The sequence below is a fragment of the Rousettus aegyptiacus genome, unplaced genomic scaffold (assembly GCF_014176215.1).
Source record: "Rousettus aegyptiacus isolate mRouAeg1 unplaced genomic scaffold, mRouAeg1.p scaffold_m13_p_7, whole genome shotgun sequence".
NCBI lineage: Eukaryota > Metazoa > Chordata > Mammalia > Chiroptera > Pteropodidae > Rousettus > Rousettus aegyptiacus.
In genome coordinates this window covers 66,047,117-66,169,012 of record NW_023416310.1, presented here as the reverse complement: position 1 = coordinate 66,169,012, position 121,896 = coordinate 66,047,117, and the positions used below count along the sequence as shown (strand labels likewise).

At 46.2% G+C, this 121,896-nt stretch overlaps 3 protein-coding genes across 8 annotated transcripts; 2 read left to right on the top strand and 1 right to left on the bottom strand.

The window, feature by feature from the left end:
- Positions 1-221: 221 nt before the first annotated feature.
- FBLN7 (fibulin 7) lies at positions 222-29,899 on the top strand. 2 transcript variants are annotated; one of them, XM_016126107.2, is made up of 8 exons: positions 224-456; positions 14,384-14,543; positions 16,481-16,651; positions 20,200-20,325; positions 22,087-22,221; positions 22,645-22,782; positions 24,098-24,236; positions 25,556-29,899. In XM_016126107.2, the coding sequence occupies exons 1-8, from the start codon at positions 370-372 to the stop codon at positions 25,926-25,928; spliced, it is 1,329 nt and encodes a 442-aa protein (XP_015981593.2). In that variant the 5' UTR covers positions 224-369; the 3' UTR covers positions 25,929-29,899. The 2 variants fall into 2 exon arrangements, with proteins under 2 accessions (XP_015981595.2, XP_015981593.2); XM_016126109.2 differs by lacking the exon at positions 22,087-22,221 and having other exon boundaries at positions 222-456.
- On the bottom strand, positions 22,776-58,585 carry ZC3H8 (zinc finger CCCH-type containing 8). 5 transcript variants are annotated; one of them, XM_036224900.1, is made up of 9 exons: positions 57,193-58,578; positions 53,806-53,902; positions 46,715-46,949; positions 45,704-45,837; positions 44,703-44,825; positions 44,198-44,309; positions 43,150-43,259; positions 41,711-41,760; positions 22,776-24,126 (listed from the first exon to the last, which is right to left on the bottom strand). In XM_036224900.1, exons 1-8 carry the CDS (start codon positions 57,417-57,419, stop codon positions 41,731-41,733), a joined length of 1,068 nt encoding a protein of 355 aa, XP_036080793.1. In that variant the 5' UTR covers positions 57,420-58,578; the 3' UTR covers positions 22,776-24,126; positions 41,711-41,730. The 5 variants fall into 5 exon arrangements, with proteins under 5 accessions (XP_036080793.1, XP_036080794.1, XP_015981596.2 ...); XM_036224901.1 differs by lacking the exon at positions 22,776-24,126 and adding an exon at positions 30,708-35,171; XM_016126110.2 differs by lacking the exon at positions 22,776-24,126 and adding an exon at positions 37,603-39,050 and having other exon boundaries at positions 57,193-58,575.
- Positions 58,586-59,149: 564 nt separating this feature from the next.
- Positions 59,150-101,545, top strand: ZC3H6 (zinc finger CCCH-type containing 6). Its single transcript, XM_016126101.2, has 12 exons — positions 59,150-59,510; positions 73,218-73,398; positions 79,651-79,773; positions 84,056-84,308; positions 86,606-86,739; positions 90,388-90,504; positions 90,978-91,089; positions 94,643-94,752; positions 95,149-95,402; positions 95,940-96,424; positions 97,286-97,519; positions 99,384-101,545. The coding sequence occupies exons 1-12, from the start codon at positions 59,479-59,481 to the stop codon at positions 100,856-100,858; spliced, it is 3,510 nt and encodes a 1,169-aa protein (XP_015981587.2). The 5' UTR covers positions 59,150-59,478; the 3' UTR covers positions 100,859-101,545.
- The last annotated feature ends 20,351 nt before the right edge of the window (positions 101,546-121,896 follow it).

Below are 121,896 nucleotides of genomic sequence, written 5' to 3'. Positions count from 1 at the left end.
GAGCAGAACGGCCTGCCAAATTTTCCGGGATCCCTGGGGACACCCGCCGTCCTTGTCCTGGAGTTGCGCCGCCTCTGGGCCGGGGCTGGGCTCGCTCCAAGTGCATTCCTGGCCGGGCGGCCCCTCCTACTCCCGGCTGGGCAGGCGCCTCCCACCCCCTACCGGACCCTGGACACTGGTGGCCGCTGGCGCCCAGACCGCGCGCACGGACGAAACAGCGTCCCCCTCTCCCCCCCCCCCCCTCCTCTCTGGGCTGCACTCTCGCCTCCCTGCCCCTGCGGGCTGGACACAGCGGGCATCGGCTGGACTCTGTCGGCTTGAGGCGGACAGCGTTGCTCCCTCCCAGGCGGAGAGGTCCGGACCAGAGAGATGCAGCCCCGCTCCCCCTGCGCGCTCTTGCTGCTGCTGCTGCTGGTGACTGGCCCCGCGCAGCTCAGTGCCCAGCTCAGTGCCCAGGTCAGTGTCCCCTGCCTCCCGCACACATGGAAGACCTAGGCTACGCTCCCCTGGAGGCCTGGGTGAGGGGCTTGAAGCAATCCGGGGCCGGGCTCGGTTTTCGCAGAGGCTCCAGACAGACCCTCACTGGACTCCGCTCCAGGGTCTGTGGGGCGTAGGACCAGTTACCAGCTGAGGTAGCGTCTGGCCCTCCGCTTCCCACCTCAAGTGCTAATTCATCGCCCACCGCCGACTTCCCACGTGCGCTGCGCTTCCCCGCGACTTTCCCACCCGCGCACGGCTTGGGCTTGCCGTTCGCTCCCCCTCCTTCCGTTCCTATGCGTTGAGTCTCACTGGGTTTATTATAATAGCCAGTAAAAACTGAGAGTTAAAATTAAAACAAGATGAAGATAAAAATGCATCTCTGGAAGGTGAACCTAGCATTGCCAAATTCAGAGCCAGTGCCACCAGGTACGCTGTGGCAGCCAGATTCCCCACCCCCCAACAGTGTGTAGCGGGTGCACAGAGGAGCCCCAACAATGCTGCTGCCCAGATTAGCAGTCACTGGGAACGGATTGCTTGCACTTGCTTGCTGCCGCCTGGTGACTGCGGGGTCTCTGCTAAACATCTCCCAGAGCAGCTCCGTGAAGGGGAACTTTTGTTACCCCATGTTGCAGGTGAGGGAACTGAGGCCGGGGAAGACTGTGATTTAGGGTCACGCCAGAGAAAGCAGTAAATTAGTCTCTCTCCTTGGGCTCCTGGGCCTCCCCTCCCCCACGGTCACCTGTGGACTCGACTCCTGACCCAGGCAGATGCCCCCATGGCCACCTGGAAGCCCCAGAGTGCAGGGTCCAGGCAGGGAGAACTCAGTCAGACCTGACCGGCGGTGTCATTGCAGAAGTGATGAGCAGGTACTGTAGGAAGCTGTTGACCCTAGTCTGGGCCTACAGGGAGCCCACCCAGCAGAGCAAGGGGGCTGCCTCCCACTTTGCAGATTGCAAAGCAAAACATGTCTAGCCCATAGCCCAAGGCCAGATGCACAGGAAGATGTGTCCCCAAGCTGTCCACAGGCTGTCCCCAAGCTGGACCAGTGGAGGAGGTAGGTGGGCAGGATGTTCACGCAGATGCAGGGAGCCCACCACCTGTCATCATCTGGTTTTCTTGTCCCCCCAGGTTATTTGGAAATCAAGTGAGACCTGGCAGTTGTCAGATGCATTGGGCTGTCCCTGAAGGCGATCTGTCCCCATCCCAGCTTGGCCACAGCCGGGCTTTTCCAAAGTCTTTATTCTCCAAATCTTGGCTTCTTTAGTGTAGAAGCCCCTGCCTCACTGTAAGGTTTTGTGAGGGGGAAAGGCAGCAAAGAGATTGTCTGCAGGAGTTGGTTTTAAAATTCTAGTGAAAAAAACGGTCCTTCACTCAAAGTGCTGGGTGGTTGGGGGTTCCTCCCAGTGCCTGCTTTGGAAAGCCTGAGGAATCAGCCATTAAGAAGTCCTCCCGAGCCCACCGGGCTCCGTCTCACCTCTGGGTTCTTGTTCAAGTCAGCAGCCCTTCTCGGAGGCCTTTCCCTCCCCACTCAAAATAGGTCCCTACTTACCCACGTTTCCCTTTTCTGCCTCTGAAGGATGGATGACATTTGTAATTATTCTTTGTGGTGTACTTCAAGTTATTGTCAGTCCTGCGCACTCCAGGGCCCCAGGAACAGTGACCAGCACCCCCTAGGAGCTCAGTGGAAGGGAGGGAGCTGTTGTGCTAGTGCTGGTCTGAGCAGGACCAGCTGGGCCGTCTCTTGGCAGATCTTGGCTGCCCCCAGGTCACCTGGAATCTTCTAGAAAGCCTCAAGCCACCTCACCCTGAGATTCTGACTCAGTAAGTGTGGTTGGGCCTCAGGCACCAGTATTTTTAACAATATCCCTGGTGATTTTAATCAAGCAGGTGCTTGAGGTCCAGGGGAGTCCCAGTTTTTAGAGTAAAAAGCTGTAGACCTGGGGAGGGGTGGAGGGCAGGGGCATTCGAGAGGACAAAGGATTATCTCATGAGGATCTGAGGTGCCTCGGGTGCCTGGAGCTCACCTGCTCTGAACATAGCATGCATCAGGGCCAGACCTGCTGGCTGATAGACACTCAACAAGTGTTTGCACAGTGGGACTGTCACCTGCCGCAGGGAAGCCAGGCAGGGCACACACAGCCCAAGGACCCTGAGGGGCAGGCATGGGAGCTTGGTCTGGGTCCCTGTTTCTCATGTGTATTCTCGCAAAGGGGACATGGTGTGTACATGCATGCATGCATGTCGACTGTGAGTGCCTGAACATCTGTGCTGTATGTGTACACACGTGTGTTACAGGTAGTAGGCAGCTGCCTCCTGCAAGGGTCTACAGCGGTGATCCTGGGGCCTGGACAGTGTCATTTGCTCTCTTGCAGTCCTCCATGGCTTTCTACTGGTGGCCCTCTTGTTAGCACATCTGTTCAGATGCCCAGCTGATGGAGAGCAGGTAGCCTTGAGACAGGAGAGGACGCTAAACAGCATGAGGGCCCTCAAAACTGCTATGCACTCTGAAAGGGAGACTGTTGAATAAATGCCCCCCACCCCCAACCCAGGCAATGGCTCTGGGCTGACAGGGTGGTTCAGGGTCCCAGCATCCTTCTTGCCCATGGGGTGGGGATCTATTGTGTTCTGGAAGGCTCCCCTACCCAGCACATTCTTAGAATTGGGATATCTAATGGACCTGGTTTCCTGTAGCATTGTGGAATTCTTATTAGTTATAGGACACCTTTTTGTAGATTCTCTCAGATTTTTTTATATAAACAATCATGTCAGCTGTGTATAGGAGAGGTGTTATTCCTTCCTTTCCAATGCATATGCCACTTATTTATTTGTTCAGCCTGCTTGTGCTGACTAAAACTTTCAAGCACTCTGTCAGCTGGAAAGCAGACAGAGTTTTCTTTTTCTAGAACATGGGAGAAAGCATTTTTTTTTTTTTTAACATGAAGTGTGATGCTAGCTATAGATTTCGCAGTCTACATTTGTCAGGTTAAGCTTCCCTTCTGGCCATAGTTGGATTATGCACAGATGTTGACTTTCATCTCACGCTTTTCACACCACTGATATGATACTGCAGTTTTTCTCTACCCTCTTAACAAAGCTAATGACCTTGATCGAGTGTCCAGTTTAGAAGCCAGCCTTGTGTTTCCAGATAACTCCTGATAGTGGTGTTATACATCTTCTCTATTTCTGCATTCCATCTGCTTGTTTTGTGAGAATTGTTGTGTCTGAATTTGTGGTAGAGACCAGTGTTTGGGGGGTCAGCAAACGATGACCCATGGACCCACCCCCAACCCCGTGGGTCATACTGGCCATACCCATCCGCTTGCAGGTCAAAGCTGGGTGTCACGGCAGAGACCGCATAGGCTGCACAGATGAAAGTACAGCCGAGCCTTAAACAAAGTGGGGTTGGGGCACCCACCCCCGTGAAGTCAAAAACCCACACATAACTTTGACTCCAGGAAGCCCTCAGCCTGACTCCCTCGCCCCGTTACCTTGACTGTGGCTCCCTGCCCTCCAGACTGCAGTCCCCATTTTCTAGATCACAAGCCTTCCTTTCTCCTGGCTTAGCCCTCGTTTTTTTGAGTGTATCCCCAGGAAAGCGATGCTCTAATCCACCACCATTGGGCCTTCCCACATCACCTTCTTGCTGCAGATATTGCCATTTTCTACCCCAACCATTAAAGCAGTGGTGGCACTGTTGTTCCCACACCACTGATGGGGAGCCTGATGTGCCCAAGAAGGTGGCAGCTGCATATTCATGCTGGGAGCCAGGCCGGGAGGAGGTCAGAGGAGAAAAGCTGCCCTGTCTGCTGCCCACTCCCCTTTCTGACCGCGATGTGGGGTGGGGGGAGGGGGGAGAAGGGGGCATTCAAGACCATTCCTAGACTCAGAAAAAAATGAGACGAAGAAAGAGGACAAATGAAAACCCAAGCATGTTTGTCCCCAGCATGGCGTAGTCAGCCTATCTGAGACGCGTGAGCTGCTGGGATGCCTGATGTCTAGGTTAACAGGGACACTTCAGCACACAGCTCAGCGGGAAGGGTGTGAGGCTTGGCAGCGCCATCTGTCGTGGGCATGGCCCCAGGAGTGTCTGCCCCCGCTCCCCATGTGAGGATCTCCCAACATTCCGCTGTTGCACAAGTGCATGCAGGTGAGCCAAAGCGACCGGCATATAGATTCTCCAGATCTAAACCATGAGCATTTCATGAAACAGATGCAGTGTGTGGTGCCTGCAGTGGCCTGGGTGCCAGGAACAAACGCACAGGGAGGAAGCCTGCCTTCATTTTTGAAGGCGGTGTTTTAGGTCTAGAGCTAGCAGCCTGGGCTGGGTGAGCCGGCTGCTCCACACTCAGCTGCTCTGGCCTATGCTTCTGGCCCGCACAGTGCCAGGCTGTGGAGGCGGGGGTCTCCTGAGCACTCCTGCTCCTGGCCCCCCACACCCTCCAAAAGGCTGGCCTGGCCTCTTGAGACTCTGTTTGACAGGGACCTGAGGTTTAGATTTTTCCCTGTGAGGAGAGGCCAGCAGGCCAGGAGGGAGGGTTCTGGAGAGGCAGTTTGCACTCAGCTCCCAGGAGCAGGGAGGGGCTGTGGGCACCAACAACAGACGAGCTGGAGGGAAAGCTTTTACTGGGGTTTTGCAGGAAAGAATGGGGCTGAGGAGGTTTGGGTGGGTTTGCAGTGTGGGACCCCCTGGCTGTCTGGTGCCTTACCAGGCTGTTGGGATGGGGGCTGCTGGGCGTGGGGGCAGTGGTCTTGTGAGTGTTTAAAGCAGGGTGGGCTCTGGGTAAGCTGGTTTGCATATCTAAGTGTGCTGGGGGCTCAGGGCAGGCGCTGAGTGGTGTGCTGGCTCTAGCAGTTGGCCGGCCTAAGAGAAGGGGACAGACCGTCTGTCTCAACTCAGCCAGGCCCCAGGTGCCAAGACCTCAGGTACAGAAACCAGACAATGTGGTCAACACAGACACAGCCGTGGGACGGGTACATGGCCTCCACTGCATCCCGTTGGCCAAAGTGAGTTGCAAGGCCAGCCCAGATCTGAGCTGTGGGAAAACAGACTTCTCTCTTTATGGGAAAAGCGGCCGTTTCTTTGCAAATGACGTGGGTGTGGGGCAGGAGGCCTGTGGCTGCTTCTGCAAACCTTCACAGTACAAGGCAAAAGTGTGGAGTCCAAGGGTAGATGGAGACCTTGCCGGCGTGGGGTTGTGGGGGGACTTTCTCCAGTGTCTCCCCCTTTCCCAGAAATGGGACTCAAGTCTCATCACCAGCAGTCCTGATGACAGAGCAGAGTGGAGACCCTGTGCTCCCGTGGGGCTGTTGCGGCCCCTGGGCCCTAGGTGGTGAGGGTTGAAGGCGTGGACTGGGGAAGGAGACATGGCTGGTGGTGCGGTGGTTTCTCAGGTGGTTTCTCAAGTGGTCGGAGGGTCCTGTTGGCATGAGGCTTACTCCGGGCCGACCCGGCCATCCTGGTCTGTGGAGCTGCTCCCCAGGCACTTGGCGCTGTCCCTCCCGCCACACACCCACCACGGCAGCATCCCAGCCAGCTGCCCCTGGAGGCGCGTCCATCTCCTGGCTGTACTGGTCACTTGCTTTGGGGCACATTGAGGCTGCCAGTCTTCTGCTGACCTTCCTGAGGTCTGTGCAGCCCTAGAGCCCTGGGGGGGACTCCATGGAGAGTAGAACTTTCTAGATCCTTTCAAACCCTCCACCAGTGTCTTCCAGGCTTCCTGGAAACTGCCTGGGACCTAAAATCAGACTGTTACCCATATTTTCATTAGAGAAAAGATAAGCACCTATAATTTGACATGACCCAAACCCACCCATTTCAGTAAGTAGACTCCTCACCTCAAGGGGTGATCATTTATGTCCCCTGTGTACAGACGAGCATGTACCCTGCTGGCAGTGTGGCTGCCCACATGCACCCAGGGCCTGAGGCACGCATCCTGGTGGGTGTCTGAGCATGACTGACAAGGGAGTTGTTCACATCTAGGACTGGAGGGTGGGGAGTGGTTGATGGAACTCGAGGCTGCCTCTTGTCCCCACTATTGCTATCTGGTTGGCCTCTAACTCAAATACTTCATGCTGGTCCCTAAACAGAAGAGGAGACTGGGCCACAGTCCAGAAGGCACCCTTCTATCTTGGAAGGAGGGGCTGGGGTCTGAGTCCTGGGCGCTGCAAGGAAGGGTGTCTGTGGTGTCAGAGGCAGAGAAGAAGCAAAGAACAGCTGCAGGCAGTCATTTACACCATAGTATGAAAATACACCAAGTATTTCAGCACCTGCAACTGAGGTCTCTTCTCTGATTGCATAGAGATTCTACCCTCATTTTGCCCATGTCCTGAGACCACCCGGCTGCCCAGCAGCTGCTGCTCTGGCCTGGGAAAGCAGCACAGCAAGCGGGGACGCCCAGCACCCAGCCCTGACCAGGCTTCCATTCTTCGCAACCTGTGGCAAGTTCCTGACTCTTGTGACTCAGTTTCCTTTCTGAGCAGTGGGGTAGCAGATATGCCGCCTCACGGGGTCAACTAAAGGAGGAGAAGAAAGCCAGTCAGGGACAGGCACACGGTGAGAGCTCAGGATGTGTCATTGTTCTCTGCTCCGTGGTGGGGAGTGTGCCTTTATCCTCGCACCAAGGGACCCCTGGCCAGGGACACCAGTGGTCTCTGATCATGGGAGGAAAAGTGAGGTCATGGAGATCAGGTGGGACGCAAATGCCACAGTCCAGGACATGACAATTTTAGTTGCATGGTTGCCTGTCCACCCAGAAACCTGAGGCTTTTCCCCAGAGAGTGCAGGGAAACCTGTTTTATCTGGCCTCCCCAACTCTCCAGGAGGCTCGTTACTCTATGGGTCAGGACTCCAGGCCCAGAACCCATGCTGCAGCCAAGTGCCCAGCAGCCATTCCCCACCTCACTGCCAGCTGGCCCCCACCTCCTTGGAGCTGACTGCAGCAGATCCAGCCTTTTGGCAAAATGTAGATGTGGGTTTTCACAGTCACATAAATCTCGGATCACATGTAAACACACATATGTGTGCCACACACCCAAACAACTGGCAGCAGTGCAACTGGTCCTGGGAGAGTCTGTGTGTTGGGGGGATGATGGAGGACCAAGATGGGCCGCGAGTAAGCTGGGGCCCTTCTCTGAGCCTCTCTCGCCCTGGTTCTCACAGGCAGAAAATGCTCTCTAAAGGAAAGGATCAGGGGAGGCATTTGATGAGGCCGCCACTGGCACGGCAAGTCCACAGGGAATGCAGCAATCACGCGGAAGTTAGCTGGGCAGCACGCGATGACAAGGTCAGCAGGGTTGGGCGGTGACACGAACGACACTGCCCTGGCTCGCACTGCAGCATCCTCTTCCTCCTTGTCCACTCGTCCGTGGGCATCTACTGTATAAGCAGACCCGTCCTCGGCAGTGATGGTTCCAAGCTATCTGTAGCTTGTTTTCCCCTCTCAAGTGCGCCAAGGGGCCGGGGAGAGGTGACCATAGGTGGACGTCAGGGCCCGTAAGGGGGTGCTGAGAAACAGGAGTCAGGAGATGGACAGAGGGGTGTTCGTGGGGATCCCCGTTGACCCCTTTCTAAAGGAGGCCAGGTGGTCAGTCACGTCAGAGTCTGGAGCAGGTGCATAGGTTCAAGCCCTGCATGTGTCATCACGGCCAAGTGGTTCACCTGCTCGTGGGCACAATGACAGCGCCACATCCCACAGCCGTCATGCGCATTTCACGAGTGACTGGTGTGACCTGTGGTCACAATGCCAGCTCTCGGTGCCCAGGCGCCAGTGTCATTGCTCCCACAGCTGTTTAGACATAGACGAGGGCTGGGGTGTAAATGGCATCATGGGTGGCAGCACGGTACAGCGCCTTGCCCCAGCACCCTGGGCCAGGCCCCAGAGGAAGGCTCTGGGGGCCTAGGTGGTCAGTCTTCCGTGTTCACTTGGCTGGGCCATGTCACCCAGGTAACTGGCCAAGCACCAGCCTAGCTGTTGCCATGTGGGTTTGTGGACAAGGTCAGCATTCGAGTGAAGCAGGTGGCTCCCATGCGCACGTGGGCCTTGCCTGGGAGACTGAGCCCCAAGGAGCCAGGAAGTCTCCTGACACCTGGGCTGCGAGCTGCAGCCCACAGGCCCTCAGGTAACCCCTCCACCTCCCCTCCAGTCTCCCCTGGACAGGACTGAGCACCATGCACTCCCTGTGGGTCCTGTTTCTTTGGAGGACACTGGTGATATGGGGCCTCCCCCAGGGCACCCGCTCCCCATCCTCGTCCATGGGGGTTCCAGGCCTCAGCCACTGGGATGAGGGAAGGCGAGGGGCTTGTAACCCGCCTCTGACTCAACCGGAAATGAAAATAACTTCTGGAGAGGACCACTGCCAGCCTGATGTGACTCAGACGGCGGCTGCAGGCCTTGGCCACAGGCTCCCTTGGCAAGTGCGTTCGGTCGGTTCACAGACCCACCAGCATCGGTTGTCTGTGTCCTGCTAGCAAAGTGCTGACACGACACACAGCTGTGGCCCAGAGGGGACCATATGAGGGGGAGAGTGACCCGGGCTGCCCAAGAGGTCACAGGCTCCACTGTCACTGGTGGTTGTCAGAAAGTCACTGTTCTAAGACTGTCACTGGGAAGACCATGGAGCAGGCTGCACGGGGATGTACCCACACTCTCGACCTGAAGCACAGGCTCTGGGTCTTAACCTCACTTGCAAACTGAGCAGTGACAGCCCAGGGGCCTAGGTGGGTGGGAGGCGTCCGGCCTACCAAGTGCTGGCACAGGAATTGAGGTAAGTTGGGGACACACGTCATTTTCTCTTGTTCACCTCAAGGTAGCAGCTAGGGTCTTGGGTATGAGGCAGCCCTGGAGGCCTAGCAGTCCATCCCACAGCACCCTGGCTAAGGGACAGGGCCAGGGCCATGCTGTGCACTTCAAGACGTCTTCACAGGACCCAACAGTCAGTGCTGTGAGACCCTAGGTGGGTGACATGGACATGGTTTTCCCTGGGGTGGTATGGGGTAGCCAGGATGTCCTCCTGTGTCCTCCTTGCTCCCGGCGCCCACCCTCCCAGTTCTCAGCACTGGCCTGCATTCCAGAAGCATCTATACTACCCCCACCCCAGCCTGAGTGACTTCTCTCACTGACTATGGCCTTCTATGTAAACACAGCTGTTGGTGTCCAGTTAGACCAAGTGCCCGTCCCGTTGAAGAGTCTGATGACAGAAGTGGTGAATTTTGACCTGTTTCTCCTCAAAGATGAAAGTGTTTCACTGAATGTCCTTTCCTGGTTCCACTTCAAATAAGAGTTATGAAGTAGAAGAAACAGAAACTTTTTTTCATAATTGTTAGTGGCATAAGCCAGGTGTGGGGCAGGCTCTAGAGGGATGGAAATATATTGTCCAAGGGTATCTCTCCGAAGCAATACTGAAAATGGGGCCCTGAAGGGCCCTGGAAGCAGCCTGTGCAGGTAGGGGCTCTGGGGCTTGCTTCCTTGCCCATGTAGCTCTGACCTTTGCTAGAGGGGGACCAGCTCTGGAAGGGTGGGGGGCGCCTATGGTTGATTTATACAGTTGGGCTTCTCTGAGACAGGAAGGCACTTCCGAAAGCCAACCATTTGCTGAGGCAGAGCCAGGACGAAATGATGGCACCTGGGGGTTCAGCCTGCTTCCTGTCCCCCATCCCTCTTAGTCTCTCAGCCAAGTTTACATTTGCAAAGAGGGAAGCAGCTTGTTCCCAGGACAGGGAGTGGGACAAGACATAATGGCTTGTGTGGGAAGGTGGGCGAGCAGACAGGTGGTGGGCAAGGAGCCCATCCCAGACAGCAAAGAGCACGGGACCGAAGCGACGTTGCGCCCCAGGCCACACGCTCACTGCCGGCTGATGAGAAACCCGGCCACAGTCCAGTGTTGACAAGAGAGCTGACAGGACACGCACCCTGCAGCCCAGTGTGTGCAAGATGACGCTCACGTGTGTGTGCACGTGTGTCCTGCCCAGAAGTGGAAACCAAACCATAGTCACCGGTGCCATCTCAGGTCACAGGAACTTGCTCTTTGCTGCTTCGTAGGCTTATGCTTTCTTGGTTTGACGGTGCACACCTGTAAGCGTTTCCACCTTGTCTCGGCTGTGCAGGTGAACTCAGGCCTGCATCCAAGCCTGACAACAGGCGACAGATTCTGAGTCTGGCTCCCGGGGCCCCACTCATGCTTTGGACCAAGGACCGGCTGCAGCAGGCTTGTCACACCTCATGCCGAGAGACACCAAGTCTGTTCCCCTGGCGCCCGGTCCTCACACCACACACGGGCTTGCCGAGAAAAAGGATCTTCCTTTTTGATTTTTTTCCTTTGAGAATGCTCTTTCTTTTCCTCCTAGTTTCATTGAACTATAATTGACATACAATGTTATATTGCTTTCAAGGGCACAATATAGTGACTCGATATTTGTATATGTTGTGAAATGGTCGGCACCACGAGTCTAGTTAACATCCATCACTGTTCACAATCAGAGATTGGTTTTTTTTCCTTACAGTGAGAACTTTTAAGCTCTGCTCTCTTAGCAACTTTCAAACATACAACCCAGTACTACAACCTGCAGTCACCATGCTGCCCGTTACACCCCAGGACTTAACCGATCTTATGACTGGAACTTGTGATCACTTTCACCCAGATCCCCACCCACAGCCCCGGCCTCTGGCAACCACCAGTCCATTCCCAGTTTCTAGGTTCAGGATTTTAGATTCCATACATAAGTGAGATCATACACTATGTATCTCTGTCTGACTTATTTTACTCGGTATGATGTCCTCAAGCTCCATCCATGTTGTCACAAATGGAAGGATTTCCTTCTTTTTTATGGCTGAATTAGATAGATGATAGGTAGGGGTGTGTGTGTGTGTGTGTGTGTGTGTGTGTGTGTGTGTGTGTATCACATCTTCTTTATCCATTCATCTATCAATGAGCTCTTAGATAGCTTCCATTGCTTCCATGTCTTGGCTATTATGAATGATGCTATGGTGAACATGGGAGTGCAGCTATCTCTTTAATATATTGATTTCATTACCTTTGGAAAAATACCCAGAGGTGGGATTGCTGGATTACATCATCGTTTTATTTATAACTTTTTGAGGCACCTCCATACTGTTTTCCAAAGTGGCTGCACCCATTTGCAATCCCGCCAACAGCACACGGGGGCTCCTTTTCTGCACGTCCTCACCAGCACTTATCTCTTGTCATTTTGATGACAGACATTCTCACAGGTGTGAGGTGCTGTCTCACTGTGGTTTCAATTTACCTTTCTCTGATGATTAGTGGTGCTGAGTGTCTTTTCATGTACTTGTTGGCCATTTGTGTGTCTCATTGGAGAAATGCCTATTCGGGCCCTCCGCCTTTTTTTAATCTTTCTTTCATCCTTTCTTTCTTGCTTGCTATATTGAGTTGTATGAATTCTTTATATATCTTGGATGTTAATCCCTTATCTGATACATTATTTGCATGTATTTTCTCCCACTCAGGTGGTGGCTTCCTTTGCTGTGCAGAAGCTCTCTAGTTTGACATGGTCTCACTTGTTCAGTTTTGCTTTTCTTGCCTTTGCCTTGGTGTCAACTCCAAAAAAATATTGCCAAGACCGACGTCAATATTTTCTTCTAGGAGTTTTATGGTTTCATGTCTAATGTTCAAGTCTTTAATCCAGAGCCCATCCTTTCCCTGTTGCATATCTTAGCTAGCCATTTGTACACGGCTTTATTTTGGGGCTCATAGGGTCTTCCTTGCCCCATGCTGTGTCCTGTCAGTATCACCCCCATCAGTCAGAGGCAGGAATGGGCCAGGCCTCCCAACCTCCCCTCAGCAAGCCGGTCCACAGCCCGTCACCATTCTTCCCCTCCTGGCACGCAGCCCTAGTGTGCTGGCCTGAGGAGTTTTTCCCTTGTGACTGGATGAGCCCATCTCACCACTAATGAGCACTTAGGAGAAGCATCTGATGCCTGTCTTCCCAGGTGCAGGTACTAAGAAGGGTTCTGGGAGGTGTCACCAGAAGCGAGGACATTGTGCCCTGCCAGGAGCATTCAGGTTAGATGCACTTGGCTGGCCAGTGTCCCAGCAGAATGTGAGCCCCTTCCTGCCACACCACGCACCCCTTATTTCTCTATTTACTGCAGTCTCGTGTTACCCACCCCCCCCCCCGACACACACACACACACCCTCACCCCGTGCCCCAGCAGAGGCCTTGGCACTGATCTCCTGTCCCCAGCTTCAAAATTCGGCCCCTCCATGTTCCCCCTGGGGCACCCTGGCTTATCAGTCCTGTCCCAGATATCATGACTGGCCGACTTATAGCACAGAAAGGCATTGCTCCTTGCTCGATGCAAGGAGGTCTGTTTCCTGCACCCCCTCCTCACCTATCTGCCACCCCCAACTCCCAACCTGAAATTAGCATGGAAGTCGGAAGTCCACTCCTGGCAGGTATTTTGCTTGGGTCATTGAGGGACCGATTCCTAGTGCAGATGAATCAAGGCCACTGACCACACAGGGGCCTGCGAAGAACAAATGGAAAGGGCACAGGACAGGCCAGGGTGCACTGATGCTCACAGTGGGGGGAGGAGGAGATGGCGAGTTCTCAGCCTGGCTCCACCCTCCTGAGCGCCACGACTTAGGGAAAACCGCTGCACTTTCAGCCTCGATATGGTCATCTGTGGGAGAGACACAACCCCAGGTCTTCCTGGGGGGTGCTGCCCTAAGGGTCCTCTCAGAAGTGGCAAATGGCTCGTGAACTGTGAGCCTCACAAGCATAAATCACACCTAAGCCATGAGGCTGTCTATAAAAGCAGGTCTTGTTTTTTCAGGGGCAGGGTATGAGTGTGGGGAATGAGCTCTGGCGGGATGGCGGCATGGTGCTGGGCAGGTAGACACTGCAGGAGGCCACTGCTGGGCGCCAGGCCTGAGTGCGAGGATCACATGGGAAGGAAGAATGGACACAAACAGAATTTTTCTCCCCAGCAGCTATGCTTGCGGCCAGGTCCTGGTTGGGGTGGGGCCAAGCGCCCCCACAAGTTAGCCAGTTCCAAGGGCAACTGGGGACTCAGCTGTGTCAAAAGCGCCTGTTGAATCAGGCCAATGAGTCATCTGCTTGGCAAAATCTTCGAGGTACAGTGGCCTGGCGGCCTCCCCGGGGCAGCGGCAGTGGCTATTCCCACAGCGGTGGCTAGGCTGGAAGCCCCATGACTCCCAGCTGTCCTGCTGCCCTTAGAAAAAATTATAAAAATAATGTTCATTGTAGAAAAAAAAAATTAAGCATAAAAAATAAATGACCCAGTAGCCTGTCCCTAATGGTAACTGTCATCATCTTCTTGACAATCTCCTTCATCCTGAGCAGGTACATGGTCAGGTTGAGATGGCCATGCCGAGATGACACACAGCCCCAGTGACCCCCAAGGCCAAGGCTCTGCAGCCGCCCCCATGGTCACCCCTCCCCAGCCCTTCTTACATCCTGACTCTTAAAAGCAGTGCAAACTGGAAACCTTACTTTTTGTCACTAAGTGCAATGCTGGGTTGCCTTGAGTTGGCCTTTATCATGAGGAGCGCTCTCTCCTTCTTGTTTTTTGAGCCTTTAAAACATCATCAGAATGGGCGTTGACTTTTGTCTAATGCTTCTCTAACCCTGTGGGTTGTTTTGTATTTGCCCTCGCTACCTAGCCGTTCAGAGTCATCCATTTGGCCCTGTGCTCTGAGGACAGGGTCTTGCTTTTGTGTAGGCTGAACAGGGGCTGTGGAAGGTACAGTTAGGGCCTTCAATCGAAGTCACAGAGGTTACCGTCCCACAGGAACTCTGGGAGGGTAAGGACTTTCAAAGGCTACATGTGGGTGGCCCCGCTGGGCCCAAGGATCTAGGTGGCTTCTGGACACCCAGAATGAGCATGTGTGGCGTCTCTCTCCCCAGAACTGTGTCAGCAGGCAGCAGGTCCTCGCGGCCACCCGCCAGTTGCAGCAGCTGCTGAAGGCCCAAGAGACGCGCTTCATTGAGGGCCTGCGTGACCTGAGGGGCCGGCTGGCTGCACTGCAGAGCTCCGCCAGCAGAGTGGGCCCGGACGCTCCCCCAGGTGGGTCCCCCCAGCAGCTGGGCACAGACAGGGCTCACACACCCTCCGCCCAGGCTCTCCCGTCCCACCCTCGTCTGAGGCACCGCCTCCTCCCCGACCTTCCAGTCCAGGCGTCATGTTCATGACTGTATGTCACCGTCGCACAGTTGTCTAAGGTCACCACTTTCACAGCAGCTCCCTGTTCCCTATCCCTACCCAGGGGGACTCCAAGTGGCACCGGTTTGGGTTTTTTGTTTTTGTTTTTGTTTTTACTTTAACAGACTAATGTTTAGAGCAGTATCAAGATCACAGCAAAGGTGGGTGGGAAGCACTGTCCCCGTACACATTTAACGTCCCGGCTAGCAGCATCCTGCAGTGTGGCACGCCAGGAACCATGAACCAACACTGGCTCCATGAGAGTCCCTGTCAGACCAGCAGGGCAGGCGGGGGGGCCGCGGGCACATCATCTGGCTGGTGGGCGGGGTCGACAGACACCAGGCTGTCCTCCTGCTGGTGCCCCTCACGGCTTTCACTCTGCCAAGGCTCAGGGTGGGCAGCAGGGTTCCCTCCCTCCAGCTTCTCCTCAAAGAGAGGGAGATGGCAGGGGCAGTCACCATGCTCTAGGGCAGCAGCCCATGGAGCGTTGGACATCAGTTGCCCACTTAAGACCCACCATCAAGGCCCTTCCTCGCCATGTGAGATGAAGTTCCTGGGGAAGGCGCTGGACTCCTACGTTTTCAGAGACAGTGGTGTCGGAGCCCAAGCCTCAGCACCACATCCCCATCTGGTTTCCTGTCCCCCCATCTCCCACTACCCCTGTGCAGAGCCCAACCTGCCAGCCAGACCCCCTCATACCTCCCTGGGCACACGGGGCCCCAGGGCTCATCAAAGCTGGACTCCAAGCCAGGCAGGGCAGCCATCCTCCTTGCTACAGAAAGGAGTTCAACTGTAGTGGGTCCCAGAGCCAGTGACTTTTATCTGCCAGGGGCCCAACCACACACATCCCTCCTGTGCTCCTGGGAGCTGGCGGCCTGTAGCCCGGGGAGGGTTCTCAGAAGAATGAGCAGGAGATAATTTGTAGACAGCCGCCCAGTGCAAGGTCTCCGCGCCCCCTGCTGTGCCACCCAGCACTGCTCCCTACTGTTTTCTGCATGACACTTGAAACCTCTTATCTCACTCTGCTGTCTGATCGTGGGTCGCAGTTGTTGATTGTGTCCCATGCTAGAAGGGGTTTCCTGGGAGCTGGGTTTTGTCTGTTTTACCCCTGAGAGCCTAATATAGTGCCTGGCACATCGTAAGAACATAATCAATGAATTTTCATTCATTCCTGTGTTCGAGGATTATTTATTGGGTGCTTGCTGTGGGGCAGGTGCTGGCCTGGGCCAGGCGTGCAGCAAGGACCCAGGCAAGGCCTAGGCCACCCTCAAGCTGTGTCCCAGGGAGAAGACTGACAGCAGATGTGGAAATGAACATGTGGACAAGATGCCTCCAGGGGTCACCAATCTTGAAAGGAAGCAAAGGGACTCACGGCACAGTAGGTGCCCTGGGAGGTTTTAGTGACACCTAATGGTTGGAGGGCACTCTGAGAAGGGCTGGTGTTCAGCGGGGACCCACGTGAGTGAGGAGGAACCAGCGATGGGGTATCTTGGGAGAGAGCCATCCAGGCCGAGGGAAGAGCAGATGTGGGGTCCTGGGGGCGCTGAGCCCTGGTTAGACTAAGAAGGTGGAGTGGCCGATGATCAGTGCAGCTTGGAGTCTCGCCCCGACTGTCCCCCTAGGGGGCTGTGCCCAGTTCTCAGGCTGCCTGAGCCACATTCCCTCATGGTTCACGAATGCACTCTGAGGATTCCATGAGGCATAGCATTTAAAGCTGTGCAGTCTGGCACTCAGCCTGGAGGAGGCACTCGGAAGGCCAGACATCAATTAACTGGGGGGTGTCTTTCCTTTTCTCCTTACAGTGCTCTGCCCTGCGCTGAACACCCCTCTGGGTGGCAGAAAGTTCGGAAACAAGTACTCAGCGGGTCACGAAGTTCACTTCACCTGTGACCCCGGGTTCCGGCTGGTCGGGCCCAGCAGTGTGCTGTGCCTCCCCAATGGCACCTGGACGGGAGAGGGGCCACACTGCAGAGGTGGGTCCTTCCTTCCCTCCCAGCCAGGCCATCGCTGCCCAGGGGTCTGCCGGGGACAAAAGGTCACTCCTTGGCAGACTTTAGACCTCTCCTCTGCCATTCCTCACCACAGATCTATCTGCAGCCAGCATGTCTGATGGCCAGCTCCACTGGCAGGGCACCCTAGACCCTCCCAACAATTTAGTCTTGTTGACATGTGGGGAAACCGAGGCACAGAAGGGATTTGCCCAAGGCCACAGAGCTGGGGGACAGGCTGAGGGCACTCAGTCCCCTGCTTTCCCCAGCACTGGGCCAGGAAGGGATCTGAGGGGGACACCCCACAGAAATGCTCCCCAAGGCTGCAGCTTGTTTGTGAGGCTCTTGGTGGCCTGTGGTGTCAAGGCCATTCCCCAGGTCTCTCTACTGTCCACTTTAGGACTTGGCGTGGACAGGCTCCAGGACAGACTGCTGGGTGTGGGGCAGCATGACAAGCTCGTCTTCTCGCTGTGCTGGGCTTGCAAAACGCTTGCTTGGTGCCCAGGACAATCAGGCTAGGTTCGCGCCATGGGGGTCCTTTTCAGAAATGCACGGTCAATGCTTCATGCCCACTAGTCACCTTTGTGGCAGGGTTCAAGTGACATCTGCTGGGACACAACACCCATGGCTTTAACCCGAGAGTAGAAGGGGAAATGCAAATGTTATATACACAAACAGATTGTGGAGAGTGGCTCGAGAACATACTGGAGAACCAGAAAACTCCCCATCTGTCCTGACATGCGTGGGGTGACACGGGAGGCCCAGGGCAGGCAGTCCCACTCTCGGGGTCTAGATGTGGTTTCCTGTCTCCCAGGAAGGGCAGGTTCAAAGGGTGGTTACAGGTACCAGCTCTCAGACCAGGTGGGAGCCAGCCAGGAAATATGAGCCATGTGACATGCAGACACACAGTACCTGGATTCACCCTGGACCCTGAAAGACTGCCAGCATCTCGAAAAGACACAAACAGAAAAACGGGTTTTCTCCTGTGCCGAGAACTCATAGGATTCATTCTAACAGCTTTTGTGTGTGTCCTGCAGCCAAGCTGACCACAGTCACAGTCACTTGCCTACACATGACTAGAAATTTGTGACATTGTCTCTGTCGTCCTTACACACCGGGACGCAACTCGAGAGCCTCAATCAGACTCAGGAGGTTTCACTGTTTTTGGGAAAGACAGCGGTACAGCCTTCTGCCCCCACTCTCATCCTGTCTCCTGTGATGCCTTGGCGACATTGCCACCGTCCACAGGTGGGCCTCTCTCCAGCTGGTCCCTCAAGAGGAGACTGGAGTTGATCCCCCAGGTTCTCGCACTTTCAGAAGGTGCACCATTAGTCCAATCATTTTGATTGGACATAAAACGCTTGTCTCCTGTTTCTTTCCTCAAATGTCTTAAATACATTCATTCTTCTGTGTCTTCCATTTAACTAATGCTATCGCTGTCATCATATCCCAGTCTTTTGCCTGGATGATGCCCAAAGGATTTTTCTTTTTCTTTAAACTTGAATCATTTTGTTGGGCTTCATGTCGACACTGGCCTTCCCAAGCCAGTTTTCTCAGCTGTGGACCCCACTTTGCAATAGGAAGTCTCCATGCCTGGGGCTGCCTGGCTCCCAGGGGCTCTTAGAACATTCCAGGACAAGCCCCAATATTGTCCAAATTAGACCTAACAAGGGAGATCAATGGGGACGAAGAAGGTGGTCCGGATCTGAGTAGGGGAGATGGAAGTGGGTGCAGCTGAGCCCGAGCAGACCTGGGAGACCAGGGCCAGGCGGTTAGAACAGCTGTGCAGGAAAACGTGTCCCCCCAGTACACGTGATGGAAAACCCCATACGTACTGTTGCGAGAAAACAGAGGGTACAGTCTAAGGACAATGAGGCAACACCAGAAAGACATGCCCATACAACAGAGAGATGCTGTGACGACATGCCCAAGCTGCAAGAAACATTTAAAAGATGAAAACCATGGAAAGGCAGCATGCGTGAGATTTACAGAACCTCAGAAGTGAGGTGACAGAAGACGTGGGAGGCTTGACATGCAATGACAGAACACTGGCAGGAACTGGAAACGCAATGGCCAGGACTGGCTCGCGTGAGCAGAACCCTGAGCCCAGCTGGAGGGCACGGCAGGCGCGGCAGGAGCAGCAGCATGCTCCCACTTGCCAGCCTCTCTGCAACCCCAAAGTCACCACGCACTTAATTAAGTGGCACCACCTAGGGCAGATGTGATGTGACGACCATGTCCTTCAGTCAGGACAGAGCAGGCACTGGGACTGAGCAGTGGCCATGGCAGCGAATCAGATAAGGATGGAGCATCTGCGTGGAGGCTGTTAGAGATATCGGCCCTGGGCAGCAGAGTCCCAGACATCTGGGCACAACCCCACCCCCAGCCGTCTGGGTGCCTCATGCTCAATTCCCCCTGCTGGGGGTCCCCTGCACACGGACTGAAAGGCACCAGTGTTTGCACCAGGCTCCGTGCCCACTCCAGGGCCCATTGACCGTGGGCTCCGCAAGCGAGGACAACAGGGCTGGACAGTGAGCAACAATGGGAACACCAGGCCCTGTGGCTTCGCGTGCTCTGCTTCTAGACACAGTCCCAGAAGCCAGTCGACTGAAAACAAAGTGTGTGGGGCGCAGCCAGGCCCAGGGTACTAACGGGCTGAACAGGGCCCCCAGGACAGGCAGCGCCTGGGTAGTCTGGGATCCCCCGTGACAAATGTAGTGTCATAGTCTACATGATACCGCGGTCCCAAGAAGGCCACAGGAAGACCCCCAACAACCCACCCACATAAGGCTGCTGCCCTCACCAGGAGCAGAGCCCCTCTCTCCTGTTACTGGACACAACAGGAGAGGACGTGGTCCTGACCCCTCCCGGGATGCTGTAGTCAGCTAGTGGTCACCGACGTGTGCCCTGTGCTTGTGGACTCGCAGCCCGCAGATGGGCCCATGGATGTCTAAGTTATCTTATCCTAATTGGGATATTCATGAATGTTCCTCATGGAAAAACAAAAGAGGACAGAGAGGTATAAATAAGCAAAGAAAAAGTACCACACGGAGAAAACCTAACGGACTTGTCAAGGTGCATCTTCTGATCCCTTCCACAGGGCTGCTGTGAAGGACGTAAGGGACTGCCCCTTGCTGACCTTGAGGTCAGGTGCAGGGTCAGAACGCCCTGGTCCCATAGGAGCAGGCACAGTGGGGGATCACAGCTGGACTGGAAAGAAAGAGCATTTCCCACCTCCCTCCAATAGAACCCCTGAATGGAGACCCTTCAAGGGATTCCGCCTGGGTGCTGGCAGGTGGGGGTGGCTGATGAGCAGCCCCTTGGTGGCAGATCTCCAGGTGGGCCGAGGTCTGTGGCCTGCTAAGTGGTAGGCAGACTGCATTCACTCTCACGGTGGGGACAGTGGCAAGGGTAGAGTGGGGAAAGGGAGCTGGAGTTATCCTGCAATGTGTCTAAGTCCTTTCATCTGTGTTTTGTTTGTTTGTGTAGGATCAGAACTCACACTTGTATCTGATAATTATTTCTTTTCCTAGATATCAGCGAGTGCTCCAGCCAGCCCTGTCAGAATGGTGGGACGTGCGTAGAAGGAGTCAACCAGTACAAATGCATTTGTCCCCCAGGAAGGATGGGGAGCCGCTGTCAGCACCATGCCCAGACTGGTACGTAGTCGTATGGGGCTAGGCGAGGACATCCCGCTGCCAAGAGATGGGGACCCTGGTCAAGGGCCACCAGATTCAGGCAGGTCAGAGAGTGGGCTCTTCCTCTGTTTCACAATCACTGACCCCACTGGTACCCTGAGGCCATCTCTGGGGAGGGATTTAGTGCTTTTGCGTAACCAATTCTGATCCTTCTTATGGAAGAATGTTCTCGTGGAAGGACTGAATCCCAATCTGAAAACTCCGTGGACTGGGGTGGGGCCTGGGATGTTTCCACTGCAGACCGGCTCCTTCAAATTACGCCACACTCGTCAACCGTAGTTAATGATAGAGGCGAAGTGTCTTTACAGCTGGGTAATGGGACATCTGGCTGGTGGTGAGGAGGTCCACACTGAGTCCAAGGTGCAGGGTGGCTGTTGGGCAGATGGCCAGGAAATCCAGTGGGGGACGTACGGGGACAGATGGGGATCCCCACATTGCACAACAACCAAAATGCCCCATACAGAAAGGTCTGGCCCTAAAGACAGAAAAGCTTAGAGGGTGCTCTGTGATTCCCGTGTGGCATCTGCCCTGGGGAGGAGGGGCATGCGGCTGGCAGGGTCCAGAGACCAGGAGCTTTGCCAGTCTTCAATGTGCTGGCACTGGACCCAACCCCAGGTCGCTAAGCATTGCCACCCTAGACTGGCCGCTTTATGTCTTGATTTGGTTCAGCCGAGGCAGCCTGCTAGGAGCCTCCCCAGGCAGAGGTGCCTTCCCCGGAGCACAGGGGCCCCTCCGGCTCCTGTCCCCATGCTGTTCTGTGCACAGATTCCAGAGGTGCTACAGTCAGTCTCTTCCTGGCAGCCCATTGCGTCTCCTACTTATAAACAGGGTAGAAAAAGAAACGGCCCCCTTCAGCCCAGATGTGCTGGTCCAGGGCACTGGCGGCTTGTATGTCAGACCTTAGGCTGCTGTCCCTCGGGCCCAGGATCACCTGATGTGTAAAGTGTCCCCTCAACAAGACTCTGCCCCAGGAAGGGAAGGAGGGGATGGAAGGCACATCCCTGGACAGCCAAAGACCAGGGCTCTGCCCTCCTGGCCCCCTAGCCCCTGCCTCCCCGTCAGCCCTGCCTCTGCCTTTGCAGCTTCCAGAAGGAGCCTGTCTCACAGTGTTTTTTAAAATAATCCGTTCACCTTTTCCTTTCTCTCGTGGTAAAACATACACAACATGCTCTGCGCAGTGAACAGTGGCCCCCATCCTCCTCTCCCAGGGACAACCCTCTACTCTGGCTCTGAACCCGATTCTTCTGAGGACCTCACAGACGTGCAGTCACATGTGTCCTCTATGCGTCCCATTACTTTCACCCCCATCCCCTACAGGCTCCCCCAAACGAACGAAATCTCTGAATCCTTCAAACTTTCAAAAACTAATTCTTTCTGATTAGAAAATTGATACTTGTTCTTGGTTAAAAAAAAAAAAAAAAAACTTAGACACTTCAGAAAAGGGTGAAGAATACACAAAAAAGAACCCCCAAAACCTGTGTTTGGAGCTTCAGTGAGAGTTGTTAGCATGGGCAGGGCCCGGCAGGAGGGGGGCGGGAGGGGGGGGCCCTGCCACGCTGTGCTCTGTGCACCCATCCCCTAGCCCTTCCTCCGGTTTTGGTCAGTCACCTCCCTCCTTCCCCGCCTGCAGAGTAAGCTCTGAGGGCCGCCCTCCCCTGCACCTCTTGTGGTCCAGCCAGCAAGGTGTGGGGAGGGTGGCCCTGAGGAGTCTTGTTCCTGCAGGAGCCCCTGAGCGTGTGGCTGGCGACCCCGCCTTCAGCCGTGCGCCCCGCTGCGCCCAGGTGGAGAGGACCCGGCAGTGCAGCTGTGATGCTGGCTTCCAGCTGAGCAGCACAGCAGGAGACAGCATCTGCCAGGGTAGGTGGGCCGTAGGGCCCCCACCATGGGGACGGAGGGTGAGGCCAGTATGGGAGGAACGCAGGGGCAAGGGGCTCCCATCTCTGCCCTCCCACCTGCAAATGCACCCAGCACGCACCCCTTATGGAAAAGCAGCACAAGGGGGAGGGGGAGGACAGGCTTGCTAGGCACGTTGGTCTGGCAGAGCCCTGAGCCCCTGTCCCTCCATCCGGGCTGGAACCACAGAAGTAGGGGCTACGCTGGTAGACAGGCCGAGCTCAGCAGGCATCTGCGGCCATCCCTGTATCCTCTGGGGCTTAGCTTTTCCCGCAGGGGCCACTTCTGCTGGTCCTCTGGGCCCCTAGCTCAGGAGAAGGGGTGCATGCCTGCCGGGTCTGGGGCTTCCATGGGGCTCCCAGAGTCAGGCCAGCACTCTGTCCTCAGATGTGAATGAGTGTGAGCTCTACGGGCAGGAGGGGCAGCCCCGACTCTGCATGCACGCCTGTGTGAACACACCCGGCTCCTACCGCTGCGCCTGCCCCAGCGGGTACCGGACCCTGCCGGACGGCAAGAGCTGCGAGGGTGAGTGGGCCTTCAGCGGAAGGCGGGTACTGCTCTCTTGACCCACCAAGACCTCAGAATGGGAAGTGGTGGCTGTTGAAGGAATCGAAGTCTCAGATGTAGTCAGTCTGTTAAAAAAACACCAATGAATCTCAGATCAGGCTACATCATCACTGACATAAATAGGAAAGCAAAGCTCTTCACCATCCTGGCAAATAGTCTCTCCCCACCTTATGGGAATAACTGTTCCCAAGGTCAAGTCACAGCTTCCTGCTCAGCAATGTCTTTAGCCAGGACTGGCCCCAAAGGCAGTCCCTGTATCCTGCAATCTGGAGGGGACATGAGGCTCCTGGCACAGGGACCCTTCTCCACAGCCCACATTTGCATCTGAAAGGGAAGCATCTATAGGCACTTATGCCCTAGTGTGATCACCCAACATCTCAGGCCTGAACCCTGATGCTGCAACAGGTCTCTGGGGGGAAATGAGTTTGCTAACACAGGCTTGTCGCAACTAGAGAAGGGACAGACCTGTGTCCCCAGCTGTACTCACCGATGGAGACAGGGCACAGAAAAGAGCCTAGCCAGATAATGGCTCCAAACTGCTGGGGGAGAAAGGGGAGAGAAAACTGAAGGCTCCTCCATGGACATGGGAGTAAAGGGAGGCAGCTCCCAGTGACAACCTGTCAAGGATCCACTGCAGGACTCAGAGGAGTGGGCTATTTGGGACTGACGTAGAAGGCATCCAGGTAGCCATCATCCGTCCATCCACCCATCCGTCCATCTCTCATCCATCCATCCATCCCTCCATGCATCTCTCACCCATTCGTCCACCCATCCATGCGTCCATCCCACAAGTGTTCATGAAGGCCACGTAAAATTATGTGGGGTTGGGAAGAAAGTCTCCAGCTACGGAGCTCATGGGAAGGGAACAGAGAATTCATGTACGGGAGAGTGCAGTCTTGTAAGGCTGATCAGAGAGCTATTGGTGACTCAGTCACCAAGAGAGTGGAGCCAGCCTTGGAGGGAGGCTGCAGGGCCAGAGACAGGCCTGAGAAGTGCTGTGGTGGGCACTCTTCTGTGCTACCCAGCCTCTGTGAGCAGTTGTGCTAGGGAGGATGGGTCAATGGGGAAGGGGGGTGTCCCCCAGCACAGGCTGCAGTGCCTCCATGGACCTGGGTTCTAGGCATAAAGGGGACAGGTGTTCCCCTGTAAGAACACGTGTGGCTGTTTAGAAAGCTCACCATGTTGAAGCATGACGTTCCAGTGGCCCCATCAGTGACACTGGCTACGATGGGGACATCGGGGGCCTTCTCTTCTTCTGGGTCCCATATTTCAGATGTCGATGAGTGTGTGAGTCCACAGCACCTGTGTCCCCGGGGAACCCTGTGCGTCAACACTGGAGGAGGCTTCCAGTGTGTCAGCCCTGAGTGCCCTAAGGGCAGCGGCAACGTGAGCTATGTGAAGACATCGCCTTTGTGAGTGTCCCAGGGTGGCGGCCAGGGCCTCCAAGGTTCTTGACGGAAGGTGCGGTGTGTCTGAGAGGAGAGTCTGGCACCTCTGAGCCCTGGCTCCCGTCAGCAGTCACATTTACTGTGCAGTCAGAACCCAGTTGGCCCCGGCACGGGGACTTTCCGCTGTGCCTGACATGGAGGGTGATGGGACTGTGGCCGCCCCTGGGTGCTGCTGGGGGCACGACCAGGGGCAGGTATGCCTCACACCAATTTGGGAGAGGGCCACCTTCCTGTGTTCACACTGCACATCTACACACTTGCCTAGTGTGCTGTCACTGGCTTCCCCACAGTGCTGGACAGCTCAGCTGCTAGGAACCTCAGCACTTGGGAAAACTTTTTCTTTTGGGGGACAGGCCTCTCAGGGAGAATCACTGCAACTGTGACAAAGTACATGCATTTTCTTATGACAAGGAACTCATGAGAGCACTAGAGCTGTCTTTAGAATAAATTGACTTCATGAACTTAGAAACCTGAAATGCTTTGGGAGCTATGGCAAATCAGAAGCAGTAGAAAAGGTAGCTAGCTATCAGTGAGAGGGAAGACCTCAGGAGTCACTGAGCGAAAGGACAGAGGAACTTGCATGTCACAGCTTTGGAGACATCCCTGATTAACAGCTGGACACGATATTTGACCTGTATTAATTACCACGATGATATGACTCACCAAACACAATGACCTGCATCTGTGTTTGTGTGGGAAACATTGGACACTCTTCCTCCTGACCCTGACCCTGACCCTAAACATTAAGGCACACAGCAGATAACCCTGGTGTTTGCCAACTTCGGAGTGCAGAACGCCACATTCTAGGGTGTTGCCAGCTACCTGCTGGGTCCCGCTGTTTCCCAGGGAGGTCTCAGCACACGCAGAGGGCTCCTGGTTTGAATACCAGCAACACCATTGCTAGTTCATCTTCCCTGGCTTTTTCTGTAAAAGCCATAGTAATAGCACATACACACATGCAGACACATGCATGCACAGGGATACATACATGCACACATGTGCCTGCATGTGCAAACACCTGCACACACGTGCACACATACATGCACACACAGTGGCCCAGGAACACACATGCACACATGCACATACACATATACATGCACACACATGCACAGGTGGGTTAAGGCAGCACCTCTTACCCGCCACCCTGATGCTAGCTGCACTTGCTTGTAGCTCTGGGCACCTGTAGCTCCATGGCTAAGGAGGTTACTTTGGTGGCCTCTGCCAGGATGGGCAGCCCCCACATCTCCGCAGGCTGACTGTCACCTCTTGCCTCTCTGCTCCAGCCAGTGTGAGCGCAGCCCCTGCCCCATGGACAGTGGGCCCTGCCGCCACCTGCCCAAGACCATCTCCTTCCACTTCCTGTCCCTGCCCTCCAACCTGACGACGCCCATCACACTGTTCCGCATGGCCACAGCCTCGGCACCCGGCCGCCCTGGACCCAACAGCTTGCGGTTTGGCATCGTGGGTGGAAACAGCCGCGGTCACTTCGTGATGCAGCGTGCAGACCGCCAGACAGGGGAGTTGATCCTCGTCCAGACCCTGGAGGGGCCTCAGACACTGGAGGTGGACGTCGATATGTCTGAATACCTGGACCGCTCCTTCCAGGCTAACCATGTGTCTCAAGTCACCATCTTTGTGTCCCCATATGACTTCTGAGGGGCTTCAGGTGTGCAGGTCTGTGCCTGTCTGCTCCCCAAAAGCTCTGCTGTGGGCACTGGCTGGCTGCAAGAGATACGTCCTCTCCCTGCCTACCTGCCCATTCACCCAGGTGTCTGAAGCAGCGCTGCACCTTGGCCCATGGAGTCATAGAGAAGGGCAGCCTCCAAACCCAAATTGCTGCCATCACTTGTTTCCTGCTTTAAGGCCCTTCCCTTAGACCAGCAATCCCCATCCTTTCTGGCACCAGGGACCGATGCTCCTATGAGAATCTAACACCTGATGATCTGAGGTGGAGCTGAGGCAGTGATGCTAGCGCTGGGGAGTGGCTGCAAATACAGATGAAGTTTCGCTCGCTTGCCCACAGCTTCCTAACAGGACCAGTACTGGTACCGGTCTGGGGCTTGGGTACTCTTGCCTTAGATTATTCGTTGGCTCTGAAATTCTTTCATGGGGAACAGGCAGCTGCTGGAAGTGACGTGTGTTGGCTCTGTGGGTCTGAAGTAGCTGCAGGGGGAGCTTATGGTGTGAATCTGAGGTGACTGCCCATCCTCCTATGTTGCTGTGGTCATGATGAGTGTCAGACTGTGCCTCATGTGTGTGGCATAGGGCGTGTCCTCAGCCACAGCCCCATGTGCCGCTCATGTCTGTGTACCATCTGTGACATGCCAGGGCCTAGGACCGCCACACAGACCACAAGACCAACATTAAAGAATAGATTCTGCCCTAATTAATCTCTGCTGAGAAATCCCAGCTCACAATACAACCTGGTATTCTAACTGAAAAAATAAATTTCCTGCTGCTCCCTGGCCACCTGGCCTGTCCCTGAGCCTGATCTGGCCCATTCCTTCCAAGAGGGGACACTTGGCCAAGACTGAGTTGCCACTGATTCCAGGCCTGCTTCTGACAGGGAGCCTGGGAGTCACCCTACAGGGACCAACCAGGCGAGGCATGTACCCCTGGGCTGAGGTGTGGGAACCTGCTCAGGTTAAAACTTAGAAGCCGACTAAGCTGTGAGGCAGTTTCGGCATCCAAATATGAGTCAGTCTGGCGGAGACACCCCCACAGACTGCTGTGCAGATGCTCGGATTTGCCTGGGCGTGCGATGGGGCCGCAGGCAGTGTGCAGCCGGGGGGCAGTCCGCCCGCAGCAGGGTATTCTTGGACAATGGCCTCGTCTTATTTGTCAGACAGAGCATGAGGTATAGTCAGGAGTGGCCTTTGGTGTTTTTCTCCTCCACATATGGGCTTGGCTGCCATCTCTGCAACAACATAGGCAGGGTCTGCAAATGCACTTTCCTGGGTACAAGATTCTATTAAAACTATGCTTCCAGGTGGTGCTGTGACAGGTCAGGGTCTGTAGCCACGCATGCCCCTGTGCAGAGCACCAGGGGAGAGTCGAAGGGCCTGGCCATGTTCCACAAAGTAGGGTGTCACGCTGGCATCCTCCTCCTTCCTGCTGGGGGCAGGGATGGCTCCCAGGGACACGCCTCTCACCCCCAGCAGGTGGAAAGGCAGTCTCCACAACAGGTGCCCAAGCCAGCCTGGTGTATGACAATGGCCTGGATGCCCCACAGGCCCAGGCTAAAGCAGTGGTTCACATTCGGTGCCGTCACAGCCCCTCATTCGAAGGCTGGCTACTCAGGCCCTTCCTGTGGACTGTGCCCAGGCCCTCCTCTGTGGACAACGCCCTGCTCTCTGCCCTGTCACCTCACTTTCCTGTGGAAGCCAACTCTCCTTTGTCCTTTCGCAGCCCCCATCTGTGCCAGGCCAGGGAAGCAGGTGGTGCAGGCATTCACTTGCATCCTTTCCAGATGTGGGTTCGCTGGACTTGGCAGTGAGCCTTTAAAGCGTCTTTTCATGCACAGTCGCAGACAGACATGGAGGTAGACATGCATGACAGGCCCGCGCCCCGCCTGCTGGCCTCAGTGACTGACACCCCCTCCCACCCCGGGTACCCATGGGGACTTTGCAGCAGATCCTGGTTATCACATTGCTCCATATATAAATATCTCAGTTAGTTTCTCTGAACCCTAAGGGCTTTTTAAAAGCACAACATCAACACCAGCCACACCTAAAAAAGCAGCAGTGATTCCATAATGTCTTCGCAGTCAGCCACTCACTGTTCCTGCATCTGAGGGGTTTGGGTCTTCTGTCTGCTGGACTGAACTAGGCCCACGCTCTGCATGCAATTTGCCGACATGCCTGTGAGCTGTGGCTCCAGCACCCACACTTCAGCCCATGCTGGGAGAATGGGGAAGCCTGTCAGAAGACAGGGCTGGGTCACCTGTGCCACAGGATTTCTCAGTCTGGGCTTGCCTGGCTGCATCCCTGGCTTGTCTTTTAACACGTTGCTCCACCCCCTCTGTGTTGCGTGTCAGCAGTCATATCTAGAAAGTCATCAGGGCCTGTGAGGCTTTTTCACAAGATCACTTTCTTGGTGGTGATCCTGTTGACTCTTTTTTCCTACATCGGCAGCCGCCAATGGCTATTGAAAGGTCCCTGACTCCTGCAGGGGCTGCAGGCAACATTCTAGAGCTGTTATTTCTTCTGCGTTTATTAGCTGGCCTTCTTCATAGAGGAACCTCCTTCCCTCAAGTACCTGGCCACCTGAGAGTCAGTGTGTATTGGAAAGGTAGGCAAAACCTTGACTCCGTCAGTTTCCAGTGAGGTGCTTTGTTCCCCAAGCATGTGGACAGCAGTGATTTAAGCACACCTGGTGCACCTTCCCACCCACCATGGCCCATTCCCCTCTAGCTCTTGGGGCTGCGTGACGGCGGGCACTGACTCCCTTTGACATGACCCTCGGGTCTTTGACAGCTTAGCAGTGGAAGCACAGATGCAGCAGGATGTTTCAGCCTCATCTTGGATGGTTTATGCTCCTGCCCTGAACCTATCCGTTTCCCCAGAAGCCCTAGTCCCTGTCAGTGGGGAATGGGAATTGTAAATCAGTACCTCAGCATGGGGCACTATTGGAAGTGTTTTGCTCGCTCTTTCTTGATTTTAGTGAGCAGAGCTAGGAAATATGAACTATCAGAGAAAAAGTACCACGTGAGTTTTATTGGTACATCCAGGTCCGCTTAGGGCTACAGGGTTTAAGGTGACCTCATTGGTCCTACAGCTGTTTTCTTACATTCAAAATCACCAGAATAATCCCACATTGCCATAAACCCTCGGAAAAACAATGCCAGAATCACCACAAAATCATCACAGTTAAAGTTCTTCTTTTCCCATTTGTTTTGTCCTTAGTGAATCCTAAGGTAAACGAATTACTGTTTCAAAATAACCTGGATCGGGTCCTTGCTCTGTGGTTATTCCTCAAACTGGAATCATAGTTATGCTTATTCACTTCGGTTGGTTTTGCTTAAGTTTTGAGACTGCTTTTTTCATTTTAATTTTTTTTATAATTACGTAAACTACACAGTTCCAAAGTCAGACCTACACAAGGATTTGTATTCAGAGAAATCTGTATTCCACATCCCCTCCACCCTGTTGCTGCCTGCTGCTGTAGATGATCAATTTCTTTTATTTTACCCTTCCATTTAAAAACATATGCTCAGCGAATGATAAACAACGGCATACTGTTTCACATTTTCCTTGATCTTGCTTTTGTTTTTCTCAACAATATACTGGACATCACTCCACAGAACCAAACAGATGTTCTATAAAATGCTGTTATAAGGACATACAATTGTTTATCCAACCAGTCACCCTTGACTGACATTTGGGTTGTTTCTAAGCCTTTGTTATTAAAAACATCACAGCAATATGCATCTGTATTTTCCCGTTTTTGCCTTTGAATCTCTGGGGTCTGTTTTTCCTCCAGGAGGAGGAGTCTGTTTCTGCCCAATGACAAACAATGTGTGAGTCACATCCCTGAATAAAGTAAGCCCGGGTGTCCATGGTTGTGACATCATTACACCTACCAGACACTCCCTTGGAAGGACTGTCCCACAGCCAGCCCACTGCCCATTCTGGACTTGGGAGTGGCCATTAGTAAGAGATGATGCAACTCGAATGGCTCACTGGCTCCTCAATGATGGAAGGTTAGCTAGGTTTCTGGGTAACTCTTAAAAAAATCATCTTATTCTCAACATGCAACACCTCTAACACTCCCAGAGGAAAATAAGCTGGAAACAAGCTATCACTTGTCACAGCAAGTTTGATGCGGGGGCGGGATCTGAGTGGCTATTAGGGGTATGGTGGCAGATGAAACAAGTCTCAGTCCACAGGCTTCTGCTACCAGCCCCCAGTCTCAGCCCTCAGCTTGTACTACAGAGCTGAGGCTGACTTCTGTGACTTTCACCTGGTCCCTATGTAAGTCTGTAGGTGTTTATAAGCTATGTAAAAGTTCTGGAATGTCCCCTGCATTCCAGGGGCCTGTTTAGCTGTTTAGGATCCATTGGTGACAGAGCTGACAGGGACCCTGGCATCCTGGAACTTACATTTCAGCAGGTAAAGTGGTCATACAGGTAAACAAGGAAAGTGTGTGATTTCAAGTAGGGCTGTAGCTATGAGAAAAGCAGCAGCAAAAGAGGGTGGCCAGTACATGGAGAACGTGTGCAGGTCCACCACCCGTGTGGCCCAGATGTTACAAACACTACCATTGTATGCGGCGACAGGTGGGCCCCAGCTCCCAGCGTTTAGAATTGTGACTCAGAATGTCAAGTGTGTGAATGCAGTACTACTGCCAAGTGAGGCCTGGACAACTGCACTGGGCCCATGTGCACAGAGGAAAAGTGTCTGTTCACAGAGCAAGAACAAATGCTGACTTGAGACAGGAGTCCATGGGGACCTGCAGGGACAGCCTAATTTTCTGTCCTGGCTATTACCGTTGTTAGAAAATACCTCCGACTCAGCAGCTTCAAACAATGGTCTTACCATGCTCACGGGTTCTGAGGGTCAGGGTTTGGGTGGAGCATAGGGAGGGATTCACACAAGCCCCATGTCCACACTCCCTCAGTTGGGAACATGCCTGCCAGGATACCTGATGGGTCATTCACACACTCACATGTCTGGCCTACATGGGGTCCCCACAGATAGCACTGACAAGTGGACAGTTCTCCTTGGCCACTCATGTGGCTTACCTTATCCAGAGCATGGTGGCTTCAGAGTGGTCAGACATAGTGGCACAAGGTCGCTATTCTGTGTCCAGAAAACTAGGCAGAAGCTATGTGCATGGCCTTTGTGATCTAGTCTCAGAAGTCACTTAGGGTCATTCTGTTGGTGGACTAAGGCAGGAGAAATGGACACAGACCAGTGAGCCCATCCCCACCCCGCAGGCTCCAAGGCAACCACAGTGTCATCATGGGCCAGCGAGTGTCAGATACCCAGCATAGGGCATCCATCATGGCACCCCCAGGGGCTGTCCTCTAGCCTTCTCATTCTACACGATGGCATGGTTATGGTGAGTGGGTCTAAGGTGGGGCTTATCTGTAACCCAGAGCATCCCAGTCCCCTGCAAGAAGCCCAGCCATCTCTAGAACTGGCCCAGCAGTTGCCTGCCCAGGGGCACCTGTACCTGTCTGTGGGCTGATGCTTGAAGACCCTCCCTGCGCAAGATCAACATGAATGTGTGAAGAGGGGCCACGTGTCACTGCCACAAACAAGGCGGCTCATGTTAAGTCTGCTAAGGGCAGAGCCTGTAGGCAGGAAGGGAGTATGGGGAAGATGAGTGCAAGGGACCCTGATGACAAGATTGCTTGTGGAGACCATGGACAAAGTGATGGACAACAACATATTTGTGGCGGACAGTGATGAATCTGGCCAAATCTTTCCCATTGTGTCCCCTGTCCCCACCAGGCCCTGGTGAGCTGGCACTCCTGTCTTCTCGTGCATGGCCAGGCACCGTGGGCTGGTCCTGCTAAGAAGTGGTGGAAGGCTCCCAGGGCCAAGCGCGGTCACCCACTGCCATGGTCCTGGGCTCTGTGACTTTAAGTAACATAGCGTTTAATGAGACCAGCCTTGCCACAGGCTGACTGATACACACTAGGGTCAAGTTCCTGGCACATCTCCTCAACATGAGAACGAAACTCTGCAACTTGCAGGCCTGCTGTCATTTGCGTATCGTCTGAGCCCCAAGAATATAAATCTCTTGAGTACAGAGACTTCTATCTCTTTTGCTTATGTGTTGCTATGTCCCCATGGCTGGAATAACAACTCCTATGTAACAGGTGCCCAGCACATGAGTAGTTCCATAATAAAATCACTAGGAAAAAACCCCAGGAAATATACTAGATTAGGGTGGGCCTTAATTCAATGATTGGTGTCCTTATAAGAAAACAGTGACACAGATGCACACACGGCAGGGAGAGGAGAAGGAAGCAGAGAATGGAGTGATGCTGTCACAGCAGGAAATGCTGGGAACAGCCAGGAACCTGCATTAATTGCCAGAAGCAGGAAGGACCATCTCCTGGAGCTTCCCGAGGGAGGATGGCCCTGTGACATGTTAACCTTAGACTCCTGGCCTCCAGGCTGCAAGATGATCACTTGATTGTTTTTAGGCACCTGATCTGGGGGACAGATACACTGGGAACCCCTATCTGCTCTCCACGTCTGCTGAGTGCCAGTCACCTCCACCCCAGGGAACACGGTCAGCCACCCACAGCCAGGCACACACTCTTCAAAGCCCACTCCCCAGGGCAGCTGTCCTCTCTATCAATAAGCCTGGCTCAGTGTGTTCTTGTGACCGCTACTGAATTAGTCAGAAAGAGGGCCATTTTATCATGACTCTAGGGACACACTGGGGGCATCAGGAAGCCAGTGTTCAAGAATGGTGGCCTTTCTTCTTCTCTGAAAAAGGTGCTAATTTTAAAACTGGTAATGACATAATTCTACTTATTTCTGCAGTGGAAGTTGAAACAAAGACTGAGTCAGCATGTTTCATAAGGAGACGCACTGACTCCAGGGATAAGGAAGGGTTAGCCCAGGGGACAGGGAACAGAATGAGAACCACTGTCCACGCAGGGTCTGCAGAGTCTAGCTCTCCCTTCCAAGGACTCCTTCCCTCACCCTCTTAACATGACTTTTCGGAAAAGGAGGGCTACCTTAGGGCCCACACGACACGCAGACTTGCACCATTCAGAGCGCAAAGATCAGAAATGTTGCAGCATAACCTGCTGCCACCAGCCCCATCGGGAAGACAAGACTACCGACTGCCAGCAGCCCCCCACTGTCTCACTCAACCCATCCCTGCGGGGACTACCCCACAAATTCCCTGGACTCACAAGCTGTATAATCATTTTCCCATAACACCATCCTGCCAGAATGTCCCCCGATCCCCAGAAATGCCATCTTTCTCTTGCTGGAGCCACTGATAAACCCAACTCTGCTGCCTCTGTGGGGGGAGGGGGGGAAGGGTTTGAGTGGCCTTTGACAGATAGGCCTTAATCTCAACTTGAGCAACCAGTGGCCTCGTGTACTCTGGACCCACTGGTGTGAGAGTCACTGTGAAGTGTGCACTAGGTGACTGGGACCAGTGATGAGTCCCAAGCTTGGAAACCTGTCAGAACTGTATAAAGCCTTGGAGGGCACATCACACATGTGCACAACTATCACAGAGGGAGGTGTGACTGTCAAACAGAGGGAGGTGAGCGTGCCTGGCTTAAATGGAGGGGATCCGCCACCTGTGCTTGCTCTCTCCTTGTCTCCCCCCACCACCCATCAGCCCTCCTTCAGGTCCACTTGCTCTGGGGACTTCCTGGATCATTCAAGGACCCCTCACCCCCCACGGTGCTACTCCTAGCTTTGGCCTGTACCACCTCACCCCTTTCCCCATCTAGCACCAGGGCCATGGCTCTCACACGACTGGGAGTAGCAATGGTCCTTTGATGTGTCAGTATTTTGTGACTCAGGGAGTATGGAGTGAGGGCCTTGCATGTGTCTGACGCCCTTGAACAAGACAGTAACACTGGAGGCCCCTGTGCTGCCCACTGGCCATCTCTGGGAAAAGGACATGAGATGCTGAGCCCAGAAGTGGGGACAGGGCACCTTGCCTAACGTGCATGGCAGCTGCCCTGACAGCAGAGGACATGAGGGGAGGCTACAGATGAGGGGGGAATGGGAGAACAGCCCTGGACCCCCATTTCCCAATACTGTGGCCTAGCCTGTGGAGTCTGGACGGCAGTCCTGCCGCTCGTGCATGGGCCCTGCCTACAACCCCCCACACCACAGCCTTTTGATAGCAGGGGCGTTCTTGTTGAGATGTCACCCACACAGTCTTCCTGGCCAAGTAGCTCCCAAGTTGCCCAACTTGTTACAGGCCCCCCTTTCTGTCTTGCCTTTCAGTCCCCAGATGCAGAGCCCTGCATATCCTATTTAAAACATCGAGGTCAAAAAAAAAAAAAAGTCAAAATCATCCCTTCCCTCATTCCTTTTCCTGGTACAGACCTGGCCATAGGGTGTGTCTCGAAGAACACAGCCTGCAGAGTCCCTGGCAGCTGGGCAACAGGGGCCCCAGGTGGGAGCGGCTCACGTGGCCTCCCCACCCCAGGAGGACACATGGTCCCTCACAAACACACAGCATGGGCATTCAGCCTGAGACAACTGGGAATTCAGTAGGACCAGGTTTCCCTTCTTCAAGAACTAAAATGGCCATCTTATGTGCATTTGGCTGAAATAAGGGGCCCTTCTGTTGACTACGGGTTTACCTAACGGGGTTTGGACTGGGGAAGTTTGAGTTGGCTCGCTGCCCGCAGGCGCATGGAAAGCTGAAAGGGGCTGGCATGTCAGTGGGTGGGGCTGAGCCACGCATGTGCTCAGAAGTCCCAGACTAAGGTCTCTTTATGTCATCGTGTGGCAGGATCGCCCCCATGCCGCACATTTGGACACGTTAGCATGGAATGTCCTGTAGGACTCAGAGGAGATAGAAACCTTGGACTCACCTAAGACTTATGTGAATGCTGGCAGGCCCCTTCTGTGGAACCCCTTAAAAAGGCAGTTTAAATAGGGGGCCAGAGGGAAGGTCCCAAATACTGAGGATGAGGGGACCCTGGATAGCCTGGCAAGGAGGCTCTGAAGAAAGGATGAGAGACGGCACATGGTCCTCGCACCATCACTGTCACTGGCAGGTCCTTCTGCGGTGCAGGTGCAAACGGAACAAAGTGGGCATCAAGACATCAAAATGCCCCAGAGCGCAAGCTGGGTCCCACTTCTGGACTGGCCACTGAGGGTCTTGGCCAACCGTGACTTCATGGAAGGCACGAGGGCTCAGGCAGAATCAGGCTAAAGCCATTTTTTCAGAACCCTGGAAAGTAAGTTGAGAGAGAGGCCACTTAAGAAAATCAGCTGCATTCCGGCAGCACCTGGGTCTCTCTACCACCCCTCACCAGCCCATAGTGATAAGTGAGGCAGCCTGCACCCGGGACCCTGTGTGCACAGTGGACTGGCAGCCCCTCAAATGTCCCCAAATTGTCATTTGAAGAAGTGGTGTTCTCCGGTACCGTCATTGACCAGACCCGGCAGCAGTAAGCACACAGCCCGCAACCTAGGCTACATGCGTCACCCTCAGCTACAAGAGTCCCAGCTCCTTACAGAAATGGGCCAAGTGCAGCAAGGGCCTAGAACCTCCTGGGGCTGTTCACACCACCGGCAGGACTCAGGCATTCATGACTGAAACAGGTCCTCAGGGCCCTCGACATAGTAACTCGAGTCCCCGAGACTGGGAGAGCTGCCCTGCTGCTTCTCATCTGTGACCCCAGAAGGGCCGGCGTCCCTTAGGGGCCATATTAGCTGAGGCCCACCTGGGGCCGCCTCCCTCTGAGGAGCCCAAACATTGGCTGTGACTTTGGCTGGTGTCAGAGAAGTTGCTTCACGGTCAACTGGGGTCAGTCCCAGGAGCCTGTGCTCTGAGGGGGCGGTACAGGGGTATGGGGTGGGCCCTAGAGTGGGGGTTGGGAAGCCTACCACTGACAGGGCGGAGGATGGGGACAGGGGCCACTCCTTTTCAAAAAAACCCATTTTTATAATTAATCCAAAATACTCAACATTTTATTTCACAGTAAACTGGGCTATGTACATATGTGCTTTCAGCTTAAAATTACATTCAAGTCTAAATCTACCTAACTTAATAAGATCCACCACCTTTTATGTACCAGTAAAAACGACCTGCCAATTAAAATGATAATCTATTAACTGTAAAAGACATTCTAGTTTCAGAGATGTGTGTCTCAGTATGAATGGATGATAACCAAAAATATGCTACTTCTCCATTTATAAGCCACATAAAGGAGCACGTGCAAATTTGACAGGGAGCGGCCCCAGTTCCAGGCCTGGCAGCTTACCTTACCCCTTCCCAACCACCAAGTACACTCCCCCACCCCCCAGAGCCAGCCAGTCCTTGCAGCGCAGCTCCGCTCCATAGCCAGTTTCTCCCTCTCACCGCTTCCCCGCAGTATATTATCTGCAGGAGCCCAGACAGCAAAAGCATCTACTGGGAGGGATAAGACACACAAACGCAGACCCTGGACAAACATAGGGAGGCCTGCTTCTTGGCCCACACTGACTGGCCTGCTCACCTTTGTAGGTAACAGAAAACTCAAATCAGGATGGCTTCAACAGTGAGGAAAATACGTCACTATGTACGTAGTAGGACAATCCAAGGGCCGCCATCTCCTAAGGCTAGTGATGTCCACAGCACGACTATCAAACCCAGCTTCTTCCCAACTTTCTTCTCTGTCACCTTCAGCTACTTGCTAGCTCCCCTCCAAGTCGTAGACAGATGCATCCATTCTGGGTGTCATACTGGCACGGCCGTGTCCAGCCTCTCTCCATGGGTCATATGCATATGAGGAGATATGTAGTCCTCTTTCAAGCCTGAGCCAATTGCTGGCAAGAAGCATTGCACTTCTAGTATTTGTTGAGACCAGTGGTTTTCGACCTTGGCTGTGCTGTGGAACCACCTGTAAGCTACTGAAAATCTCGTGTCCGCACCCTAGCACCCACAACCCACGTCAGAATTTCTGGGCACTGGTCCATCAGTGCTTATTTTAAAAAGCTTCCTAAGTGACCCCAGCATGAAACCAAAGTTGAGGACCACTTTAGACCCTTGTCATGTTCCCTAAGGGCTGCGGCCAGGAACTACCACAGGCAGCAAGGTGCCACAAGCAGAGAGGACCCCCCTAAGAACCGAACTGCAAGGAGGGGGTAGGCCTGTGACAGTACGTGACTGAGGAGCTAGGAGACCTCCTCCCAGATGGGGTTTCACCTGCAGATAATAGCGACAACGGTCTCAACATCAGGACTCCTGACGGGGCAGGGGTGGGGATTGGCGCCTCCCATGCATGGCCCTGGCGTTCAGCAGATGCTCAACTTGGCCTCCCACATGGTGCTGCTGCTTCTGATGAGCAGTAAGCCCCACTGTTTAGGCCAGGTCACCAAGTCACATGGCATGTTGACCTCCCGCCTTGGTTCCTGCAGCACACCTGGGACAGTGTCTCCCTTTCAACTCAATGCAAGGTCAGAGATTTCACGAACACACATCTGCCTGTTTAATAGCTGTAAAATTTGAACTTTCTTAACTTGTCCTATTTTTCAGTCCCTTAAACCTCTGCTTTGTCTTTTAAGTCCACAGGTGAGATGGGTACTGCCCCTTAGGGTATAAGAACTGTTTTTCTATATGTAAACTTTACATATTTGTTAAATTGTCACATATAATTAGACAGAACTATTATCAAGGCTCATGAAAATAGAAAAAATATAATGTAACTGTTCCTATGCAATGGATCCCATGCCCCACCTCATAGGGTGACAAGGTCACAAGGTGTAACAGGGAACATTAAGCAGCAGGAAGCAGGCGGTAGAGCACCCACCCGGCATGCAGCACATATAATGGCTCTGCCTCAATGTCCCCTCCTACGGCTGAGAGCTACAGCAGGAGTCCGACCTCCTCTCAGACACAAAGTGTTGTTCTTTGGGTGATACAGCCACTCTCTTGTACGATGTCGTTAAACTATAGTAATGTAGCATGAACACCTCAGCCTCTCTCCTCCGTAACTTCTTCTGGAAGATTCTGGTATGTTCTCTTATCCTCTGCCTAAGCCACAGCCAGAGGGAACTAGCCCCCGCCACCAGTCACTGGCACTGAAGCCGACGCATTCAGCTCAGACCCCGACACCAGGGCCCAGGTTCCTGCCACTTCCTTGTCGTCCCAGGTCTTGTCCAGTACACTTCTTAAGCATGTGCCAGTCTCTCTCTGGCTTTAGTGGGATTGAGGTACAACCAAAAACTTTGACTCATGTTTTCAAATAGGGTTTTGCTAACAAGTGTCATCAACTTTGATGCACTCCACACATATGGCAAGTTAGACATGCTATTATTTTTCCCAGCAATAAAACAATATGATGAAGATAGTTTCAGTTTCACAGCATTTTTCTAGTGATAATCAGTACCACCATATAAAAGTGCATGGGTTTCATCTTATTATTTGCGCTTGGAAAATTTTATATTCAAATATTATGTTACAGACGTCATCACACTCCACAAATTTACATTTACACAAGTGTGTAATCTGATTACAGTTCACTAACCAATGAGAAAGATAACCATCCTTATAGCTTAACAACAAAAATGTTTGAAGATTCCAAGTTTAGGAATGGTAGAGTAAGAGACACTGTTCCACTTTATTTCTAATGGTGAGAAACTAAAAACAAATGTCCCACAACAGGAAACTGGGTAAAAAATGGCAGAACCATAATTCAGGCCACAGACAGAAGTGGGAGCAGCCATTACCAGAGCAGTGCAACTGTGTAATGACAGGAATGGCCCTCGCTGCACACTTCTGCACACCACCCACCCTCACTCGGCATAACGTCGCTGCCTACCTCACTGAGAAAACGCAATGTGTCAGACACTGCTGCCCTTTCCCACCCTCACACTGACCCCATCGGCAGCTCCGCCATCTCTCTCCTCTCCCGTCCCAGCAGTGGTTGGAACAGCTCGGTGGAGACCAGCTCCTTTACTTATACACCAGACTCTGTCCTTCCACACCATCCATTGAAAAAGCTGCACGTCATCGTAATGACACAAGAAGGTGCTTTAAATGAGAAATCTGGTAAACCAGTCCAAATCATCAGTCTTGAACAGTCCCGAACAGGCACAGACACAAGCACTCTTCGTCTATGCAAAGCTACAGAAGAAAGAGAACAAAAACACATCAGCTCGTGAAAATTAGCAACAAAGCCACCCACTTCCTGCTCCCAAAAAACATGAAGCACAAGAAAACTAATAAAAAATCCAAACTGAATTAAATATCCCTGTTAGGGGAATATGAAAAATCAACTCAAACTGAAATTCAAAAACTAAGAGAATTGACCAAAAAAGTGGAAGTAACGAAACAAGAGTTGACAACCTCAGAAATAATACAAGAAAAAAACATAGAAAAAAATAAAGACTATTATTACAAGAACATATCTGAACAGAAACTTGATAAGGGTTATTGGACAAAAGTAGAAAAGAATAAAAACAAGATGAAGAAATTAAAATTTATTAAAGAAAAAGACACACCATAGAGAGAGAAAATGTGCTAATGTGATACAACACAAACAGCATCTGCAACACATACAGTAACTATAATATACACAGTAACTGTAACAAAATGACAGATACTAAAGGAAACGTGCAGTCATTTCAATAGATGTGAACAGATTAATTCACTTATCAAAAGAGGAAAAGAAATTTTGGTTTGGCTCCATGTAAGATACAAACCTAAAACTTACTCAGAAAAGCTAAAAATAAAGTGATGGGCAAATGAATATTAAAAGCAAGTGCAAACAAGTTTCCAGTTGCAATGTAGAACCTGAAACTATTGAGGAACTTTCTGCAAGGTTACATGAAAACTCACTAGTCTAGATGGCAGGCTGGATGGGAGTTTTTCCCGTGCCTAATTCTGTAACACTATGCATTGTTTATCTGGAAAACGCTAGCTTACTAATTTCCTAAGATTAGCAGATCTTGTAAGTGTTTCATTCACAGTGTTCAAAAATCACATTCTTTAATAGCACCAACTAACCCAACCAAAAAAAAATTTTAAGTACAGGAAAGCTTTCAAGCTAATAGAGGCAGATAAAATGCTCCAGAATTGTCATTTTTGCTCAAAAGCTAAAATTTTATCATTGAAAATATACATTTTTAGTTGTCTTTCTTGAAGTGACAGGGTCACTCCATTCATTTGTGGAACAGTGCCTGCCAAATCTCCACATCTGAAGAAACCAAAAGACCTCTCAGTTGTCCTTTCACGTAAAAGAGAATATTCATAAAGATGTAGCTAACCTAGATGTCTGCACACCCTTGTCCAAGGAGGCATTATTCACAGCAGTCAAGACACAGAAGCAACCCAAGTGACTGCCAACAGATGAACAAGTGAGCAAAACATGGTTCAGCTATACAGCAGAATACTACTACCTAGCCCCACCATTAAGAGAAGCACGATTAGTTCAATCTTCTTTACTCCCTCTAGAATCAGACATGCTCTTTCTCATGTAATCTAGCAGTTCCTCCTATATGGAAAGTACAAGTAGAGTGTATGACTGACTACGGTGACAGGCTCTAAGCCAATGTCATGCAAACGGGGCCTCCTCATCCTGAGCTTCCGCCAGGAGAAGACATGGCCTCTGGCCCGCTGGTCCCAGGCGGGCAGCTGGCCCTGCCAGGCTGTAGATGCATAAAAAAGACATGTCTTTCTTCACACGCTACAGAGGGCCTTCTGCTTGTTAAGCGGCAACATTGTGGTGCCTGTTAACTGACACAATTTCTAGAGGATTGAAATACAAATGTAAAATATAAAAATTTTTAAAAAATATTGAAGAACTTCACAGTCTCATGACAGGGAAAGATTTCTTCAATAAGATACAAAACCTACATAGAGAAAAAGATTGCCAAAATAAGTAATTCTGCTCATTGAGACATCTTGAAACGAGTAAAGAGACAGCCCACAGAATGTGGGACTGGCCACACATACCTCACAAAGGATTCTAGTGGGAATATGAAAACCAGATCTGAGCAGGACAATCGGCCCGACAGAAACATAGGCAAAAGACATTAAAGGGCATTTCACCACAGATGAAACTCAAAGCTAGTGAGCACAAGACACTGAACTCCATGAAAATAAAGCTATAAGACACCATTTTTAAGCCCATCAAACTGTTTTAAAAATTAAAGTCTTGATAATAGAGTGCTGCCAAGTGCAGGGCAGCAGGAGTCTCACACGGCTGGCAGGAGTGCAGTGCCACTGCCGCAGCGGTGGGGGCTGTGCCCCAGGAAACGCACCACAGACGTGCACACAGTTACTGACCCGCAGTCTGTGTTAAAAAACGAAAACAACCTAAGTGCCCATCAATAGCAGAATAACTAAGTAAACTGCAACACAAAGACTGAAATACTATGTAGGCGTAAAAATGAGTGAATGACAGCTGTACACAACTACATGGATGAATTTTAGGATAATGCTGAATGAAAACAGCAAGTCACCACTTAATACAGAGTATGATACTATTTAAAACACAAGCAAAACAAAACATACTGTTCAGTGAATCATGCACCTTCAGTAAATTTACAAAGGAACAAGAGAGAAAATTAAAAATATAGAAGATGGGGACAATCCCCGAGGAGGAAGCAAGACCACAGAGACCCACAATATTTATCTATGCATATGTATCAAATATTTCATAATTCTTTGTGTGTGGGAGGAGAAAATGACTTCTATTTGAGAAAAAGGAAAAAAGCCCTGTTTCCATGTCAATTTCTAGAGATGTTTCAGAAAAAAAGCAATTTGCTAAATCTTAATTTTACCTTTTTTGTGTATTTTATGTTCATGATGACTTCTTTTCAGTATCCAAAACCTAATATGAAAAAAAGGTCACTTAATGATCTTTATGCATTAATGTCTAATTCAGGTATCACATCACACTCATAATTTTCTCATGATCCCACAACTCTCATCCTGGTGATTGCCAAAAAACACTGGCTGTAAGAGGGGCTGAAAAACAATTCTACATACCATTTTCTCCTTATACCCTCCATACTAATAAACAACCAAATATTTGGTATAACTTCTAATTCCAGAGTAACCCTTCATACTTTACAACCTAAAAATATCTAGAAATAAGTGCCTTTGACTTTTTGATCTTTGCATGTGCTCAAAAAACTCCTGCCACAAGATGGTATGGTTTGGTTTTAAAAGAATCTTTTATTTTCATTTTACATTTCAATTTAAGCCATTTCCTGTTTGCCCCTGAGAATACTCGCCGGCAGGCAGTGCTTGTGGCTGCAGTATTTAAATAGAGATAACTCGTGGATTACAGTCCTAACCTGACTCTCCAAGTTTGCCATGAAGTATCTCTTTTATTATTATCTTTGTATCAATCTAGCCTATCGATAGTCTGTGGAAACAAAAGATATCATTCTATTTATAGCATGCTGTTTTTTTGTAGTGGTATTTCCATTTACAAAATAAAGTAATTCTCGATCACTGAAAATGTTAAATCCTAGAAAACATAACATTACTATGCGTGAGGTTAACATTGCACTCAAATAGCTATTAGCATAAGATTCATTTGATGAACCTAATTTATGTTTACATTTGTTACATTAGGATTAGAACCAAATTTTGTTTAGAAATAACTCTAAAAACAGTTTTTATATTGTATTTTCACACTGAAAACCAGTCAATTTGCTTCTTCCTCAAAGAGCGTGTTTATGTAAAATTAGTTAATGCTGGAAGTGAGCTACACATTTTTTCTAAATGGGAAATCAGTTAATTTTGAAAAGATTTGCTCCAAATAACAAATGGGAAATGACAGACTATAAAGGACTTATTTTGCAATTATATTTTCTCAAAGACTGAAAGAATAGTTGAAGAACACTTTGAATAGTACTTGAGTATTCCGAAATGTTAATTCCAAAATGTCTACCAGCCAATAACCCTTAACCTTCCATCTCAGGACCTAACAAGAGTGCTAGTTCTCCTATGTGTTTGTTTCACTTTGTTGAGCTCAGCTCTCAACATTTCTAGCTACACTGAAGCTTTAAAGGACACTCGGTCTCTGCCAGTAATGAGTGCAATCTCCCTTACACTACAAGGGGAACTAGTCAAATGAATGATGGCATTCTGACCTGCAGCCCTAACACATGGCATACGCTAACCTAGGAGGCATTCTCCTTAGAGATAGTATCTTTACAAACAAACTCTTTAAAAATGAAAAACAAAGGACTACTCAGCTTGTACTTACTCTGGCCAACAGTTCTTGCGTTTCAGTAGTCAGAGGAGCATGTGAAAACTTGCAGTGCTGTCCCTGATAGCACTTTGTTCCTGTGTGGTAAAACTTGCAAGGGTATTCATGTATCCCAAATGTTAAGGAAGAAAACAATTTAATCCAACTAGATAACTTATGAACAACTTCATTTTTCCCACCTAAAGGCCTTTCCAACTAGAAAAAAACGTTGAATTCCCCATCTAAAATTTTAAACAGTAAATTAACTGAGTTGCTTGAAAAAAATCCTAATTTTAAAATGATTAAATAAGTCAAATTTATGGCTATCATTGGGTACATTTTGCCTTTGGACCCATCCTTATAATAGACTACAGATATGTTCCACTGACAGAAGAAAGAGATGTGTATTTTAAATACCTCGAGAAATGTGATTATTTTAAGAATAATCTTGTGGAGTGGAGAAATTAAACTCAATGACAATGACATATCTTAGAAATCTGGACCCTTTGTGTAGCAAGATCAGTTTACATGATGTCAACACCATGTTCTAGGTAAAGGTCCTCCAGCAAGAATTTGAGATCCCTGTGCTGAAGGGCTGAAGAAAACCACATTCTTCCACAGGATTTGCAGCACATTGGTACCGTCTGTGCTGAAGTGAGCATCACTCTTCAAGTTAAGGGACAGCTAACCTACATAGAGGACAGAACATTCAGAAAACAAGCAACCCCAAATTATGCAATCCCTGCCTATTTTGATGAAGAAGCATATATGGACAAAGATTTAGCAAATGATTATCACAACAGAAACTGACATAGCCTTTCTGGGATTTAAACAGGGATCATCAAGTGCTATACTTCATCGGAGCAAATTTCTAAAGAATCCCTCTTTTCTTACTTGGGGGAAAAAAAAATCTGTGTGTAAGTCAATCACCTCAATACTAAGTTGGCCTAGGACAACCTAATTTTGCCAAACGAAAACACTGGTTTTATTCAAGATTATACATATTTAAAATGTCCTATAAATATTTATGAAAAGTAAAGTTACAGTATCTTGTGGTAAAGGATATTATGCAAATATAGACAGTTTTCACCTCTGGTACAATATCCTTGTACATAAAACTTACACATTTCCTTTTTCTTCTCTATCTCTGCATCATGATCGAATTTACACTGGTCTCCCTAGAGCAAAAGAAGGAACAAGGAAAGGCTGCTATTTCTCATAATTAAGCCATTATAATTACTACTAAACGTTAGACATGCAAATAACTTGGGGAAAAAAACAGTCTCAGAAGCTGTTCGGTCTACTTCTTAAGGAGTTATTATATAGCCATCCCACACTTATCTGCTTAAAATTTTGGTAAATCCTAAACATTTTTAATACAATCCACTTTTTAAAAATTATCTACTTTCTTAAACATAAGAGTATTTAAGTAAAATTTTCTAAGTGAACCTTTCCCAGAAGGAAACAGTTTTAAAGGTGCCTTAGGAGTGTGTAACGGAAAGGAGTTGGTGTTGGTACATTTTTACAACACCTTACACTTTTGTATATTTTTGCTTCCACACTTTTCATACCTTAATACATTTCCTTTCGAGGAAGTATTTACACACTTGTTTCCCCTTGCGCTCCACAGTGTGCTGGCTGATGAACCCTGGGCTCAACCTCATGCGCTGCTGCTTCTCTTTAGGTTTACCACCCTTTGCAAACAAAAATGAAGTGTGAGGAATAGAAAATTAAATACTTAATTCCATTGCACAAAATTATTTTCAACCATCTTTACAACATTAAGAGATGACTAGCTTCGTGTGGAAGACCTGGAGTTCTGGACACCAAATGAAAAGTGAATATTTATTTGGGCAGTTTCAACAGTATCCCATCATTGTTTATGCAACTGGATCATTTTATTCTACTTTGCCCTTATTTTTAAAAATGAATTAAAAAATAAAGTGGTACCGCTTGTGATAAGAAGCAAAGGCTAAGAACAAGGCTCTTTAGAATGGTGAGGACAAAACCAGAAACCAAAAGATGAGCCAGAAGCAATGTACTCTTTAATCCCAGTGAGGTACTCGGTGAGCTGAGCACACCAACTGGCTTACACTAACACATGTCACTGGAACAAGACCCTCAAGGATGGCAACAGAGGTACAAAAACAAAAGGGGAATTTCATGATGCATCTTAACTCTTCAGAAGCGTAAACCACTTTTAGCGTGTTACGTCACAATGCAGTTTACAGCTTCTGCACACCAAATCTGAGTAGTTTGAGAAAAACAATACATGCAAAGAAGGGAGCTGACTATACATTTACACAATCTGATTTGCAATAATGTCACACTTCTACTTAGTACCATCAAATGTCTCAATCATAGGAGTCAGTCTAAATCCTTGGTTTTATGTGACCTTACTAAACTCTACAGTGGGTGCCGGCAGCTCCTGTGTGACCGGGAAGCACATGGAGCCCACCACAGATGGAGGCAGCTCCACTACTGACAACCCTCTCTCTGTAGCTTGTCACTGAGGGTCAGACAAAAATCCAAGGGCACGTCGGAGTCTTCCACCCCATGCACATCCTCATACCTGTCCCTGTGAGGCACTGTTCCCCGAACAAGTATCTGAGCCCTTGTCTGCAGCACCAGGCCATTTCCGCTTCATTTTCTTCTGTTTACCATTCTTGCGAGCAGCTTTAAGGTTTTTATTCTTTTGTTTACCAGCTAAAAACAGAAAGTTGATTTTAAAGACAGCATAAAATACAATAGCAGTTTACTCTTAAGAAGCAAATTCTATAAGAATCCATAAGTCCTCTTGCTCTTTGAGTGAATGGGTGTGACACCGCTCTGTCTTTCTAGAATCTCTGGGATTGAGACCAACGAGGGAACTGATACGGCCTGGACCCTAATGCACTCTCTATGAAAATACATAAGGTGTTGTCAGGGGAAAAGCCAATTCTTTCCCAAATGGTCAGAGCCCACTGGCTCTCATGGGACCTGCAATAGCCTCTAATAGTGAATGCTGCCGATGGCTAAACTGAACGCAGATGCCACTATCAGACTGGTCACTGAAAACACGTCATACAGATTAAATTTATCTGTGATCCATTTTAAACAGGAAAACATTTAAAGAGACAAAAAAAGAAAAAAAGAAACCAGTAAAGTGAGAAGATTAAGACTTTCATTTCATTATAATCATCATTTGTCCTCATGCCTATGGCTAAACTTCATTTTAGTAAACTAAAAAAAATGTATGTCAGAGTTTAGTTTGACATGCCACCTTCCCAGACACTAAGTAAATTCCTCTTTAGATGATAGCAATACAAACAGGCTTAGCTCGTCCTTCACAGGGCCGGAGATTACACATTCTCCCTTTCAAAGGAGTCATAGCCTTTGAGAACCCTCCACCTAGCTCGTCCTGCAAACCAAGCATCTGTGCACCATGTGGCTGGGTCTCGGGGCCCTGGGCCCTGCAAGCTCATGCCTGAGTGAAGATCTGTGACACCCATGGCCTCATAGTGAGGTAATGTGCAGGACAGCCCCGCCCCCTTCAGACAGGGACAAAGACACAGGACTCCCCCTCTACATGGACAGCCTTTACCTTTCTGGGTGCCCTGCGCTCTCTCCTTCTCCACAGGTTCCTCAGGGACCGGCAAGGACTGCGCAGCCTTGGCCATTTCCTTGGCCTGAATATACTGCTGCAGCTCTTTAGCAAAGTTATCCTCTGGTTCCCGATCACAGATATCACTATCGCTGTACACATCGTAATCCCTACTTCGTGATTTTCTACGCAGCAAACTCTTCGGTGATGCCGTAGAGTTTCCAAAGTGCCTAAACTAAGAAAAAACAAAAACTTCAACTTCAAAAGTCTAGTGTGATTCAAAACAATATTATAAAACAACAGCAAAGACTGGCTGTGCACTGACTGTGGCCAAAGGTGGGGGACCAGTACATGCAGGTTCACGTGCTATTGTTCCCAGTCTTACCTATTTGGAATTCTCCAGAATTAAAACAACAAAACGAAACAAAGAAACAAAAAAACAACCAACATGACATAGCCATCCTTACAGATAATTTAAGGGAAGTTTCAAAATCTGTATGCCATATGAACTTTACTGAATTAGAAGACTAAATCTCCAAGTCTTAATTCTGTGATATCAAGCAATTACAGTATTATAGTATACATTTTATTTCTCCCTTTGCATCGCCTATACTTTGAAATGACTTAATTCAATAACTCATTATTTCATAAATACAAGTAAACTGTAATGGCCCACCATAAAACTCAATGCACTAAGGTACATCACAGCTACCAAAGCCTGTTCTTTTTACCTATAATTCCCAGCATTTGTGGCAGGCAAGGTGGCAGCCAAGATGATGTGGAAGAAAGAATTGCCTAGCTCCCTGTAATCAGGTTAACTTTACTTTCAGAAACTGTCTTCTAACTGTTGGACCTGCCCCAGAGGTAACAGCTACAGGCATAGACACCCACTAGGGCAAGAGCTAGGCTGGCAGCTGACCCTGAGCAGCCTGGGGTGATCAAAGCAAACAACTAGCACTTTGTGTATAAAAAATTTCCTAATATTGGTTACACAGGTGTACAAGCCATATAATTATCATCACTATGTATAAGACATTTTAATTAAAAAGTATATTAAAAATGCCAACACGTGACAGGGCTCCAATTTTGATGTCAGAAGAAATGATATGTCTATTACTAAAATGACTGATGGCCCTGCCCCAGAGCTTGCTTCCAGGCCTGGGCTCTCTCCTACTTTCACATAAGCAATGAAGGCAGAGAACACAAAGCAAGCAAGAAACGGAACAGAATTATCACTACTGCACACTGCACGAGCCACTCTAATTCAATGGTTTACCTCTGACGGTTGACAGTGGAACTAGGAGTTGTACCACCAGAGGGAGGACTATAAGCCCAGAGATGAATCTGTTTCAGAATACCAACATGCCAAGACAGCTTCCTGGGCTGTGCACTGTACTTACTGTACTTACCTTCAGTACAGTGGACACCTGTCCCCAACTGACAGCACACAGCAAGCGTGTGCACAGAACTCCAGTCAGGAGTTGGCAAATGTCAGCCTGGCCTCCTGTAAATAAGGTTCTGCTGGAAAGCGGTCACACCACCCCTTCCTTCATGTTATCTCAGGCTGCTTGGCTATGACAGAGACAATGTGGCTCACAAAGTCAAAAAGATACTGTCTCCAACCTGCATGGAGAAGCTGTTGGCATTTGGGAGCACCCCAAAGAAATACACAGCGCCCATTCACCCTACAAGCAGGGGTTCTTATACTACAGGCCAGAATCCCCTCCCCAAGGGTCTACGGATAGAACGCCATGAAATTGGGATTAAAAACCACAGAATTTTCATCAACCTCGAAATTGTCATTGAATGGAACACCTTGTTCTGTTTAAAACACAGGCTACAAACCACAGCAGTCTCAGCAGCACGTGTGCTGTCACAGACAGAAATCACGGGTACCCTCACACATCTAGTCACAGCTGTTAGACAGCTCAAATTTCCTGCATGTCCATCACCGTGTCAAAGCTACAATAACTAAACCCACTGCAGATCTTATCGCTCAATACATTAACAAAAACACATTACTCCTAGCACACTTAATAAAAAATATTTTGATAACTGCATTTCAGTAAAATCAATTTCCTTTGTAATCCCACATATTTTATTTTATACACTTAAAAATGTTATTCTAAGAAGGGGCCTGAGGGCTTTGCTAGACTGCCAAAGGAGTGCAGGGAGCAAAAAGGCCAAGAACTACCTTCTACTGGAAACCTGTCCATCCCCCACCCCCTCATCCCCAACCCGCAAGCCTAATTGGCCTTCCCATTTGGTGGGGAACCCACAGAGACACAGACCTACCAACACAGCAGCAAAGGATGTCCATCAACGCTCCAGGCCTTTCTTAAATCAAGAGACAGTGAAAAACATAAAAGCACATGACAAAAATCTAGACCAGGGGACCTTAGACTATGACCCAAGATCAAATCCATCCTGCCCTCTGTTTTTATAATGGTCAGTAAGCTAAGAATAGTCTTTACATTTCTTAAGAGTTGGGAGAAAAAAACATCAAAAGAATAGCATTCATTACATAACACATGAAAATTATATAAAATTCAAATTTCAGCATCCACAAATGAAGTTTTATCAGGACTTGGCCACGTCCATTTATTTCCATATTATTCCTGCAGAGTTGAGCGGGTGCAAAGGAGACCACATTTGGCTCTCTCCTCACTTTACACTGTACTCAGGGCACTAGAAATTTCACTGACAGTTACGGCTTGGCAGCATTTTGCCAAGACATGATATTTTCCCAGCACCAGTGCATACCCATCATGTCAAAACATGAAAAGTAGCCTCTGAATGCTATGCACTTAAGGCACGGTGTAGTGTGGATTACTTCATTGTTCTTTTAGATGGCAGAGCATTATAGTGGCCATGTAATGACCCTTCAGAAACTAATTTTTGTCAACATTACAATATTAAGTATTCATCATAACATTCCAACTCAATCATCTCAACTCAATGGTTACAAAATTTAAAGCAAATTATCTCATCAGGGAATTTTCTTCAAAAATAAAAAATGAAAATGAATTTGTAATCAAAACTCACTTCTAAGTGGGTCATTTGTTAGCCCATCAGAGAAGGCCGACGGTGTGCTACTGAAACCCAGTTTGACCGCCACAGCTGAAGTGGCCAGAAAAAGAAATGCTGTTCGAGACGACTGGCCTTCTGGCAAGAACAGCTGCTCAGAGACACGAGGAATTCGGAAGAGACTTCAACAGACAACAGAAATAAGACAAGTGCTATCAAGTGGTTTTCCTTGGTTCCCGATGAGTTGACACTACTCAGTGTCACCATGCTGTCCAAAGATAAAATAAGACTCAACACCCATTCCCACTCACATTTGCAGCAGATTCGAACCACAGTTCCAGCAGCGTTTCATATCTGAACGCAAGTGCAAAGAAAAATGTCATTTCAAAGTCTACTGAGCTGTGTGCATCTGAGAAGTCATTATCTAGTCTTCAACTAGAAGCGACTAACTTGCAGTGCAAGAACACACTAAAAGACAAACCCCAATCAGAAAGTGTAATGAAGTTCTACAAATGCCTTCCAAGCAAGGAATGTGCCTGATGGAAATCACTCTGGCAGACTGACAGTATCTGAAAGTACCCGTCTTCAGTGAAAAGTCATCTTCAAAGACGGAATGCATGAAATTAAAGATCGGCATTAATAGAAATCTATGCAACCAATTTTGATCAGGAACACTAACTTTGAACTCAATTAAACAAGTGATTATCCCAAAAAGAAGAATCTCATTCTTCTCATTAGTAAATTTGTATTACACAAACTCAATTATTATATGTTAACTTGACAATAAAAAAGTTGTAGAAATTTGTTTTCTCTCTTGTTACATCTGTACATATACCTCTCTCATTATATATGTTGTATCTTTAAATTGTGCTTTGTGGCTTGCAAAGACTAAATAAAATATTTGCTGTTTTGTCCTTTACAGAAATGTTTACTGACTCCTGATCGAGAGACTAAAACAAAAAGGCAGGAAAAAGAGAGCTGATCTAGAAGAAGCAAATATGATTCAAGGAAAAGAACTTAAGAATTAAAAATAAACCCACAGCAATTCAAGATGGTATTATATTCAAAAAGCAATGTTAGAACACTTGACCAAACAGAAAACAAGAAAGAATTCTGAATAATTAAACTCTGATTTATGAAATAGAGATAAATAGAAAGAGAAAAGATTTTCTCGAACACAAAGGACAAAAAGAATAAAAATAAAACAGAAGATAGGCCTCATACATGAAGGGTAGGAGTGAACAGTCTCACTAGACACTAAGCACACTGAATAAAAACAAGATTCACAATATTTAGGAACACTGAAAAATAAACAGAAGAACAGAAGAGCTTCCAGAGAGAACAGGACACTTGTGACAGAACTAGAATCGGATGAGCAAGGTCCCATGTTACAACACTGGCTGGCAGAAGAGACAGGAGCAATGGCCTCAAGGACTCACACTTAAATCTATTTCAGCCAAACTACATATCAAATATGAGTATAAATTCAAGATATTTCCAGAAATGTTAACAAGAACTTAAAAGTTTAATCTCACGCCTACAAAACAGTAGATGTCAGCCAAATGAGAAACCAACATAAAACAAAGACATGACTGACAATAGCCTCAATCAAACACCTACCAATAAATATGACAAAAAGGGTTTGTAAAGTTAAGACATCCACCAAAAAAGTTATCACATATTGGTGAGAAATTTAAGAAGGCCTAAAGACTGGACAACTCAATATTCTAAAGATTTAAATTCTTCCCTAAATGTTCTATAGATTCAGTGCATTCCCAGTGAAAATCTCACCAAGATTTTCTGTAAAACTTGACAAACTGATCTAAAACTTACATGGAACTGCAAAGGACTCAAAAACAGCCAAGACACAAAGAAGAAAAACAAGGTGTGAGGCCTTGCTCACCTGGTACCCAAACTCATTACAAAGCTACAGTAACCAACATGGGCAGGCCCTGGGGAAAGGGAGACAAGCAAGCCAGTGGCAGAGAACAGTCCAGAAACAGATCCATCTGAACATCACACTTGATTTTTGACAAAAGCAACACTACAGACCCATGGAAGTCTGGGTATAACAAAAAGAAGGTGAAACAAAATTTGTCCCCCTACCTCACAGTATATATTCAGGATGATTATAAACTTACATGTGAAAAGCAAAACAATAAAGCTTTTAGAAGACACTGTAGGAAAATATCTTTATCTCCAAATATTTAAATAAAACATATAAAGCAGTAAAGAGGAAATAATAAATTTGACTATATTAAAATTATGAACTTTTTATCAAAAAAGCCATCAAGTGGAAAGAAAACCAAAAAATTAACAATTTTGCAACACAAAATCCACAATGAAATGAAAACCCTCTTATATCCGAATAAAGAAAAAAAAATTACAAACCAACATAAAAGAACAAAAAGACTTAAAAAGGCACAGAAAAAGGGAAATCCAAATGTACAAACATGTCAAAATATCCTCCACCTCAACAGTAATCAAGAAAATGCAAACTAACTCCAGTGTGATACCTCACCAGACGGCAAAAAATAAGAAAGGTAACATTAAGTGTGGAGCAGCAGAAACAGTCTTTGCATGCTGCCTCCAGATCCCCTCTAGAACACAGCTGGGCCTTACGGGGAAGGTGAAGATGCTCACGTAAGACTCAGCAGTGACACTCCTAGGTAAATGCAGAGCTCCCCCCACCCCACGGGGACACATTCCAAGATCCCCAGTGGATGCCTGAAACTGTGGGTATCAAACTCCATACAGACTATATTTTTTCCCATGTATAACTACCTGTGATAAATTTCGATTTACAAATTAGGCACAATAAGAGATCAAAAGTAGTAACTAATACAATTGAACAATTGTAACAATGCACTATAACAAAAACTACATGAATGTGGTCTCTCTCTCAAGTCTTACATGCTAAACTCATTCTTTCACTTAAAGGCAGCACTTTATGGCTTCTTAGTAGCATACCCGAATGGCCAACATCACTACTCTTGTGCTTTGGAGCCATTATTAAGTAAAATAAGGGTGACTTGAACAGAGGTGCAGCGATACCTGAACAATCCATCTGATAACCAAAACAGCCATTAGGTGAACCACCATGAGCAGAGAGTGTGGACAAACTGATGATTCACATCTTGGACAGAGTGGGATGGTGTGAGATCTTATCACTACTCAGAACGGTGCACAATTTAAGACTTATGTGTAACATATTAAAGCCTATTTATGTCTATGAAATTCATTGCCAATTCAAACCCATTTTTTAGTAGTGTGTCAAAATTCATGTATATTTTTTAAAAGAGAAAAAGAGGCACAGAGGAGTAGATATTGGCTTTGTTATGGGGTGGCTGTGCCCTCCCAAAATTCCTACGTTGAAGTCCTAACCTCAATGCTTTAGAATTGACTCAATTTGCAGGAACATAGCATGTGTTAGGGTAAGCTCTAATCTAATATGACTTGCATCCTTATAAAAAGAGGAAATTTAGACACAGACATGTGCATGAAGGTAAAGATCAAGGTGATGCTTCTAGAAGCCAAGCCAAGGATCACCGAAGATGCTGGCAAATGCCCAAGAGGTACGTGAGAGTATATAGCAGAACCTCAGCCTCAGAAGGAACTCACCCACCCTACGGGACACCTTGACCTCACACTTCTAGCCTCCAGGACTGTGAGAGAGTAAACTTCTGTTATTTAAGTCAGCCAAGTTGTGGCACTTTGTCCCAGAAATTCTAGCAAAGTAATGCAAGCTTTAAGCTCTAAATCAGTAAAGTTAGTTATATTAGCATATCAATACCTTTAAATTTGTGATCTAATTTGAAAAAGAAAGTTTTTGAAACAATTTACAACCCATTTCAGAAACAGGGAACAAAATAAAAGCAATGCATTGAAAACTGTTTATGTTAAATGACAACAAAGTTCTTAAATTATAATTAAAAAAAAAAAAAATGTAACCAGCGTTCTTCAAGTAACTGGGTCTAAAATGCTGACTAAATTGGGACAAATAGGATCCCTAATAAATTTCTCACATCCATTCCTATCTGTTCAATATTCCAACTTCATCTTACTTTTTTGGGAATATGATCACTCTCCAGTTTTACTTCCCATTTTATTTTCTCTTCTTGTGTTTCTTCAACTTCTGTATCATCTATTTCATCATCGATTCTGTAGCAAAAATATCAAATAACACAAGACAGTTTTTTCAACCTGAAAAGGGGTTCATACCACAGCATTAAAATTCACAGCTTTGGCTTATCTTCAGCTTGCCCTCAAAGAAATCCCAAATTCAAATTCTACTCCAAATATTCTGGAAAAATAATGTACAAAATTATGAAGAGCAGTAAATGTCAACATGTTTACAAGTAAAAGGTAAAGTTGAAGTTTCAGAAGTTTTAGATAGCATAATCTTAGTGTTCAAGCATTAGCAGTGTGTCATTCATCCATTCATTCAACAGATACTGGGTGCCCACTGCGTGGGTACCCTATACCAGGCTCTGGGTCTTCAGTCCTGGAACACAGCCATAAACTAGCCAGACCTGTCCCTGCTTCCTAAGAGCTTCTGGTCTGCTTGGGAAAAAGAAAGAACAACTTCCATACAGCAAGATCAGTACAGGTGCGCTGAGGAATACCTACTCAGATCTGGGGGCCAGAGCTCTCTGACCTAGAAGGTGTGCAGGAACTGGCAGGCAAAGAGGACCAGAGGGAGGAGACTACCGTGGGCAGGGCACTGTCCCAGGTCAGAGGAGCGGGAAATGCATATTCAAGTGGGAAGATGAAAAAGAAGTTGCTGCAGACTCACAAGGCCTGAGCAAGTGAACATGCACAGACACCGTCTGAGACAGTTCCTTAAGGAAATTCCAGCAAAAGGAGACGTGAACCCAAGAAAGACGAAGACGGGAAATACAAAAAACCGGTAAACAAAGAAGCCCATAAAATGTATAGGTAAACTGAAACAGACGCCATAGCCACGGAGGCTGAAGACGGTTTTGCTTCAGCAAGTCATGACCACTAAATAAAGCCTGAGACCGGAGTCACATGTCAGGGCAAGGTAAGGACTGGGCATCGCGCATGCCCTCATCACAGCATGTTCCAAATGTGGAGCCACCAGTGCCAGGATGTCAACAGCAGCACCAGGCCTCTCTCAGCTAGAGCTCGGGCATCAGGCTCCGTCCACCACGAGGTACCCGACCTGTCCTCAGGCAGAGCTGCAGCTTCCCCGCTCCCTCGAGCGACCTGGCTATTGGCTGTCCACAGGAGAACCACTGCACAACCAACCAACCACCAAATCTTCAATGCTTGGCCGGCAGCAAGGAGCCCCGCCAAGCAGGAAGTAACCCTCTGCCCAGGTGGAGTAACACAACAGCAGCATTCTGACGACTTTGCTACCAATAAGCCTGCTCCACCTCAGGACCCTTATATGGAGCTCTCCTATTAGATGTCACCCTGCCTCACCCCCGTCAGGTCCTGCTCAAATGTGACTCACCAGTGTCACTAACGAGGCCTTCCCTAGCTCCCTTTATAGAATGTCTGCGTCCCCCACCATCCTCGCTTCCTACCCACCTCCCCACTCACGCTTCTCACCAGCACTGGCCATTGCACTGACCATTGCCCAATGTGCCATTCCGTCAGCCCTCACTGCCATGGTCCAGAGAGTTCTTGGAACTGCAGCGAAGTAACACATTACGGAGACCAGCCTCGCCACAGGCTGACTGATACACATAAGGGTTAAGTGTGTGGCGTGGCGTGGCGTGGCACATCGCATCACATCACATCTCATCTCATCTCATGGTGAGAACAAAAGGCAGTGACTCCCCTGACCTGCTATAATTTACATATCGTCTTAACCTCAAGGATATAAAATAAATCTGAGTACTAGGATTTTTTTTCTCTTCTGCTTATTTATTGCTATGTCCCTGGGGCTAAGATAACATCTCCAACCTAGCAGGTGCTTAGTACATGAGTAGTTCCATAATAAAATTACAAGGAAAAAAACCCTGGAACCATAAAAGATTGATTCATCTGACTGCATGTAAAACAAAAAACCTTTATGCGTTGAAAATAATGCCATGGGCAAAGTTGAAAGTCAAACTGGGGGTAAAGTATTTGCAGAGATCCCAAAATTTTAAAGAGAAAGACCAACGAAGAGAAAGGGGCAAAGGCTATGAACAAGGAACAGTTTATAGATGTGCACCATAAGCACAAGGCATTACCATTATCATTCTTTGCCTGACATTTTGGCAAAAATCCAAGTGTCATAAAAGGAGACAGAAAAGTAGTTCAGTAAAATTTCTGAATGGATTCTTTTGTCCAACACATTTTCAAATGGAGGGCTGCTACTGGGTTTTTAAATCTTGCTAATGTCTACTTTGTGATGATTCACCTTGCTGATTTCTCACATATTTTATTGATTCGTCTTTTTTCTCTGTAACTGATTTCATCTATAAGCAATTAGTGTCTTTGTCTCTTTCCAATATTTATAGACCTTATTCGTATTTTCGTCATTTTGCCTTAGAAGCATGGTGGTTAAATCATGGGTCCTGGAGTAAGACTGGGTAACGATCCTAGTTTTGACACTGTGTAATCTCGGCAGGTTATTTTATCATCTCTGTGCCTCAACTTTCTCATCTACAAAAACCAAGGCCATATCTTCTCTTTAAGACAATTACAATATTAAATGACACTTTACGTAAAGCGCATAGGAAATCTCTGATGGTAGCCGTAATTAAAGCATCTGTTAAGGTGTCTGAGACAGAAAGAAGGAAACAGATTTTAGTGATATGTAGGTATAGTCAGCCAGAAAAAGAAGCCTATCAAGGAGAAGGAAAATAAAGGAATAAAGGCTGTGTGTCACGGTTTCAGCCTAGAGAAAATGGGGCGAAGACGCAGGTTTACAAGAAACAATGGTTTTTAGCACTCTTAAGTCACAGGGAAGAAAGTGAACCAATTATGCGGGTGTAAACAAAGTCCACCACCCACGTCCCCAAGAATGAGTTCAACGGATTAGCGCCATGTGGCCAGCGGTCTCAGCTCCCTTTCAACCTTAAAGAAATACTATATCCATATGGTCTTTGCTGCTGTAGGGTGGTCGTCAGCGTTCTCTGTTGCAAATCAGCGTACTAAAGGCGGACTATTCACTCCTCGCCCTGAGCTGCTTGAACTGGGGGTTTTGCCTCTTCTACAAAAAAAGCACCACTAGCACGTGTCGTTGAGAAATGGTGGATGACCTCGTCCTCCAGATTTCACGTGCTACGCGGACAAGGGCCGGGAGAGAGGCGGGCATCCCGGCGCTACCCTCTTGCCCCGCCGAGACCCCTTGCCTCCGGCCGCCACCCGCACGCCCTCCGCTCACCGCACTGCCGCGCGACGCCCGCCCGCGAACCCGAGACCCACGCCCCCCACGACTTCAGGCCTGAGCCTCTCGGGAGGGCGGGGAGCCGAAATTCACGGGGCATCACCTGTTGTCAGAGTCCGTGGCAAGGCTCCTACCGAGGGCCGGGTTAGGGGGTTTGGAGAAAAGATTCTCAAAATCCATGCCCTGTGGAGGCACGGACAGCTGCCCAGTTGACAGCCACCTCCGAGTGAGGAAAGAGAAAATACCCGGTGTTTGCGTAGGTGCGCCGCGCACGCGCCGCTCGTCCCCTCTGCGCATGCGCTCTTCTACCCCCAGCGGCTCCGCCCTCATTTTATGCTTGTGTTTTCCGATCCGTTTTCTCAAATAGTTACTGTAGTTTTTAGGCTCAGTCCTTAGGAGTCTCCTTTTGATGGAAATTCCAGTGTTTCTAAGAAGCAACAGTAACAGCTAACATTGGTTTGAGCGCTCACTGTACAGCAGGCCTGTTTTACATTCGGCTCACCTAATGCTCACAGCAGCCCTACAAGGAAAGGCCTATAGGGGCTATTCCACATTTTCCAGATAAGGAAAAAGACGTGTGGAGAGCTTACGGAACTTGTAGAGTTACTGTCATCTAGTGGGCTTAAAATAAACACCACTTTTAGGCAGAAAAGTCCATTAAAAAGTATCAAATGCTAAGAGGATTCAGAAGAGAAGCCAGCACGTGGTTGGAAAGCTTTCTTAACCAGGGTCACAGTTAAACTCAAGAACGTTGTAATTTCTACAAGAAGAGATAAAGCTGGGAGAATGTCAGTCCTATAGCTTCTTGTGTTCACTAAAATCAAAGGAGAGACTGTAAGGAAGGTGCAGGAAATCCTTTGGTGGTGAGTCAGGGAAGAGGCAGGAAGCCAAGCCGGGAAGTGTCAGATTGGATAGAAAGCAAAATGGGTGCCAGACTTCCTTTCCATTGGCGGGTCCAAGACAGCCAACACTTATCATTTAAAGAACAGAGATGGTATGCCTGCACCCAGGTCACAAGGGGACCTGTGGTCTTGTGCCCTGGTGCCAGCAGCTGTGCCTTCCAGGGGTAGGACAAGACTGCTGACATCTCAAAAGTGTGTCATCCTAGAGGAATGGGAACAATGGACAGCACTCAAGGCGAAGAGTGATGTCTGTTAAGGAAGCCACAAAGCTGGGCAGTGACTACCCAGCATGACCTGCCCAAATTCCTCACTTGGCAAGTGTCACGGGGAAGCCACCGCCCAGCACAGTTAGAAGTTTGTGATCAGACAATCCTGGGCGGCTACTTTGGGACACAGAGCCTACCAGGCCTGCCATGTGGCCCCGAACTTGTCGGGTCTACTGTATCTCCTTTTTCATTCACAATAAGCAAAGACAAAAGGAACTTTCCTCCAGAAGTAAGCAATGTACTATATAAGCAATAACACTGACTAATCAGAAAAAAAATTATTTTGAAGATCACGTTCCTGTCAAGAAATGTAATAGCCAATTGCCTGTATTTATATTCATCTATACTCTCTATATAAAATGTTAAAATAGGTTACGAAACAACGTAAAGGTTATATAATAATCTTACTGTTTTCCTTATATTATTTAATAACAGGATAAATAGTATGAAATATCAGAACAAGTTACACGTCAGGCTATCTTCCTCAAAACGCGATTCTGAACACTGTACACTAGAGATACTCGCTACAATCTTGAAGGAGAAAATACATCTCCATCATTTGGACAACAAAGGTGTTTTAGAAAGAGGCGTGAACAGTGCGCGTCCTTTATTGTCCCACCCAGCCCAGCCCACGGACAACCTCTGAATCAGACTTGTCAGGGCGCCTCTGGGCCTCCCCAGCCTTCTCACGGCGGAACAACGCGGGTGACCCACTCCCAACACCGAGTCGCCCCCGCAGCGACGCAGAAAGGGCGGGACTCCGCCCCTGTAGGAGATGGACGGGCCGCGTCCTCCAATGGCCGACGAGCTCGGGCCACGGGCGGGGCGCGGCGCGCGGAGGGATCTCGTACCTCTAGTCCCGGGTTGATGCGCGCCGCCATCTTGTCGAGCGCCTTCCCGGGGCCGCCATGTCGGTGAGGAGCAGTCACCGCCACGGCCACTGTCCAAACCCCTGCGTCGCGGCGCGCCGCCCGCCCGCCCGCTCCCGAGCCTCGGCCGCCGGCGGCGAATAGAGACTAGCGCGGCGGCGCCGGCCGCGGCCGCGCGCAGTGTTTGCAGAGAGCCCATCTCTCTGGCGTGGTTGTTAACAGACTGGAAAGTCTGTCTGTGTCGCTCACTAGTAACCGTGAGTTTTTACCGCCTCGTCCCCGCGGCGGGCGGGCGGCCGGGGTCCCGCGCCCCGCAGACCGGCCCGCAGCCCCGCCCCGCTCCTGACCAAACATGACAGACTGTGAACACGCAGGGCGCGGCAGGTCGGAACCTTGTCTGTCTGTGTGTCGGACGAGAGGGCTGGGCGGGGGCGGGCGGGCCCTGCATGACCGAGAAGTCTCCGGGGCCGCCGCGCAGGACGCGCCCGGGGGGCCGGGCCGGTGGCGGTGGGGGGCCGGCGCCCCTCCAGTCCCGCCCGCCTGCCCCGCCCGCCGCACGTGCGACCCCCGCCCGGGCCGGGTCCGGGCCCGCCGGGACCAGCCGCGGGTCGGTGATGCCCGGTGTTGTCTGTGGCCGGCACCCTAGTACACTCTTGGAAATAAACACGCTGGGTTGGTTTTTTTTTTTTTAATCTTTTTAAGGAAAATTTTAAGCAACCCCGGAAGGCCATGTATTTGAAATGGCACGTTTCAAAGTTAAAAATGTTAACACAACGACTTCGGCCTTTCCAGCCGGAGGAGCACAGTTTTCCCCTCAAGAGGAAACTCCACCGATGACCTCGTCTGGCCCGGTTTTCCGAGCACTCTCTGTCGTCGGAACCTGTTCCCCAGAGTCTGATTTTTCTAGTTCGGCCGTGCCTGTGGAGGCTCTCGGTTCCGTTAGACGTTTGGGGCGTTCACAGAATTTAAGTTGCGCAGACAGCAGACTGACGTTGGGGCTCGGTTTTTAATTTACAGTCTTGTGCCGCATAGTGACGTTTGGGTCAACAGTGGACCAAATACACAGCAGTGGGCCTATGAGATGACACAGTAATGGAGCTGAAAAATCCCTGTCGCATAGCGATGTCGCGGCAATGTCACAGGCAAGGGTTACTCACGTGTTTGCGGCGATGCGGCCGTAAACACCACTGCCTGCCAGTCCTGTGCAAGTAGGGCACGTGCAGTCCCCGCCGCGGGCGGTACTGTCCGGGCTTGTATACGCTCGCCTGTGACGGTCGCACTACTGCAAAGCGCCTAACGAGACCTTTCTCCGCAGAGTGTCTCCCCCGTCACTAAGCAGCACGTGACTGTACATTGATAGCTCAATGATTAAGAAAAAGGGAGTGCTATCCCTCACTGAAATGACTAGAATCCATTGTGTCTGATTCTTATGTAGAATACTTAAAAAACCTGGAATCTGGCAATTACTCCTTCGGGAATGAAAGAAGTCAAAAGTGTACGTTGTGCCCTAGACGGTGTACAGGTTGCGGAAGTGCTTCCTGTGGGGTGATGTGATGATCTGCTTTCGGGAGAGCATTCCAAACCCAGAAGCAGAAATCGGGGACGTCACAGAAATTTGAAATATATAAATATCTGACAACCTTGAAAGGGATAAAAATAGTCCAACTTTAAAAGTACATCGCCAGAAGGCCAACTAATTAAACTTCTAGTAGTTTTTAGAACTGCAAAAGGAAAAAAAACTTAAAAATTGAGTACATAGGCTTACACTTGAAACATTTTTCACGATTTTTTAAAATGTTATTATTAAAATGAGAAAATTCTTGGAATGGGTTAACCGATGAGAAGTTTCCCATTCTGAATATCCGTGGACAAACCAATGATGGGGTTTTGCTAATGCAGCCTAAAATAAGTTCTTTTATATGGTAAAGGGAAATGTGTTCTCTGTTCACAGAGCACTTCAGTATGTGGATTATGTATTTTATGTAGGAAGACATGTTGCCAAATTCAGGTACTGAAATTATTTTGCTAGTAAGGAACTGTGATGCCAGACTTTTTAAAAAGTATTAGAAATTTTAAAATACTGAATTAGAAGTTAAAGTTTTAAAGAAGTCTTTGGAAGATACAGTAACATCTTGGTAGGAACTAAAGATTAAGTAGTAGTGATATTTAGTCTTTTTATTAGGACTAAGAAAATATTTTCTAGTAATTTCTAAAAAAGGTTAGCTCCCGCTTAGCTTATTCAACTGTTAAGTGGCGGTATTATTCTGAGGCAAAAAGAGGCAGTTTATCTTTTTCACACCTTTTCTTGTCAACCAACATGAAACTACATCAAAAACAAAGTGAACTATGAGCCAGGAGGAATAGCTCCACCTTTGGTGCCACTTAGCTTTGCAAACATGAGCAAGCCTAGTTTCTTCATTGATTAGAGGGTTCTACAATAATTTATCAAGTTCTACAAGATGAGTGGTTCTCTGTCTCTGGGGAGATTTTAAAAAGTGTTGATGTCATTTCCATGTGTAAGCCTCATCTTGAGTTCAAAAGATTTTTAAAGACTCCTTGAGTAATTCTAATATGTGCCAATTTGAGAACCACTGTACTAGATCAATGCTTTCCGACCTTAGCCAATCATCAGAAACACGTTCAGGAATAAAGATTTTTGTCCTGCCCAGAGCAACTGAATCAGAATCCCGAGGGAAGAATTGTGGTAATCTGTATTTTTAATAGGCTCCCTGGGAGAATAAGTTTTGGGGGAAAATGGACTAATCTGTGGAAATCTCACATACTCTATGCTTCTGTGTTATAGTTATTTTATACTGTAATAAAACTTTATGTGAATTAGGTGATGAACATATATGAATTGTGTGGAGCTAGGCGTTGTCTCAAGGATATCTTTTTTTTCTGACATTCCTGAAAATTAAGGTATACTGTGAGTGCAGGAAGAAAGTTAAATTTGATTTTTATTTACAACTGCTTTGGTTATGCAAATTACAATGTTACTGTTATTTTTTACATATGAATGAGATTCTAAATGTAAATGGAAAGTCACAGAATGCACAATTTTTTCTCCTTTTTAACAAATGTTTTATTGCACATGTTTTATATGGTGAACATTTTGCACAAGATTTGTTTGCCAAATGACTTAGCTTTTTAAAAAAATATCCATTTGGTGTACTTTCCTCTAAATATATTCATGCCTAGAGTGAAAACAATGTGTTTTTGTAAAGTGTTATTAATATAAAAATACTTTTAAGTAAATGTGTGCATATGCATAGTGTTAGCAGAGGCCTTTGCCTAGGACCTTAGAAATAAACAATAGAGATGGAGAAAGAGTTGGGAGACATGGAAGGGAAATAAAATTCTAGTCCCTTTTCATTCATTCAGTTCTTCAGTCCAGTCCAGTTCTCTTAGGCACAACTCCAGCCCCCTAGCTTTATATTGCAGCTGGATGCTGACCCAGTTAAAACTCACAAAGACCTCTTAAAGGCTAAGTACTCTGAGTCTCTGCTTTGGGGTGGGATCTGTGGTAGAGTCGGAAAGGTAACCATATTCAATAGTTACTTGAATAAGTAACTATTGCATAATTTTCTGAAATATGCTGAAGGTGAAAAGCTTTACAAGGGCCCACACTGGGGAAAAAAATAGTTTTAACAGGAACAACTTAAGAGCTTAGGATTCTCGGTCATTAATTGATAGGAGGTACGGATGTCCCTTTGGGGAGAGGTTACTCACTCTGTGCCCCTTGCGAACAGCCTTCCTACCTCCTCCTCCTCTCCCTGCTTTTCTTCCTCATGCAAAACAAGAACACCCCAGCTAGTCAGAACGGTGGGGGTTTGTATGTCCCTGTCCTCACAGAGACCTTGCTAAGACTACCTGGGAGAATCTGGAGGGGCGAGGGTGGAGGAGAGGCTCACACTCCTCATTTGTGGCAAGGCTCTCATTTGGTGCATGTATGAAGCCCACGAGGTAGGGTCGCACCCCAGCACCCCATGTGTGAAACTTATCCAAGACCCCCCACATAGAGCCAGATCAGGACACGGGTGTGCAGCCCCAGCCTGCTGCACCCTTGTCACACTGCATGGGGTCTGTGTAGGGACACGCTGCAGTGGGTGCCAGTCCCATCGCTTGAATTGTGGTGTGCGCTGGCAGCCTAAGAGGCCCGCATTCTTGTTAAAACCGGAGTTCCGAGCCTAGGTGTTCCTCTAACTTGGTTAATGTTCTTCTCTTCTTCATAATTATTTGTCTTACTTTTGAAATCGGGTAGTTGAACTAGATTATTCCCAATCTCCCTCCCCACTTTAGTAAGTAAGTAGTTTTAACTTAAAAATTTGCAGATTCCTTTTCTCACATCGGAGGTCACTTGATGCTCTATACAGTGTCTGTTGTGTAAATTAGTATGTTTACTGAAGTAAATGCCTTCCCTCACTAGTCTACTAATTAATTTTATCCTTAATTGTGATAAAATGCAGGTAACAGATTGACCATCTTAACCACTTTCAGTGCAGGATGCACTCACATGCAGCCAATCGCCAGAACTCAATTCATCTTGCAAATCTGAAACTATCATTAACTTATTTTTGATTACCAAGTCTGTTAATATATTAAAACTATCCAAGTGAGTTTTTCTTCAGCAAAAAAACTTGAGTTATACATCACATTCAGGTTTGATGTTGGAAAGCACTTTGACTCTTAAGAGGATGTTTTCCTAACCCTGTATAAACAAATGTTTTCATTCACTTTTAAATTGTTCTTTAAATTTTCATTCAGCAGACTTCTGTGCATAGCAGTGTGGTAAGTGCTGGGACACAGATCTGAATGCATCACTGAAGCTGTTCTCCAGGATCTTACGATCCAGATGGAGAAGCAGGTTGATAAATACATAGTGATAGCTCCAGGTGTAATGGACGTGTGAACCCCGTGCATTGGTGGCACAGATGGGACCTTCAGGGCCATTATGGAATAGTGAGGCCTAGAGAAGAGTAAATTTGGCCAAGCCAACGCAGAATCCTATGAGAAGCATGAAGAAATGAGATGGTGGTGTAGACACAGGGACAGTAAAGGTATTTGCATGAGGTTCCTGTACAGCATGTTTCAGGGACTGAGGAAAGCCTTCAATGAGTTAGAGCTCTCACCCTGAAGGATGGAAAGATCTCATCTAAGCTTTTTAAGCAGGAGAAGAATCAGATGCATACCTGTGGGCTGAGAGAAGGGACTACTGAAAGAGCGGTCAGTGGAAGGGGGACAAGTTAGGGTGCTTTCAGCCACTTTATTAAATAGTGAGCACCTAATACTTAATACGTATTCTGGCTGCAGGGAAGATAGCACTAAAGAAAATAATCCTTTACCTAATGGAGCTTGTATTTTCTTTGGAAAGAGAGACAGTAAACATGAAAAACATATTAGGCGATGACAAAGTAGAAAGGGATATGAGACATCCTATGGATATGGGTATTTCTACTTGAAGCAAGGTGTTTAGGGAAGTACTTCATGAAAAAGTAACATCTGAGCAAAGCCGGGAAACAAGGGAGCAATCCAGGCCATGACTTCTGGGGGAAGAGCATTCCAGAGAACGTGAACAAGGTGGAAAAATTTAGGAGCCAGGAATGAGCCTCATGTCGTTAAGGGGAAAATGAGAGAGCAGTGTGGCCTTGCTGTGGAGAATCAGCAAGGTGAGAGCAGCAAGAGATAAGGCTGGATGAGCAAACGGGTGATCGCAAGGGCCTTGTAGCCATCCTGAGGAAGCTGAGCGGGATGGGAGCCACTGGAGGAAGGGTCACACAGTAGTAGTAAGGGTGGCAGGAGGAGCTATAGCGGTAATCTGAGTGACAGGTGGTGATGGATTAGGCCAGGGAGGTGGGAATGGTTGGATTTGGAATATGGTTTGTGGTAAAAACCAATTGGATTTGCTGCTGGAAGGATGTGGAGCATGAAAGAAGGCCGTGAGTCAAAGCTACTGTAAAAGTCTAGAAGCTGGGTAATGAGCACCTTATGAAAGCATTAGCAATGCAAGAGCAGACAAGGCAAAGTTCTTAAGATGTCTCTTAGAGTTGAGAGAACTGGAAATAAAGATTGAGGAGTTTTCAGCAGAGGTGTTAGTTGAAGTGACATGATCACCCAGGTATGTGAAGTAGACCTTGAAGAAGACAAATTTTCTAGAAGCCAAGAGAAGAAAGTTTCAAGGAAGGGATGAACACAGAGCAGGTAAAGGAAAGTAAGGGTTGAAAATCGGCTACAGGATATACTAAACTAGAGAGAATGCTGCAGGATTTGCAAACAGTTGGCCTTCAGAAGTTCTGCCATCTGCCCACCTTGTGGTGCCTGACAGGATGTTTAAAAATATTTGTATTTGAATGCCATCAAGATTGACTTAAGTTCACCCTCCACAGCCCTAGCCCTCACACTTTTCTGTGCAAACTCAGCACCCAGGGGCTGCTGCACTCCATAGGGGACCCGCCTGACGACGAATTTGAGTTTGTGGCCCCTTGTTTCACAGTGGAGTTACGTTTTCACCTGGATGAATTGTGTGGCAATCTGGCTACCAAAAAGCTTCAGAGAGATGGTGGTGACCTTGCGTTTACCAGGTCAGGCTCTAGGCCAAGGCTGCTAGCATATTCCTTTGTGCATAGATGCCTCCTGGAACTGCACATCTCAGTGGCCCTGCTTTAGATTTTCAGATTTGGAAGCTGATCAGACTTGAGGATGTTAATTCATGCTCAAAAATAATAAAAATGGCTAACATTTATTTAGTGGTTACTATGAGACAGGCTTTGTTTTAAGTGCTTCACATGAATTATTCCACTTAATCTTCATAGCAACCCTAGGACATATTCCCCATTTTTAAAAATAAGGAAGCACACTGAGAAATGTAAAACTTTTCCAAGGTCACAGAGTAACACCAGGAACTCAAATATCTGACTCCAGAGCCTACACTTTTATCAGCTGACAAACATCCCCATCACACGAGAATGTGAGAATGTGTACGTGTGTGTCAAAATGCCAGCTGGGTCATGTTAAATGAGTATTAGCTGTCTGCATCCGGGAATATATTCTCTCCATGCGCAATAATAGCTGGAAAACCAAATCATCAAAGGTTGCCAAGAAAATAAGAGCATGGAATTGGGACTAGGGAGCTGTTTGTAATGACTGTAATGTTAAATGGCATCAGGCTCCAATAACGTGATTTACCATCCCACGGTATGTCTGCCAAGCAGACTCTTGCATCCATCTGCCTTACAGGGTATCCTCTCTCCTGGGCAGTGCTTCCATGGCACTGGCACACTTTCTTCCACATCTCATTTTCTGTCACTTGCATTACTAACCAACCCTCCTTTCTGATAGGTCAGTTTCTTCCATTGCATGTTAATATCTTAAATTTAGTCATCTTTTACGTGGTCCTGTGTGCTTGACTTCCTGATAATCGGTTCTGGTTCTTCTTGTTTTAGTTTCATGGCTTTTTGAGGACATTCTCGTTTCTAGTATTGGTTTTGAGGTGTTTAGGCCCTGGAAGGTGCATACTGCTTGACTGCTGATGCCATGTGTAGACCCAGATAGCAGTCATTGCATGGCTTTGACTACAAGTTATTTCAACAGGTTACTGCATTTGGCGAAGCGTGACCTTCCCCTATGGGAAAATTATTTTGTATGTATATTTTTTGCTTTGCTCTGTTTTTAATGTGAGTCCATGGCTTAACATTAATACTTCAAACGAACGTTCTTATTACCTAAATTTTCATAAATTATAGCCACATTCTTGAGTAGCAAACACATGACCAAAGCAAATCCCAAGGAGTTTTCAGAGGGAGTGCTATGTTAATTATCATTAAAATTATAGCATGACACCATATGAAAATCAGTAACAATATTTATAAAAAGTGGTAGAAAAATAACCTAGGTTTAGAACTCATGATACTCGATATTTTACATATATTGCTCTTTTTAATTAATGTACTTTAGTTCATTTAGTCCATATAGACAGAACAGATACTAACATCTTTATTTTGTAGTTTAGGAAACATATTCAAAGGGTAAATAACTTGTCCAGGGTTACTCAGCAGCTCAGTCAGAATCAGTCTGTATCTCGCGGTGTTTGGTTTCCAGACTCTCCATGATAGTGCATCTGGTATCAGTTGCTGGGTTGGGTTTTGGGCACTTAAAAGGCTTTGGGCAGGTTTTTTTGAGATAAGCAATTTCATCCTAGTTCTTCATTAATTCATCTTATATCTAAGCATTTTTCTAAATCTTAAAACATTAAAATTTATTAAGAATAATAATTTTTCACATATTTTAAGAATTTAAAATAAATATAATGTAGATCTGCAGATTTTTTAGCTATGAAAAACACAAGTTTCAACCTGTCAAGGGAATTCATTGAAAATGCATAGAGATCACAAAAACCAATGCCTCTTTTACTTGGAAGTTTCTTTGATTATGGCAGTTGACAATAAAATGTCAGATCACTGTTTCTTGTGTGTGGGGTTGAGTTCTTCATAGCTTCTACCCTTTGGCCCATAAAAGAGGTTGCAGGTCGATTTCTACATCTTCGGAGTACATAGGAGTCTATATTTAAGAATTACATTTTAGGTAAGCTAATGAAAATGCAAGTGAATAATGCATTTAAATAAGAAATACCTACATATTTTGGCTGTATAAATATATTGCACCAAACATGCTAAGGGTCCAAGTGTGAAAACCAATATTTGACCAAACCTGGGGCTGAAGCCAGTATCATCATTCTATAGTAAACGCATGGAATATGTGAATTAATCTGAAGTATTATTCTTAAAATTATCATGATTTATTTTTAGATATTTTAGTGGTCTAATTTAAAGAACAGGATATTGATTATAGGGCAGCCACAGTAATTTCCAGCCCTGCCTGTGGCTGGCTCACCCCTGCAGTTGCTGTAGTGCACACGATAGGTGCTGAGCAGGGTCACTTTCAGCTGAGATCAGCGGAAGACAAGATATTGAGAGGGCAGCCTTTTTTTCCTCTAACATTTTCTTATATATTTTTAAAATATGTGAAGCAAAGATGATTATGTTGCACACAACTTTGGAGTTTTCTCTCATGAAATCTTGAGGTAGCAAAGTTAACATACATTGTGTTTTTAATTCATACACAACAGATATTCATTCCCAAATAGGATTTTTTTTTCTTGAAAGGTTCATGGGATTAAATAATTAAAAATTAAACGTCATCTTTAAGGGTCATTTTGTTGAATGTTATGAGTAGAAGTGTGCCAAATAATAATTGAACAAAGTTAGAATTACACCATACAATTTTTATTTTTATTTTTTGCTTTTAAAAATCATTTGTCAGCTCAGAAAGATATAATGTTCTTACTAAAGTCATCAGCTAACTCATTCTGTCAATATTATTACTCTTTTTATTTGGCTGTTTGAGAACTGTTTATTTTCTTCATAAAGTAGCCTTTATAATCTTCATTAATTGCAACATTTTTCTATTGCATTACTGTACATTCTAATTGATAAAATTTCAATATATAAAGCACACGAGGAGTCTTATTCTAATTCATACCTGGAACACTTTAACTTGGAAAATGAATATACAGATACTAACAGTAAATTTAAATGATGTGCCATTATTTTTTATGATCTCGTTACATTGATTGGATAATGCTAACCTAATGATCATTCATCCCTGGTCATGCAGGAACACCAGAAATGACTTGAAGCTGGCCACAGCATAATGGAGAAACATGCTTTAGCTTGATAGTTACACCAAAGCCTAGTTTTGGAAACTTTTCAAAAAAATTACTCCCATCACACTCTCCAAATCTTGGAGCCCCAGTACTTCATATTATGGTTATTCTATCAGTAATTTGGGATATTGAACACTTAACAGACCAAGTGTCCTTTTTGGCTATTACTGGGTCAAAGGGAGTTTCATGTGGCCCAGTATAGACTCCTCCAATGAGAATTTTTCAACTTTTGTTTTGGCATCATGATTTCTAGAAGATTGCTTTCTGGCTTTCATAATCGAAGGGTATTTTATTTGCTGGGTTTTATTTCTGTTGAATTTTTAGCTTCTCCAGTCTATACTAGAGAGCCTAAATCCAGAGGACGAACTGAAACAAAATCAAAGTAAGTGAATTTTAGCTTAGTGCGATATCCCAGATAGTAAATGAAATATTAAAAAATAATTTTTAAAGGAATCTTAAGAAAAATTATGGCAAGCAGATTCACAGTTTTGTCATGTAATGGTCTCTGCTTATAGCATAAAGGAAGTTTGAGGGATGGAGTGCTTTTCCTTCATGATGTCAAACATACAAGTTTAAGGATATATTTTTAAGTTCTTAATTTCATAGGTTAATATACAGTAGCACCTCTTCTGTCTGGCATTGGATAGGGGCAGGGAATTAAACATGAACAGATACTTTATCAGAAACCAATTTTACTGTAAATATTTGTAAAGGAACTCTGTAACTACATGGCATGCCTGCCCATCTTACTAAATAGTTGTGACTTATCTTTTCTAAGTTATTGTGGGACATCGTGAATACTTGTCGTCACCCTAGTCACTGAACACTCATGTTGTTGCATTCAGGAGACTTGGGAAGTATGGGAGCTTCTGCACACACCACAGTCGTGTTGCTTGATGAGAGGATAAATAGAAGTGCCCTCAGGAGCACTTGTCTCTTCCTTTCCTCTTTTCCCCATTTGGCACAGTTTTTCACTACTATTCTCTGATGGAAAATAAGGGAAATTTTTCTTAGAACCCATGCTTCTTGGATTTATATATAAATTTGGGTGATGGTACCTATAGTCTAGAGTACCCATTTTATGCAAATACATCTGTTTCAGGTAAATCACAAGAGTAGAGGAAAAGAGGGCTGTCCGCTGGGCACAGTGCTAAGTGGGCACCTAGCCTTGTCCCACTTAGTCCTCAGCTCTGCATGGTAGACTAGCCCATCCTATCTTGAGGACAAGGAGACTGAATGTGAGGGGTGAGATGGTTTGTCCAGCCTATAGAGGCAGTGTGAGGCTGAGAGGCAGGACTGGAACCCTAGTCTACTTTCTATCTCTAGATTTGCCTGAGAGAGAAAAGCTCGTAAAAATAATTTTATTAACTGGACATTTATTTACCTGTCCACAAATATACATGTGACTCTTCCAAAAGACATAATCACTCTATTATTTTTACATGAATAAAAGTCATTCATATATAATTGACTGAGGAACTTCTCTTTTTGATTTACTGAATTTTAAAAATTATATTGGGGTTATTAAACAAAACATCTTTAAAGATAGTATTGAGCTAGTTCAAAACCTAGAAAATGCCAGCACTCTTAATTACTTCTATCTGTTCTTTAGATTTTGATTTCTCACAGAGCTCAATGAGCAGCTGACACATCAGGAGGTACTCAGTTAAGGAAGCTGTATTCTATTTTAGTGACAGAAAGAGACTTACAATCCAGTTTTCCTCCTGTCTAGTCTCCTTCTCTTTCCTTTTATGTCACACAGGCTTTCCACATGTGCCCAAAGCTGATGTTTAAAGAAGTATTTGGAAGATGTTTATAGAAGTATAGATCGTTGTTCCTTATTTCCATGTTCTCTCCCATTTTTGTAACTGCACATTAAATTGACATGTTTGATTTTTTTATTGTATGAATGCTGAAATAATAAATAGGCTAAGAGAGAAGAAAGAAAAATTTTAAAAACTTTCAGTTTTATGTCAAATAACAAATGTAAATGACCCATATTTCACAGTGAAGGCCTTTATTATGAAGTAGGCCATAAATTCTAGGTGACATTTTTAGCTCGAGCACTTTGTGTATTTAAATAGCTGTAGTCAAAATGCTGAATAAGAATTAGTGGTTTCCAGATATAAAAATGCTTTAAGGAGCTCAAGTTGGAGGAGAAGTGGTGAAAATGAACACTGATAGAGTGTTGTTGTTGTTCGTATTTTAAATTTTACTGTGATGTGCATATAGATAGTCAAGCACACAGTTCTTAAATGTGCAACTTGATGAATTTTTACATATGCTATGTATCTATAGAATCACCACACAGATAATACACAGAGTATCTGACACCTAGGAGGTTGTATACTATTTGCCAGTTACAGCTCTCCAAGAGGTCATCACTACTCTGACTTAGGTCACCATGGAGTTGTGGCACCTACCAACATAGCCAGTCGCTTTCTTCTTTGCTTGTAATTGTATCTGTGAGATTCATTCATATTGTGTATAGCGGTACTTTTTTTTTTTTTTTTTGCTTTATAGTATTCCATTATATAAATAAGGCACAACTTAATTATCCAGTCATTTGTTTATAGAGATTTGGGTTGGTTGTAGTCTTTGAAACATGTTTTCTTAGCTTAAAGCTGCTGAGAACATTCTTATACTTATTTTTTGGAATATATGTACTCATAATTCTTGGGTCATAATTCTTGGGTCATAAGGTTTTATAGTAGTATAAAAATTAACAATTTTTTTATTAAAACAGCCAGAATGTCGAGCCTGCCTCCCCAGAAATTTTTAAGTTCACATAAGCACTTAGGCACCTCTGTGATTGTATAATAGTAACAGGGAAATGACATTGACATCACAGCCACTTCTGCAGTGGTGAGGGTTAGGTCATACATTTAGTCCTTCCATCAACAGCAGGCGCCATGCCAGGGACTGACAATGAAACAGTGACAGATAGCCGCATACTTGGCTTTCCCCAGCCAGTGAGCAAGTCATTCGAACACAGTGTGTAGAGTACAGCGATGAAATGAGACTTATCGGGGTGGAACTCAGGACAGGGCACTCCACCTAAACCAGGGTAGTCAGTGGAGGCATCCCAGAGGAAGTGACATCTCTACTGGGTCCTCAAGATTGATTGGGATTAGTCAGGAGGAGGGGGGCATATGGAAAGATGCAGGGCAATGAGAGTTTGTAAGGTGTTCTTCAGGCTTGGCAATGAGGACACTGAGTGTCCCGGCAAGCAGGGGCTCAATTCTGAAGGCCTTTTCACAATATCTGGGAGTTTTGACAACCTCCTTGGGTCAGAAGCAAGTTGTCAATACCTTTTTATCACAGGAAACTTCAAACGTGTAGAGAGAGTAGTAACATGAGCCCTCATTTACTCATCCTGCAATTACCAGCTCACGGTCAAGCCTGCGAAGGCCACCTCCTCCATCTCCCATGCATTGTTGAAGTGGATGTGAGACATCAAATTACCATTGAAGACTTTTAGCAATTTGGGTGCTTCTCATTTACTTCCAGTCACACGAAGACATTTGTCTTTTTGCACCATCTACTATTTGCAGTTATTTGCATTTTTTTCAAATAGAATGGAAGCAGGATTAAATTTTAAAATTATTTTATGTATTTGTTTTCCCACGTAGATCAGTTGGTTAATTTGCACTCAAAAATACTATTAATGAACATTTTGGCTTCTACAACTATAAAAATGTCATAATCAATAAAAGATTTGTTTCAGGGATTTGGCCTCCATAATAGCCAAGATACGAGTATTTGGAAGGTAGAATTAGATTTATGGTTTTACTATGAGTATTTTTTACAGATTCAAGTTGAGAAATTTACTATTTTGGTTTTGTGGCTGAGGTTTTGTTACCTACCTCCTGAAATGTGTTTGCTTATTGAGAATTAATGTAGATTGCTTTTATGACTACTTGTATCTGTCTGCAGGCCCCTAAATTAAAAATCTCTTCCTGTAATTAGAGTATTTGCTTCCTAGGTGTTTTAGTTTCCCCTTTTTAAAAGGTATTTCAGTGGATGGTAACTGCTGTAGCACATTGGGATAGAACTGCACTAGTGCATTCATTTTGTGAGAGCCAGTAATCTTAATCCCAGTCAGGTTGGAAACCTTTGGCCACTGAGACTGGTTCTTAAATTTTTGAAGAGCTGTTTTTAAAGAAGAGGAGAATTTGTGATAAAAACCATATGTGGCCTGCACATTTGAAATATTTACTTTCTGGCCCTTTACAGAAAACGTTTGCCAACCCTGATCTAAATCAATATAATTTAAAATTCTTGGTGCACACTTTTTTTCTTTTGGAAATACTTCTGTAAGATCTGATTTGGAATTGACATTTGAAAATCAAAATTTTCATTGTCTTCTACAGAGAAGATGGTGAATTAGAAGATGGTGAAATAGATGATGCAGGATTTGAAGAAACACAAGAACAGGAGGCAAAACAGGATGAGAAGCAGAAAAATGAGAAAGCCTACAGAAAGTCAAGAAAAAAACACAAGAAAGAAAGAGAGAAGAAAAAATCCAAAAGGCGGAAACGTGAGAAACACAAGGTCAGTCAGAATCTACTTCTTAGTCTTCTGCTAAATTTTTATGAAACATAAAAAACAAAAATTAGAAATTATAAATCATTGCCTATTTTCTTACAAAACATATTAATTAGATCTTTTTATTTATATGATTAATAAATTCTCTGAACACGAAGATTATACAGATTATCTTAAGGATTCAAAAATAAGCAAGGTGGCTTTTAATGTGAATTAAAGTATCTTTTTAATTGATGGTAGCTTGTAGAATGCTGAAGCTTAAAGGAAAAAAGGTTTCATTCTCTGCAGGTACTGATTAATGCCACTGACGTTGTCCATTCATTCATTCATTCATTCACTCACTCACTCGCTTGCCATGGAGGTCTCTGCTGTGTGCTGGGGGTTATGGTAATGAGTAAAGCAGTCTCTACTCTTATAGAGATTATATTGAAAAGGGAAGGAGGGAGACAGTAAACAAATGCAAAGCAAATGCTGTCAAGAAAATAACAGGGTGCTAGACAGATAGTGTGGGTTCGGGAAGAGAAGAAGGGAAGCCTGTGCCCACAGGACTCAGGGGAGGTTGGCAGGTGGTGGAGTAGTTTTTGAAATTCCCTGAATTTCCACCATAGAGATAGAGCAATTAGCATAGCAAAGTGCAAAATTCATTGGCAACACCTACAAAAAAAAAAAAAAGTAAGGCGTTATTCCTACATATGTCAGGAGTACAAACCACAGACAGCAACTGTGAAATGGAGCTGAGGAAAGGTAAAGGAGCTTCCCGAAAACAGATTGCCAACAGGTATTCGTCTCAGATGGCAGAGTCCCTAGTGAATACGGACAGCCTTTGGGCCCAGCTGAGAACAGCAGTGGAAGCTGAGGGGGCTTCTCTAGTCCTAGTGCACAGGTGAGCACAGGAGACGGCATTCAGCTGGATGGTGCTGCAACATAATGGGCGTCATGGACACCTAACACTTAACACCCAATCTCTTTCCAGGCACAGAGACCCACTCCCAGGACAAGACTGCTAGGAGCAGAATCTGAACTGAGAGGACAAGTGTGCCAGGGTCAAGGAAAGAAATGGCCAGATGAGAATGGGGGAAGAAGTGGGGGTGCTGATCTCAGAGTGTGTTTTATGGCTTCAAGCCAATAGCAGAAGACACAGCCCTGGGGAAGTGACGCTATGAAAGCTTCCTGTCCCCTTCCTCTTTTCACACCTGAGCACAAGTGGGACCATGATCACATTTCATGGAACTTGTTATTATAAAAAGAGAATAATGGAGAGAATAATATTCTTCTAGAGAAGAAAAACTGTCCACAAAACATGAAAAACTTAATATTTCAAAATGATTTAAAAATTTAACAAAATAATAGAGACTGTGATCAAACCGCATAAATAGAATTTTGGGGGAAAGTTATTTGGTTATCTAGTAAAAAAGATCAAGTCCCTTATTAAGAAAAGAAAACCAGATTTATATAACAAATTTCAATATCACCATTTTATGCCAGAAGATAATGTAAGCCAAAGATTTATATCCAGCTGAATGCTGACCTTCAAATAGAAAGTCTTCAGAAACACTGTCTATAGTAGAACTCAGGAAATATTGTTATCATGAGCTTTGCCATAGGATCTACTAGAGAACAAATTCAGAAAATCAAAATGACTGAAAAAGAGAGTAATAACACACACATGCACACATACACACACATGTATGTACTTGTAAAACTCAGACTAAATGATTAAACTTCAAAGTATTATGCTGGGAATGAAAGAGAGAAGGTAGAAGAGGTTATTGCCTTTTTTCAATATTGGTTCTATTAGTAAACAAATAGTATTCAAAGAAAGGACAAGGACTCAGGTTATTGGGAAAAGGCAGCATGAAGGGAATAATTGAAACAAAAGCACAAATCTTTCTGAATACCAAACAATGCAAAATCCAACTGTAAGCTATGCACAAGAGAAAGATTTTAAAAATGGGTAAAGCTATACCAGGCAAATGCACACAAAGAGAAAGCAGAAATCACAGTGTCAATATCTGAAAAAGTCAAATTTAGGTCATAAAGGCATTGAGAGAAACAAAGAAGGACATTTTATACTGTTAAAGCTTACGATTCACAATGAAGATATCCATTATTAATATTTTACATCCTCCCAAACATACCTTTCATCAAGCAGGAACTGTAGGAACTACGAGAAGAAACAAGAACACATAAATAACAGGAAATGCACCAGAATACCTGTGTTAACCTAAAAAGGTAATCAAGTGATGGGAAAGTGGTGAGGATGTTAAGGAAGTATTATAAATGTGTAGGGAGCTCTGAATGCTGAAAACACTGCCCTCTCAAGTTTACTTGGAGTATCCATAAAGACTGTGGTAGGGCACAAAGAAACTCCAGTTAATTCGATGGAGTAGAAGTAACAAAGAATAACATTAAACCACAACGCAATGAGACTAGACGTTAGTAACAGTCAAAAAATGAAAGTGCCTTTCTGTTTTATGATTCACACTGTTGCTGTGACTCGCCTGTAGAACATTAGGGAAACAGATTAAAACTGCAGAATTTCATGAAAATGATAAGAAAACCTTGACATATAAGTATCTATGAAATATAGCTAAAGCGATTATCAGAAGAGAAATTATAGAATTATAGTATTAAAAGCTAGAAAACAGCAAAGTGAGACAAAAGAAATGGAAGGATTCAATAAGATTACTAGCAGAATTTAATGAATTAGAATGAAAAAAGTTTGTTTTTTTTTTTTTAAGATCAACAACACATATGAATCACTGGCCAAACAAATCAAGAAGAAAAAGGAAAATAAAAAATAAAATTAGATGTTTGAGGCTAAGAACTTTGAGAACTGTCCTGTCCTGGCTCCTTTTTGTAACAGCCTTGCCATAATTTATTTGCCTTCCCTCCAGGACAGGTACTTTTGATGTTGTACTTGGAGATCCTGACCCAAGCACTTGGTTCATTCCACAATCTCTGCTTTCTGTGTTCCTGCATGTTACCAGGTTCCTACCACTGCATAGCAAAGCTCTCCCTTTTTCCAGCTTTAGTAAGACGTCTCACTTTCCTTTAAATTGTCTCAGAATCCCAAGTTTTACTAACAGTCATTCAGTGCAGATTAGTCCTCCCCGTACATGCCTCTGAAGTCCTCATTCCCATCCACTGCCTCATCCCATAGCCACCGCTGCCCTTCAGACAGACACAATGATCTGGAAGTGACTGCTGGCACACCGTTCAGTGACTTAACTCACAGTCATTCACCTCCCCATTTCTAGGGGTCAGGAGTGTGGATGTGCTTAACAGGGTGGGCTGGCTTGGCGTCTCTCATGAGGTGGCAGTCACCTGCAGGCCCGACTGAGGCACGATCCCCTTCCCAGTGTACCTATGGCTCCTGGTGGGGTGCTGTCCCTCGCTGGGTGGACCTCTGCATGCTGCCTTGGCATCCTCATGGTGTCGGCTAGACTCCTTCCCAGCAAGAGGACCAACAGTGGAAGGGCAAGGGAGACCCATGGCCACCGCTAGAGTCTCTGTGAGCTTACCCGGTGGCCATAGGCTACCATTCTGAGTTTCTAGTTGCTGGAAACAAATTTCTACATCTGGCTCATACTCCAGGGGAGAGGAATCAGTCTCCACCTCTTGAGGGTAGGAGGAATGATGGATTTATGGACTTGTCTTTAAAACTGCCACCAAGAATATATAGGAAAACCCATAAAGGAAGACTGCATGGGGTGACCCTTGCACGCCAGAGCACAGTGAAGCCTTGGTTATGGGAGTGGTGCAGTATCGGGCGTGGGAAGATAGGCTGGACACTGGAGCAGCAGAGACAACTTAGAAAGAGACTCAAGGTACGTGAGGGTTAGTGTGTGATTGGGGGCATCTGAAACAGTGCGAAGAGATGCACTTCTAATAAGACTTGGATAGTAACATGGACATAAATGTGGTTCATTTCTCACATCACTGGTAATTCCAGATAGGTTAAAGATTCAAATGTGAAACAATGAAACTGCACAAGTATCAGAATAAAACATGGGTGAAGCCCTCCACCTGCGAGCAGATAGCCTTTCTTAACCATGATATGAGGTCCCCCACCCCCACCCCCCGGCCAACACACACACACTCAAGGGTCTGTAGTCCAACAGAACTAACGTTACTGGGACGAAAAGCACAAGGTCCCCTAGGAATAGGAAGGACCCATTTCTGCTGAACCCACAGATACTACCTGTTATTTCAAAGTACACATTTCTTTAATTTTACATTAGGAAGCAAGTGACATGATTTAAGAGGATACATTCCAGCATCCATTTTGCTGTCAGAAAACTTGTAACCTCTGTTAGAAATGTAACAGGACATGGTACCAGTCTTTTCTTGCTGGCCACCAAGGCCTCTCTTTTATTGGCTGCCCTGAAGGGGTCTCATCTTCCATCCAGTCTAGCTAGAAGGTTACAGGAGCTCAGGCAGGAGGGCTTAGATCAATACCTCTCCTCCTGGACACTGTCCCTGGTCCTCAGAACCCTTCGCCCTCAAGTTAACTTTATTGAACTTTCTCCCTGTAATATTTGTTAATTTATTTGTCTGTAAACTCTCCAATGAGCCAAAATAATCAGGTAATACATAAGAATTTATTGGGTAGTGCTATGATTAAAGAAGAAAAATACATAATTCTGTCTACTAAGAGCTTTGATTTTATTTGGTGAGATTAGGGACATTGATCACAACATAAGAGAATTATCAAAGGAAATGGTACATAATAAAGCACTAACTAGTACAGAGATAAAGTTAGACATTTTACAGTGTACTAGTTGTGCAGTTCAAACAACATACATAAACATAATGAGAAAAGGGAGAAAGTAAGAATGAGAGTGGACGTAAAATGAGATTGGAAAAGGAGAGAGAAGAACATGTTTCCAGTGATGAAATACCATGACTAGAGGCTGTGGGAGCATTTCATATGCATGAGAAACCAGGGGGGCTGGGAGGTTGAGATGTGAGCCAGATGGTCCAAGAGACAGTTTGCTTGTTTGAGTGGCCAGTGGAAGCCTATTTGTGTGCAGTTTGTTCATGGTTACTAAACCAACAGGAAGTCAATTATTTAAAAATCAGTTATGACACAAATAAAAAGAAGACCCTGTGACCTCACCGCCAGAGATGACGGTTGGCATGCAGTCTTGCCGATGTCATCCTCATGTCAATGCTAATGTGCTATGTGATATTGGTACTATATGTGCTGTTTCAGATAGACTGTGTTGAAGCTTGTTTGGTGGTTTGCAGGGTAAGAGGCTGATCCATGTTTGCAGTAGTGAGAGTGGTAGGAAATAGACAAATCGCAGAACCCTGTAGAAGTGACCAATGAAACAGAGGACTAGGGAGGGAGTCAGAGATGTCGCCCACACTCTCAGCCTAGGAATATGGCACCATTATTCACAGATGAATGCCAGCCAGTAGGCCGTCCTTGTTGAGAAGAAAGGGTAGCAGATTTTAATGGAGATATAATGAGTTTGAGGCCAAAATGGCTGTCTGGAGGGAGTAGCACCGAACAATCAAATTGGGGGTGTGGGGTGGGAGTTCCCATTAGGATGTATTCCTAGGAGTGGTTTTAAAAGATCAGTGAGTGGTCTCTCAAGGGACTGGGTAAGGACAGAGCCTTGGGCACTTAGGGCAAGGCAGAGCAGCCTGCATCAAGATGGAGGCGGGGCGGGATGGGGGGATGGGGGGACATATCAGAGGTCCTACCACCTTGCAAATGTCCCAAGTAGCAGGTAGCGTGTTTCTGAAAAATGCTTGAAGAGCATCTGCTCAGTGATTGAAGAAGTCAGAAAAAAACTTTGAGTCTTTGAATACAGTCCAAAAAATAATCAATTTTTTTCCCCAAGGTAAAAGCTATGTACTCCCAAGAAAATTAGACTTCCCACACCGTACCATTCTTTTCACACTTTTTGCTTTTGTATTCTCTTTGTCTCTTTGGCCAGCTAGCTAGTTCCTTCCTCTCCTTCAGTAACAAAATGTTTACCTGTAATATTAAGTGAAAGTTCACAGATGCGCACTGTTTCTTGTGGGCCACAGGTGTGACAAGGGAGGTGCCCTTTTCCTCAGAGGAGTTTAGAGAAGTTGGGGTACTGGTGGCCTCTGGAGCAGGAAGCTTCCAATTACCACTTCCAAACCTATTGGATAAGATGATTGATCACCTGGCACCTCTGGCTGAAGCAGGCTTACCTAGTTACTAGTTAGATTTTCTTCCTTTTACAAATGTAATCTCTTTGTTTTTCCTTCTTTTAGCATAATTCTCCATCCAGCGATGATAGTTCAGACTACAGCCTTGACTCAGATGTTGAGCACACAGAAAGTTCCCACAAAAAAAGAACTGCTTTCTACAGGGAGTATGACATTCCATTTCCTCAGGTATTGCCTTTTTTATTGTGATAAAAATACACATAATATCAAATTTACCATTTTAACCACTTTAAAACATAACAGTTCAGTGGCACTGAGCACATTCACAGTGTTGTGCAGCCATCACCGCCACCCACCTCCAGAACTTTCTCATCATTCCAAACAGAAGCTGTGTCCCCAGTAAGCAATAGCACCCCATCCCCTCCTCAGCCCCTGGTCACCACAGTTGTACTTGCTCTCTCTATGAGGCCCCATCTCAAGGGACCTCACATAGGTGGAACCATACAGGATTTGTCCTTTTGTGTGTGGCCTACTACATTATCATAGTTTTTTTCAGGGCCCATTCGTTTGGTGGCATGTGCCGGCACTTTCTGCCTTTTCAAGGCTGAGTGCTATTCCACCACATGTGCCACCACGTCCCAGTGTGTGTTGGACTTCCTTATGCTGCCTTTTATTGTTCCACTGCCATCTTTGCAGTTGAGGTTGCTCAGTAAGTGGCCATCAAATAAACAGATTTTGTCTTAGAAAATTTGAAAAGACTCAACTCTAGTTGATAATTTTATCTCATTAAGTGCATATTAGAATACATATATGTATTTACTCAATGTGTCCTTTGATTTTGAAGTGAATGGAACTGCCATTTCTCAGAAGGTTTTAACAGCTATTAGAATCATTTTTATCACTAATGACAAATTTTTAACTTAGTTCTATTCAGCAAACACTGATGTGGTACCTAAATTTCATCATTTGCGGTTCGATTTACTTTTTAGAAACAGTCAAAAGTCATTGGGAAACTGTTCCGATGAATGAAAAAAATGGTCAGGATGGGCATCACTACTTTGGATAATATCAAGCAATGAAATGGATAAAATCTGAAAATATCAAGTAATGAGATTTGTGAGCTCTTGATTCCTAAGCCGTCACTAAAAGTAACTCCAAAAGAGGAGGTAGGGTCAGTCTGTATGTGCAAACAGCACGTTTGTTTTAAGTGACTCCTGTTTCCTTAAACATCACAGTTATTTATTGCGGTCATTATGTTGACCACCATGTAGCCCCGCACATGCAATGTAATTGTTTTTATTAAAAGAAATTCAGTTAAATTAAGAAAAGGAATACTCTTTTATACAGACCCACATTTCACTTCCAGTGCTCTCTATTTCTTCCTGTAGATCTGAGTTTCAACCTGGTATCACTTTCTTTTCATCTGAAGTACTTTATTTAGTCTTTTATTAGCTTTTCTTGTAGTGTGGGTTTGCTGTCAAGAAATTCTCCTGGCTTTTATTTGTTGGGAAATTGTTTATTTCATTCTTATTTTGAATAACTATTTTGTCTGAAGGACTTACAGAAAGTTTGCCAGCATGGCACCCCATGCGTCTCCCATGCAGGCCCCCATGGTGAGAATCTTAGGTGCTTTGCCTTATCCTTCATCTCACTCCTCTTGTATTCAGAGGATCTGATTGACATTTAAACCCATCTACTAGGTTCTTCATTTTTCAGTATTTATATTTTTCACATCTAGAAATTTATTTGATTCCTTTCGAGGTCATCAAAATAAAGTTATAGTGTTCAGTTCTCTGCTGAAATTCTAATGTCCTTTCTCTGAAAATAGTAAGCAGAGATATTTTTAAATCTATATCAGATAAATTCCAACATCTAGAGTCCATATTCCTGTTAACTGTTGGCTTTTGTGGTTCTCTTTCATGGGGTCTTGTCTCACGTGTGGGCTTTTGTTTGTTTTTACATTGTGAGCATTGTATTTGCAAAACATGGTACACATCATAGAACTAGTCTGGGGTCAAGGTGGCATCTTTCCCCTACTAGGGGGGTCTCCACTTGCTCCTGCCAGGTCCATAGTGACCTTCCAGTCTTTTCCCAGCTTCCGGATATAAGACTTTTCTGGGCCACCCGAATAACCGTAGCCTCCACTTTGAGATTCCCCCTAAATGGGTAGGTGGGGGTTGCTAAGGCATCCACTTTTCTAGGCCCTGGGCTCTCCTGGTGTTCCTAGAGGTAAAAGGACAATCAGAGGTGCTGCTGGACCTCGCCAATCTGCATGATGGGCTGAGGCTCTCAAAGTAGTTCCTGCTGCGGATGTGCTCACTCTGGGGACTCCCCTCGTTCCGTGGATCATGGATCAGGGACCATTAGCTTTGCTAATTGTCAGCTCTTTAATGGCTACAAACAGCATCTGTCTGTCTCGTCTACATTTCTTCTGAGGAGGACCACTCGAATTGGATTCCGTAGTCTGCTCTTCGGGGAAGAGAAAGTGCAGCACCATTTCCCCATGTGTGTTTTAGAGCTGACTCACTGAGCTTAGGAGATGCCCTATCACATCCTGAAAGTCCCATTTTCTTAGATAACAGGAATCTGCTATAAAACTTCAGTATCGACATCTAGCTATTAAACTAGAGAACTTAGCTCATCTCCCTTCCTCACCTCATCCGGGCTTCCTGGTCCCATGCTGCATGTTTGCAGAGATTGCCCAAGGCCAGCTCCTGGTTGATAGGAACCAAATCCTCCCCACAGACGTGGTAGCAGTGGATATGGCCTAATAATCAGGTAGTACAGTTAGTTGTCAGAGACACTATTTCTGGGGGTAGAATTTATAGTCTTTCATTTTTTACCTTCTTTTTGGATAGTGTTAGAAAATACTTGCCAGATCTTTGCTGGTGCGTGTGTTTTGTTTGTTCCAAGTGACAAGTGTGTGTCACTCGGGAGACATTGTAGAGCACTAACAGGCTGCTGTGACCCGCTGAGTGCTTCGGCGCCCATTCCCTAGCGGGACTCCAACCTTGACGCAGCCTGCCCTCTGCAAGTGGCGGTAGTCTGCCGCTGCAGCTGGGCGCCCTGGGCAAGCCTGTGTCGAGAGAAGACTTTGGAACATCTGTAGTTGGGAAGGCTGGATAGGAGATAAAATGAAAGTTGGGATAATTCTATTTTTAGAAGTAGGAATATGAAGATTGTTTGTAAAGGCTGTAAAAAAATCAGAGGACGGAATTAATATTCAGAATTAAAAGCTTTTGTGACAAGCATCTTATCTCTAGAGAAAAATCATGCCCATTAATAGTAATCTTTATTTATAAAGCATTGAAATGTATCACTGAAGCATTAATATAATCACATTTTTTATAAAAGGAAAAGTAAGCAGTCAACTAATTAATCTTCAGCTTACTCTAAGCAATTATTTTTTGTTTTATTTTCGTGGTAGCTTTTAAAAAAACAACATAAACACTGCCTTGTGCTAGACTGAAAACACTAAAAACTTTAAAAATGCTGCTTGAAGCAAATTAGAAATATAATAACAGTGTCTTCAAAATTTAAAAGTGATGAGCTAATTGGTTTTCTTGATTCTTTTAATTATCTGCTTTTCTCTATTTTATAATTACTGAAAACAACTTAATATTTCTCTGCATTTTATTAAAAACACATAATCTCATGTAGGGATTCTGCAAGGCAATATTTTTACATCACATTTGAAGTGTACCAAGCTGAAGATGAATCATGGCCTGGGTTCTTCTAGAGCCTCACGTTGTAATTATGTGCAACTTTTGCTTTTTATGAGAAATTGACAGAAGATTTGATAGAACTAATTCAAATATTTTAGTGAGTAGAGATGGACTTAAATACTGTCATTAGATAAACTTCTAGGAGCAAAGTATGTTTCTTGTTTGTACATGCTTTCATAAAGAAGCAATAAAATTAATAACGTATGTTATAATAAATAGTTCCTAATGAGAGATTTATTTACTAGCCGTTTTTTATTTCTAGGGAAATCTCTATTTGATGTTAGACCTCAGATGTAAACATTTTCTTTTTAGAAAAATTTCCAAATGTATAGATTTTTAAATTAAATATAATATACTTAAACATGTCATTTGGAAATGTTTCAATGTTAGGAAAATAACATAGCCCCAAGCTCTTTTACTATCATTTCCTTATTTTCAAAAAGACATTTGCTGTTTTGGGAGGTGAAATTCACATTTAATTGTATGGATTTTTAAGTGTCCTGTGTGTATGGATATTGAGACATGGGACATTGAAACAAAAAATGAATAAAATACTCACCAGCAAGGATCTGTGAACGTTATGGAATTAGATATGTCAGAACAACATTTACTTATTGGACTTAGTTTTTAAAAGTGTCCTAGATAAGTAGTTACAGAGAGGCAGACTTTTTCCTTCTTTCCCCTTCTTTCTCCCAACTTTCTGGGGGAGAAACAATGTCCTGTGTCACCGTCAACTCCTGTGTATAACTGAAAAGTCCTGACAATGAGTGTCTGTTTTCACTTAGCGTGGACACGTATCAGGAAGCTACATGACATCAAGGAGGAGTCAACATAACAAAAAATTTAAAAATAAGGAGTATGGTGAGTACAGTGCCTACAGCGATGACAACTTTGGTACCTACGGTCAGGAAGCAGAGGAAGAGTTTGCCAGTCAGATGAAACAGTACAGGCAAGCCAAAGAACCCTCCCATGCTGCTCTAGGATCTTCATTTTGTAAAGAACCAGGGAAAAAACAAAGAATGAAAGGAATTCAGCAAGGTAGGTTTGAAACTGTCAGGCTGTTTTTGAATATGAGAATCTACCTTATTTAAACAGATAGCTGTGGGTTGTAAATTTCTTAGCCTTTTCTCAAGATCAGCTTATTCTTGTGGTTCCTGACTGTTTTCATTTTGTAAACCTCGAGGACAAAAATCTACAAATATTTAAATCTACATGATATCTTAATAGTTGAATTAGAAAGACATTCTAATATTTAAAAAGTATTTAAAAGTGTAAAATAACTTTCCTGCTATACTTTCTCTTTCCTTTCATATAATATCAGTAGACTGATAAAAGAGTAAACTACCTTTTCTTGTTGTCTGTGTTACTCTGTGTATTTATATATTTTAAACCTATAAGGACAGAATTCTGGGAAGCTATTCTTTAATTACCCTTTAAAATGTGACAGTTACCTCTGCTATACAAGTGTACTTAGGCCTATGGACATCCTTCAGGGTTTGAAATAAGAACATAGTCCAGAGAAACTTCTAGAGTCACCACTATTCATCTTCTGTATTGAGGCACATGGTCTCTGGAGATACCAGGGCAAGTTGCCATAGAAACTGTGGGTCACATAAGAGTCAGATCAACCTTAAGGATTGTCCAGTCAGTGTGTCTGCTTCAGGAGCACTGGCGCAAAATGAGGCCAGGGTTAAACACTGGGCACTCAAAGCCTGCGAAACCAGCCTTTAACTACTATTGAGAAGAGGAAGCAGAATTTGATTATTGTTTTGGCTTATTTTTTTCTTGATTTCCTAGCAAAATTCATTTGAAAATATAACTCTAGACTTTGCTGAACTAAAGAGAAAGGAATTTGTGCATCTGCTCCTGCAATTATGGGTTTGTTCCTGGGGTCTAGACAGGGTGTAGGGCCCATTCCAGGTGGTTGGAGAGGCCTGCTAGTCCCTCCCACCTGGGGTTTTTCCTTTCAGGCGCTTCCTGTTTGTTCTGCTAAGGAACCGAGTGCTGCATTTCATTTCTGACAATCATTTCCCCCTTGGATTATGAAAGTAATATATGGTCAAATGCAGAAAACTTTTTCTATGTGTAGAAAAGATAACACAGCAGAGATCAAAGGTAAAACAAAATAGTTTGAAACCCTACATTCATAGATAATTACTAGTTACATTTTTAGTATACATTCTTTCAGAATTTTTCTGATAATTATTTTTAACAAAAAACTATGCATACTGTTGTAATGTTTTTCCCCCTTAATTTTAAACTATAGCTCAGTCACTTTTACGTTAATAAGTAGCTTTTAATACCTACATCCTGTTGACTTAAATAGATATACCATAAGATTGTGAGGTTTGTTTAATAATAGTTATTTGAGATTTAAGTTACACCTGGTTTTTAAAATTTTAAAAATGATTTACCCTGTATATTTAAACATACCTCAAAAAACATAGTAGCAAACATTTTTCTTAAGAAATTCTGATACAGAGAATTGAGTCAAAAGAAATAGCTACATATTTGAAGATACCTGAATCATATACCAAGTTGCTATCCAAAAAGGTGGAATGCTGGTTTATAACACCCCTGCCAAGATGTAAAAAAAAACAAACTTTCTAAATCCCTACTAGTACTATTTTTTAAGTGAAAATTGGTTGTTAATATTTAATTTTCTTTGATTTATTTTAATGAGGTGAAACATTTTTTCTCGTATATTTTATTGGCTGTTTTGTAGGTTTAAAATCATTAGAAAACTTATTAGTTCAATCAATATGACTTGGTAAAATGTGACATCACTCTAAATTGTAACTCCCTACCTTAATACCTAATTTTTGTTATTTGGGTATCTTTTTAGATACTTTTAAATACCAAGTTTTTCAAAAGTTAAAAACAAGTATAAATTTTATTTGGGATATATATGTGTGTTATCTACTCAAAATTATCAATAGAAACTGATTTTGCTATAAATTAACCACTAACACCTACAGTGTTTTCCTTAGAGATGAATATAAAAATTCTCTTAAAAATAGAAAGCCTTGTTAATCATTTATTCTAAGGAAAGTTGAAAAGAACGAAACGAGATTTTACTTCTCCAGCCATGTATACCCTTGCTTCTTTCCTTCCTTATGTTGCTGACATCCTTTTTAAAGAACAAACAATAAGAATCAATGCCAAGAAAGAAAAATGTAAACACAGAATAAATTTTTTTCATTGACTTTAGAGGAGGAAGAAAAGAATGCTGTGTGCACTATAGATTTTTTTAAATGAACCATTCCTTATAAACTAATATATTGGTAGGTGTGCTGTTTTTCTGTAATATTCTAAATACATTTTAACTTTTTTAGGTATCGAGCAGAGAGTTAAAAGTTTTAACATTGGTCGCGGACGAGGTTTGCCGAAGAAAATCAAACGCAGAGACCGTGGGGGCCGAGCCAGCAAAGGTCCTGGTGTGTTTTCAGGAATGGATGATTTTCAAGAGGTACAGAAAGTTCATACACAAGGAGAGGGGCCTCTCTGTCTTTCAACCCATCTGGCTATAAGGGAATCACTACGATTTTAATGCCACTTTCCTAGTAAATGACAAACTTCCCATTAGATCAAATGAGTATAAATTCCAAAAAAAGAATTATTGTTTGAAGTAGTCATGATACTAGTATAGAAGTAAAAATTTAGGTGACTTTGAAATAAAATCAATGTGTCTGAAAGCACCTCAAACAGAAGTGATGACAAAAGCAGAAAGCGTCCTTGGTCCTGTGTGGTGGTGAATTAATTTAGTATTAGAATGGAAAGCATTGAAGGAGAGGAAGAGGAGATGGAAATAGTTCAAAAGGTAAAGCTATGAATCACATTGAGCAGATACTGAGTGAACATGTGTTGACTTGAACTTGCCTGGTACACGTTGACCTTGTCGTGCCTTTCTGGATTAGAGCATTCCAGTTCTGTTTGGCTGCATTTACGGTGAGGTGACTGAATTCACAGAGCAAGGCTAGGTGATAAAGCTGTAACCTTGTTTGTGGGCAGTGAAGTAGCAGCCTCCATGACTTGTTCTTACAGTGCAGGCCCCTGGAGGTGCTGCTCCCATGGACCAGACTAGCATAGGCTTTCCTGTGAGCCGTGGCTTGCACCTGCCACTTCGAGGAGAGCTGGGCTCCCAGCAGGGCACTGCCTGCTCGTCAGTGAAATGAGAGGACATGCAGTGCTAAATTACCTCCAAGGGCTCCTTTAGGCACTCATGGTTCAGATGCTTGTAGATCTGGGCTGCAACTAAAAGATCCTTTATCATATAATAAAAAATCAGAGGATATTCTCCTTTTGCATTCATCAGCTTTAGGCTATTTCCCCTTTTTTAAAATTAAGATTAAATTATGTTTTCAACTTTGTGACTTTGTTGTTTATTGGCTGTCACAAGAGGGTTCTTCTGGTGGTTCCGGAAACATGCAGGAGCATACCAGAGCCCAGGCAGCAGCACATTGGGGAGGGTCTGGGCAGCTGCCCAGGCCCGGTAACCATACCAAGTGGCCAGCTCAGGGCCAGCACTATCCCATCCTTTCAAGGCTGCCTGCTCGTCCACACCATGTTCTTAGAAACTGGAGGGTAGTCACACAACACTCAATCTTTTCGTGGGTTCTAAAGACTTATTAATTCTATTGGCCATGGAATACTTAAAATGTTTTCGTCTTTATAGTAGCTATTAAACTTTCTCTAAAGACATATTCTTTTCCTGGTAAGTCCTTCCAATTCCCTTTTCCATACATATTTTGAAAATTCTTTTATGCTCTTGCCCTTGTACCAATGTAATGTATCCTCTAGAGCAGGGGTCCCCCACCCCTAGGCTGTGGACCAGTACTAGTCTGTGGCTTGTTAGAAACCAGGCTGCACAGCAGGAGGTGAGCAGTGGGCTAGCAGGTGAAGCTTCATCTGGATTTGCAGCCACTCCCCAGTGCTCACATCACTATCTCAGCTCCACCTCAGATCATCAGGTGTTAGACTCTCATAGAAGCACCCGGTCCCTGGTGCCAAAGAGGTCGGAGACTGCTGCTCTAGAGTAAATAAATTAAATGTCAAAGTAGGTGGCTGGATTCTCCCTCCCTCCCTCATCTTTCCCTCTCTTCTGAGCTGTGTTTTCTTGGAGCAGAGCTCCATCCGACTGTGCTAACGTACCATGTGACTTCTGGGAAATCACTAACTGCTGCAGTGTTCGCATTTGTCCAGTAAAGGTAGTGACCCAGATTGGGCTGTGGTTCTTCCAGCCTACTCATGGTTAGTGGACATCTGCAGTTCTCCTCCAGGCTCAGACTTGAAAGATTGGATCTTCTAGGCACTTTATTTTGTTCTGACATCTTATTCATTAAAGTTGCTTGGATGCTCTAGAATACCTTGGCTCTGGTTTGGTTCCCCACAGTTATGGGTACTGAGATACTTTCTACTCATTGAGACAGAACTAACCTGAAAAACAACAAAACCCCTCAAAATCCTCTATTAAAACATCGAGGCATGTCATTAGAAAGTGGCACAGACAGATGGAATGAGTTATTAGTACAACATGGGTACTACTTGGTGAATTTTTAGGGGTGGGTAGGTGTGTGTGTGTGTGTGTGTGTGTGTGTGTGATTATCTAATACTTTTACTTTTTAATTTCAGAGTTATAGTTCTTAAGCTAGCTCACTGACTTTGCATAATGACTTCTCTTTGGCTACGTGTATTATTACAGCCATGATTCTTTGTACGGAAGGCATGTATGAGCTGGTCATTTATACCTACTTGTTCTGAGTGAGCCTAAAGTAGAAAATGTTTGTAAGTCACATTTACAGAGACTTAAGGCACTTTAAATGGCCCTGTCAGAGTGTAGTATAAGCAATGTCATTGTATTTTGCTGGGCAGTTTAGATATATTTTTAAAATAACTTCTAGGATTATCTACTCTCTTGGTATTCTCATACTTTTTAAAAGAATTCTTACAGTAAAATACACATTCAGCTGTGAGCACCGAGTGTCAGATTTAAGTCTAGCCCAACCATTTGCAGTGGTGTTGTTTCAATGTCCGGTGGGTTCTGCTTTGTTCTCCGTCCTATGGCAGATTGAGGGAGAAGGGAACACTGGGATCAAATTGGAAGAGCAAGCGTCCCCTGTGCAGCTCTAGTGTGCCAGGCGCGTGCCTGCTGGGTGCATGAAGAACAAATGGTACTCCATGGGGCTAGGACACGGGGTGGGAACACTGCCCAGTACTAGACTTGGTGACTGAGGACCAAGGGGGACAAGCAGGCTGTGAAATTTTCCTCTTAATTTTTTTTTTTAATTTAAAAGGTAAAAGTAATATATCCTCCATGGGGATTTTTTCCCCCTAAAGAAAGTATAAAATAACCACACCTACAAAAAAACTCTAATTTTTAAGAGATGCATCTAGAGACATACACTGTTAAGTGTGGGGATATATTCTTTTGAGTCTTTTTGAAAATTTGTATTATAAAATGGGGATCAGTAAAGTTCACTTAGTAAAGTATCTTATACATTTTTAATGTCCCAAAATTGTCTTTCCATCCCATGACTTTTAATAACTGTATAATATTCTACCACCCAAATGTGTCACTTGTTTGACTAGTCTCCTAGTCTGGGGTCTGTGGAGTCTTTCCAGGTTTTTCATTTGTTTAGTGTTTTGGGTTTTTTTTTAAACTATGTAAGTAATGCTGCAGTAGTTATTTTTATGAATAAATATTTGTGTGCCTCCCCGATAATTCCTTAAGAATAATCCTAAAAAGTACAAATTCTGTGTCATATAATATGGATATTTTAAATCTTTCATATCTATCAACAGTACACAAGAGTGCATATTTTATTGTTCTTTGCCAAAATTGAGTATTATTGTTCATTATCTAGCTTTTCATAATTTTATTTTAAATGTAGTTATGCATCCTCATTAAAATAGAAATAGGGTTCTTTGCAACCACTAGTAGCAATAAGCAGTTTACTAGAAACAAATCTCCCTACAAATAAATGAATAGCCTCAGAATGTCCAGTTTTGACCATTTGGAATAGTTGCTTTGTCCCACTTTCCAGGTCCATTTGACGGTGTATTTTAATACTTATTTAATGTTTCATATGTTGCATTTAAATGAAACTTTTTCTTGCAGTATAATAAACCAGGGAAAAAATGGAAGGTTATGACTCAGGAATTTATTAATCAGCACACAGTGGAACACAAAGGAAAACAAATCTGTAAATACTTCCTGGAAGGGAGATGCATTAAGGTAAAGTCATGTGTCTTGCATGGAAATACTGTACACCAGAACTCATTTAATTATATTCTGGGACAACAATATAATTTGTAGAAATTGAGTTTTTGTTTTTGTTTTTTTTTTTTAACAAATGCAATACTGACTATGTGGTACATCCTGTTAGGAATGGATTACTAATATTAAGTGTTTTAGTCTTTATTGTCCCCATTGTAAACGTGGCCACACCAAGGGGTTAAATAAGTCCCCACAGTAGCTCAACTGGACATGGTGAGTGAAGGAGGACCTAGGGGAGGGTCCTGTGAGGTGACCTCACTACGCTGCCTCTGCACAGAGCCATGCCCAGCATCTTGGCCACAGACTCTAACGAATGTTTGAATTATTATTAGCTCATCATTTAGCTCATAATCAACCATAGTTACACTGTGAAATGCCACAGAGAACATTCAGTGATTTTTTTTCTTCCTTCCTTTTCTTTTTGTGAACAGGGAGATCAATGTAAATTTGATCACGATGCAGAGTTGGAGAAGAGAAAAGAGATCTGCAAATTTTATTTACAAGGATATTGTACCAAAGGAGAGAACTGCATTTATATGCATAATATCCTTTATTGGAAATATGTTAACCAAATATTAACGTTTGAAAACATCATTGAAGGTTTTAAAAATCATAAGTACAACCTAGAAAGCCTAGTTTGTTTTTAAATTAAAATAGCACATTATATCAACCAGGTCAAGTCAGCCTTTGTACTTCCAAAGGGCAAACTGAGTTTTATTCTTTAGGGAAATGAAATAACTTCCCTTTGGAAAAAAATCTATGAAATAAAGGTACTTTATATTTATTTAATATATTTAGCTTATAAGTATTTCAGGAGACTGTGCTTCCTGAAAGAATAGTTGGCACAATATTTATTTTACGACTTAATTATTTTACTTAGGTTCATAAGTAATAAATTGTCAATGTTGAATATTATAAAACCAAAATCTCATTAAATCTTACCCCCCGCCACACTTGATGATAAACACTGTATATTCTTTCTTAGGAAATCTGTACATCTTAAGTACTCTCGCTCCCACTCAAATTGATACCTCACTATATGTCTGTAGTCCTTTAAAAATATGTACATAATGTATCTTTCTATATGAATCTCCCACCCCCAAATATCTAGCTGGTTACTAACTACCATTCATGACTAATGGAGCCTCCCCTTGCCCCCCGCACTGATCTGAAACTCCATCTTTATCATGAAGAAATGTTATATGTACATTTTTGTTCCAGACTTTGTGTTTGGCTCTGTGGGTCTGTTTGCCCTCATGTCTGTGTTGCTTTGCTGTGATCGTTTCTGTCTCACCAGCACATTGTGATACTTGGAAGATTCTCACATTTGTTTTTCCAGATACATTATATAATAGTCTTGTCTAGTTCGAAAAAATAATATAAAAAAGAAGGTAAAAAAATATCCCTGTAGCCATAGACCTAATGTAAAAACGAAACCATACAAATACTGGAGGAGTACATAGGTGGGTTTTTCTATAACTTTTCCAAATATGACTTAAAATCCAGAAGCAAAAAGGAAAAGACTGAAAATTTGACTAAAAAAATCTTAAAATTTGCATAACAAAAATATGTCACAAGCAAAGTAAAAGGTAAATAATAAAATGGGAAAAGTTGTTTGCAACGTATATCACTTACAGAGAGATAACAGCTTAATGTATGAGTTTCTAAAAATTGAGAAGAAAAATGGGACAAAAGATAGAGATGATTCACAAAAAGAGAAATGCAGATGGCCCTAAAACATATAAAAAGATGCTCAATCCTACTCATAATAAGATAAATGCAATTTAATTGATGCCCAGAGATTCCATTTGCAGCTATCAGATTTGCAGAAATTCAGAAAAATTTAAATATGACAGCAAAATTTGTTAGCAGTGCTGTGAAAAAGTAGATACACTCAGACCTTGTTGGCGGGAATGCAAAAGGCTGCACCCTGGTGGAGGGAGCTTGGCAGTGTCTAGCAGAAGCACACAATCCTACCATTTGCAAATTCTGATGAATCAATGGGTCTGGGCAGCATTAAGGACAGCTGCTAAAATCATCAGGTGAAACGTCAGTGAGAAACTTTATAATTGATGAATTGAACTGATGACACCTGCACCAACTGATCAGCCTCAGCACTAAAAAAACAACCAGACATTAAACACCTCTAACATGGTGCAGTAGTAAGGAGTGTTCAACATCTATGAAAATATTAAAATTAACAAAAATGATAGGAAAGTAGAAGGGTAGGGAACTTCCTATGGGTCAGTAAAGGGACTTGAGAGAGATGTTAGCTAGATGCCATTTGTGGGTTGTGTGTGGCCCCTGATGTGAACAAGGCATTATAAAAAGACACTTTTTGGAAATGGCCTGAGAAATTTGTATATTGACAGAGTAATAGGTAAAATGTATGTATTAATTTTTCAGGTTGATGTTAAGGTTGTTTTTGTTAAAATTATTCCTTATCTGTTTGTAATAAATACCAAAATATTTACAGGTTAAATGTATTTGGGATGTGCTTTGCAACATCCACGTGTCTTTCAAGGGGAGTTGTGAGGAGAGTGTCGCAGAATTGTCAGGCAATGAACATTGTTGAGCTCAGGTAGCCCACATGAGGGAGGGAGTTCACTGTGTTATTTGCTCTGCTTTGCTCTGACTTTTTTAAAAACCCTGAGTAATCTCACTTTTCAGGAATAGCCATGCTAATGACATGGCTTAAAGTCTTTCAGGTAATGTCCAATGCTAGGAGGCGAATGTATGAGGGGATGTGTACATGTGTACCTATTTCTACACACAATTCTTTATAAAAATGTGATCCAGCCAGGACTATGAAATTATATATTTTTATTTAACTTTATATCTTTAATTTATATAGTCTGTTTTAATATATGAGGTGCAGTAAGAAGCTTGTTTTTTTTTTCTCCCAAATGATTAACTCAGTGTCTCATTTTCACTGATTAAAATGTCATCATGAACAGAAGAGCCTGAATTTCCTGGGCACACAGTTTTGCCTCTAGGCCTGTTACACTAGGTGCGTCTGACCATTCCTCTTTGTAAGAGTATGTTTGATATTTAGTAGGGCAGAGAATCCTTCTTTCTTCATCAACATGTTTTAAAGTAGAAGGTAGGGGACCTCCTATAGGTCAGTAAAGGGACTTGAGAGAGATTCAGGAAAAAGAAAAAATATTTTTTCAGATGTGATGTATTTCTTTAAAAATTAGACACCTTATTGAACTTTTTTGAAAGCTTTCAGTCTGTTGTTTTTTTCCCTCAGAGTCATACCATCAGTAAATAATAATAATTTATACTTCCTATTTAATTTTAATTGTATTGGCTACACGTCCAGAATAGTGTTAAATAATAGTGGTCGTGGCAGATTATAATACACGCTTTGACAATAACACACTTGCTTGGGCTTGTGGCTGTAGTTTTTTTAAAATCAAGTTACATATAGTCTTATTTTGCTAAGAGTTTTTTAAATCACAAGAGGATTTTGAGTTTTCTCAGTTGCCTTTTGCAGTTGCTAAGAAGATTATATGATTTTCCTCTTTTGACCTTATAAGTGTGATGATTACAGTAATAAAGCTCCTAAAACCACCCAGGAAATCCCTAAACATACACCACCTGAAAATGGTGTATTTGTCACTGTGCTTCTAGGTTTAATATTTTCTTTAGAATTTTGTCTCTAAAACCTTAAGTAAAATTAGTCAGTAGCTCCTAAAATGGGGTTATCATGCATGATGTACCAAGCCTATCATTTTCTTCATAGATGTAAGCACTTGTTATACTTATTTGTTCTGTATAGTATTTTATTTCATTGTGGAAAGTTATAGGGTTTTCATAGTTAAATACTATATAGTATTTACTATAACCATTATAAATATTTTTTCTTTAAAAGGTTTTCTAGTTTTAATAGAGTAAGAGATTTAAAATTTTTCTGAATATTTTGCTATATAACTAAGATATTTGATCTTGAAATAAATTATCTGATGTAATGATAGGAAATTCAGTACAGGTTATAGCAATACAATTTTGTGGATTTAACAGAGTTATGTTTTTTGGTTTAAAATATTAGAGTTCGATTTTGTTTGGTCTGTTCCTTAATAATTTTATTTACATGAATTTCCGTGCAAGTTTTATCACAGTGGAGCAAAATGTTACCAAGGAGACAATTGTAAATTTTCACATGATGATCTTACTAAAGAAACGAGGAAACTTTTGGACAAAGTGAGTGATCCCTCTGCATCTCCATTACTTGTTAGCTCTCTACAGAGTCAGTTGCCTTGAATCATAGTTTCTAAATCTTATTTTATCAAACGGCTGAGCAGTCAAGGACTCGTCATTTAATGTTTCATTAATACAGTGTATTAGAAAAGCAGAAATATCAGGCTGAGAATTGAGAATCTTTTATTCAACTTGTGACGTTAGAAAGCTAATTTGCTTTAAGAAATATCTTATACGTCTTTGAGCCTCATGCTCTTGATCAAAACTGAGTTAGCTGTCTATGATCCCTTTCAACTTACGTTTTAATGTTAAAGAAGCCAGTTGGCCGAAGTCTTCACAGCTTTGGATATGGGGAAGAAAGTGTGCTCTAACATAGTCACCCTTGCCCATTGCATGCAGGTGTTGAAGGCGGAGGAGGGGCGCGCAAGCGAGGACGAACGCGAGCTGGCAGAGCTCCGCAGGCGCGGAATAGCCCCTCTGCCCAAGCCACCCCCTGGCGTGGGGCTCCTGCCCACCCCGGCTGAGCACGGCCCCTGCGCCGACCCCGACGACGACTTCCAGACCGAGCTCTCAGAGGATTTCAAGAAAATTCCATCTCTCTTTGAAATAGTTGTAAAGCCCACTGTGGATTTAGCACATAAAATTGGGAAGAAGTAAGTTATGGTTTTCACAAACAGCGGCACTTTGTCCCCTTGAGATTGTCCTTAGGGAACAAACTTGCGCCCACATTACTCTGGTCTTTAAGTTTCATGGAGACAGCAGCGATCTGGCACTGCCATCACCTTCTCACTTCCCGGTCCCCGCCTCTGCCCCACCACGGCCATTGCTTCATCTCGGGACCCCTAACACCACCCTAGATGGCAGCTCTAGGAGAGCCCCCAAAACACTCATCCTCTGGGTGGTAGGGTTGGAGGGGATTCTTACCCATCTTTGCCCTTTTCTGTGTTTTTCAGTGTTGTAATGAGTAACTTTTAGAACAGCTGAGAATAGCAGCAGTCAAGAAAACAGCTAAAAGGGAGGCAGGCACGGGTGCTTAGCGTTTTCTTATAGGGCACCCAGAGACACTGCTGCGTAGAAACAGGAGTCTGCTCTGACTGAGAAAAACACAAGCAACCAGTGTATCTAGAAATGTGGAGCTCTTGTTTGCCTCTCTCCTTGGCACTAAGAAATGGTATCCTTTCCATCCGCAGGCCACCAGCATTTTATAGCAGTGCCTCACCACCAGCTCCACAATTTCAGGAAGGCAGCCCTCACCCTCAGCATATCTGTAGTTCTGGGTCCAGTCCAGGCCCTGGGCCTACTGTGTCACAGGGACACAAGAGCCCTGTGGCGCACCCAGGCTCCCCTGGACATCATCCGTGTGCCAGATGGAGCCCACCTTTGCCGCCTGGCCCACCTGGACTTGGGGGACCTCACAGCCAAGCCGGAATCCTCGTTCAGCCAGAGGCGCCTTTGACAGCGCCGGGTCTGTGTGGTGCTTACCAGGGCCCGGGCCTTACAGAGCGCATGGCAAACGTGCCAGGGGAGAACCACCGCGCCCCGTCCCACACGCAAGGGCCCAGTGAGGGGCCGCCCAGTGCAGGCTTCGAGCCCCTGCAGAGCCCCGCTGAGTTCTATGAAGGCTGCCACCCGCATGGCACAGCGCAGGGTCTGCATACGCCCGGCAACTCCAGCGGTGAGTTTACCTCTGGAAGCAGCCTGGTCCTGATTTAAAGTATTGAGTCCTACTTGTCATTGAAAATATGGTAAGAGTGTATGTTTTAAATGAAGCAAGGTAAAATGTGATGAAATCAAGACCTTAAAATATGTTTTAAATTTAGCCAAACATTTGTAATAGTAGCACGTTAGATAATTTCTTAACCCATTTCCCATTTAGAAAAAAAAAAGTGCCACTTGCTGCCTGCGTTGATTTATTATTACATAGACGCTCTTTGAGGCTGAAGCAAATCTGAATGGTTTTCAATGTGAAATAAAATATAAAATGTTCTTGGAGTTATTCCTAAACAGAACTTGTCTCTAATCCTAAAGTAACAGAAGTGAACACATAAATAAAATTCATAAATGACTCTTCGGCTAACAGCTATTGGAGCACAATGTTAGTCTCATGGTAGGAATGCTACGTTTTCTAGGATCGGACATTTTCAGCCATTGGGAATTACTATTTTCATAAATGAAATACCATTACTGAAAACAGAAAGCTATAAATAGAATGATGGCATTTGTTTCCAGAGTCTATCACTATACTAGAGCAATGCAAAAGGAATAAGAAAAGAAAGATATTTCATGGTAGACACTGGGGGAGAGGCTAAGACTGTAATCTATGAGTTATCTTGGATTAAATGCTGCAGCCTCAAGCACCACAGGCGAGTGTTCTCAGGGCAAACGGAAAATGGGTTAAAATATGCATGCTCACACAGTAACTTGAAAATCAAATGTCACCATTATTAGAGCTTCAATTCCTAATAACTCAACATAGTTCTCTGTAGTGGGGTTTTGTGCTAAATCAGCACCTGTCTCTTCTGTGTTGTGTATATAGATGGGATGTGGCACAGTGACTTTGCCCGGCATCAGCCCCCAATTGTCCAAGGCTCACCTTCCGGTGGAAGTGGGTATGATGACAGCAGCAACATGACAGGCCCCCGCCCCCTGCCTGCACCAGGTCTCCCCGCTGCGGTGCAGAGAGCTCTTTTTGTCAGACTTACTCAGAAATACCAAGACGACGAGGAACTAAGCTTCACCCAGCCTCGGAGGGCACCAAGCAAGGAAGAAGGTGTGTCAGGTTAACCTTATGACGGCTTCTCACCCGTTTGGGTCTCTCAGCCCCTGAAATGGTCTTGACCAGGGTGAAGTCTGAGAACAGAGTTCTTCTGAACTGTCTTCTGTTTGTAGTCAGCCTCGTAGTGCCTGTCTTCTTGGAGTCGTGGCATCCAGGGCCATGGGCACCTTGGCAGTCAGCTGCAGAGGTCGTGGGAAGGCCTGGATCCCAAGTGCCACGAGGCTGGGGCAGCAGACTGGTCACTAGGACGCCTTCTGGTTCAGGAACTTTGACTTTGACTTTTAGGCCCAGTTTGAGATGACTCAATTATTAGAGAAAGTTTTATGGGCATAGGCTGTGATGTCAGGTTCTGCCATATTATGACGGAACACAATTTTTGATATGGAGGATTATGTGGCGACACTAAATTGACCTGACCTGATTGTTTTGATAAATGGATGGCAATTAGGTAATTCAGTTAAGGAGAGAAAAGCCTGAAGCACCCATTTTATGAATTACAAAATCGATATGCTTGGCCACTTAAATTGTATGAATGGCATGCAAAACTAGGTAACAGTAGGTAACTACAAGCTATTATGTGAACATTATTTGTTATATTTTCATAGAAGGTAGTATTACTCTATGTTTATTTACCACCACAGGGAAGTGAGGAGTTCCTAATGAGTTATTCCCTGTGCAATTTATCTTTACTCCTTTAAGTGCTAAAACTTAATTTTACGAAACAGCCATTCAATGGTAATCTTGCTATGAAGTCTTACAGAGCTTTCGTAAACAAAATTAAAACTTTTCTAGATGATATAAATTTTATATTGTAATAGTAAACAATTGGGGATGCTTTATGAGGGTTATTTTCTCCATACAGAAAAGTCTTTACCAGGTAGGTTTTTTTATTTGTGTTTCTTTTTGTAAACTTTACTACCTTTACAAATCTTACCTGTCCTTTGATAAAAAGCTGCTAATGATCATTTCCTACCTAATACCTGCTTTCTGCTGGCCTGTCTCTGCCATCTGCTTCCCTTCTGTTCCACATTCATTCTCATTCCAAAAAGGATTTATTCACTTACAAGAGATATTGATATGAAAGTAAGAATAAAATAACATCTTACCTATTTGGGTCAGGTAGCAAAATCCTATGAGGAGTGAAGTTACTCTACAGAAATAGTCAAAGTGAGTCACAAGCCCACCTCTGGGCTTCTGGAAGCTAGACAAGAGGAAGAAGCCATCTTCCCAGGGAGACACTGAGACACCAGTAACACTTTGCCATTGTGACATAGTGTCCTATGTCTTTAGGATGTTAGCTTTGTTTGCTATTTCCAGTTTAAGGTTTGAATAGCTAGTATGTTCACAAAAGCCACACATCTGGAAGTGCAGAAAATTTGCCGGAGAGGCTCTGCCTGCCCCTTATTTGCTCCATTCCACTGCTTCCTAAACCATCGTGGTGGGTGTTTTGTATGCTTTCTAGATTTTTTTTTTTTAATCTCTCCCTCACTGTCCTGATAAATCCAGAGCATAAGAGTTCTTTGAATTAAAGAGACCCAAAACACTTTAGTATTTCTTTCCCAGAGTATCTCCCTCCTTGATCTGTCATGGCCAGTTGGAGCAAAAGCCCCAACTGTCTATGCTTTGAGGACACCGCCCTGTCCTAATGTCATAGCTCCTCCTGTGTGGAGTGTAAAGACTGGCTCGATCACTCCCACACCACTTCTTACCTTATTCTGGGGCTGAAACTGGCATCTCTATGATACACTTTCTTGGAGTTAGACTGCACTTATTTCAGAAACAGTATGTGTTATTTAGTCTTACTTAAGGCCAGATGCAAATTATTCATTCTTTGTAACAAGTCTCTGTCTGCATTTAGATGACACCGTCAACTGGTACTCCAGTAGCGAGGAGGAAGAAGGAAGTGGCGTCAGGTCCATCCTGAAGACGTTACAGAAACAGACAGAAACTCTGAGGACCCGGCAGCAAGCCCCCTCGGAACTAGGCCTGCGTGCTGACCCAAGGCTCACTAAAGAGAAGAGCCAGGGGGGCCCAGCTGTGGACCCCCGCCTGAGGACTGTACCCAGGCCCGACAGTAGAAAGCCTTGTGAGGCTCCCGCCCAGGGCCTTAGGCTTGCGTGGGACCCCAGGAAACAGCGGGGGAGTGGGGGTGGGCACATAGGCTGCTCAGCTGGGCCAGCAAAGTGCGGTTCAGGTCACGCAGAGGCCAGCACCACAGTCACACACGGGAGAGGTGAGGAGGAAGAGGAGGACGCGGAGAGGGAGCTAAGAGAGAAGGCTTCCCTGATCCCACTGGACCCTGCCCCTGGGGCCATGCTCCAGGATCCAAGGTCGCAGCTGAGGCAGTTCAGTCACATCAAAATGGACATTGTCCTCAGCAGGCCTGCCTTCTCCAGGCACGTGGTGTGGGCCCCCGAAGACTTGCTCCCAGCTCCTCTACCGAAGCCTGACCCTGTGTCTTCCATCAGCTTACCGCTGCCCCCTCTGATAGCTGACCAGAGGCTCAGCAGGTTGTGGAGTGCAAAAGGAGATCTACATCCAGGCCCAGCACCCACGGAGTCAAAATCAGCAGCCAAAGCCACAATGAACACAACAAACAGAGACAGCTACCTGGAACCATTTGGGGACATGCACAGTCCAACAAGTAAGTTAGGAGACCCCAGACTGCACAAAAAGTGCGACCCCAGACTTCACAGACTACACAATGCGGTGTCTCAGCAAGCAGGCCTGAAGGAGTCCCATGCATCCCAAGGCACACTTCACTTAGCCAGGCTGGGTCCTGGTGCCTCACAGCCTTCCGGAGCAGGAACCAGCTGCAGTGGGCCCGGGGCTGGGCCTCCATACGCCCCTAAACTCACACCTTCCGCTGGCCTTCCACTGAGGACTCCAAGTCCAGTTCTCAGGGGCATAAGTTTGTATGACCCTAGGGAACAGGGTGCATCACCTCCACCAGAGCCAGCAGCAGGAAATGCAGAGAACCAGAGAGAAGGGGGTGGTTTAGAAAGTAGTGACAAAAATGAGCCTTCTTCTGGAGAAGAGATCCTGCTCCAGAAAAGCACTCCAGATGGGGAAGTCACTGTCGATGGGCCGGCCGACCCACAGGCAGATGATGTCCCCAGGAGCTCCTGTGCAGGCCAGGTCCCCGCCGTGCACAGTCTCCCCATCCAGGCATTGACAGGCTTAATTAGACCCCAGTACAGCGACCCACGACTGGCAAGGCAGCCGGGACAGCCAAGCCCCAGTCCTGACGATGACCCCAGTAGGGAGACAGATGACAAGTCTCTGAAAGAGGTTTTTAAAACTTTCGATCCAACTGCCTCACCGTTTTGCTAGCTATTGTGTAGTGACGCGGTTCTGTCCAGTCTCGTGGCCGTTGTAGTCCTCTGCTGTTTTGTAACTGGTTTACCTCTATAGTTTATTTATTTTTAAATTATAAACACTTTTCAGCTGCTAGCATCAGAACCACATGAAGTTATACCCTCTAAAGCCTGTGGTATTTTATACAATATTTTTATAACTTTAAGAGACTGCAGTAATTGACCTAGACACCCGCGTATCATGCTAGCTTCAGTCAGAGTGCGTTTATTTAATTAAGCATCATGAACTCTGCGCCCTGCCAAAACATGTGCCCGTTGTCCTCACGGTCACTGTTGGCATAGATGATGTCCACTTTTATATGGTTGTTTCAAGCAATATGATGTATGTTACTTCTGGGAACCAGTGTTTCGACCAGGATCCTCTACGTTTGTCAGCACGTAATTGTCTAACATATAGTGCTGACTGCGGGCTAGAATGTGAGATAAAGTAGAATGCAGAGCAGTTCACGTTTAAGGGCGTCACTTTTCTTAGTGTGGGCAATATTGGTGTAAATGAAGCATTTGAATGTCCTATCTTTTAAAAGTATTTTATTGTATCATAGAAGTTGGAGATATATAGATTGTTTTGCTAAAGTGAAAAATTCCCAAGTTCTCTGACATAACTTTCTAAATTTAATTTTTCATATTAAATAGTTATGAGTTACTGCTGTGTCACATTGTGATGCTTATGTTTCAGTGTTTTTTGTCTTTAGCAGCATAATTTATATGACTTTTTCAAATGATGTAGCTGCAGTAATTGTATTCTTCATGACCTTCGCAATTTTTAACAAAATTCTAAAAGATCCAGTGAGAATCTGTACATATCATTGCATTGATGATGTTTTAAATGTCCAGGTTCTATATTTTTTCTTAAATAGGAAGAAAACAGAGATGGTACAGCCAGCTGCCGTCGAAGACCCTTTTAGACCTCAGGGGACTGGTGCCCTACACCACAGGAAGGGCCCACGTCCCTGTAGTCTGGAAAGCTTCTGAATTGATTAGCAATTGTGTTTTCCTGAAAAATAATTTATATTCATTCTTGCATATCTATTGCCATATAAAATGATGGCAGCCCTATTTGCTTTACATATTACTTAAACTGGAAACTCGAGGCTGCACTGAAACTCATGTCTTGAAACAGAGGTTTATGACAGTGTTTGCTGATACCAATTCTGGTAAGTAACTTGAAAAGGAGTATTTTGTCATAATGAAAGTGCAGGGCAAAGTCCTTGGATGACAACAGCTGCCCTTGAGAAGTGGTAGTAAAAACACCAGGTGGTGGCTTCTATGGGAACTTGACGCTTGGAGCGTGTGTGGTTCCATGTTAGCGCCTACCCTCCCTCCCATTCACGTCCTCTCCCCTCAGCGTTTCCCTTGACTTTTTGGGTCCATGAGCAGCGGCTCTGCCCACATAAGAGGTTGGAACATCCAAGGGACTGTGAGTTCCTGCTGTTTACACCTGGGCTATATTGTTGCCTAAAATGGCTCTGGATAACATTCTGGGTTTTAAAAAATGCAGTTTAAAGCCACCATAGACAGTGTTTTCTGATTTGCTGTCCAAACTTCATTGTTAATCAAAAAGTCTCTAAGATGGATAAAAACTGACAGAAAAAAAGATAGCTATCTATCTATCTATCTATCTACCTGTCTCTGTTCAAGATCAGAATGGAACCGAAATTCTTAACATAATCTTTTTTTACTACCAAGAGAGATGTTAAGAGTAATTAAAAAGTTAAGGTTTAAAAACCATTGATACAAATTATAACATTCACTTACTCTTGATTCCCTGTTACATCAGCTAGTATCCTAGAGGCTATTTTATAAGGAAGTTTGGCCTTAGTTTCAAATTTAACAATATGTTTTATATGAAAATATTTTTTTATGTTTAAAATAGTGACTTCTATTTGTAAGGCTTTTCTTTAGCTTAGGGGATATTCTGTTACATCCTGGATTATTTTAATATTCTTTTTTTTTCTTTTACCGTTTTCTCACCAAAATTTAATAAGTAGTCATTTTCTCCAATGAGTAAGCTCCTCTTTAAGGTGAGTTGGTGTTTTCAGAACACATGTAATTCAATTTATTTACACTATCACACTGAAAAGTATAGTGTGTCCCTTGTGTTAGAAGCCAAACAGCCACAGACAGCAGGAGCAACTTGTGTCTGAAGGGTCTGCTCAGACTCTCGGTCGAGGTGTGACAGTTGTGGTTGGTGATAAGCTATATACCTGCCCACAAATGGGATGCATCAGGGTGTTGATGAGGGACCCAGGTGATCACAATTTGAATTGAGTAAGCACTTTCCTATTCCTGTTTAGTTTTTGCTCCAAACTCCTCTTTCTCTGGAGACTTCCCAGGGGGGACCGCCTCCTAAACCCTGAAAAGGAACCATGTGTGGGAGTGATTCAGACTCTAAGCAGGTGGGTCTGTTCCTGTGTGGCCCGGCCTGAGTGACCCAGCCGTGAACGCCAAACTCCAGGTCAGGTCGCAGCCACAGCGGCCTAGTTATGAAATGGGTTTGCTCAGGTTTCTATTTGTCTTTTGGCTTGACGGGCCCCTCCATGGCAGCTTTCATTGCTGGTCCTGCTCATTTTAAGAGTGGAACCCTGTGCAAACATTCACGTAAGCCACTTTGCTGAATTAATTAGGAGGGAGGGAGGCAGTGAGGCGAACTTGTGAGGGCTGGAGGTTTAAAACCACAAGCGCACATCCTTGTTCCAAATCGACTTATAGGCATTTTATCTGCACATCTGGTTCCTTACATGGGAAACAGGTATGATTTCAACTGCTCACAGATCAGGTGTAGGAGTGGGTGAATTATTATTTTAAAGCATTTGTAAATATGAAATTGTTTTATAAGTTTCATAAACATGATCATTACATTTCCATTAGGGCACATTAAGTTTTACAAATTTTCAAGTAACACAATATGGTTTGCGTATCTCACCAATTCTGTGCAGTGTCGGATGGTACCCATAGAAGATGCCATAGAATCACCTAAGAAGCTGCTTCAGAGACTCGAGTCACAGTCCCCTTTAACACCATGTGTGCCAGAAGGACACAAGACTTTCCCACTTCAGCGCCATGCAGACTTGGACTATCTGCTCCAACCTGACCTGTCTGTCCTTTTTACATGGATTGGATACCGATGGCAGGCGCCAACAGTCCAGTCGGTATGGTATTTGTTGGATCATAGGACGTGGTGAGGGCCAAGTGGCAGCTCGTTTCACATGAGAGCCCCTGGCTCTTAGAAACAACAGGGTATCTACTCGCATGTCTAATACATGTCTCCATGAGCATGTGACACCAAGGTCTTTCTCAGTGGCCACTTGATGAAGGCATCATTCTCGTTGGGACTCAGATGTGAGGGTTTGTCTGACTCTTTCCATCTTCACTACACTGAGGCGTACTGGTGGAGATGTTTCCCTCTTGGGCTGGGGCCATACCTCAAAGTAGTGGTCTGTGGCCAAGCCGTCTGCTGATGGGGCCCCACACCCTTCAGTAAGGGGGCTTCCTGTGAATTTCTAGAATGAAAACTTGTGAGGGCAGTGCTCGGTATCACTGCTCACAGGTAGGTCTGTGGGACATAGGTGTCATCGGCGACTATGGTTTATTTATATAAGGCTGAGATGAGGAAATCTAAGCTTTGCTCATTAGGCCAAACGAGCCTTCAGTGTTCAAGGCTCTTCCCTCACGTATGTGCTATGAGTTAGTGTTTATGGGATGCCTTTTGCTCAAGCAGTTTCCTTCAATGTGCAGGGCCCATTTCAAGAGCCACCACATTGCCAGGGTCTTGCTTTGAGCTTGTCATTTATCAGCGGTGTCTACCCAGTAGAACAAAGCTCAAATTAGCCTGCCTTTCTTGGAAAGATGAAGACCTAAGAAAGGACATTAGGTTAATACCAACATAATATTTACAGTCTCTAATTTTTAAATGAGAAATGAAAAGCACATTGTAAGCTATTGTTTTATGCTTTTGGAGGAAGGATCCATGTCTCATTACTTTTCTGTTTCCCCATAGCGAGGAGCCTAGTTCTAGGCACACAGTGGATGCCTCACTACCTGCCTCTTGATGGCTCCCCAAAAGCATCCAGGTGCTGTCAGCTGGGAGAGCGGCATGACAGAGCTGTTCTGCAACTGCATTAGAAAGCACACAGCTCATAACTTAGACCTCTTCCTGTAGACACAGTGTCCCGACCCGCGGGACTTGTTATTTGGTGGGGGCGAGGGAGACCCAGCCTGTAAGGAAAAACGGGCGGAGAAAAAGGAGTGGAGGCAAGACAGTATTCTGATCAAGCCTCGAATTTTATTTTGCAAAGCAGCTATATTTATACAGCAAGAACAAAGGGGGGCAGGCAAAAGGGACTTGTCACAATATAATTGGTCTTCAGCTGGTGCTGTGGGGAAGGGGCAGTGGAAGGAAAGAAGAGGAAAGGGGGTACTGGTCATGTGCTGATAAGCAAAGATAAAGGAAGTTCTCAGAGTTCTCTGTACAAACAGAATGTCTGTGGTCGGCCAGTCTCTGGAATGTTGGTGTCACGGGCTGCTGTTTGTCTTCTTTATCTTCTGTTCTTGTGAGGCCCAAGCCCAGCACGTTTTATCCTTAACCCTTAAGGGCCCGTTTAGGTTGTGGCGCCCCTAACATCTCCTCCCTTTCTGTTTTTAGAAAGGCGGGCCTTAACCGAGTGGGGGAACATTGACCTGGTTCCTCCCGTGGGCTATATACGCCCATCTATTGTTGGCTCTTGGTATCTTTTGGGGAGGAGAGGCAGAGCCGGTTTTAGATTGTGATTTGGATACCAACCTCTATGCAAACCAGGTATGTTCTCAGGGAAGGACAGAGGGGACCCTCTAGTGGGTCTTCCCTTGCAGTAGCTTTGCATCTGCACCCATCTCGATGCCCATACCTTCCCTTGGTCTATCAAAGGTGAAGGTAGACATTTCTCTGTCCCTTATGTCGTCCCCGTAGGGAGAGGGGTATTTACCACCAACCAAACCTGCTGTACCAAGGTCGAGGTCCCTCTTGGACCAAGGTGGAGAAATTTAGGGCTGCGCCGACTTCTTCCGAGGGCTCTGTCATAGTGATTCGTTGGTAGTATACCGTGGGCCCTTTTGACAGCGCCGAGTCAACCTGTCTTTTGATTAGATCTGTTATTTTTCTGAATGCCCAGGGGCCAAAGGTAAGTAATAAGAGCAAGCCTATGAAAGGTCCTAACAGACTAGGGAGCAATGTTGAAAAGAGTGGGGAGGTGGAAAACCAATTTTTATACCATGCTTCATCTTTTTCTCTCTGTTTTTGCCTGGCCTCTAGGCTTTTTCTGACTTTATCTATGCTATCCTGGACAAGGCCCGTTCTATCTTTATAAAAACAACATTCTTCTTTTAATGCGGCACATAATCCCCCGTCTTTAAGAAAGAGGAGGTCGAGGCCGCGTCGGTTTTGTAATACTACTTCAGAGAGAGATACGAGGGATTCTTTGAGATTGTTAAGGCCCTCTTGTAATGCTTGAATATCTTTATCTATAGCGAGGCTAAGGGTGAACAACTGTTGTCTAGTGTTGACTATAGAGGCAATGCCGGTTCCTGCGCCAGTGGCTCCTAGGCCGAGAAGGACAGCAAGGGTGATCGCCGTCACAGGTTCTCTTTTTGTGCGCGGGGAGTCAGAAAAAGGAAGTAAGTCTGTGGGGGGACGAATAGAGATTCGGGGTACTAGCATAACTACTACACAATATTCATGATTTTGTGTTAATAGCAGAGGGACGACAGTGGGCGTTATTCCGAACGAGCAAGCAAAATAAGTACCATTAGGGGCTACCATAAATTGATAAGAAGTATTAGGTGTAAGAGAGGAATTACAAATAGGACTTAGTTCAGGGGGGAGGAGTAAGTCGGAGCCATGAACACAAATGCCAATTCCAGCCAACTGAGATAGCGTTTGCCCAGGAGAGACCTGTGACTGGGGAAGGCTTATCCAGCGCGTGAGGCCCGAGTCATTAGTATAAATGATTTCCTGAGTTATAATTGCGATGCCCTCATAAAAAGGGGGGACAGGTGAGAAACAAATCCAACAGGTTTCAAAAGAGGAATTGGCGAGGGACTGGGCCGTGGCGTTGGCAAGGGACCAAAGGGTGTCTCCAATGGGGGAACCAGCAGACAGTAGAACAGCTTAAAAGGGGGTGGTAGGAAGGCTGTGATTGGTGGGTATAGCCGCTGTGGGAGCTGGGGTCCGTTTATTGCCGGCACGAGGGGGTGCCGGATATAAAGCTTTATTTTGTCCTAAAATTATTTTTCTCTCTGTGTTTCGCACCTCTTTGGTGAGTTTGACCTTAAAGGTGAGGCCGGGGTCGTGCCCATTTACATAAAGTCGCAAGCCCCATTCGTGCCCTCTAAGCCATCCTTCTAGGGGCGCCTCTTTTCCCTTGGGAGTGAATGTGACGAGAAGGGGCGTACACCAACCTTTCGTAGCGTTGTTATTTCTTTTGCACTCAGTATAGACCTCATTGCCCCACCAAGCGCCTCCTGTCCAATTTTGTTTTAAGGTAATGTAATCCCAAGTGGAACTGGGATGCCAATATGAGCCGCCAGTGGTTTCACAGCCCCAGGAGGCACAGAAAAAGGATTCTCGAAAACCGCACTTGTAATCTAGTTGGCGGTTTCTATGGTCACCCGGGCAGGCATATATATATGGGCCGTGGCCACGAAGGCGACTCCTGCGCCTTTCAGATTCACATCCAGGTTTTTGGTAAGCACCCGTATCATCATCAAGGGGCTGGTTTTGGGGAAGGAAATAGGTTGGTGTGCCCCACTCAGGGGAGGCTCCGGCAGCTAGTCTGCAGAGGTCAACAGTGAAGGAGGGCCAAGGGGTGGTAGCGGCCAGGGAGGAAGCGGAAAAGGCAACATTGCCAGCTTCATTAATGACTTGCCAGGTATAATTAAATATTTGATGAGTATGGACGGAGGCAAAAAGTCCGCAAAGCAGGAGTAGGTACATTATTATATGCAGGTGCAAAGAGTACACGCTCCTAAGAAGAAAAGTGTAAAGAACAGCAATCCTAATCTGTGGGTAAGGGGAATATTAGAGTCAGTGCAGAGGAGGACGAGAAACAGGAGGAAGAGCAAAATTCCCGTGAGGAGGAGAGGAGCTGGAGACCATCCTCTGCAATGCTTCTCCGGAGGACGAGGCGGTTATCTGTAAGAGAACAGAGGGGAAGCGAGGTCTTAGGGCTGTGGATCCCTGGGCGGATTATAGAGTTTTAGTAGCCGGTCAGGTAACCACCGGGCGTTTTGGGCCTGATTATCATAGATGCAAGCGTGTCCCTTTCCCCAGATAAGGACAGGGTCAGGGCCCTGCCATTTATTGGTGAGGGGATCTTTCCAAAGTGCTTGTGTATAATCAGAGGCGGTGGCCGGGTGCCAGAGACGATCAGCAGCTGTTTTGCCGCAGGCGTCTAAGGTTAGGAAGTTGAGGACAAATAGGGCATGATTTATTAGGGTTTTAGGGCTGGCTCTTGTGTTATAAAGGGCAGTATTTCCGGACTGTATTTTAAAGAGCATATTTTTTAGCGTTTGATGAGCTCTCTCAACAATGCCCTGTCCTTGGGGGTTATAGGGAATACCCGTGATGTGTTTTATTCCGAGCTGCGCGCAGAATTGTCGGAAGGAGGCGCTAGTGTAGCCTGGCCCATTATCAGTTTTAAAAACTTTTGGCTGGGGGATGACGGCCAAAAGAGCTATGACATGTTGAATAACATGTTTGGTGGCCTCCCCGGTTTGGGGGGTGGCATAAATGAATCCACTATAGGTGTCTATAGAGACATGGATATATTTAAGTTTTCCAAAGGGAGGGTGATGAGTAACATCCATTTGCCAGAGTTCTCCAGGAACTATCCCCCGGGGGGTTTATTCCCAGGTGAGGTTCAGGTAAAAGTGTCAGACAACCCTTGCATTGACGGACAATCTGGCGGGCCTGTTCTCTGGTTATGGAAAATTTTAGGCGAAGGGTATGTGCGTTGAGGTGATGTAGAGCGTGAGCTCGTTGTGCGGCAACAAAGGGGGTGTCTTCCTGGGCGGCAGCAATCAATTGGGTGGCCTGGTCTACTATATTATTTCCTTCTGTGAGAGGCCCAGGTAAGCCTGAATGAGCGCAAATGTGTCCAATAAAAAACGGAGCATTGCGATTAATGATTAGTTTTTGTAATTTGGAAAACAAGGGGGAAGCATTTGTGGAGGGACGTATGTAGGGGACCGTTTCAAGTAGGGGTACAGAGACAGCTACATAGGCGCTGTCAGTATAAAGATTGAAAGGAACCTCGCTTAGGAGTTCAAAGACTGTAATTATTGCTGTTAGTTCAACAAGCTGTGCAGATTGGAAGGCTGTCTGTATACGGGTAACCTGTCCATTAATACTAAAGGCTGCTATGCCTGAAGAGGAGCCGTCAGAAAACACTAGCATGGCTCCCGCAATGGGAGTGGCTTTGGTTCTCCGGGGAAAAACAATGGGGGTTTTCTGTAAGAACTGAATTAATCTGTCAGCAGGATAATGATTATCAATTGTTCCTTGGAAGGAAGTGCAACTAATCGCCCAGTCATCATCGTTTTGAATTAGCCATTGTACCTGAGCTGTATTATACGGGAGGGTTATAGTGTCAGGGTCCTTTCCAAAGAGTTTTAAGGCTGACTCCCGCCCCAGGCGCAAGAGGGTGGCCACTAGTTGAGGGTAAGTGGCTAGAACTCGGGGGGGGGGGGGGGGGTGAAGCCGGTAGATGGATCCAGAATAACGGGTGATTTTGCCAAAGCAAGCCCGTAGGGGAGAAAGGGGTGGGGAGGATAAGCAGCCAAAGGCAGGACTGTGGTGAGTGATATCCTATGTTCTGTTGGCTGATAGCAGTTCCGACCTTTTCTAATGCCTGTTTGGCCTCTGGGGTGAGGCAGCGAGGGGAGGTCGGATCTGGATCCCCGCGCAATATGTCAAATAAGGGCTTGAGATCTCCTGTGGTTAATTTTAGATATGGTCTGAGCCAATTGATATCTCCAAGTAGGCGCTGAAAGTCATTAAGCGTCTGTAAGGAATCTGTTCTTAATTGTATTTTTTGAGAAAACACTCTGGTAGGGAAAAGTTCAAAACCTAGGAATAACTGAGGAGGATGCATTTGTATTTTTTCAGGGGAGATATTTAACCCTCTTTCTTTAAGAGCTTCTATTAGTTCCTGACCGGCTAGATGTAGCTGAGCCTCCTCGGCCCCTGCCAAAAGGATATCGTCCATGTAATGAATAATGTACAGGGCAGGGAAGAGTTTGCGAAAAGGGTCAATGGTTTGGGCTACGTATTTTTGGCAAAGGGTAGGGCTATTGGCCATGCCCTGAGGGAGCACCCTCCACTGAAAGCGGGGCGTTGGCCCAACATTGTTTACTATGGGGAGGCTGAAGGCAAAACGTTTACAATCTTTAGGATGGAGAGGGATTGAGAAAAAACAATCTTTAAGATCTATGACAAGTTTAAGGAAATCACGGGGAATGGCTACGGGTGAGGGAATTCCAGGCTGTAAAGCACCCATAGGAACCATAGTTTTGTTAACTGCCCTGAGATCTTGTAAGAGACGCCACTTCCCTGAGCGTTTTTGTATGACAAATATAGGGGTATTCCAAGGGGATGTGGATGGTTCAATGTGTCCCGCAGCCAGCTGTTCCTGCACTAACTCTATGGCTGCATCAAGTTTTTTGTGGGGAAGGGGCCATTGGTCTATCCAGACAGGATTATCATTTTTCCAGGTTATTTTGTCTACCTGGTGTGCAGGAAGAGCAATGGCCCTTACAAAAAATGGTTATTAAATCCTAGGCCCGAACGATCTGGTTTAGGCGTAGCCATTACAGGATTGGGGTCTCCTTGTCCTGTTTTTCCTAAGCCCCGTCCAGGGAGATAACCCTGAGCTAACATTTGATGAGTAACGATGTCATTGGGGCTGCACATAATGACCTTCATTTGGGAGAGAATATCTCGTCCCCAAAGGTTTACTGGTAAGCCTGGAACTACAAATGGTTGAGTAGTTCCAGTATTTCCCTCCTCATCTTCCCAGGTTAATAATTGTGAACTTTGTAAAGTATTTTTCGATTGGCCAATCCCTTGCAGGTGGGTTAGAGAGGCCTGTACAGGCCAGCTAGAGGGCCATGAAGCCCGGGAAATTACAGTGGAGTCTGCTCCAGAATCTAGAATGCCTTTAAATCTTTTCCCTTGAATTTTAAGTGTGAGCATGGGGTGTTCTTTGGTGATTGCTTGGACCCAGTATAGGTCAGGAGAGCCCGGTTTAGAGGGGCCTCTTTTTGCATTAAGGGCAGGCTGGGAGGTGTCTAAGGGCAAGGATAGCGCCTGTGCTAGGCGCTGCCCCTGCGTGATGGTAATTGGGCCCTGAGACGCACTGGCTAGTATCTTAATCTCCCCTGTATAATCATTATCTACCAGGGAGGGATGTATAGTAAGGCCACTCAGAGTAGTCGATGCACGGCCTAATATTAAAAAATAAGTGTCTTTTGGGGGTGGGCCAGAAATCCCCGTGGACAAAACTTGAACACCATCCTCTGGTTTTAATATCGTTGAGGAGGAGGCACAGAGGTCCACTCCTGCGCTCCCGGGTGTAGCTCTGAGGAGGGCGGGAGGTTTATTGGTTGGCTGTCCCCCGAGGCCGGCAGAAATGAAATCGGTTGAGGGGCCCGGGGCTGGCCCCTCTGGCCGTTTCCCTGACGGGAGGGCATTGGGTTACTGAATATGTCGGTGGTAGAACGGCAATCCTTAGCCCAGTGGTATCCCTTCTTACATTTTGGACAAACTGAGGGGGGGAATGTAAGAGGGGGTGGGTTATTAGGGGGATTGTTAGGACATTGTCGAGCAAAATGGCCAGGCTGGCCGCATTTAAAGCAGGGCCTATGTTGATTTTGAGGTGCGTGGACGGCAGCTCCCACCGCGAGATTAACAGCCTGAGATACCTTGGAGGCAAGGGGGTCTATGGCCAGATGCATGGCTTGGGACATTTTAGAGGTGAAGGGATCAACATCACGGCACATGCGCAACATTTCATCAAGGGTTTTATCTCGCGTCTTTCCGCGCAGCACCGCGCGGCAAGAGGCATTGGCATTTTCGTAGGCCAATTGTTTAACGAGCCTGTCATTAGAGGCTTCGCCCCTGAGGGTTCTTTCCGCTGCCTCTAGGAGCCTACTGACAAATTCGCTATAATCTTCTTGTGGTCCCTGAGTGATTTTTGTAAGAGGAGTAGTCGCAGCCCCTGAAATAGGGAGTGCCCTCCAGGCCCCAAGCGCAGCGCTAGTGGTCTGGGCGAGGAGTGCAGAAGGGAACCTTCTCTGTTTAGCCTCCGCGGAGGTGGCAGGGACCGCATCGGGCCCCTCCCTGTGGAGCTTATCGTTTAAGTCACGACCTACTTTCTGCCATTTTTTAGGGTGAATTTCAGGTCCATTAACAATGAACTAAGGGCAAACCTTGTCTATAAAGAGAAAAAACTTAATGAGATCCTTTTTCTTAACTCTAACTCCTCTTTCCCTAAGAGATTCTTTTAGGTCTCGAATAAAGACCGCTTCTTTAGAGAGCTGGGAGCCCATGTCTCAGGGCGGGGGCCCGTTTGAGGGCGGGGGCCCGTTTTTCTGGAGACGGACGAGGGGAGACTTACCGAGGACGGGTGACTCTCATGAGTGGTGAGAGGCGTCCTCAACTTCAACTTCTCTCTTCTGTGAGGGGGCCCGGGCGACGCACTTCGGCTTCAGGGGTCCGTCTCGGCGAGGGTCTCTACCTCGAGCCCCACGTTGGGCGCCACTTGTCCCGACCCGCGGGACTTGTTATTTGGTGGGGGCGAGGGAGACCCAGCCTGTAAGGAAAAACGGGCGGAGAAAAAGGAGTGGAGGCAAGACAGTATTCTGATCAAGCCTCGAATTTTATTTTGCAAAGCAGCTATATTTATACAGCAAGAACAAAGGGGGGCAGGCAAAAGGGACTTGTCACAATATAATTGGTCTTCAGCTGGTGCTGTGGGGAAGGGGCAGTGGAAGGAAAGAAGAGGAAAGGGGGTACTGGTCATGTGCTGATAAGCAAAGATAAAGGAAGTTCTCAGAGTTCTCTGTACAAACAGAATGTCTGTGGTCGGCCAGTCTCTGGAATGTTGGTGTCAGGGCTGCTGTTTGTCTTCTTTATCTTCTGTTCTTGTGAGGCCCAAGCCCAGCACGTTTTATCCTTAACCCTTAAGGGCCCGTTTAGGTTGTGGCGCCCCTAACAACACAGCACCTACTTCTTCCCCTCTCCTGTCAGCCAAGCACTGGGAAGGCGGGGCTGTGGCAGCCAAGAGAGTGGAAAGCCAGAGTTCCTATAAAGCGAAGCACATTAACCCCGTAACCGAGACAAGCACATCCCCACCTATCTCACAGGTATGCAACACCGCAGGTCTCATGGGGCCCTCCATGCCTTTAACTGCCCTAGAGCACTTTCCCAAAGGAGAGTGGAGGCCTGTCTGCAGCCATCTGTACCCCGAGGCAGCCTCAGAAACAGTAAGTGTGTTATTCTTAACTCTATTAATGGGCTTTCTCTGTGGTCTTTCTGAGTTTACTGGCTTGTGACATCTACCCAGTGGGGACAGTCAACAGGAGAAGGAGACTGTACAATTGTTACAAGGAACACAAAGGGAATGACAGCAATATCCAGTTGCGATGCTCAAAAGTGGGATTTCATGGCAATACCACAACCTGGTCTGAAATGATCATCTAACCCTCTTTCATCCCCCTTCAATAAACCAGTGACCAGAGTTATATAAAGGTGGCCAAGCCGAAGAGGACGGGGCTGAGGACAGAGTGAAAAGAGGAGGCCTTTTCCTCTGGTCCCCAGGAATTCAGAGGAAGGAAGAGAACAGGAGGCAAGTGGCTTGATCAGCTGTGTCCGCATTGTTTTCCCAGAAGAGGGAGTGGTAACAGCTTCAGTCCCTACCTGAGCTGAGAAGCAGTCGGTGCAGCACAAGAGGGAGTGATTGGAGTGACAGGTCTAGAAGCTGTGCAGCTCTTACACAGGGCCCAGGCTCACTGACAAGGCAGCTCAGCAGATGCTCCAGGGAGTACCTGTGGCCATCTTCTCCCTACCATCCTCTTTCCGGATGCACAGCTCAGAGGTCTTCGGCTCATGGAAAGGAAAAGGGTGATGGGCAAGGCTAAGCAGACGTGGCCATGAGGTAGGTTAGCTAGAACGTAATGACAACGAGCACCTACCCAACCCACCATATCCCCTGTGTCTATACGAGCTGGCTACAACAGCTGCTAGTCTCAATGCCAGCATTCACATCAATAGTTCAGCTTGGACAACATCTCAGCTTTCATGACACTGTTGGAGCCATGCAGGGTTTGGTGCTTGCTTCCTGCAGGCCCGGCTCACTGCGGCCCAGGGTTAGGATCCCCTGCACTCGGCACTGTGGCAGCTTCCTCCTTCACTGCACACACAAGGCAGCAGCTGCCAGTCCCTCCAGATCTGAGGATGGTCCTCTCAAACCCTGCAGGAGACAGAGCGAGCCTTGCACTGGTGACATGCACACGTGCCCATGTGCGCCAACAGCAGCCCATGGGGAGTCCCTTGAGTGAGACTGGGCAGGCCAACTGGTGCTCTAGGCCTGACTTAATGGATCACAGGACGGTGTTTGGCAAGCCCCCTGGGCTAAAGCCGAGGGTCTTAGGCTTTCACACTGCAATGTCCTGAGAATGTGGTTGACTTAAAAAAGACTCCTCACCCAATTCTGTTTCCTTTTGGACCTGGCCTTACTCACTTTGTTCTGTGCAAACTGCCCATGGGTCTGGCCAGTGGCCTGAGCCTGAGCGAAGCCAGGACACAGGTACCCTCCGCCTCACTGTCAGGTTGTGTTGCACTTAGCAGCAGGTGGCAAAGCTGAAGGAGGTTGATAGAAATCAGCCCAACTGAAACACACAGGAAACCAGGTGGCAGGCTCGGGGAAGGAGTGATGTTGAATTTAACAACTAAGAGAAGGGAGAGTTTGCTCATGAATATCTGTGGGTGACCATGTTCTCCTCAGCCCATGACCCATGTCAGGGTGCTGCACATGAGCCCACTCAGGACCAGCAATTCCCCTGAGATTGGTGGCCTCTGTGGCCCTCAGGGTCTTGCAGACAGTGCCAAGGAGCTGTCATGCGTTTCTCACCAGGAGCTCCTCGGAGGACTTGCTTCTGGCCAGGGAGGCCTGTACACTGGGGTTTCTGGGAGGAAAGCAGCCACCGTTACACCAGTGAGAGGGGCATCTCAAATACTCAGATGCCAGAAGGTTCACTGCGTAGGCCTTTGTGGGGACTGACAGAGAACGGATGTTCTAAGGATGTGATTTAACACTTGAAAACAAAGGATGCATTTGGATGCTAGGAAAGTACCATTCCTGTAGTATCTATACATTAACAAGAAACAAGTTTTTAATGGAAATAACAAAGAAGTACAGAACAAATGCCAACACCATATATAATGAAAAAGAACCAGACATTTGGTACAGAACTGCATGGAGGACTTAAAGCAAAAGTTCTTGTCAAAGATGGGGCTGGCACTTCCAGATAGAGTCACTCACCTCAACGGTATCTGTTTTAAGTGGAATATAACTGAATTCAGTGAGATAAGTTATTTTTTACTGTTGACAATGAAAACTCCGTGAAGCAAGTAACAAAGTGAGGTAAAATCTCAGGACTTTGAGGCCCTTCAGAGGACTAGGAGCTTGACACACACACCCACGTGAGCCATGCCTTTGTCTTCCCTATTTTGATGCACTAACATCTTGGAACCTTGCTGATGTTGCAAAGACTGCTCCTTCCAGAGGGGCCAGCTCCTGGGGACAGCAAGTGATTAGCCTGCAAGTACCCCTCCCTTATGCAAACTGACTGACCAAACCCATACCCCAGCACCAGTGTCAGGTACCACATGGGTGGGGACAGCCTCCAAGTGCCACAGATAAGCCCACCCCAAGCCTGGACAGCCTGCTCCCCCTCCTTCCTACTCTTGGCAGAACTTGGCTTCCCCAAGTGGCCCTGCATGACATCCTCCTTCACGACAGTCATTTCTATGCCTGATTTCACCAAAACCTGAGTACCCTCACCACAATACCTGTATTGGAAATACTACATATAACTGCAGTTCTTGTATCTTAAGTAGAAAATTTGGGGTAGCTGATCTTGACATGATTGTGTGCCTGACGTGTTATTTCCTAGAGAACAGTAACCAGGTTTTATTTTTAGTTTAAAAACAATTTATATCCTCTGGTCTTGGCAATGTTATTTTTATACCTCACAATATTGGTAACAGTTTTAACTATGAAGCTTTGCCATCATATCAAAATAGTCCCAGTAGGTTTGTTGCTGATTGATATGTGTGCAGTGTGGCTATTATGTGCTCAGCTTGAAGTGATACTGTCCCAAACTTCATGATAGCCTTCGATACTATCGACATGGAAGCTACAGTAAGGAGGCGGTTAACAAAAGCTGCTCAACCCCACAGTTTGGGCACATTAAATGGATTCCCCCTAAGGTAAGCTATACGCCAGCAGTCTTTCTTAGGCAGGCGATACTGAAAATGCTCCCACTTTGCAGTTGCTGTATTTTTAGAGATAACTGGCTTTTTGGCTTTTTGTTAGTTCTGTTTAGTATAAAAACCAATAGAGAAGTAATGGTCAGAATGTAAAGGTAATTACAAACCAGAAAACAGCCGTCTGCATCTGCGGATAGAGCCTGGAGCAAGGGCATACCATCGTGGGTGGGGTGGGTGGGGTAGGAGAGCATCAGTGCTGGTGCACTTGATTTTTAAAAATTCCTCGTGGTTATTTTAGGTTCACACCTACTCAGGAACTAGCTTCCCACATTAGGTCTTTTTTTCCTTTCTCATGTACATTATCCAGTATATTTGTGGGAACATAAGACAGGGCAGTGGCTTAAACACATTTTTTGGTCCTCCATATTATCTATATTTTCAACATTTGACATTCCCAAAATAATGTAAACTCTTGGAAAATAAACAAAAAGAGTACACAGAAACAAGAATCATATGCCAGCCCCCCAGCAGAGCACAGCCATCCCCCCACAAACGGCCCCCATAACCACTCCCCCACGGTCCCCAGTCTGCCTACATGCAGAGGATGCGCAACTGGCTGCCTGCACTCTCCACTTGCTCCAGGGCGCACCACAGCTCCCAGGAATATCTCCTGTCTGTGCAGCTGTCAGCAATGCCGTGGAGCAGCCTGGAGAAGTTTTCCCAGAGGTGGTGACTTTCCTTGATGAGATAATGAGCTCCTCTTTTGTTTGTGCAGGAAGAGGTGACAGGTGAGAGGCCAGTCAGGCGCTGTCAGTCCTGCTGCAGAGTTGGTGGCACACGGAAGTGCACAGGTGTGGCCGGCATTGCATCATCAGCCCATGTGGACACATTGGCACTGGCTTCGACCTCCCCCAGGGCTCAAGAGCTGGTGGTCCTGAAAACCAGCAGTACAAGGTGGTTACCCGCCCCCCCCTGGGGGGGTGGCTGCCAGAGCCAGCAAGCAGCAACTCCTGCCATGGCCTGGCCCTCATCACCAGGGCTAGTGTGGCTGTGCTGCTCTGTGCTCAGAGCCGTCGTAGGCAGGCCCAGGGCAAGACTGCAGTCCCTGAGAAGAGCCAGCTGCAGGGACCATCCTGCTGAAGGGGGTCTTGGCCACAGCAAGGGGATGAAGGCTAACAGTCACGTGTGCAGCTTCCCAGGATGGGGCTGACAACTGATAGGCTAGTGGCATTTTAATCCTTCCAGGCCTGATCAGCAGTTCCCAGACCCTTTCCTTCCTATTCTCAAAGCAACAGAGCCCTTTATGCCAACAACATCTTAAACATAATTTTGACTGTCGATTCAGCAAGTAAGGTAGAAGAGGGGCTGCCCCAGATGAAGTACCACCCCGATAAACCCCCCCACCCTGCTTATTTGAGACAAGCAGATGCATGGCCTTTCCACAGGCACAGGAAGTGGGTGTGGGCTGGAAGGGACCTTGAGAAGGGCACATATCCTCTTTCTCATAGCCCCTGCCCAGACAGGGGGACCCTTCCCCCAAACTGGGTTCAGGGGTCCAGATAGATGGTGCCACCCATGGATGACAAGGTACGGAAGGCTGGAGGGGGCAGAGAAGGTCAGAGACAGCCATGGGGGCATTGCCACAGTCAGCCAGGGCTCTGTGGCTTGAACATCCCCCTGGCTCTCTGCCATTCAGCCAGATGTGGAACAAAGGGGATGAAGGAGCAGTGGGGGCAGGAGGCGGTCAGCAAACTGGGTGGAGGGCTCCTGTCGCATGAGGGACAGGCCTTAACAGAAGGACGGAACGTGGCTCTGCCAGCCCTAGTGGGGAGCCACCCTCTGGCTTCCCGTCTTCCCGACACTGTGAAGCCGTCTCAGCTTCAACAAGGACAGACAGATTTGAGATGCAGTGATGTCATGGCAGAGTCTTTAGTGAGGCTCACCTCCGTGTGTGAGGGAGAAGGGCTCAACTGTGGAGGCCAAGCCGGAATAGTCCAGAACTCATCACCTAAGTCTCAGAGAGGCCAGAGAGATCTCAGACACAGGGAACAATCTGGTGCAGACCTCTGCCAAGTGAGGACGTGCAAGCCTTGCTGCCCCTTAAGGGACACCTCTGCCAATCCCTCGCCTTCTTCCAGCTGCACCCTGGTCTCAGAGCTGAAGACTCCTCGCAGGCATTCCAGGTGACTGTCACAGAATCTCAGGGCTCTATATCGGGGATCCTGGGTTTCGCATCCCTGTGTGGCCTACTGCCCCTAACTGTCATTACAAATGCTTCTCTGTTTTACTGAGGAACACCAGGCACCTGGGTGGTTAAAACCTGGCTTATGGGAGGTGGGAGCTGAAGGGTTTGGGAAGACATTCTGCATGTGGCTCCATCTTATAGGCATGAGCCGCAGAGCTAAAATCATCCTTTGCTTTTCTTTTTTTACATTCCCCAGGGAACCCCGTGGGGCACAGGGTTTGCATATTCAGGTTGCCCTTGGCCAACATCCAATCCTACTGTAATTAGGAGACCAGAGACATTTGGAAAGAGGACAACAGTCTACCAGAGGTAGCCACTGCCACATCTGACCTGATGACCTTAGGGTCACTGTCCCAGTAAGAAACTGGCTGGATTAAGTGGGCACAGGTTGGAAGGACAAACAAGACAATGACAGAACTCGTTGTTGGGTGTGGTGGTGCTGCCGAGTTTGGCTTGGTGGTCGCCTGGTCTGGGGTACCCAATGTCCAGCTTTCTCATGCGGCCTCCTCCCACCCAGAACTGGCAATCGGCCCCATGAGGCCTGGCCCAGCCCTGGGTTTTAGAGCCCCAGCACCCAGCAGGCCTATAAGGAAGGTGTTCTAAGTGGCTTTGGTGCCACCCCAGCTCCTTCTCCTGGTCCCCACTCAGAAATAGACTCCCCCCACCCCATAGTGCTATATTGATGTTAAACAAAGCTTAATGAAATTGAATCGAGGGCTAGAGAGAACTGGGACATGTCACACAGGGTAGAAGTCAGCCCCAAACCAGTGGAAAGCAGCCCCTTCCAGTCTGGGCTCTGCTGGTCCTGGAGGACTTCCTGCTGGAGGCTGCAGCCCTAGTGCTCCACTTTGGGGATTTTCAGAGCTGAAAATGGCTCCCTTAGTTCATCTGCCTGGGACACGAATGAGTCCTTGCTTTGACTGAATTGCAGCTTTTGGCAAATTATCTTCCCTAGAGGAGCAAGACAAAACCACAGTGACTGAGCCGAAAAGAGGAGGGGCAGGGAGAAGTGAAGTGACACATATGATGCACCAGATGGAGAAAAAGGAGGGCACGTCAAAATGTAAAGGGCTGACGGTGGCTATCCGTCCTGGGAGCCACCTGGGCCGGCCCGGCTCAGCCAGCAGTAAGGTCCCCCGCAGTGCCCAGTCTGCCCACCACTGCAGCACACTAAGGGCCACATACCAAGATGCATCCTCTCCTCTGCAGACTCTGAGACATAAGGAACACCTCCTTTAAAATTTCCCAGGTCATCTGGGTGATCCTGTCCCCACTGTCCATGCTGCCGTCCTCCGCAAGAGGCTGGCCCAGCTCAGCAGGCAGCCAGGCTGGGTGGCAGGAGGAGTGGGAAGGGGTGTGGCGGGGTGGCTGCTGTATGAGGAAGACAGGGCTACTGAGACACCTGTGCTTCCAACCAGGGGGGGCAAGTAGCCTTTCTATCAGGTTTTAAAGAGAACTGGGGACCACAGCCAGTCACTTTCAGCATCTTCTCTAAATAAATACACAAGAGGCAACAGTTGTCCCCATCACATGGGTCCGTCCACCCAGAATCTGTATAAACAAACCTGGCACACTTAGATATCTCTCAGGAGAGTTAAAATGTCACAAGTCCTTCCGCTCTGGAATTCTCAGGCCTCCCCTAGAGGACACTCGATGGCTTCTTGAAGGAATTCAGGTGTCCTGAGTATAGCAACTTTGGGGACCCAAATGCATCCACATTAGTTGTCCTACATGAAAGGGTTTTGCAGCTCTGCTGGGAATGATTGATTCCCCATCAACTGGGTGGTTACTGACCACTGAGACACAGGGCAGCCCCTGACACCCAGCTGCCAGTACCACCCTCCTCAGGCCTCTTCCGGACTCTGAAATCCACATCCAGTGATGGACCAGGGTGGCCTTGATTGCTGGATCCCAGACTCCATGGGGCTGCGACCGTGTCCCAGTCAGTGGGCAGGAGGACATGGGGGGCACCCTCCGAGCCCGCCACCCCTATGCCTCCCCTAACATCCCACAAAACACATTACGCCCAGAAGGGACGTAACGCAGTATCCATGAGACAGTAGAAGATGGGATCCATGTCCCAAGAGAAAGGAATCACCTGCCCTGCTCCCAGCAGGATGACAGGGCCCCTTCCCAAGGTAAGGACATTCTAATGAGCAAAGGAGAGCAGTGAGCAATAGGGTGCAGACCCAGTCCAAGAGGATTTGGAGGGTCTGAGCCGCCAAGCACAAGGTCGCGAAGGGGGCAGATCAAGCCATGCATAAAACACTGGCTGGGGAGCTTCTGGGGCACTGTACCCACAGTGTCTCTTGCCAGTTATCGTCACTGGAAGCGACTGAGATGGGATTATGAAATCCAACTGTCCCGCCTAGTACCCTGTGTGTGGAGCATGTTTACCAGACCCAGCACCCTCCTATCATATCCTTCCTGCTCATTCAACTTGATCCCTGCCACCTGCAAAAAGAAGAACCCCTTGTGGAGCAGGGCGGCACTGTCACAGCTCAAGGTGGCCTGACCACAGGAGGACAGCTGTCAGTCACATAGCAAGGGGACCCACTTCCAGCCAGTAACGGGGTGTCATGGAATCCAGTCAGCCTCGCTGTCTCCAGTGATCCCTCCTCAGTCAGGGACTCCTGAGCTGCATCCATAACGGCATCCCTCTCCTGCAAGTTGGTGCTACTTGAGGTCATTGCCTGGTGGCCACAGCCCTCTACAGCAAAGGTGAGTGTGCCGATGGTGGGGACTGGACAGGAGTTCGGAATCAATGGGCTAGAAAGATGGTCCCTGGGAGGATAGGAGTTGCCAAGGTCACTTTCCCCTAACCCAAGCCCCCTCTGGTGCTTCAGTTCTGGGACTGGGGAGTCCTGGGGGCTGGGGAGAGGGAAGGAAGGCTCTCTCTCCTCAATGTCAGATCTTTGGGCTTGATCCCGAAGGGGGCTGAGGATATCAGGGTGGTTGATGCCATCCAGGCCCTCTTGGAGGCTCCAGGCTGCACAGACAAGATATTTGGCTACAGTTAGAAACACATCTGTGTCCGGAACACTGTGCCCACCTACACAGCACTTAGCGGCTACACCCAGGACAGAGGAGAACTGGTCCAGCCTCTGGATCAAGACTCTTAGGCCATTGCGGAAAACAGGGTCTCGATCTTGGTCCACATACCTGCTCATCACCTGCACTATGTGTGTGGCCCGGCCCTGCAGGTACGCTGCAAGCTTTGGAAACT

Coding starts and splice junctions, on each gene's coding strand:
- FBLN7 (XM_016126107.2), top strand. CDS start 370: ATGCAGCCCCGCTCCCCCTGCGCGCTCTTGCTGCTGCTGCTGCTGGTG. Junction 14,544..16,480: donor GGGCCCGGACGCTCCCCCAG/GTGGGTCCCCCC, acceptor TTCTCCTTACAG/TGCTCTGCCCTGCGCTGAAC. Junction 16,652..20,199: donor AGAGGGGCCACACTGCAGAG/GTGGGTCCTTCC, acceptor TTCTTTTCCTAG/ATATCAGCGAGTGCTCCAGC.
- ZC3H8 (XM_036224900.1), bottom strand. CDS start 57,419: ATGAGGGCGGAGCCGCTGGGGGTAGAAGAGCGCATGCGCAGAGGGGAC. Junction 53,903..57,192: donor GCCACGGACTCTGACAACAG/GTGATGCCCCGT, acceptor TTTTTGCTACAG/AATCGATGATGAAATAGATG. Junction 44,310..44,702: donor TCGAAAGGAAATGTATTAAG/GTATGAAAAGTG, acceptor CTTTTGCTCTAG/GGAGACCAGTGTAAATTCGA.
- ZC3H6 (XM_016126101.2), top strand. CDS start 59,479: ATGACAGACTGTGAACACGCAGGGCGCGGCAG. Junction 91,090..94,642: donor GAACTGCATTTATATGCATA/ATATCCTTTATT, acceptor AATTTTATTTAC/ATGAATTTCCGTGCAAGTTT. Junction 95,403..95,939: donor GCACATAAAATTGGGAAGAA/GTAAGTTATGGT, acceptor TTCCATCCGCAG/GCCACCAGCATTTTATAGCA.